The following is a 144179-nucleotide window of genomic DNA, read 5'->3' on the forward strand; positions in this document are numbered from 1 at the left end:
ATACTGATACTAATATTGCACAAACAGCTCTTACACTCATCTTGAATAAGTGTCTAGAACAGGGGTCCTCAATCCCAGTCCTGGAGAGCCGCAGTGGCTGCAGGTTTTTGTGCTGACCTGGTTGCTTAATTAGAAAGCAATTCTTGCCAATAAAGCACTAACAAGCTATGAAATTAAATTAACTCTGCTATGTCAGGTCATTCTCATATCCTAGATTTTCTTTCCCTTTCTATCATGCAAATGATTTGAAGGCTAAAATGGACGAGTAATTCTCAGTCCTTCACTTTTTTCTCTTCATTTTTCTTCCAAGTATTTAATTAAACCCAATAGTGCAGATAAATACACACAGGTGTAAATGTAAATAAGCTAAATGGAGAAATGCTGCTCTCTCTTGTCATTTGCATGTTATTGATAATAAGGAGCAATTAAAATAGCTGTTTAAGACAAAATTAAGCAATAAGGGCTCAAAATCACTAAAGTGAAGCAGAAGTGTTACCTTAACAATAAGTGCTTTTTATTAAGCAACTGGGTTGGAGCAAAAACCTGCAGCCACTGCGGCTCTCCAGGACCACCGTGATTGAGGACCCCTGGTCTAGAACAAGAACTTACATGATGCCATATTTTTAACTCTCTTAAGTTATTTCTTTTAGTTATTATGTATTATTTATCACATTTTTAAAAATATTTGTTATTTATAAGGCCTTGTATTATTGTTCTTGTCCATTTATATTCTTCTTAAAATCACAGTCAATAGAGCTGAGTGCAGGGCCATCTTATCATCACAGACCCCAGGGCAATGTAGTGTTCTAAGGCCCGTTTTGGTAGCAAACCAGAAACATACTTAGGCATCAGAAACACTGTGGGCTCCTATGCTCCTGGGGCCCCCAGTCAGTGCCCATTGTGCACATACATTAACGGCCCTGAGCTGCTAGGCATTTCATTACATATTGTACTGTATGTATTATTTGTGACAAATAAAAAAAAAATGATTTGATGTTCTGTGCCATTCGTCTAGGTATTCATGTCTTTACACACGCCAGGTGACAGCAGCTTCCCACTCTGACGCAGACGCTTTACGTCTTCACGTGACCCTGCGTTTCAAATCATTGCAAAGAGCGGCTTAGGAGTCTCGGGATGGGTCAGCTGAGAGGCTGCTCTACCCATAGACATAGAATTACTAGATGCCGCATGACCAGCAGCATTGTACGTCAACGTCGCCGCCATATTGCGAGTGGCACGCTGTGGTGTGAAGTAGTGGATAAAGATGCCTCATGCATGTACAAACCGCTGTACACTCCAAACCAGATCCCGGGGGATTACATTTCATAGGTAAGGCTGAACAATTGTTTTGGTTATATTTGGCCATTAGAAAATCCCGTTTTATAATCTTAGCACTCACAGTCACCTTCCAATAAAATTAAACATTAGTAAAATTAAAACAAGAGAATGATAAACCAAAAAGCAATAATTAGCAAACAAACAAAGATAACTGGCAATAACAGTGCAAATTCACAATTGGTATGCCAGTTTGAAAAGATAAGTTTTGAGGGCAGTTTTAAAATGTGTTATTGAATCGAGCTGACATATATGAGAGGGAAGAGAATTCCCGAGTTGAGGAGAAGAGATGCACGAGCTCCCATAGCAGTGAGTCTGATGTGCGGTACAGAAAGTAAAGCTGCAGATGAGAATCGGAGTGAGCGAGACGAGTGTCAGTCTGTAGGAGATCACTGAGGTTGTGGAGAGCTTTAAATGTTAAGAGTAGTGTTTTGTATCGTATTCTGTAGTTAACGGGGAGCCAGTGAAGTTGAGAGACAATAGGTGTAGTATGTTCAGTGGATTTAGAACAGCAGGTTATTATACTGGCAGCAGAATTTTGAAGAAGTTGTAAGCGATGGAAAAGTTTTTATGGGATGCCAGATAGAATAGCATTACAGTAATCTATACGTGAGGTGACTCGGGCATTAACCAGTACTTCAGTACTGTGTTGCGTAAGAACAGGACGAAGTCTAGAAATGTTTCGGAGATGGAAGAAGGCAGTCCGAGAAATGTTAATTATATGGGAGGAATTATTTAATAATAATAATTATTTAATAATTGCCATTATTAATGTATAAATGGATACAAATAATTACATTTAAACGATTCGCCAAAATCTGTTGTATGTAAACGATACTGTTTTAAACATTATTGTTTTTTCATTAGAAACCCCGGTTTCCACGTCTACCTGTGTTAGTTTAAATGCGTTAACGTATCGTGTCGACAGGGCAACACAGTGAATGCGGCGTCTACTGTACCTATATATGTCTATGGCTCTACCGGCCACGAACGTCTGCAATATCATGATTGCATATGTATGAGGTTTATTAGCATAGTCCATGTATGGTTGTTCCTGGGTGACAACTAGGGTTTGAGGCGCATTCACGCATGCATATTTGCATAATAATTTGGATTACAAACGTAAACTGCGTTGAAATATACGAACTCCAGGTTTTGAAAATCTTTTTTTGCGTACCTAGTGTTTTTGGAGTGCGCATATTTTCGCGCTGGACCTCAGACCACTCCTTCTGCTTTGTGAAATTTCAATGTTCTCTGTTAACATGGGCATGTCTAGGATTTGCAGATATCAGGGTCTTAGCCTCTTCTTTCTATAGGTATATAAAACCGTGTTTCGCGCTTGTTCTTTCACGTACATAAATAAAGGAACATCGGGTCGGGACATTTATTGGAGGCATAAATAAAATGGACAAAAAGATCAGCAGTTTGATGCAATTGATTAGTGGCTTAAGCTTCTGAACCCCCCTCCCGTCGCCACTGTCTCGGACCACAGTACAGCCTTTAGTCGAATGTTCCTGTTCTCTCTGTTTCTGCTAGTATTTTCCAACATCCGGTACGAACAACGCGCATGCGGTTTAAGAGAATTTCGGACGCACAGGAAATTAGCAGAGTGAAGGCGTGAAAACAGGACTGACGGGATCTCAGCCCACGTTATGTGCGCAGGTTTGATTATGGCGCCTCGAGCGATAACGCAGAGGCACGACGCACTTTGGCGACTTGTGATGGGCCTTCTGTCGAATGCAGACGCGCAACTGCAGCCCTCAAAAACCCTCAAGCAGTTTTTGAGACTTCAGATCAGTCGAGAATGGCGTACATTATTTTCCGAATTCGCAAGGCAGGAACAAATCCCGAACAGAACGCCAATCAGGCTGCGAACAGGTTTTAATTTGTACGGAGTCGTTCATTGGTTTATGGGCTCAGGCTTGTCACATGCAGAGTACAGTACTGTCAAATACTTCGTAGCACGTGATAACAATGTTAATTTTGATATATCGAGATCGACATGAATTTCATTCTTAATTGGAGCAGAAACACGACATAAAATAATAGAATAAACCACAGGGATCGTCAAACGTTAAAAGGTTTCTCAGAGTATCGAATGGAAAAGGGATAATATGAGTGTGGTGTGGACATTTATGTATGAGTTTTCAGAGGTCATTGTGAAACTAGTAATATTAGAAAGTGTTCAGACCCCTTAACTTTCTGCAGACTTTATTGTGGGGCAGAATGAGTTTTAAATAGACAAACTTGGCCTGTTTGCCCATCAATCGACACTCAATAACCCATAATGACAAGGTGAAAATATATTTTTGAGAACTGAATTCTCCCATTTCTGTAAGTATTCCGACACCTGATTTCTTTAATTCACCTTGAGAAGGGTCTCCACGGGTGTCAAACTCCAGGCCAGGTTTTCTTTTTAACCCTTTTTCTAATCAGTGTCCAGTTTTCACTGCTAATTAACTACTTTTCCCTCTATTTTAATAGCCCTGTTTTTAAAGATTAAGTCTTCTGAATTGATTCTTTTCTTCATTAAATGACAACCAAACAGAAATGAGACATGAAATGAGCCAACAGATGACCAGCTAAATTGGGGCTTCAAACTCCAACCAGTTCCTTAATGAGAAGCTGATTCTTGCTGTTAATTAAACCTGTTATTCAATTCCATGGCTTTCTTTTGGCTCTCTTTTTGCCACAGCAGACATTTCCAAAACTGTTCATATTCTGTTTTTTTTTCTAAGAATTCCTAAAATGTTTTGGTAACCTGAGGGATACGGAGACGTTCATCTTTATTTTCAGATTTTGTTTGAGTGTGTACAGGTGAGCTGGTCATGTCCTGCTTGTTTTATGTCTCATTATTGTTTGGCTGCTAATTAAGGAAAAAACAACTAAGGGGCCTGAGCCAAGATAATTAAAGCTAAGGCTAAAGAAGTTAATTAGCATCAAAAACTGGTCACTAATTAAGAAGATGGTTAGAATAAAAACCTGCAGCCACTACGGCCCTCCGGGACTGGAGTTCGACACCCCTGGTTTAGAACTTCATTGGAGTCCACCTGTGGCAAACTGAACTGACTGTATGTTGTTTAGAAATGTGCATACCTGTGGATGTAAGGTCCTACAATTCACACTGCATGTCAGGATAAAAACCGAGCCATGAAGTCCACATTTTCTGTAGACCCCTGTGATCAAATTGTGATAAGCTATAGATCAGAGCAAGGGGATACAATGATATCTGATGAGGAGGCCTCAATAATTTTAAAATGGAATAAGGATGGAACCAGCAGGACTATCCCTATGGTTGGCCATCAGGCCAAAATGAGCAACCAGGCAAGAACGGTCAGGAAGATGACCAAGACCCCATCGGTCACTCTAACAGAGTTTTAGAAGTCCTCTACTGAGATGGGAGAACCTGTGGGAAGGATGACCACTCCAACAATTAGTTATTTATGGTGGAGTAGAGATATCAAAGCCTGTCCTTTAACAAAAAAAGCATATAACAGTTGAATGCCATAGAAGAAAGATTTGTGGTTTGAAAAATGAACTCTTTGGGCAAACCTTCAAGAACTCAGTCCAGTGAAGGCCAGGCACTGCTAATCACCTGCCTATTACCATCCCTATGGTGAAGCTTGGTGGAGGCAGCATCATGATGAGGGGTTCCTTCTCAGCAGCAGGGAAAGGGGACTCAGTTTGGTTGTGTTTCTTCCCTCAGTTTTGGCCAGAGAGGAAAACTCGCTGCAGAGTGCCTGTAACCTTAGACTGGGGTGACAGTTCATCTTTCAGCCAACAATGACCTGAAGCACACAACCAAGGAAACGAATGAAACGTCCTAGTAGGGACCTGAATATGGCAGTTTACAGATATTTCTCATCCAACCCAAAAGAGCTTGAGAGGATCATTTTCTTCTTCTTTTGGCTGCTCCTGTTAGGGGTTGCACAGCGGATCATCTTCTTTCGTATCTTTCTGTCCTCTGCATCTTGCTCTGTGCCACCGTCTCCAACCCATATAACATAGCTGGTCTCACTACCATCCTGTAAACCTTCCCTTTCACTCTTGCTGATACCAATCTGTCACAAATTACTCCTGACACTCTTCTCCACCCATTCCACCCTGCCTGCACTCTCTTTTTCACCTGTCTTCCACAATCCCCATTACTCTATACTGTTGATCCCAAGTATTTAAACTCATCCACCTTTGCCAACTCTACTCTTTGCATCCTCGCCATTCCACTGACCTCCCTCTCATTCACACACATGTATTCTCTCTTGTTCCTACTGACCTTCATTTCTCTCCTCTCTAGTGCATATTTTCACCTCTCCAGGGTCTCCTCAACCTGCTCCCTACTATCACTATAGATCATAACATCATCAGCAAACATCAGTCCACGGGGACTCCTGTCTAATCTCGTCTGTCAACCTGTCCATCACCATTATAAATAAGAAAGGGCTCAGAGCTGATCCCTGATGTAATCGCACCTCCATCTTGAATGCATCCGTCACTCCTACCGCAGACCTCACCACTGTCACACTTTCCTCGTACATATCCTATACAGCTCTTACATACTCCTCTGCCACTCCCAACTTCCTCATACAATACCACAGCTCCTCTCGTGGCACCCTGTCATATGCTTTCTCCAGGTCCACAAAGATGCAATGCAACTCCTTCTGGCCTTCTCTATACTTCTCAATCAATACCCTCAGAGCAAACCATGAAACCATACTGCTGCTCACCAATCATCACCTCACTTCTTAACCTAGCTTCCACTACTCTTTCCCAAAACTTCATGCTGTGGCTCATCAATTTTATCCCCCTGTTGTTATTGCAGTCCTGCACATCCCCCTTATTCTTAAATATCGGCACCCATTCACTTCTTCTCCACTCCTCAAGCATCTTTTCACTTTCCAAGATTTCATTAAACAGTCTGGTTAAAAACTCCACTGTCATCTCTCCTAAACACCTCCATGCTTCCACAGGTATGTCATCTTGATCAATGGCTTTTCCATTTTTCATCCTCTTCATAGCTGTCCTTACTTCCTCCTTGCTAATCAGTTGCACTTCCTGATTCACTATCTCCACATCATCCAACCTCTTCTCTCTCTTGTTCTCTTCATTCATAAGCCTCTCAAAGTACTCTTTCCATCTGCTCAACACACTCTCCTTGCTGGTGAGTACTTTTCCATCTTTATCCTTTATCACCCTAACCTGCTGCACATCTTTCCCAGCTCGGTTCCTCTGTCTAGACAATCAGTACAGGTCCTTTTCTCCCTCCTTAGTGTCCAGCCTCTCATACAAATCATCATACGCCTTTTCTTTAGCCTTTGCCACCTCTCCATTCACCTTGCGCCGTATCTCCTTGTATTCTTGTCTACTTTCTGCATCTCTCTGACTATACCACTTCTTCTTTGCCATCCTCTTCCTCCGTATACCATCCTGTCCTTCCCCATTCCACCACCAGGTTTCCTTTTCCTCCTTCCTCTTTCCAGATGTCATGCCAAGCACACTTCTTGCTGTCACCCTTACTACATCTGCTGTAGTTTCCCAGCTGTCTGTAACTCTTCACTGCCACCAAGTGCTTGTCTCACCTTCTCCCTAAACTCAACCTTGCAGTCTTACTTTTTCAACTTCTGCCATTTGATCCTTGGCTCTGCCCTCACTCTCTTCCTCTTCTTGATCTCCAACGTCATCCTACAAACCACCATCCTATGCTGCTTAACTACACTTTCCACTGCCACCACTTTGCAGTCTTCAGTCTTCTTCAGATCAACTCTTCTGCATAGGATGTAATCTACTTGTGTGCATCTTCCTCCACTCTTGTACGTCACCCTATGTTCCTCCCTTTTCTTAAAATACGTGTTCACCACAGCCATGTCCATCCTTTTGGCAAAATCCACTATCCCCTGACCCTCTTCATTCCTCTCCTTGACACCATACCTACCCATCACCTCCTCGTCTCCACTGTTCCCTTCACCAACATGTCCATTCAAATCCGCCTCAATCACCACTTTCTGTCCCTTGGGTACACTGTTCATCACTTCATCCAACTTACTCCAAAAATCTTCTTTCTCATCCATCGCACACCCAACTTGTGGGGCATATGCACTAATAACATTCATCATCACACCTCCAATTTCCACCTTCATAATCATTACTCTGCCTGACACTCTTTTCACCTACAAAACACTTTTGACGTACTGTTCCTTCAGAAAAACCCCTACTCCATTTCACCTCCTATCCACACCATGATAGAACAATTTGAATCCACCTCCGATCCACCTGGCCTTACTCCCCTTCCATTTAGTCTCTTGCACGCACGATATATCAACCTTCCTTCTCTCCATCATATCTGCTAACTCTCTCCCCTTACCAGTCATACTGCCAACATTCAAAGTTCCTATATACCCTCAGTTCCACTCTCTCCTCCTCTCCTCCTGACACGTCTCCCCCTCGTCTTCTTCGGCCAACAGTAGCCCAATTTCCGCCAGCACCCTGTTGGCTAACAGCACTAATGGCGATCGTTGTTAACCCGCGGCTCGACCGAGAGAATCTACCAGGAAGAAATGGATAAACTTCCCAGATGCAGGTGTGCAAAGCTGGTAAAGACACCCAAGAAGAGTTAAAACTGTAATTGCTGCCAAAGGGGCTTTTACAAAGTACCGAATTAAGGATCTAAATGCATACATGAATGAAAGATGTCAGTTTTTGATTTTTAATACATTTGTAAACGTTTCCAAAAAAATGTTAAGGAAAATGTATCCATTTAAAGTTACATTGACCACACAATAAAGTATGCAGAAAGTGATGGGGTTGAATACTTTCTGAATCAACTGTATATCTTACACAATAAATGTCAATAAATTTTAAATAAAAAGCGAAGTGAAACGGGACAATTTAAATTCAAATTGAGAAGCAACGCTTCAATTAGAACAAAATAATAATATAATTATTTATTTTTTAATCCAGGCCCGTGACTTTTCCATGGAATATAACTCAGGAACCAACCCAGGACGGGGCAGCATTTGAAGGTTAACACTGAGTAGCAAACATAAAGTTTATGTCTTTGGAGTGCAGTCGTAAAAATACTACAACATAAATTAAAATGGGCACCGAACGAGCCATCCTGTCGGTTACCCTTCAAGGTTTATGAACGGAGAGTCCTTTAAAATAGGTAAAACCAAACCGCATTTGGGAACGCTGAATAAAACAACAACAATAACAACTTAATTTCTCCAGAACACAGGCATGAGTCTCCAATGACCGCACCCGCTGGTTCGCGAGAATCACTACGGTGCGTTCACGCTGACGGTGCACTTGTGGTGAAACCCGCCGGCCGACGCTTTGGAAAGAGCAACGCCTTTTGTGAAGTCAGCAGTTTTGCTGCGAAAAGTGAAATGAACCCATCGCCGCTAATCGTTCAGATTATGTTTGTTTTCTTAAGGAGAAATATGGCAAAATGTATTCTCCAAACGTAAATGAGCCCTTCAAAGAAGTGTTGCATGCTTACTGTTAAACAATACCCGCTAGCTTTTAAAACGCGGCGCCAAGCTTGTTGGGCACACGATCGCGCATATCCGTGCAGCGCTCTGCTTTTAAAAATCTAGCAAAATTCAATGGTTTGACTCGTAATTTCATCTGATCCTGTCGCTTCGGCGAGCTGTTACATGGGAAGTGCGCCAGACATGAAAACCTGCGGGGAGGCACCGAGTGAGGCCAGGCCGATATAGACAGCGCTGAGCAGACAATGCCGCGTAGCGTGACGTGACGTGCTTCACAGTCCGTCAGGCTTCGACAGGACTCTTCAAGCTTGCATCGCGCTCGACGGTGTGTTAGAAAATCGAAACAAGGCGATCGTGTACTGCAGCTTAGTCCTCTTGTTTAGAATGTCCACTTTTTGCTTAAATCGTTGCAGTATTTGTCTTGCTTTAAATAACACCAAGTCTTTATAAAATGCCTTTTTTGTACCCGCTTAATGCTTTTAGTGCTGCGTGGACCAGAGCCTCTAAATAAGATATAGATCAGTACTTCACCCCTTGTTTGATTTATGTTTGAATTTGAAGTGGAAGTAGGCACATTTCTAATTTCTGAACCACAAATTGAAGCACATGCAGTACTGCGGGTGAACAAATTGAAGTCCAAAAATAATCTTTTAAGTCATAGCATAACATTTCAATATAAACCGAGCAATTTACCTATATTAATCCCAATAATCATCTAAATGTGTCTCCCGTCAAGCTTAGACACTCGATCCGCGGGTTGGGGTATCCTATGAAGTATCAAGCTCCATGAGGAAATGACACACGAGGGGGGTGGGGGAATGGAGACCCCTTTGAAGCAGCGGAGCCCTCTAGCCGTTAAGCAAGGAAACGCAGTCAACAAGCATTGTCCCCGGTAACAGTTTCAAAACCAGATGTGCCGCACTGTTAACATTGCTGCACAACAGCCTGGACCGCCGCAGGACAGATGGGCTGAGTATAAGCAGCAGCTGTTGCAACCAGTTCAGTCCCCATGTCCTCTCGTGGACAGCAAGTCAATCAGACCTCGAAATCGGTGACGTTTCACGATTATAAGCAGTCCTCACTCCTGTCTTGGGATCACAGCAAGGTCCACATTCCATTCTTGTAAATAAAGTTGTCTTTTAAAGTTTACAATCAGTTTACAGTCAGTTACAGTTAGGTACTATAAAGGCGTACTGCTGTAGGTGTGAAGTAGCCCAAGCAGCATTTTCTCTTACACTTTATTTTATTTATTACAATTTGTGTGTTGAGCCCTAGCAGCGTCTCTTGACAGACGTCTGCTAAATAATTTGTTGGCGGAAGGAACTTAATGCTAGTGTGTCAGAAAAAGGATGTGCAGTGATTTTCAAAATAGCCATCAGTTCTATCTTCATACTGTCCTCTGCTACTGAAGTGAATGAAAGGATGGCATTACCCATTGGCACAAATAATGATTCATCTATCTATCTATCTATCTATCTATCTATCTATCTATCTATCTATCTATCTATCTATCTATCTGTCTGTCTGTCTGTCTGTCTGTCTGTCTGTCTGTCTGTCTGTCTGTCTGTCTGTCTCAGGGCTTGTTTTGAACTTTTAACTACCCTTTGGGATATGGAATAGAAACTGATGTAGCCAGAGAAGAACACACAGATAAAATGGGAACTTGCAATCTCCATACCAACAATGTCCAGATAATATTAAAGTGGTGCTCTGCTCACTAAACCCCCCACTACCACCCCAGCTCATTACCAATTTTCATTTGTCTCTATCCCACCCTACTGGACCTTTCAACCTTTAGTCACAGTTGCAGAAGAAGTCCCCTCTGAATGTTCTTCCTTCCTAGGGCAGCTTTGTGTTGAGGGAATGTGTTAGAATTTGCACTATGAAGAGGATGTGGTTCAGCTAACCAAACACTGCATTCTGCCCAGCCTAATGTTTTTCTTGACACAACATCTAGAAGAAGAAGCCCACTAGTTGTGGAGGCACCTACTCACATTTACACATTTAGGTGGTTGTGACTGCAGGGCTGTCTTAACAGCATCACAGGCCCTCGGGCAAAGTAGTACACTGGGGTCCCTGTCACAGAAACATACATTGACATCAGAAACATTGTGGGCACATATGGTCCTGGAGCCCCCGGCTAGTGCCCATATGTTAAGACACCCCCATGACTCATGTGAGTAGTCGCGTGGCATGAAGGTTCAGTGCAAACACTGGTGCCTTGCAACAAGGAGACCAGGGTTGATGTCCCAGGTGCACCCTGCATTGAGCTTGCATGTTCTTCACGTGTCATCATAGGTTTCCTCCCAAAGTCCTACAGTTTAGGTGACTCAGTGATGCCATGTATTCACACTATGATGGGCTGGTGTCCTGTCTATGGATTATTCCTGCCTTGCACTCAGTGCTTGCTGGGATAGGTGCCAGCTTCCCCTCAATGTTACTCTTGAGAACCAGTTTTGAAAATGGATGTAAGGAGATTACGGCTTTAACCTAGAGCCTTTAACCTATGCACTAACCGAGAGCTCTTTCAATACTTATTAAGTTACTAAGGGTATTTATTACTTTCATATGTTCAAATCTCTCTTTTTACAGCAAGACATTTTTTATGTGCATCACTGTTCAAACAAAGGGAATTTTGCCAATGCCAAGAAGACAATGGCTGGATTTTGAATGAAGATACTCAAGTCTTTATTTTATTATTGTTAAACATTATAGCACCCTTTATTAATGATATGATACAACGTCATTGTGACCCTCACCAGGAGAAAGAAGAGGTCTGAGAAGGTCAGATGAGATTCTCAAACACACGTAATGCAGTTCAAGGTTGTAAGGTGCACCTTTATATCAGCAGCACAGGGCACAGGGCACATGGCATTGGACCAACACCGGATGGGACGCCAGTCCATTATAGGGGCCACCCAAGCAATCAACTCACAATCACACAAATCTAACACAAACGGAGAGACATGTGCGAGCTCCACTCAGACCCTGCAGGTTGTACACTCAATGAAACAGTGCTACCTACTGCACCATTGTGACACCCATTATTATTATCCATTGTCACACATGGGAGACAGCATATGTGCTTGAATAATTGTACTTACCCTCTGAGCCAGGGGTTGGCGCTGTCCACTGATCCTTACTCTCCTTTTAGCACTGCAGACCAGCAGACTGACATCAAGTCCTCTGAGATCACTTCTGGTTCATCTGACGTCACTTCTGGTTGCGTCAACACCACTTGAGGTTCCTGAGCTTCTGGACCAACCACTTCCTGTCCACTCATCACATAAACTACAATCTTTGCCATTGTTATCAGTTCTGTTCGAACTTCTGCCTGTAAAGACTGTTTCTTTTTTTTTAATTTGCTTCAAGTATACGGGGTGGATATCCCAAAACTTTATCTGTGCTGTTGTGCTTATTTTACACCATCTGTCAAATGTTTATTCATTGTGAGAGACGACCGGCAGTTCAACCCGGCCAGGATGCCCCTAAAATGGAAGGATGGGTGAAGGCAACTACTTGTTGAAACTACCTCTCCCAAAATGCTAGGTGGCAGCACTCCTGGAGTGTAGCGGTGCCCCGGATTCCCAGAGGGCATCCTGGGACTTGGAGTTCGGTTTCTCAGCCCTGTTGGGTGCCATGGATGCCACCAAGGGGAAGCTGTTGAAGGACCTGGGAACTTATGCTTTCTCTTGAGCCAGGAATGCTCAATTGGCTCTAGCTCCCCTGAAATGCATAAACTGGTTCTCAAAATGGATTGATGGAGAGTTTTTATAACATTTCTGCCTCATACTAGCTCGAGAACTGCTTCATCACTCTCACTGGAGATTGTGGTCAGATGAGGCAGTAAGGAAAGTGTTATCTACAAAGACTACAAGTGCAAACATCAGGTCTACTGCATGGATGTCTCCAAGAACATCACACATTCCTGCTGAAATGCCCTACTCCAATTTATTTGCTTTCTTTGTCACTGTTTGTGCCTCAAATCAGCCATGTTCAGCAAAAAATCATTTCACAGATCACAACAGCAAGACAGTGTGATGCAGTGGTTAAGGCTTTGGACTTCATATCTTAAGGTTATGGGATTAAATCCTGCTACTGTTACTTTGTGACGATGAGCAACTCACTTCACCTGCCTGTGGTCTCAATAGAAAAACACAAGAAATGTAACAATTTGTACCTCATATGTTGTAAGTCACCTTGGATAAAGGTGTCACCAAATAAATAAATGTCATCAGATGCTTTTGTCAGTTTTGCAGACACCATTGAGGTGTTCCTCACCTTTAAGCTCCTTTAGTTATGTCAATGCAATGCTCTCTGCTCATTGAGGCCACGTGATCTTAATCCAGCCATCCTCTCTACACACAATCATTATTATTAGCCTGATTGATGCCTTTTAAGAAGGAGTAGACCTTCACACATTAGCAGGTGGAACCATCCCTGGACCAGGTGCCATTCTTTTTGCATGACACTTTCCCATACACATCCTCACTTGTTGTCAGCTGGCCAGTCCCTGTGGCATTGATAAGTGGTGCAGCCCTGTAGACATGTCCATGAAAACACAACCACCTTATTATGTGTTTTTTATTAAAACAGTAGCAGATCTTTGTTCGCTATAGTGCCTTTCACACTGAACATTTCCTTTACATAGCCCTGCCTGTTCAAATGAATAAGTCTCTCCATTTCTGTGTTCTTATTCATGCCCAACCACTTCTGGACCACCCAGAAAAAGCCCTTTATGATTTCCCTTCCTGGTGGTTCTTGAAAGTTGTCTTTGTGGCTGCGGGTTTGACCCGGGGCCTGGAATGTGGGATGTTATAATGATCCATTTTGAATTTACTAATTTAACTCTGATGTCACCCTACTATTTTGTCTATATTTGGACATGTCTGATATTCGGCAAGACAGATGAAAGCTATTTAGCAGGAGTGAATAGGCGCCATTGTTCCATCGGCAGTCATAAAAATGCAGAGACTCGGCTAAAGAGACACTTTTTTTTTCCCAGACACCTGCAAGAAAGGGGAATGAGGAACGCAGGAGGCTTTGTGGGCCAGCAGGATTTATGACTATTGTGCTAAAGAGAAGACGAAAGCCTGAGCCTGGAGCTGGCTTTGCAGATTTTCTACTCACTCGTGTTGACTGATGGCTGCCAGCTTTCCAATTATAAAGCTCTCACATGCGCAGATGTAAAGCTTTGCTGCGGCGGAGTTGGTGATGGCAGGTAGAGGCCTGAAATCAACTGAGAGCGAGTGCAGAAGTGGCCACTATGAAGCAGAAGCAACAGTATTTTTAGTTTGTCACCTGTTGTCCTATGTGCTGCCTGTAGGTTGCGCTAGTGTCCCTGCTGGTGTTCAGTCAGGAGGCATTCTTACTTGTAACTGAAATGGTAGTTTCATAGGATAAGAGGACAGAATGAAATGTTTGTCATGTTTAAATGTGAATCCTCCCTACACATTCATCCCTTCCACAACCTCCTCCTTTGAGCTCATTAGGGTTTCCCCTTGGGGCGCAGCCTTCCTCCAACAGTCCACACATGCGCTTTCAGATTGACTGGCCTTAGAAACCTGCCATGTTGCAAGTGTGAGTGTGGGGCTCTTTGTGGGCACAGTTCCACCTTAGAGAAGAATTGGAAAGATCTTGAAAACTTCATGATAATAAATAAGTAAACAAATAACAAGTAGAGATAAAGCTAGCTGCAGCAAGAGTCAGTGAGCCATCCATTTTAGCCAGTCTTCTATTATAGGCATACCAGCAGCATTGGGATGGGAACCAAACCTGGATGGGAGAAGAATCCACACTCACCCAGCTTAACAGTCATCAACCAACCCAGTTTGCTCATTTTTATTTATGCCATTGAGAAACTGAAGAAAAATGGCACAGATTCGGAGATAATATGCAGCAGTTACAGTGGTGTGAAAAACTATTTGCCCCCTTCCTGATTTCTTATTCTTTTGCATGTTTGTCACACAAAAGGTTTCTGATCATCAAGCACATTTAACTATTAGTCAAATATAACACAAGTAAACACAAAATGCCGTATTTAAATGATGTTTTTTATTATTTTGGGAGAAAAAAAATCCAAACCTACATGGCCCTGTGTGAAAAAGTAATTGCCCCCTTGTTAAAAGGTGTATCACACCTGAGTTCAATTTCCGTAGCCACCCCCAGGCCTGATTACTGCCACACCTGTTTCAATCAAGAAATCACTTAAATAGGAGCTGCCTGACACAGAGAAGTAAACCAAAAGCGCCTCAAAAGCCAGACATCATGCCAAGATCCAAAGAAATTCAGGAACAAATGAGAACAGAAGTAATTGAGATCTATCAGTCTGGTAAAGGTTATAAAGCCATTTCTAAAGCTTTGGGACTCCAGCGAACCACAGTGAGAGCCATTATCCACAAATGGCAAAAACATGGAACAGTGGTGAACCTTCCCAGGAGTGGCCGGCCGACCAAAATTACCCCAAGAGCGCAGAGACGACTCGTCCGAGAGGTCACAAAAGACCCCAGGACAACGTCTAAAGAACTGCAGGTCTCACTTGCCTCAATTAAGGTCAGTGTTCACGACTCCACCATAAGAAAGAGACTGGGCAAAAACGGCCTACATGGCAGATTTCCAAGACGCAAACCACTGTTAAGCAAAAAAACATTAGGGCTCGTCTCAATTTTGCTAAGAAACATCTCAATGATTGCCAAGATTTTTGGGAAAATACCTTGTGGACTGATGAGACAAAAGTTGAACTTTTTGGAAGGCAAATGTCCCATTACATCTGGCGTAAAAGGAACACAGCATTTCAGAAAAAGAACATCATACCAACAGTAAAATATAGTGGTGGTAGTGTGATGGTCTGGGGTTGTTTTGCTGCTTCAGGACCTGGAAGGCTTGCTGTGATAGATGGAACCATGAATTCTACTGTCTGCCAATAAATCCTGAAGGAAAATGTCCGGCCATCTGTTCGTCAACTCAAGCTGAAGCGATCTTGGGTGCTGCAACAGGACAATGACCCAAAACACACCAGCAAATCCACCTCTGAATGGCTGAAGAAAAACAAAATGAAGACTTTGGAGTGGCCTAGTCAAAGTCCTGACCTGAATCCAATTGAGATGCTATTGCATGACCTTAAAAAGGCGGTTCATGCTAGAAAACCCTCAAATAAAGCTGAATTACAAAAATTCTGCAAAGATGAGTGGGCCAAAATTCCTCCAGAGCGCTGTAAAAGACTCATTGCAAGTTATCGCAAACGCTTGATTGCAGTTATTGCTGCTAAGGGTGGCCCAACCAGTTATTAGGTTCAGGGGGCAAATAGTTTTTCACACCACTGTATATAAATAACAGCCCAAGTTAGTTGGCATGTCCCTGAAACTGAGAGGAAACCATTAACCACCATGCTGCCCAGTGTCTGTTCTTTCTTATTTATAAAAACTGTTAGATGCTATTGATAGCAAGGCATTAGCAGTGAACACGTTCTACATCAGTTTACAAAACTTGTTATGAGAGGCTACAAGTAAAGTATAATTAAAGTCACACTATTGTAGCTTGGCTACAAATAAATAATAAATAAATTACTAGGGGGCTTCGCCCCTGCTTGCTTCACTTTCCAACCCCCAATGGCCTGCGCTATGCGCCAGCCACTTCGCGTCTCTGCCTCTCATATTGTGAAGAGGGGGGCTGAACGCACCTCTAGGAGACACAGTCGCTCCCCTGAAACCCCCTCTTAAACGGTGATACGATGGGAAATAAATACTGTTTTTTTTTTAACCACCTCTTTGCTCAATCAGCTGCTGGCTTGCTGCTGCTGCTGTGCCGCGTGATCTGCATCTTGTGCGGAGCACTTCTGTCATATCACCTATGTCCATATATTCAATCTCTTTTGGCTTTTACCTTTTCATCAACATCGCATTGAATTTTGATTCCATGTTTGGAATTACATTGTGACAACACAACGTATAATTGCCCGTGAATGAATATTGTTTCTTTCTCTCTGCAAGAAATGTGTCTGACAATAGCATTCATACAAATGAGAAATGACTTCTCTCGCGGAATTTCACTTTCACCAAACAACAAATCTTTTAATTCTTGTGGATACGCCTCTTCATTGGGAAGAAACACTACTTTTTTTCCCTGATGGCAACACGAATTAGATGATCTACAAGTCTCCGGCTTTTAAGTTTAAATCCGAACAATATATTCAATCTCTTTTTGCTGTTCCGTTAATTCACCAAGTAATAATTTCTGTTTGTTTGCACTAATGCGATCTTTACTATTCTTTTTTTGAAACTTTCATATTTTCGCACTTCCATTATCTCTAACCTGCTCTGCATGTGTACTGCACCAACGTTTTTGAATTCTTTACAATGTTCTACTTTGTCATCTACTCTTTGTTTTATTTCCGGCCCCGAGCGTGGTTAAATCTCTTGGCACAAAAACTCGTCTTGCGGGACGTGAGAATGACTCTCTGAAAAAATCACGTCTCCTTCCATCCTTCCAAGATTTTTTTTTATAATAGAGATAAATCATATATTTTAATAATGTTATTGTTTATCCTTTCACTTTTATTCATTTTGCATCCTTAGATTTTCTTTACCACACTTACAGATCAAACAGGTCCACAGAAGATGCCATTGCTACAACTCTACATACTGCACTGAGCCAGGAAGACCAAAAAGGGAGCTATGTAAGGCTGCTTTTTGTAGACTACAGTTCAGAATTTAATACACTAATCCCTGACATATTGGTAAGCAAGCTGACAGACTTAGCTCCCTCCCCCCCACCTGCATCTGGTTAAATGACTTTCTGACAAACCACCCACAAAGAGCTAAATTCGACCCTCATCTCACTTCTTCCCTTTTGCTTAGCACAGGATCTCCACAAGGCTATGTGCTGAGCCCTCTACTTTACTCTTTGTACACATATGACTGAACCCCACAAATACTATCATTAAATCTGCAGATGACACCACTGTAATAGGGCTCATATTAGAAGGAGATGAGTCGGCCTACAGAGATGAGCTCCAGACACTGACAAAGTGGAGAATAACTGAACACAACACTGAACCAAGGAAATCATTCTTTGTTCTGTGGTTTCTGGACTTCAGAAACCACGGAACAAAACCATTTCCTATTTATATCAATGGAGATCATGTGGAAAGGGTGCAGACCTTCAAGTTCTTGGGAACCCACATTTCAGAGAACCTTTCCGGGTCTGAGAACACCACAGCAATAGTCAAAAAGAGCACAACACCGACTGCACCGTCTGAGAGTGCTCAACAACAACTTGGAGCAAAAAAACCATTGGTGGCTATTTATTGTTCAACCATCAGGAACATCCTGGCATACTTCATCACAGTACGATAAGCCGGATTCATGGCAACAGACGAGAAGGTTCATTAGAGAGTCATAAACACAGCACAACAAATCACAGGCTGCTGTTTGCCCTTCTTGGAAGACAACTCACCAGAGCCATAACCATCATTAAGGATCCTTCACACCCTGGTAACCACCTGTTTGAACTGTTGCCCTCTGGTCTGTTTTATAGATCTTTAAAAATATGGACTGATAGATTCAGAAACAGTTTCTTTTCAATGGCCATAAATACATTAAACAAAAATAAGCAAATAAAGGCTGTTAAAAAATAAGTTGTTTAGTCAGTAGACTAAATAGACTCATACATACTACTGCTGCTCTCATGCAGCTACTCCCCAGTGGAATGGTACTTTTTAACTGTATTACTTCTGGTTCCATTATTATTTCATCTCACTTCTTTTCAACTGTATTTTTATATATATTATATATATATATATATATATATATATATATATATATATATATATATATATATTGCTCGCCAGCTCCTTCCCCCTCCTGCCTGCTCTTTGCGTCGTTGTGAAGAGGGGGGCTGAATGCACCCCAAGAAGACGTGTCCACTCCTCCGAAACCACGTGTAAATGGTGATACAATGGGATACAAATTAATTCTTTGCTCGGTCAGCTGTTGGCATGCTAATGCTGTTTTGCTGTGTACTCTGAACTTCGCTCGCACAGCAATTACACGTGCTGTTGGGAAGAGCGTGGCTGAATTAACCCCAAGGAGATGCAGTTGCTCCTCTTAAACCCCTCTTAAACAGTGATACATTGGGAAACAATTAACAGTTGTTTTTTTTACCTCCTCTTTGCTCGATCAGCTACTGGGTTGCTGCTAGTTTGCCGCTGCTTTCATTCCACATGATTGGCATTTCGGGCGGCGCTTTGAACATTTAAAAGCCAGTACAGCACCTGTCCTTTTGTTCTCAAACACTATGCAATGTCTTTTCACTTTTCCATTACTTCATCGAGTAATAATTTCAGTTTTTTTTTACGCTAATGTGATTTTTTCACTAGTTTTTTGGAGACTTTCGAATTTTCCTTCTTCCGTTATCTCTAACCTGCTCTGCATGTGTATCACTGGACTTGCTTCCAAAGATTGTAAGTATAACGTAACTTGACCATATCGCGGGGCGTGAAAGCGTCTCTCTGTCTCTCTTCAAAAGATCATGTCTCGTCGACGAAAAAAAGTCTTGTCCCAAGATTTTTTTATATAAAAGGGAGATATTACTGTTTTGTTTTTTTCCTTGCTTGTATTATGTGTTTTATTATTGGTTGGGTTTCACAAAAAGTAGTATTATTTTTGCTTTTTGTCCCTAGTTACAGAGGCACTCGTAATTTTGTTGTAATTATTTTACAGGGCCAATAAAGGCTATTAATTCAATTCAATAAACTGTGCCATTTCATCTTGGTGTCTTTAGCAACTTTATTTTATATTGTGCATTTATACACTGAACATAATCTGACGGTATAATCCATCTGCTCTAAAGTTCAGGTTTTTTTTAAAGTATTTTCTGCAATGTCAACTGGTATATGCAATGTCAAGTGACTTAATGGCAGGTGGAGTGACTTTCTATGAGTCGCTTGGGCATCCTTAGAATTCACAGCCCCATGCCTCAGTCACCAAACCACAAGTATCAGTCTTAGGTCAGGCTTGTTTGACTCATTCTTGGTATGAGTATACGAGCTGTGTGGCTGATTTTATTCATAAAGTAACTTTGACGTAGTTGCTGCATTTCTAAATTTTCCTTGAAGATGTAAGCAAGTCCTCCAACTTACATGGAAAACTTAGGGGTTGGTGGCAGGATTGGCAGTCCAGTCACTGTAAAAAACCTCACGCTGTTCCAGTGTTGTGCTGAGGTGTCACTCGCTGGTCTCGGGTCCCAATCCAGGTGTTTCGTCGTGCGCATTCTCCCAACCTCTCTGTCTCTCTCTTGAAGATGGAGAGCAGAACGATTCCTTGGTAGGACTTGTCAAATTGGAATTGCAGATCCATTTGAGTAAAAGCTGATGGAGAAACCCTGATATATTCACTCAATGGTCATTTCATTAGGTGTACAGTGCCTACAGAAAGTATTCACCCCCTTGGAAGTTTTCACATTTTATTATTATGCAACAATTAATAACTGTGGGTAAAAATGAGCTTTTTGGACATGGATTAACAGAAACAACACTTTAATGTCAAAGTGAGAACAGATCTCTGCCTCAATTAATTACAGATATGAAACATCCAAATCATTGCTGAAGTAGCCAGTTGGTTATAGAAGTCACCGAGTTAGTTCAATGGGGTTTCGGTTCATTGAACTATAAATGCTCTATTATCTGGAAGGGACAACTTGACGTGAGTCAGTATGGTGCCCTAATCCACACGATGTAGACAAAAAAGAGCACAACGAGCAAGTTTTTGAAAAGGTAATTGTGTAAGGCCATAAAATATCCATGTTAGTGAATATCCCTTGGGGTCCAGTTAAATCAGTCTAAGAGCCAGTCTTAGAAAGTTAATACTTAAAGTTAAAATCATATACAGTAGTGCTTGCTTAACCCCTCTAGAAGAACAGCAGTTAGAATATGGCATAGTCTTTAACTCTCTGTATGTTAATATGAGATCAAATGTTCTTGCTATATCTGAAGTACAGTGTGTCAGTGTGTGTTTGGAATTAGTCTCATGGCTAGCGTGGACTGAAAAACCCATTGTAGTTTGCAAATGGGATATGCATTTTCTGACTGTTTAGAAATGGTGCAGCTGTATAAACAAATGTAAAGAATGAAACAAGATATATAAGCTTTAAACCAAACTTTTCTTAAACAAGACCTTTTTTTTCTCTAATTTTGGGTCACCTGTTTTACTTTGAATTTTTACTAAAGCTTTTAAAAACGCAGATATTTTGTCTGTGGAATAATTTCAATGCATCAAGCTATTGGTGAATCCCATGAAGCAAACTAAAGCTACAGAACTTTGGTAATTTTGAATAAACATAGCTACACAGTCATTAAAAATTGTAAAGACTATGGCACAGCAATAATTCTGTACAAGTACTGTATAAGAAGAAGAAGAAGACTCATGAGGGAGGCCACCAAGAGACCTCTGACGACTCTGAGAGAGTTACAAGCTACAGCGGATAACACATTAGAGACTTTGCAGTCAAAAAATGTTGCCCTTGGTGCTTCACCAGTCACTTTATGGGAGAGTGGCAAAGGGAAAAAAAACATGCAGGATGTCTTAAATAGAGCTTTCCAGAAGACACATCGGTGACTCTGAAGTCAGCTGGAAGAAGGTACTTTTGTCTGATGAGACCAAAACTGAGCTTTTTTGCCTTTTGACTTAATGACATGTTTGGTGTGAGACAAACACTTCACATTCTCCAAAAATATACCATAGCCATTGTGGAAAATCATGGTTGACGCATCGTTCTGTGGCTCTGTTTCTCTGCAGCTGGCTGGTGAGAGTAAAATGAATGCAGCAAAATACTGGAAAATCCTGGAGGAAAACCCAATGCAATCTGCAAGAAACCTGTGCCATGGGAGAAGGATCCAGCAAGACAACTGCCACAACCATGAAGCCAAAGCTGCATGGAAATTGCTTAAAAACAACAACATTTTCATCACTGTATAATTTCCCTGGCTGCAATGGGTTTGAAAGTAAAGACAGATATGTCTTTGATGGAGTCCAAAACAAGACTGAAGACTGGAAAAATGGCGGCTTTAAATGCCAAACCAGAAGTGACGTAGTGGACCCGGAAGTGACATGCTTCTGGGCGCCTGAACCGGACATGACGTCTTCAGGGTTGAATCAGACAGGTTTTTCCATTTTTTTGTCTGCAGAGACAACAGAAAAAGGTTTAGCGCACCCTGCCACCCCCTGGCCTGGCGTGGAATTACCTTCACTTGGTCCATACAGCTCCCTCCTATTCGCACGTGTGTGACAGGTATATACTGTATATACAATGTGACCGCTAGAGGTCGTTGCAGCATCCCAAACCCCAGGCACAACAGCACAGGTACCAGTTGTGGGTGCTTTTTTAATTATATTATTATACAAACTACCTTATAAAAGGCTTTTTTGTAACAGTGGCAAACGCAATACAATTCTTCTTTCTCTTTCTCCTTTGCCTTCTTCTTCTACTCCTTCAGGTGAGCTTTGCCCATCCTCCACTCCAACTAGCCTAGATGAGGCTGAGCGGCTTCTCTTATCTTGCACCCATCAGTACTTCCAGTGCTAGGGCAGAGCCTGTTGGAAGTACTTCTAGATTAAGCAGAAGTCCCACAAAGTATGGATCATTAATTCCAGTTGCCCCCGTGACAGCCCCCATGGAACTCAAAAGGGTTGCCTCACAGTACTACAAGTCCCAGCATGCCCTGCAGATGTTGGTGTGGGAATCCTGATCCAGGGATGTTGCCATCTGGTGTGTTGGGCGACTCTGTCAGGACTACAGGCTATCTCCCCATCTCCTTCCATCACACTGGCCTCCCAGCCAGGTATTGTTCTTCGGTCCAACTCTGTCAGCATGCCCTCTTCTACACCGGCATCTTCTGCCACCCTCCTGGTATTGAACATCCTGACACTTTTTCTGCCCATATGCTAAGTGGGCCTTCCGGCCAGGTAAGCGAAGGGAATCCATCTATCACAACACTTAATATTACTCCTTCAAACTTCCTTAAACCAATTCAGGTTCAATGGCACCTAACCTGAGTGCATTTGAAATAAGGCAGGAATCAGCTCTGGGTGGGGTACCAGTCTATAACAGGGTCTTCTCATGCACACGTCCACAAACAGCCAATTTAAAATAGCTAAGTAGATGAACATGTTTGGAGATATGGATGAAAAACATTAAAACCCAAAGTAAAACCCACTTACACAGAATTTTACTCTGTTATTGTTGGATTATTATCTTTGTTGTTGCCTATAAGTTTTTAACCCTCAATGTTAATGTCAAGTCAGCACCCATGGCAGTAATGTTTCAGATTACTCTTATTCAATGAAAGACATAATTAAAGATTATCAACAAATGAATGTAAAGGGCATGCACAGTTATGGGATGCGCTCTGCAACCCCTGGAGGTTGTAGCAAAGGAGAGAATGAAGAATACAAAACTGAGTGCCATTATGAACAATGCTGCACACACTAACACTGAGGACTTTCAGTCAATAAAGTATTCAGCAGAAGTGTGTCTAGAAACGCTATGGGGGTCCTTTATACAAACAAAAATACACGTGTATAGTGCCTTACTGGGACTGGGAATGCCAAATCAGAAGTTTTCTTTCTTTTAAATGATTTTCCTTTTTAGTCATTCTGGTGTGTGTTGAGATCATAGTATCTATCTATCTATCTATCTATCTATCTATCTATCTATCTATCTATCTATCTATCTATCTATCTATCTATCTATCTATCTATCTATCTATCTATCTATCTATCTATCTATCTATCTATCCATTGTCTAATGTAAAATTTTGGGTGAACACCTGAAAATATTCAGTAGTGTCAAAAATGTGTAATAATAAAGGAAATGAGGAAGAGGACAAATACTTTTTCATACTGTATCACTGTAATAGATGAAGGACTCCAATCACTGTCTGTGTGAAGTCTGCACGTTCTCCCACATCATTGTGGGTGTTTCCTCAATGTCCCAATAATTCAGTATAATTAGCAACTCTAAAATGATCTAATATGGCTGAATGTTGTTGGCATTGAACTGTTGCACCTTCCTAGGATGGTTTCTGCCATGAACCCAGTATTGCAAGACGGGCTCCTTGTGACCCATAACTGGATTATGCAGATTCAAAAAGTGAATGAGTAGTAGGTAGGACCAGGACTTGAAATGCTTCTGTGAATTATATTAGGCCTTGCATATAGGTGAGTGATCCACAATGTCTAAATCATGACATCCTGCAAAAACAATTTCTAAAATATTCATCACCCACCTTTTTGTTGGCCCAAAGCAATAGTTCACATCACAATGGTGCGAATTCATCATACTTTATTAACATTAGATGTTATGTGATTTTTACTTCACAAAAATGAGAGGAAACCAACCTCCATAGATCAAGAGAAAGAGGAATTGCAGAAAAAAGCAATAGCAATGTAAAGTTCAGGGCAAACAGCATGAGAAAGGCATCCCAATGGGCACTGTGAGTCTTTGTGTGGCAATGGCCAGGCATGGCATGTTCTCACTGCTCTCTCAACTTCATGATGGACTCTATCCAGGCCTTGTAAGCAGCAATTCGAGTGTAGACCCCTGGGAAATTCTTGACACCACAGCGCTTAGCTCCAAAGGAGATAATTCCTTGGGCCTTCCCGTTGCACACCAGTGGCCCACCGCTGTCACCCTGCAGACATAAGTTCAACATGATTTCACAGCGGCACTGGTTTCCTTTTTTATGGTTCATAACTTATGATAAGTCAATATCAATGATAAGTCAGGAAACTTAGAGGCAATATTTAAATACTGCAAATGTTTGTATTGTATAAGAATTTACTGCATGTCAGTCATTTCTTTGTTTTGGTGGAGATTTCTAATCCATATTATTGTTTAATATCTTGATGACCCTGAGGTCAGCACTGAAGAGAGATGCACCTAATACTCTTCCTTTTAAGAAGAAATGCACCTGGAACCCAATATATTTACTTGTCGCCATCTCCACTATGAACCAGTACTGAAGACATGCACCTTGGTCCTGGTCCTGTGGTGCAGCACCTAATTCTGTTTGCAGTGACGCACCTGGCTTGCTCTACAGGAGGAGGCCGGTGTCACATTCTTTCAATTAACCCACCACAGAGGAAATGCTTACCTTGCAGCCCACCACTCGTGACTTTGTGCAGATCATTGTCTCTGTGATTCTTCCATCCCACCTCTTGTTGCACTTTTTCCTGTTGATTATAGTCACATTCGCTTCTTGCAGCTTTTCTGGCATTTTTTTCTTTTTGCTCACTGTGTTGCCCCATCCGCATATAACACAGGGAGTTTTCTTCTCCAAGTCCGCCTCACTATCCGGCAGTGCGAGCACCTTTATGTTGCTGTTGAGTGCAACTTGATTCTTGAGCTGTGGGTCACAAAGATCAAAAATGTGAAAAAAAGGACCAACTACAGGTGTCTGCTGTGCTAGGCAGCAGGCGACTTTCTGAAAAGCAATGACAAATGTCAGAGTGCAGTAGGAGCTAATAAAGTAATGGCATGTGATGATGGTAGCAGTCACCTTCAGCAGCATGATGTCATTGGTTGCATTCTCTATGTTGAAATCGGGGTGAGGAAAGCTCTGCTCCACTTCTAAGAACACTTGGCTTGGCTCCTTGTGTTTCAGATTATGGGCACCCAGTAAGACTATAAGACTTCTGCAGACACAGACACAGAGAGAGAGAGACAATGTGTTACAGTCAGGGGCCACCAAAGCTTCAAATAAGCTGCCTGACAACTAAATCGAGTCATTCAGTGCTATGAATCTGTGGCACAGAAGATCAGCTCCATTGGATTGTCTGATAACCAATTCCATTCTGCAGAGCCTTTTTATTCTGTTTTTCATATTCTGGCCTTTTTCACTTCTCCCTGTATTCGCTGAACTTTACAACATTAAGGTATCTCTGTCTGTATGTCTCCCCACATAGTTTTGTGAAGCTCTGTTGGTCCTTTAATGGTGGAGATCAGACTGCTTCAGTCCAGCATGTTCTTAAATTGCCATTTTTAAAAATGTGATTAGCGTTGGACCTTATGCTCAACCCCTCAAACACATGCAGTATGTGCAATTCCATACAGGTTGACTGCAATTGGCATATCCTGCTCTCCATACCTGCACAACCCATGATCAGTTGGTGCCAATGGCATGTTGTCACACCTGCACCATTTCTTTCTCCACCAAGAGAGTCGCCAGGGAGCTTTTCAAGTTCACGTGATATCCTTTAGGAGGCAGACCCAGGGACGTGCGGTCAGGGGAGGCATCATCATGAAAAGTAAAAAAAACTAATAATGATAACATAACATAAATTTGTCTACTGGTCTTTGCTATAATTTTTTTTTTCTGTATGGTTCCAATAATTTTGATCATTTTTATAGTCAAAATCGCTGAATTTGCGCATTTCCTGTTCAAATACAGGGGAGAAACGTGAGGTGCGGCGGCGACGAGCCTCACCTCTGATTGTGCTCTTCCTCACACACGGGGTTGATGCATGCAATTGCCGCTGCCTGTTGTTCTCTCTGCATGTTGTCAATATAATGTTTGCAGACACGTGTATTATACATCCTGAATTTCCACAGTCTGGCTAATATCTTTAATATATTTAGTCTTGCTGATCGAACATAAAACCGCTGTGAAAAGGCACAAAGTGAGGTAGAAAGTACCGTGCAGCCCTGAAAGGGGTAGATGTGAGTCCAACAGGTGCTCGTTGCTGCTGTTCTTCTTGGCGATAATTTCCACACTTTTAAAACTATAGGAAAATAAGGAGGACTTTTACAAGATAGAGATTTTCATGTAGAAGGATAGGTGCATTGACGTCATTTACAAATAAAGGTAAGACCATAAAAAATGGGATCAGACTAAGAAAAAAAAATCCAATATTAAAATTGATTAAAGCATCAGAATTAAAAGCTTTTAAAAACAACTAAATATTTCAATTAAGGTCAAAATTAAAATCCATGTTTTTTGTACACCACTCTATACTTCATTTGTATTAAAAGAATATGAATCGTGGAATTGCAATGGCAAATTTAGAAAACGTGGAGGGTTCAGAGCAAATGCGCTCTCACCTGCCACTATAGATGTAACGTTCTTTCTTAACCAAATATGTACCTTACCGATGTGTGTGTAAATTATGCTGATGAGATATGAACCATAACCAGTAGTCAGTGTGCATGCTGCCAATTGATTAGTGAATAAGCTACTCTTTTGGGTTCATATATTTGTAAATTTGACTCTGAAGGAATCAGTGCCTCAACAGCCAGGAACCTCACCGCACATCACTAGGCAAACCATCTCATCCCATACATGACCGATGGTGGTCACTAACTGATGTGCTGTGTTACCCACAGACAGACTGATAGACAGTACAATAAAAGTTCTATCCATCTATCTAGCCGTCTTTTTTTCTTCCAGTTTAATATATATCAAGCAATGTATTCTTAAAGAGTTTATATAAGAGTTCATTACAGTGCTACTTTATCTACCAGTTATATTCTATCTGTCAGTGTTGTAGGTTAACAAAGTAGAAATACATCCTTTATGTGCTTCAGTATGTTTTGAGTATATTTTTACTTTAACTGAGTATAAAATTGTCTACTTTTAGTTTTTGTTCACTACATTTTCAAATGGGGTGGCGCAGTGGTGGCGCTGCTGCCTCACAGTAAGGAGACCTGGGTTCACTTCCTTGGTCCACCCTGTGTGGAGTTTGCATGTTCTCCCTGTGTCTGTGTGGGTTTCCTCCGGGTTCTCCGGTTTCCTCCCACTGTCCAAAGACATGCAGGTTAAGTGCATTGGTGATTCTAAATTGTCCCTAGTGTGTGCGTGTGCCCTTTGGTGGGCTGGCGCCCTGCCTGGGGTTTGTTCCTGCCTTGCACCCTGTGCTGGCTGGGATTGGCAGACCCCCGTGACCCTGTATTAGGATATAGCAGGTTGGAAGATGACTGACATTTTCAAATGCAAATATCTACTTTTACTTGTTCTGACATATTTTTTGTTCACATTTATTACTTCAATATATAAATCAAAAACCAAAAGGGTTACTCAAGTATGAACATTTTCCTCAATTATCTAAAATACCTACTCCCCACGCTTTAAGAAAACTTCTGCTTACAAAGAATCAGAGATGATTTTCAAATGTGCACCAATGATGCTAATATTTGGTCATCTATACAGCTGTTACATGTACACCTCACTGCAGCCTGCAGAATTGGGCGGGGCTGGACATTTGGGGTGGTCCCAGGGTCAGCCTTTTTCAGACACTGTCCTCAGGGCAGCCAGCCCAGACTTGTGTGCTCACGTGCTGTGCTTCACTCACCTTGTCATGTGTGTTGCTCACAAATCTTCTCACATTATCCTGGGCATCATCATGAATAGTTGGAAAAGTCCGAGAAAACCAAAGGACCAATACTTTGAATGTGAAACCAGAAGTGATATAATCTAGATAAAGTGATTTACTAAATATGATTAGAATTTATTTTGATTACTAATGTTGGTGTTAATTAGCTTGGAAATACTCAGATATCCTGTCCTCAATTGCATGGCTCTTGGCACAGGTTGCTGTGAGGAGGACCTGAAGCCCAGTCACGTGGCAGAGGTAACCCACAGTTGCAACTCTTGGGTTGTGTTACACATATCACGTCATAAGCGCTCGATTAAGACCAAGATCAAGATTCAAGGTTCGTATATTTTTGCATGACAGATGGGGAACCCTTAGCTCTTTATATTTAGAGATTATATCAATTTTCATGCAGGTTGGTGTTATTTAAACAACAATGGGCGTGTTTATGATCATGGGTTGATTATAAATGTTTTCCCCTTAAATTAATTGTAATTAGGTGTTTGTGTTAATTGGGAGTTTTCAGCTCCTTATTAAAGTGGGGTTTTCTGCAAGTCCCTCTCTGTTAGCAAATACCCCACTAAATTAAGGTACAATCATTTGGATGTCTGCTTATTCTGAATGTAACTGCTTCAAGTTGTGCATATTTTGCTGATACTTGATTGATTCAATTCAATGCAAAAAGAAGGTAGTCTTGACTATTTTAAGCCTGTAAGAACTTTTTTTGACTATATAGAAAATGTGGGATAGCACAGTGGTGCATTGGCACAGTTGCTGCCTTGCAATAAGGGGATTAATGTCCAAAGACCCTGGTGTTCCCTGTGTGGAGCTTGCATGTTCTCCCCACGTGGTCATTAATTTCCTCTCTAATTTCCATGCACAGTCCAAAGACATGCAGTGTAAATTTGTTGTAATTCAGCTGGGGTTCCTATCCTGGCTGGGCTTCAAATCCTTGTTTCATGTCCTTTTTGTTCATTTTTGAGTTATTTATTTAATGTTACTTGTGTTAATCATTTGCTTTATTCCCAATGTCTGTGTTATATGCCTTGTGTTTTGTGAGTGGCTCCCTCAAAAGATGGGGCCACCTGCCCATTGACTGCAAAGGACTGCCCTCTGCCCTGTTAAGACGGGGACAACTTACAGTCCCTTGGGGTTCATTGAAATGCACTTGGAAGTTGGTGTTTATTGTGTTTCTATCTGTGCTTTTGTGATTTATTGGATTTTTATTCTACCTTCTATGTTTTGTTCTTGACTACTCTTTGGATTTTAAATTGGGACTTTGATCACCTTGTATTGCCTTTGCCTTTTTAGGTATTTTTAGCAATTCATTTTTGCTATTTGTGCTTCACCAAGCTTAATATTATTCTAGAAAATTTTGTGAAGAAAACATTTTTCTTAGCTTAGAAAGATTTTGTGTTACTAGCCGGGTTTGACGGTGTTAACTTCTTGTCTGCAATTTTGGAAGTTTCTTAGGACCTGGTGCTTGTGAACTCTCGAGTGACATATTGTAGGTGTATTGGCAATACTAAATTGAATCCTGATGAATGTGTGTGTGTGTGTGTGAACGTTCACCCTGCGATAAGCCGGTGCCCTGCTCATTGATTGTTTCTGCTCTGTGCCAGTTTCCCAGTGGCCCTGCTCTGGATATGTGGCATTCAAAAATGGATGGAATGGATATACGTAAAGCAGCCTATATTTACTTATATGTAAGTACAATTAAAATCAGACACTTTAAAACTTCTGCGTAAAGAGTTTTCTCATGAACATTTTACTGTTACTTGAAGAACTTTTCAGAAAGATATCTCTTACTTTTATTCCAGAATTGCTTTATACAACACTGCTAGTCATCAATTTAAAGTTAACAAACTCATAGGAAGGAAAGCATATACTGTATGTGTGTGAGAAGTATAAAGCATATGGCTGAAAGTGTGAACGACGTGCCATCATAAGCACATGTTCAGGTTTTACATGAGAGATCAGAGAGCTCAAAAGTTCACATCAGCAACAGTTTCATTTTCTTCTGATAGACCTAATAAAAAACAAATATATAAAAACAGAAAGAAAATCTAGCTAGACCTAAATGTAAAAAATTAAATTAGTGCAAGTAGTTGAGTAAGTGATGTGGACTTGACAAGGCACCTCTGGAACATGCAAAAGTTTCAAATAGCATCAGGGGAGGGTCTAAGCTTCTCTGGACTCTGTGTCACTTTAATAAGAACTTGAAATCTGATAATGAAAGGGATGATTTACTTATTTTTCATAACATTACTGTTAAAGTAAAAATGGGCAAATCTGTTCTTGCATTGTTATAACAGTTCCTGCTAAGAAAGCTTTTAACATGTAATCTCTATATATACTGTATATATATTGTGATGGATGGCCGAAACCCCCAGGACACTAGATGCCGACTTCCCTGCAGTTTAGCGGTGCCCCAGATTCCCGCAGGGCACTATGGGAGATGGAGTTCAGCTTCACAGCCCTGCTGGGTACTGTGAGTGCCGCCAGGGGATCCTGCAGGGAGACATGGGGACTTCTGTTTCCAGTAAAGCCCAGAAGTACTCCCAAGTCATTGGGACGGAAGGACAGAAGTACTTCCAGGCTGGAGAAAATCCAAGTCTCCATCTGACCCGGAAGTGCTGGTGAATCACACAGGCGGAAGGACAGACGCACTTCTGGGTCAAGGACTATATAAAGGACTAGTGGAGACCCGGCAAGAGAGCCAGAGATGGGAGGGAGTGTGACGGAGCTGCTGGGAGGAGAGCATTGTTTAATTATTGTATTATTATTATAGTTATTGCCTGTTTGTTGTGGTGGAGGTGCTTTGGGACACTATTGAGAAGAAAGTAAAAAAATATTCTTAGCACTTTTAACCTGTGTCCAGTGTTTGTCTGTTGGGGTAAAGGTGTGCAACAGCAGGTTTTTTTCTAGAATTTGCTCGAGCATTCCAGTTGATTTTCCTCTTTTCTCATCGCACTAAGAATCATAGTTCGCTTGCAGGAGTGATATATTCGCGCTAATCTGAGGGGATGGGGAAGCGAGTGGGGGGCCCTCCACACTGACCTGTTTCACTACTACGTGGATGGAGTCACAGGGGATGGCTAGTTCATAGCGTATAATGATATCCTTAACATAGTGGACAATTACAACATAATTATAAAAAGCAGCTCTAATAATAAAACATCAAACAATGCACAACTGCAAATGGCAATATGCTGTATAAGAAAAAAAATACAATCATTGTTGTATTTCATAAATTCATCACTAGTACCTTTCATATCAATACAGATACCTGTAATAGATCTGTACTATAGTATCTGTTCTGTCTATCTATCTATCTATCTATCTATCTATCTATCTATCTATCTATCTATCATATAGTGCCATTCATCTATCTATCTATCTATCTATCTATCTATCTATCTATCTATCTATCTATCTATCTATCTATCTATCTATCTATCTATCTATTACTTACTGCCTCTATCTATCTATCTATCTATCTATCTATCTATCTATCTATCTATCTATCTATCTATCTATCTATCTATCTATCATATAGTCCCTTACAATGATATCTTTCTCTCTATCTATTTTAGGCACATTTCTCTTTACATAACTCTGATTTCACTATCTCATTTTTATTGCAGCTCTCTTATTTTATATTTATGGCAGCTCTCCTGTATAACTGAATCAGTCATTTCATGCCAGCAGATACCCTTTTACTTTTATTATGCTTCCTATTTTTTATTGTATCTCTCTTTTTAAACTGGCCAACATTTCCTTGTTATAAGTGTCCTTTTTTACATATTGGAAGTCATTTTCTTCATTTATAATATATTTATTTATTGCTCCTCTCACATGTTATATTACACCTCATTCCTCCTCATCTTGTTTTTTATTGCACACTTCTAATTTTATGTCACATTATATTCCACGTCTGCTTTTATCTAATTAGACCTTCATTTTCCTGACCTGACATTTTTGCAATTGCCAATTGTTTCTGCTCCTTTTCAAGATGAGGAGAGGAGGTTGAGAAGTGCTCTGTAGACTCTGGAATTGAACTCTTTGAATAACTTACTGTCCATTACAGTGAGCAGCGGTCATCACAAAGTCCTCCCTCACAAGAAATCCCCCACAGGTGTGCGTTTTAACTTTGTCCACTATGTATGCCATGTAGGGATGGCTGTGAGGTTTGGCCTCATGACCCCTGATGATGCTGCTGTCAGTCCATTCTGTGAATTGAAGCAGAATATTTTTATCAGCAAAGAACATTTGTGTTAATCATCCTATTCTCCAAAACATACATTATTAATGAATATTTTAAAGATCCTTCAATAACAGACAGGCAGATGCCTGATATAGCAGAGCCCAACCAATATGCTGAATGTGCATAAATCATCAGTTTTGGAGATGGAAGCTCTATAAAACAAGTGGCAGCACATACATAAGTATACTTTGCTCATTATGTTTCTGTGAGCACCCAGAGCTGAATGATCCCCAACTTTTCCTACACTAAAAAAGCAGGAAGATGAGTTATCTCTTCCAATCCCTGCATTTGACTGGAAGTGCTGGCAGGCTGCTTCCCACTGATCAGTGGGTTTCTACATTACCACTCTAACAGCTCTTTCCTATCTATTGGTTTCTTGCATGATGGCTCTTTGTGTACTTACCTGCTTTGAAGATGGAGGGCACAAGCGAAAGAAAGGCGGCAATCAGACAGATGATGTCCATGCTGGAGGTTGAAGTTCTTTCTGAGATAACATCTAGAAGCAGCATCTGCAGAGTTCTCAAGGCAGGAAACTGATGACTTTCCTTACCACTTGTGAGGTGTGAAAAATAGCAGCAAATATCTGACACTTCATGTGCTAGTGGTTCACCCTGAGAATATTTAGCTGCTATATAAACCAGCAGCATTCAAATTATTGGGTACAACTATTTTCCAGATAACTCGCTCTCTGCTGCTGAAGTTCACATGAAGTTTTTAGGCGGAATAGTGACTTGTCAGCCATGTACCACACCATTTCCACCTGTCCACATTAAATGAAATAAAAAAAAAGTTATATGCTCTACCTTTATATGTATTGTGAATGAAAGAACTGTGCCCCCCTGACTGGGCCTTAGAGAGGTGGCCATTATGGAAGGACATGGATGAATGCACACCTAAGCTGGGACAATTACTATTTCCTTTCCCAGTTGGGGAGAAGATATGATGGATGTACTGGGGGAGACTGCCCGCCAAGAACAGATGTTCCACAAGTACGTTAGGTGACACCGTGGGTGGGGGGGTTGTTTAGAGAAAAGAAGAACTTCCTGGGTGCAATGTTCTGGCACCAGACATACACCCATGTCCAGCATAAAGGCAGCTTGAGTAAGGAGAGTAGGAGGACAAAGCACTTCAGGGAGGAATGGGCAAGAAAAACCTGTAATGGTGCTGTTCAAATAAAAGGTCTGTTGAACCCAAAACTGATGTTTGTGCAGTTGTATCTGGCATTTGAGGATCTGGGTGCCTCCTACAGGCCACAATATATATGCTATTTACATATGAACATCATGAACATCATGGAGAATAACATTCACATGGTATACTTTCATCTTTCTATGCATTACTTACTGCCTCTATCTATCTATCTATCTATCTATCTATCTATCTATCTATCTATCTATCTATCTATCTATCTATCTATCTATCTGTTATCACACATGTGCGAGTAGGAGGTAGCTAAAGGGCTCGAGTAATGGTAATACCACATCAGACCAGGGGGCGACAGGGTGTGCTGGCTGACTTTCTCAGTTCCTTGTAAAATGTTCACACCATGGAGGAGCTTATACTGCTCCTAGAAACATCCAAGTCAGCCGTGCAATCTGAGGAAGCAGAACGGTCCTCTAGTGGATTCCGTGGGGATTATGTCACACAAACTAGGTCTCTTTCATATAAACCGGAGCCTGTTCAAATGTTCCTGGCCTTGGGGCGTGTGATCTGCCCGGGGATGAGGAGGGATGCAGGTGGCGATTTATGTGCACCTGTCAACCCCCTGTCACTAGTACATACAGGAGTAGTAATCATAAATGGATATAAAGTCAAAGCACTCCTTGATTCCGGCAGAAACAGTTCCATAAAATGGATAAAAGTAAATACCAGTGTTACATGTATACATGGGGAAATCCTTAAATATAAAACCACCCTATGTTTCATCAGCTACAGAGGATTGCTGAAAAAAGTCCCTGTGGCGATCCTACCGCCTCCTTTTGCTGTGATTCTGGGGCAGGACTGGTCTGATAATAAAAATGTTACTTAAAATAAAGCACTTAAAAACCACAGTGTATCATCCTCAAACTGATTGTCTAGTGGAGAGGTTTAATCAGACTCTCAAGCAAATGCCTCGCAAGGTGGTCAGTGGAGACGGGAGGAACTGGGATCAGCTCCTCTCCCTCATGTTCTTTGCCTATCGGGAAGTCCCACAAGCCTCTACAGGGTTTTCACCATTTGAATTATTATATGGACAACATCTTCAGGGATTATTTGAAATTTTGAAAGAAGGATGGAAAGGAGAGGCTCTTCCCTCTACCAATATATTAAAGTATATCACTCAGTTACGCGATTGATTTGGAAAAATTCAACCTGTTTTAAAAAGTCACTTGGAGGTGGCGCAAGCAACAGATGCCCACTATTATGATCGTGGTACGACCCTCCGAATATTCCATCCTGGAGATCGTGTCATGGTTTTGGTTCTGACCTCCCATTCTAAATTACTTGCCCATTGGCAAGGACCTTATGAAATTAAGGAGAGGAAAGGGCTTGTTGATCATTTGATGAAACAACCCAATCGTGGACCAAGCGAGTGGATTTATCATGTGAATTTGCTGAAGCTGTGGAAAGAGAGGGATCCTGATCCTACTTCTGCTCAGCCCTGATCAGTCTTTGCTCACACAGACAACCTTAATATTAGTACAGATTTAAATTCCAGACAGAGACGGGAGCTTGAATCAGCTATCCTGTCCGTCCCTGAGGTAGTGAGTGAAAATCTGGAAGGACCTCTCTGATTGCACATGACATAGTGACTGCGCCTGGAGTTATCGTTAGAGAGTGTCCCTATCAACTTCTCCAGGCAAAGAAAATAGAAGTGGAGCTTGAAATCAAGCATATGCTGGAACTAGGAGTGACAGAGGAAAGTTATAGTCCCTGGTCCAGTCCGATCATCTTGGTTAGTAAGCCTGATGGGAGTTGGAGGTTTTGCAATGACTTTCGCCAGCTTAATCAAGTCTCCCAATTTTATGCTTATCCAATGCCTTGAGTGGTTGACCTCCTGAAAAGGCTTGGCCAAGCAAAGTTTTTGACCACACTTCAGATGACTAAGGGGTACTGGCAGATTCCTTTAACGTCCTCCGCTAAGGTGAAGACAATGTTTATCACCCCTAGCGGACATTGGCAGTATTGTGTCTTTCCATTTGGGTTACACGGGGCTCCTGCAACTTTCCAACGTCTGGTAGACAAAGTGCTCTGACCCCATAATGCGTATAGTGCTGTCTATCTAGATGACATTGTCATCTATTCCAGCACGTGGAAGGATCATGTACAGCAGGTAAAAGCGGTATTGTGGACACTAGCAGAAGCTGGGCTTCGAATCAATCCTAAGAAGTGTTTTTTTGGATTGAAAGAAGCTAAAAATTTAGGCTACCTGGTGGGTCGGGGTTCCGTCAAACCACAATGTTCAAAGGTAGAAGTCATCTGAAATGCCCCTCTCTGTGAACCAAGCGGCAGGTCCAAGCATTTCTCGGATTGGCCGGGTACTACCGCCAGCTCGTACCTCGGTTTTCAGATAGAGCGGCGCCCTTGACTGATTTAACAAATAAGAGGGGTCCCAACAATGTGGTATGGACTGATAAGACAGACGCTGCATTCTGTGACTTGAAACAGGCCCTTACTTCAACACCAATTTTGAAAGCACCTAATTTTTCTCTACCTTTCATTCTCCAGACAGACGCTTCAGACACAGGACTGGGTGCCGTGCTGAGCCAGAGCATTGATGGTGTTGAGCACCCCGTTACGTTCCTGAGCCAGAAACTGCTAGATTGGGAGACCAGGTATGCGGCATTGGAAAGATAGGCCTTGGCTATTAAATGGGTGATTACACAGAGGTGCTACCTTCTGGGTCGTGAATTCACTCTGGTGACGGACCATGCACCACTACAGTGGATGGCCCTCCACGAGGAGTTGAATCCAAGGGTCACTAGGTGGTTTCTTGATCTTCAGCCATACAAGTTTTCTCTTGTTCATTGTAGGGGCTCTCTCCATGCCAGTGCTGATGCTCTCTGTCGAGTACACGACCTCTTGGTGCAGGACACCAGACCCAATGAGTCTGGGCTAAGGGGCTTGTAACACACATGCGAGTAGGAGGCAGCTAAAGGGCTTGAGTAATTGTAATACCACATCAGACCAGGGGACGGCAGGGTGTGCTCATTGTCTTTCTCAGGTCCTTGCAGACCATTCCCAGGAAATCCCACCATGTTCCGGTGCCTTTGATGATGTCACTTCCGGGGGTTTTGGGTGGAAGTGGGGTTGGAGGTATTGGGTCCAGCACCTTTGATGATGTTGCTTCCAGTTCCGACAACATCATGTCCTGTTCTGGTGCCTTTAACGATGTTACTTCCAGTCATGATGAAATCACTTCTGGTTCCAGCCCGGATGATGTCACTTCCTCTCCAGGCCTTTAAAACCGCCATCTTACCTCCAGCCTGGCTGTTCTGTTTTAGACTTAGTCTTGTGAACATTTCTGTTCAATTATTTTCAAACTTTTGCAGCCAGGATATAATATACTGGTGGCTGCCCCAAACCATTTTAATGTCTGGAGTGTATTCCTTGTCACACTATCCATCTGTCTCTTGGTTTCTGTCTGTGTGCATATTTTCCTGGTATTCTGGTGTTTTATCGTGGAATGGTCCTGGGGTGAGCCTCTTCTCACTTTCAGACCCTTTAATACATAGACATGAACAGAATGTCCCAAATTTTATCATGCCAGCTCTTGCCATCTACAGAAGTTCTCAATAGACTCAATCATAAGTGGTATTGATAATACAGACGAGTACAGGAGACTGGAGGAGAACTCTGTGTTGTGGTGCAGAAAGAACCAACTGCAGATCAACATCAACAAGACAAAGGAATTGCTGTTGAAGTTCCAGTGCGTCAAGAAGCCCCTGAGACCAGTCACCATTCAGGGACAGAAGGTGGTGCTGTTGCAAGTAACTGGGGGTCCATATGAACAGCAAACTGGACTAGTCTAACAACACAACACATCATTGTACAAGGAAGAGCAGATTGTACATTCTAAAGAGACTTGGGTCTCTTGATATGTGCAGCAAGCTGCCAGAAGTGTTTTACATGTTTGTTGTAGCCAATGTGTTGTTCAAGGTTGTTGAGTTCCTGTGATGGAAAATACCTGAACAAACCTATCAGGAAGTATAGTTGTATAACTCTTGTGGTCCCTGGCCGGGGCTGGAGCCCGGCCGGGACGCCCAGGAGGAGGAGAGGAGGGCTTGTGCCTCCTCCAGACCGTGAGGGGGCGTCCGTCCTGGTTATATTGGGGACCACGGGTACAGGGCTTGGAAGCCCAGCCCTGTAGGGACCCGTGGTCACCGCCAGGCGGCGCCCCGATGCCGGTTTACCCCGTGTGGTCTTTGGCCGGGGATGGAGCCCGGCCGGGACGCCTTGGAAGACCGGAGGAGGGCGTGTGCCTCCTCCAGACCGAGAGAGGGCGTCCGTCCTGGTTATGCAGGAGGCCTCGGGTAGGGGGCTTGGAAGCCTGTAGGGACCCGTGGCCACCGCCAGGCGGCGCCCCAGTGCCTGTTTATCCCGGGAACCCGGCACTTCCGCCACACCAGGAAGTGCCGGGGAAGACGACCGGGAGACACGGACGGCTTCGGGCGCAGCGGCACTTCCGCCACACAGGGTGTGGCCAACGTTAAGTGCCGGGAAGCAGCTGGAGCCCATCCGGGTTCCCATAAAAGGGGCCGCCTCCCTCCAGTCATTGGTGGATGTCGGAAGGTAGCAGGACTGAACTGGAGAGAGAGGACAGGAGGCGGCCAGGAAGGCACAAAGACTGTGGGCCCTGGACTTTGGGGAATCGGGGCAAGAGTCGGGTGGAAGTGGACGGAGCTCGGAGGAGAGGAGTGGAGGCGGTCTGAGGACTGTGCAAGGCATTGTAGAGCGGCCAGGACTGTAAGGGGTAATTGGTGCTGCGGCACTGGGTTTGTGCACTTTCTGTAAATAGAGACTTTGTAAATAAACACGTGTGTGGTGAACCAACATGTCTGCCTGTCTGTGTCCGGGCTGTACCCCACACTCTGGACACTCTGGAAGCTGTTGAGAACAAGAGGATGGTGGCAAAATTAGATGACATACTGAGCAATAAGTGCCCATCCCCTCCGGGGGAGCTTTCTTGGAGCACCATTAGCCAGAGGCTAATACCTCCACGGTGTAGTGCCCTCAAGTTCTAAGATCCCCTCTTGAGATCTTTTCTGCCATTAGACACTTCAATGCTTCCTCTTGATGTCCTGTCCTTCACTCCAGCCAAAAGGCATAGGAAGATAATACAGACTCAATCTGCAACAGTTATTTTAGTATATTATATTATATGTTTATACTAGCCATGTTACTTGTCAAACAGAGGTAATAGAAAAAATGTAAAAATATTTGATATGTTATGCCCCTTACCTTATTTATACCCTCAGCTTTCCTCATATAATGTTCCCCAGTATTCTTGTATGTCTCAACATGTGCTGGCCAGCACTTCATTTTTCTCCCAAAAATCCCACTTCTCAGACTCTGTCATTTCAAGGTGCCTTGCTCGCCTTCTGTATACTTTTTGACTGCCACCAATGGTAGATGGGACCCCTTTACCCACTATGGAAACATCATTCATATTCTTGTGAATGTCTCTCAGCCTGCTTCCTATGCATTTATTTCTTTTTGTGCATCTCAGTGTTTCTCGCCCAGCACTTCCTCTTTTGATTGATTCACTCAAAGCCAAACTGACCAATCCGACCAAAGCCAAACTGACTAAACAGATCACTGAGGGGAAACAAAGACACATAAACACATACTGTAGCAGTTTATTGTATAGAATATTCTATTATCTTATATTGAACTTTGAGTCGGTGTCTGTGTATTCTGTTTTTGCTGTGTTATGCATTTGAAATTTCCCCTAAGAATTAATACATTCTATCTATCTATCTATCTATCTATCTATCTATCTATCTATCTATCTATCTATCTATCTATCTATCTATCTATCTAGAGGTGGCTGTTGCACATGCACTTGTATTCATGTTGAAACCCTTTTCTCTTGACACATCACGGAAGCCACAAGTAAGAACGAATGATATTTTTTTTTATTCAATTCATACCACAAATGCAATAAAAGCAAGCATACTTAATAAATGGCAAAGGCAGAGTGATGAGAAGCAGCTGCTATTGCTGGAACACAAGCAGAAGAGTGTGGGCTCCAGAGCTGCCATTAGACATTGGCACAGTCAGCACACCCTCATACTTGCATTTGAATCTCTTCTTTAATGGATGGCACAAGTCTGAGTCCATTGACTGCTCCTACTTACAGCTGCTGTGAAATGGCAGGCAATGTGGTAAATTAATTTGTGCAGAGTCTGCATGCTTTTAAAACTGAGGATGAAGAGGAAAGCTATTCTCGCTGGAATATGTAATCAGATATAGTGGGCTGGGAACTTCAGACGGTCTTCTCAGTGCCTCTCCAATTGCATCACAGTTTTGACCCAGGACAAATATTCAGAAATTCTGGTGTAGACACTGGGGAAGCCATAGAAGCCACAGGGTTCAATGCCAAATGACGTGATGCCATGTGCCACTCCATTACACACAAGTGGACCTCCAGAATCACCCTGTATGCAAACACAAAGGCTGGACAGTGAGACATTGAATTTTTAAAGGCAGCTCTAAAAAGAAAAAGATTTGAGACTTACTATACAGCCAACCTCTTGCGTGCAGAACATCTTTTTGTTGATGACTTTGCCCCACTTTTGTTTGCAGCAATATCTTTTAACCACTTGAATGCTTGCTTCTTGGAGGGTGTCTGATATCTTTGTCCCCTCCTGTGAAAAGATCCCCCAGCCACTGGCCAAACAATTCGTTCCATCACACAAGTCTGTGATCGTGGTTGGAAGTGGAATAGGTTTTATATTTTCATTCAGGGTGACATTTTTCTCCAGCTGATTAATAGAAAAAGAAATGGAAAAACAAATTTAAGCAGAAGTGTGATAGATGTCCCTGAGGTCCAACATTGTTTGGGAAAACAGAAAATATAAAGAACAGACTCAAATAATGCTGTGTTTGAAACAAGATACCATGTACTGCTGAGATCCACCATGTTTGCTAGACAAATGGCCCCTCAACAGTTCTTTCCTAGGAAAAAACCCACTGATTACCACAGCACATTGACAAAGTGGTTCTAGAAGTTGAAGAACATACGTTCTACTCATTCAACCATGTGGTTTAACAAACCACAGAAAAAAATTTATTGAAATTAAATCAGTTTACTAAGTGTTCCATTGTTTCATATTTACTGTAATTCCTCCATTCTTTCTGTTTTCATGTCCGTGTATCACCCAATATTGATTTTCTAGCTTCCATATTGACAACTTCACATTTTGGTGGCTTCCAGCCTTGGCACATCAATATTTCTGCATTCTTGCATTGAAAACTCCCATAAAGCGAATGACTTTTGTTTGCTTTCATTGTGCACTCATGGTCACGGAGGTTGTTTGCAGGGTAGCCATCAGTATCTCATATGAATCAGTTTACTGATACGTATGAGCAGGCTAAACGGTTTGAGCTTCATCCCTTACCTTAGGTCTGTCTTATATGACTGTCTACTGGTCACTCACTTTGCTTTCTTGTAGGTAGTGTAGAATCTCAGCCAATGTATTTTGGACAGGAGAATCCTCATAAATGCTCACCTTTCACTATTTGGGAACAACTAGCTCTTGGGGGGAAGTTAGCAGAATTACATCTTGTACTGTTGGACAATGACTGACTGACTGACTGACATCTTGTACCTTACTGTGTGCTCCTCTCCACCAGACACTTTGGACTTGTGTTTGGATTAATTTTGTATCGGACTGATGTGTGTTTGCAATTTGTGGAGGTCTTTTCTGACACACACACAAACACAAACGTTCTCAAATACACCTCATCCAATTCGGGACCATAATGGGTTGAAGTCTATTTCAGGAAAACCAGGTGAAAGGCAGGTGCCAGGCAGGCTGCCTTACCAACATTATAGGCCCCCCGGGGCAAAGTAGTGTGCGGGGCCTCCTGTTTTGATAGCAAAACAGACAAACACATATAGGCATCAGAAACATTGTGGGCCCCTATGTCCCTGGGGCCCCCAGCCAGTGCCCGTTGTGCCCATATGTTAAGACAGCTCTAGGTGCCAGCAGTAAACTGAGTGCCAGTCTATTACAGAGGAACACATACATACACTCACTCATGCACAGGCCAGCACTCAATTAACCTGATGTCCAGGAAGGCACACACAGACAAGAGGAGAAGATAAAAATCTACGCACAGACGATGACTTGGCACAGGAATTGAACACACAAACTTGGAATTCCTGTATGGAGTTTGCATTCCCTTTCCAAGTGTACATGGCTTTGCTCTGGTTTCCTTGCAGAGTCTAAAGACATGCAGATTAGGTGAATTGGCATTGCTAAACTGGCTCAAGTGTGTGTTCACCCTGTGATTGACTGGCACCCTATCCAAGTGTTGTTTCTGCTTTGTACCCAGTGATTGCTGGGATAGACTCCAGCTGCATTGTGACACTGTCCTGGATAAGTGGGCTAGGAATATGGGTGGATATTTTATTTATATATTGTCATGTATGCATGTCAGAGGGTCACTCTCCGAGTTCCTCCCAGGTATGTGATACCATCCTGGACCAAGAGGAGGTGCTGCGGTTAACTGTCTTGTCTTCTTCTTCTTCTTCTTCCTCCTCCACAGTGCCGAGAAGTGACCCAGTAAAGGTATCTCACTCCGCCCCTTCCGGTCCCCCCTGGCTTTCAAAGCCAAGAAGGAGGCGTCACTTCTTGTCTAAGCGACCTGAGTAAAAGAGGAGCTCCACATCCCAATAATTATTGAAGAATCCACTAAAACCACTAAGCCAGAGTGTTTTGGTGGCTGGTTTCTGTTTCTTTTGAGATGCATCATGTGTTATTTTTTGTTTAAATTCTTTAAGTAAATGAGGCCAGCTGGGTTGGTACCCCAGACATTTATGTGATTATCAGCTTGTCATTCTCATAGATGACCACAATATATATGTGCTGTGATGTGAAATTTTGCATACTGTACAAGTTGTTAAATATTTTGTATATCTTTATTTGTAACTTAGACAAAGCAATGCAATATTAGTGTTACATTATAGATAATAACAGCAATGGTTGGATGGTTTAAGGACCCCTTCCCCCCCTTTTTGGAATAAGTCTCTTTGTAATTTTACGACAGGGTTGGGGGAGAAGTGCCTCAAACAAGTTTGGCTAATATTTCTCTGCTAAAGTCTCTCAGTCAACCCCTACAGGAAAGCCAGGCTGCCTAACTGCCAAGCTTTATCTTAACATATGGTTTGGAGGGCAGGTGTGAAGGTGTTCTATTCCCCCCATTGGTCTGAAGTATGGCTGTTTGGAATGGGCTTGTATCAAAAGCCTTTAAGTACCACAACACCCTATTGGCTGTAGGGGTTGGACAGAAAACCTTTAAATCAGCTTGCTTTACCTCGCTCTCTCTTTCTTACAAACATCTGATGAAAGACCATCACACACCATGAACTGAAAAGGACAACACAATGAAGAGCACAGCTCGGCAGCCATATTGAGACATTGAGGCATGAGGCCTTTTCTTAAGAAAGCTAACCAAAAATGAGGACTTAACTAGAGACATTTTAAGTAACTAACAAGTCTGTGTGCTGCCTGAAATTACACATCAGCATTTATCAGGTTGTAGGGTTGCCAATATTCAAATGTACTTTGCATATTGATATTATTTATGAATATTATCAATAATACATTATTTAAAGTGTAACTTAACTCCTGCTTGTCTTTTACTACACCTAATTGCCTGAGTTTATAAATGTAGAAGGGAAGGTGGGGAGAAGTTATAAAGTACAATACCTTATAAACAGTGGTAAATCTGGGAGATTGGGGGCATTCTGACAAAGGCTACATATTAATAATACAAATGGGGAAAGTAGAGTAAAATATTACTCTACCAAGACAAAACAAAATAAGAATTTGGTTTGCTTCATGAACCCCACCCAAATCCAGACCAGTGCTTTTTAATCTGAATCCCAGCATACTCCATAATGAAGTGTTATGAGTGTCAAGCTTTATGTTTAATAATGACAGGTATTTTTTATTTTTTATTTTTGCTTATCTTGCTATTTTAACCAGTCAGCCAATATAAAGCATCAAGGATTCATGACCTCATTGTACCCAACCATTTCTTAGGGTAGCACTTTATTTTAGACACTGCAAAAATGAATCTATTACTCATATGCTGTGTGACGTGTTACCCGGCTGGGATGTCAACTGGATGGAAGGACAGGGGGAGAGATTATCCACAAGACACTACCTTCTCCGGGACACTAGAGGGCAGCACCCAGAGTGGCTGTGGCACCATGGATTCCTACAGGGCATGCTGGGAGTTGGAGTTTGATGCATCCCTATTTGGGTTCTGTGGGGTTCACTTAGAGGAGTTTCCCTCTAGCATCCCAGAGAAGGTAGTGTCTTGTGGGTAATCTCTCCCCTGGTCCTCCAATCCAGCCGGCATCTCAGCTGGGTAATGGCCATTGCCGCCTGTCACAGTTGTTACGCAACACATACTTAGAAAAGGCTTTTTAAGACTTTCAAAGCGTTAGTAAAGCGGTGGTGCAGTGCAGCATATTAAGAGCCTTTGCTATGTTAGTGAAATTACTTGTGAATATGAAAGATCCACAGATTTAATTCTGAAATATCCAATATCAAGATATGTATGCCTCACTTAAGCCACCTCTTAACCATTCTGAATGGAAGTTATTTTAGCAGGCCACATTGCAGAGGTGAATAAGCACTTTACTGATGCTTTGTAAGTGACGTTAAGACCAAGAGAAACTTTTTCTAACATTTTGTTTTATAACCGCAAATGAGTAACAGATGCATTTTCGCAGTACCTAAACAAATGTGTTAGCTTTCTTAGTAACAGTTTCAGTCTTCAAATGTTTCCACAAATAAGTGTTTATAAGAGAAGCGTTTTTTTACGTGTGTCTGTTTCTTCAGTTTTGACGTGCACTGTGTCTTCTCTGCTCATGTTCACACTGCTTTCATCTTTTTATATCATCAGTTTCCTTCCTTTCCACATATTCAGCCCTTCAGACTTGCTGTTCAAGCAGCACTGGCCACTTGCATATATGAATTGTCATGCTGGCATTTTGTTGCCTAAAGTTTTCTTTTTTCACATGCTAACATGGCTGAGTTGAGTTTTTATCTGTTCATATTGATGTTTTTTAAGTGCCCATTTTTCAATCTATAGTTTTTGAGTGTCCATGCTGATGACTTCAGCTGTTACAATACAACATTAGAATGTTGTTTGACAAGAGCAGGCCATTCAGCCCAATAAAACTCGCCAATCCCTATTTTAATAGTTATAGATTTATAATCTATAGATAGATAGATAGATCTATAATAGTTAGATTTATAATCACTTAATAACATCAAATTGAAGATCCTTAAAGTCCTGCTGTCAATCACACTGCTTGGTCATTTACTCCATGTGTCTGTTGTTCTCTGTGGGAAGAAAAACTTTGGTTTGTGCAAAATGAACCCTTAAGAAAATTTCTACTGTGCAACTGTGTCCTTGTTGAGCTCAATCTAAACTATCAGCTTGGACCTAAGGTACAAATTCCTTTCAGAATTTTCAACAACTTCAACCAGTTTACCTCCTAATCTTTCATCTTTCCTCATTATTCATACATCTCAGCAGGGGCGGCCTTAGGCATGTGCAAACTGTGCGCCAGCACAGGGTCGCCATATCCCAGGGGCTGCCACGCCAATATACAGTATATTGAATATAAAACAGAAAGAGAAAATAACGACACAGCTGTCAGCTGAAGCGAAGCTAGTACAAGTGAGCGAGTCATCTTACAAGTTAATGTTTCACCTACTTTTAATAATATACTGTATTAGTGTTAGCGAAATAGTCATAGTGAATATCTGGTCGGACAGGGGACATAAGAGATTCACATACCCATTCTAAGCAAAATGAAGAGATTTCGAGTACACGAATCTGGTTATTCGAAATGAAAGAGAAAGGTGGCTCAGGATGCTTTCATTGTGTCACAGGAAGGAGCAAACCTGAACTTTATCATAAGATAAATGCTTGTGTCATGAGCACGAGGTGGCGATGCAGTGTCCTCAACAGACGTGGCCATCCGCCGTGCATAAGATACCATATTGACATTGGTGGACGAAGAGGCCACCGATTCTTTCTCTGACCAGGGCCACCACGAGCCTAGAGACGCCCCTGCATCTCAGTCTAGTCGCTCGAGTCAAAGACCTCCAATCATCAGATTTTCACACTGCACTCTACTGTCCTTACAAGTCTGGTTTGTGAATGAGCTTTATATGAAGTTAGTTAGCATGAAAATATCATTTCCAAATGTTTAGAAGAATGCAGAACTTTTATTTTAGTTCATTTTTTTAAAAAATAATTCTTACCTCTAACAACATGATGTCATTTTTCACTTCATTCATGAGATACTCAGGGTGAGGGATAATCCTCTTCGCTTTGATGATTACCTGGGACTGCTCATTTTCACGAATGTTGTGTGCTCCAAGAACAACAAACATCTCCCTGTAAAGGTCAAAAGAATAAAAATAAAAACAAAAAATAAAAAATAAAATTTGATCAAATGGCAAACTCATCCATTTATGGCCTCAGGCTCACTCTGGTGCAGTCTAATGAGGTGGCAGGCAATGGAGTCTTTTTGAAACCTGCACTTGTATTTTAGACATGTCTTACTTTTTATGTATCACTCACGGAGCCAATTTACTGCACTGCTGAACTGAACTAAAGTGGCAGGCTCTGGAGGTGAAGCATCCTCTGCTGTGCCCCTGCCACCTGTGAGTAAAAGTCTGCAAGGCTCGCCAGCTTTTGTGATGTGTTTGTGTGTGTTAGCACTGGTCATGAGCAGCATTTCTCCATTTTGATTTGTCTACATAATTGAATCCATGACTCACTTTCCTTGGCAATGTGCAGCTGTCATCACAAAGTCTTCTCTCACAAGGAAGCCTCCACAGTTGGTGCTGGTGGTGTTCGTTTTAGAGATTACAAAAGCCATGTAGGGTCTGCTGTGAGGCTTCACACTGTGTCCCCGAATTATTTCACTCTTTAATGATCCTGGATTGTCAGGAGAGAAAACAAAGAAGTGCACTATCGTTATTTCAAAGTGTCTTGTGGTCATCAAGCTATGGTGAACCAGAGTGACACGACTTAATCCTAAAACTGCCAACAGGTAGGATGTAAAGGAAGCAGAAAGAAGACATGGGGACGAGAGGGATTAGAAGCTTTCAAGAACGTCTGCTGATTGCAACAGCACAACATGGGGTGCACAATGGAGGGATCGGAGTCACTTGCTCATCTCTTGGCTATGTCACCCAACTCTTTTCATTCATTCTTAATTGATGAATCTGTAAAATGAAACAACAACCTTCTCAAACCAAGTTGTGCCATCACTAGTGCAGGTGCCTCACAGATCTCAGGCCTCATTTATAAAGCTTTCATACTCACAAAAAGAGGCTTGAAATAAGTATACACAACTTTTTAAACAAACATCGGAATTTATAAAATAAATGTGATGGGAGAACAGGTGTATGATTCTGACAACTCTGACTCATGCGTACGCAACAGTTTGAAGAAACAATGAAGTGATAACACTCTTGATAAAGTAGGGAAGTGCAGGCAAACCAGCCAAATGGCGACTTAATAATAATTCAGATCACCAAGCCTTTACTATAATGTGTCTTAACGTGACAAACATAGTACACCACAAAGGTGGTAAATATGATGCACGGACTGTATTTTAGTTTACTTTTTAACAAGGCCAATGCTGCATAAAGGCACTGCAGAACTATTTTTTTGCCAGTTTATGTCGGCTCCTCATTCTCATTTCTCAGTGAACTGCTCAATAGGTCAGGGACATCTCAGCCAAGCTTCGCTCCGTCATGCCTGTTTGTGCTGGCAGCCATTAGTCAACTAGCAAAGCACCACATCCACTTTTCAAATGGTGTCAGTGGACATACATGAAACATAAGATTTTGCCAAAAATAAGGCAATTTGCCACAGTGTCCGGTTCTCCTAGTGTAATTGGAGCAATTGACCGCACTCATATTTCAATAAGGACACCAAGCGAGAATGAAGCTGCTTTTGTTAACTGTAAGTAGTGACATTCCACTAATTCACTTGTATGAACTTGCATATCTTTTATGCTTTTCGTTTTTTTTTACTCAGAAGACAGTCATTCCTGATGGCTAAACAGTGAAACACTGGCAGTTGAACACAGAAGAAAATATACCTCATTGCCATGCACAATACAGAATAGGAGAAGAATGTAGGCAAGTTTCTTCATCTTAAAATGTTGGAAAATTAATACTTTTTCGAAATATGCAGGATACCAGGAAATTCATTTATACATTTATTTCTATTGGGTTTGGCTACTGCAATGTGTTTTACAGTCCATGGCTGTTCAAATCATTCTTCATGCAACATTCATTAAAATTCAGAATGCTGCTCCAAAAATCATTACAAGAGCTAGAAAGTACAAACACCTAACTCCGGTTCTGAAATTCTCACACTGGCTCCGAACTAAGCTTAGGGCTGATTTCAAAATCCTCTTTCTAACATATAAAGCCTTAAAGAGCCAAAGATTTTGACTCCTGTTTCGATTTCTATAAATCCTCCTATCTATGCATTTTTCTAACCTGTTATCCACAGCTGGGTCTCAGGGAAGCTTGAGCCTATTGCACTGAACGCAAGGCAGGAACAATTCCTAGACATTAGATAATTTAATGGCTACTCAAAATAACCATTACAAAGACAGGTAAGCAGAACCAAACAAACCAAACAAATACATGATAAATTAAGTCGTAAATCTGTCTGTTTAATTAAGTCTTTACATCTATACTAATAAAAGGCAAAGCCCTCACTCACTCACTCACTCACTCACTCACTCACTCACTCATCACTAATTCTCCAACTTCCCGTGTGGGTGGAAGGCTGAAATTTGGCAGGTTCATTCCTTACAGCTTCCTTACAAAAGTTGGGCAGGTTTTATATCGAAATTCTACGCGTAATGGTCATAACTGGAAGCAGTTTTTCTCCATTTACTGTAATGGAGATGAGCTTAACGCCGGGGCGGAGTTTCGTGTGACATCATCACGCCTCCCACGTAATCACGCAGTACATAGAAAACCAGGAAGACCTCCAAAAAGCGCTGAAGAAAACATGCATTATATAATTTAGAAGGCAGCGAAACAATAAGAAGCGAGCGAGTGACATATACAACCATATTCATGAGTTCTGCTACTTCGGAAACAAAGCACGATGTAAACCTACACTTTAAATTAAGTTCATAGACAGGCTGCGCTGGCGTTTGTAATTTAGTGCCTGCCCATATACGGCCGTCCGTCAGCGGCAATCCAATAGCAAACTGCCACGGGTAAATATTCACGGGTGAAGGACTGTGCTTATGGAGAGGAAGATGAGATGGTCAGGGTGGTGTTTGACACAAACTCAGCGAAACTGCGAGAGAAAGTTTTAAGTGCCAGGACTAAGGTAACATTAAATAAAGCTATGGACATAGCACGAGATGGCACCAGCACAGCTGGGAACCTTCGATGCAAGTACACCGAGTGGCTCACGTGAACTGACGAGTGCACAGATAAAAGCAACAGTTCCAAAGAGTGCTGAACAAAAACGAATTACACAATTGAAAAGGCAGCAAAAATATGAAGCGCCTGATAAGCATATTCATAAATGCAGCTACTGTGGAAACAAAGCACACGGTGGAAAAGTCAATGTCCCGCTAAAGGAAGACAGTGTAAAAAAAACCCGTGCATGCAGTGTGTCAGGTCTCAGATAAAGAAGAAGACGAGCTGTTTATTAATGCAGTAAGAAACGAATCGATGAAAGAAACCTGTCATCTTTACAACGATTGACAAACACGGAATGTAACTTGAACACAACGCATCCTACAAATACGAGCCTGATTGAAAGAAATAATGATAATCAAATCCTTGATGACAGCAACACTCAGTAACACTCACAAAACAAATACTGTATATTGACAGTCATGTTACGTTATTTTAAGATGTTCCCTTTTCTTTTCTACCTTTTTAACACACTACTTCTCGCTGCGATACGCGGTATATATATATGTATATATATATCCCGCTCTACATACTCGAATAATGGATACTTTATTTGCCATCAATGATTGTTTTGGTAAAGCCATACTCAGTGTATTCATTAGATGAACGGTAAAAAAGTAAGAGCGAGGGAGGATGACTCATTGAGGCATGCAGGCTGTAGTCTTGGCGTCAACTCTATCTGAATTGCGCGATCACATTTGAAAAATATATCTTTTCAAGTTCTATTTAGTCCATATGTGTCAAACTCAAGGGCGGGCCACATCCGCCCGCGTGTAATTATATCCGGCCCGCGAGATCATTTTATATACTGTATTATTGTTATTAAAGCCCGGGTATATGAAGCGCTGGTAACACAATAAACTACAGATCCCATAATGCAGCGCTTCCTTATGATGCTGCAAGTTATTGCGAAGCTAGAGTTATTGCGCACTGAGTTTGCACGGCGCTTTGGTGACTTTGAAGAACAAAAAAAGTCTGTCTACATGCGGCTCGAACCTTGTGCATGTTTGGTAGCACATATCTGTGTGAGAAGCTCTTCTCAGTGATAAAGACTAACAAAACAGCACACAGGAGTCGCCTCACTGATGAGCACCTGCAATCCATCCTGAGAATCTCCACAACACAGAACTTCACACCACACATAAACGAACTTGTGGCCAAAAAAAGATGCCAGGCGTCCAGCTCTAAAATGACATATGAGCAAAGACAACTGAATGATTTGATTTGTTATTGCACGTAAGAGCGGGAGTCAACCGTTTTAACAAACAGCGTATTGCACTGATCTGAAATAGCTGTGTGTGTATATATGTAGATATGTATGTATATGTATATATATGTTTATATATGTGTGTGTGTATGTATGTATATATATATATGTATTTGTGTGTGTGTGTGTAATATATATATATATATATATATATATATATATATATATATATATATATATATATATATATATATATATATATATATATATGACAACAACACTCATCACTCACAACAGTGACAAAACAATTACATTGACAATCAGGTTACGTTATTTTCAAAATGTTTCCTTTTCTTTTCATTGCTTCTTTAACACACTACTTCTCCGCTGCGAAGCGCGGGTATTTTGCTAGTAGTTAATAATACTATGGATGTCTTGCAACAAACCCAACAAAGGAAATTTTTACAAGTGGCAAGAAAATTTCAAAGTAAAATGTCATGAAATATGTAAAAAAATTAAAAAACACATGACCGTCAGAAAGTAGATACAATGTAAATTGGGTTGGGAGCATGAACTGATAGCCACGCGATGAACCACCTGGATCGGGACCCAAGTGCAGTGGGTGACACTTCAGCACCACACCACAACAGTGTGAGACTTTTTACGGTGGCTGGAGGGCCAAACCTGCCACCAAACCCCAAGTTTTCCCTGCAAGTTGGAGGACCTGCTTACAGATTAACAACATACCCAGGACAGAGCAATTGCAGGTTAAGGGCCTTGCCCAAGGGCCCAATGGAGTAGAATCACTTCTGTCATTTATAGGATTCATCCCAGCAACCTTCCGATTACCTGAGCAAATCCCTAGCCTCAGAGCCTGCACTCCACCTTTGTGAATAAAACATTAGCCGTATCAGAAGAAACAGTGTGAGCACATTGAATGAACCAATCAGACCTAGATTTATACAGAATTCAATTATAAGGAAGATCTTATGAAGCCTAAGTCGCCATTGCATTAAGAGAAACCAAACAAAGTATCGCTTGAATCCTGCCCAGTGTGGATCTGGCTGACGCATTCACATTTCGATGAAAAAAAACTCTCCTTCAGGGCACAGCAACTCAATATTAACTATTGCAAAGGGACAGTAGTTCACAAAAGTAAATCCATCCATCCATTGACCAAAAACGAAGGATCGCCAATGTATTAATAAAAAATGAAGCCATTTCAACCGAAAGGCATGTACCAACCTCATGGAATCAAAAGCATGAGACAGAAGTCAACGACTGTCTTTATGGAAATGAAAACAGAATAACCTCCTGTCTTCACACAGAGAAGAAAAAGTGTGGCTTGGTAACCTGACTTGCCAAAATGTGACACTACTCCAAAGGACTGTCCATACAGATCCTAAAATAAAATGATTAGGGCTGACCTTCTATAGCTTTGTGGCATCTTCTCATCCAGCTATTCTGAGGAGAGTTGAATCTTTCATCTCTGATGACAGTCATCCAGCTCAGTGCTTTCACTTCTGAGTTCTGGGAAACGCTACTAGAGCTTCACCACTCACTCCACTTACAGTATATCAGGACCCCTAGGCCATAAAGTCATTTAACCCCCAGTAATTTGACCCTACCTGACTACACTGTGTTCTGTACCTGTTACCAGCCTCAGGCCTAGGGGAACTTGGACCAGGTACAAGCCACTGTTGCTACAGGGTGCTAAAAGCATAAAAGAAGCAGGCAGCAGTCTCAGACCATATTTCTCTGTTCTACTTTATTCTCATTTGCCCAGAAATACAGTATATCAATGCTTCAGTTTCTGCCTAGATCAACATCACAATCAGTTAAACAACGGTGCATGTCAATTTCCTCAGTGGAACAATAGTGTAAAAACAATAGTACTGTTGTTAGCTATCAAGAAGTACCTGATTAGAAACCAGTGTCCACAGAACTCGTTAATTTTCCAAGGAAGCAGGCAGTTCTGTATCACCATATTGTATGTGGATGAGATAATAATCAAAGCTGTCTGATTATTCAAAGCAGGTGACTCTTTTGCAAGACAGGTAAACATTTATGTCCTTCAAATAGCCATGAACAATAACCTGTAGCAGACTTTTCCAGGAAATTTGCCTCTTTTTTAAAACTCTGATTTGTAGCTCATTACACTAAGCATCACACAGAAACTGCGGTGGGTTGGCACCCTGCCCTGGATTGGTTCCTGCCTTGTGCCCTGTGTTGGCTGGGATTGGCTCCAGCAGACCCCCGTGACCCTGTATTCGGATTCAGCGGGTTAGAAAATGGATGGATGGATCACACAGAAATGATGTTTTCTTTAAAACACTGAATTCTAGCTCATTACATACCCACCTGCTGCTTTATGTGCAATTGTACTATATGTTACTTTTTTATTCTTATTTACTGTATTTATTTATTTATGCTCTTTATTTATTTATCTTCTACTACTCTTATGTATTGTACTCTTATGCAACTGTGACACAACAATTTTACTATGCGCTGTCAGTGTATGTGACAATAATAATCTCTGATCTAATCTCTAATCTAGGAAAAGGTTATTTTACAATGCAGAGCAAGATAAAGGTGTGCCACATTATTGAAGAGAAGCTATCTCAAAACCACTTTCATTGCCGTACAGATGTTTAACCCACAAAAAATTAAGTTGAAACTTTCTTTCGGACTGTAAAAATGTGTTGTGTCTCTTCGGAGAATCTTTTGGTACGGCTGGTTTGACTTTGTGTTGAATGAGCGAGTCCCGAATGAGGCACATTACCTGCATTGTGAGGGAGCGTCAGTTACGGCACTACTGCCATGTGGCGTGATTCATAGAGGGTGATCCAGCTAACAGGACCCTCATTGTTGAGGACCCGAATGGCTGGACCAGGTCACGGGGACGTAACATCTGGCTGTGGCCGATAGACGGTCAATTCGGGAGTGTGGGACTGGACCACATGTCTGCCTGGGGAGGTTGCCAACCAGGACCCTGTGCTGTCTCGTCGTGTGCTGGGTGCGGCAACGTGCTGTACCAGTGCATGCTCCCCAACCTGACCTGACCTGACCTGTACAAAGGAGTGAGGATTCCAAAAATTCTTATTGCCAGATACATAATATTTTGTCAAAAAAAGCTCAATACTTTGTTTTTTTCTGAAAACCTCAACAAAGAGTCCCCTTCCCAAACCTTTAATTCAATTTGCCTGGAAAGTGTTAAAAAAATAAAAGATGTGGGGAAATCTGTTCAGCCGATATTATAATTGTGTAATGTAATGATGTGTGTCAGATATGATTGGTGGTCTGATGCCAACGTAATGTCTTTGCTCTGATTAAACATTAATTTACAAAATTATATAGGGATGTGTACCAGGTATAGGGTGGTATATGTAATATTATTATATGTAAAATTTTCTCTTGGTTCTTCCAAGATGTTTGTATTTTTTTGTATTTCAACAAAGATATGATCAAAAAATTGTACTAAAAACTGACAACATAAAGCCTACAAACACATTCAGTTTGACATAAATCAACATAAGGAAGCTATGCAAAGGCATAGTATCTCAACAATAATTTTTAAACCTCCTTATTTTAAGAATCGCCTGGCTAAAGGTTTGGAATATTGATAATATACACCAAAAATACAGTCTTCTGAGTAGTGCCATTGTTTAAAGCCGTGGATATGCAAAACTCAAAAGCACGTTGATTTTAAGTAGCCAGTGTAAGGTAGATGCGTAAAGGCAAACATATTCCAAGAAGCTTTGCTTTTTTAATGCATATGGCATTGAGTCAGAATATAAACCACAGCACAGATATTGATAGAAAGTGAGAACTGAAAGACAGAGCGACAGAGTCAGTCATTAAAGACAAAAATGCAAGCAAAGAATAAAAAATAGGAAAGGGCCGCTCTTTAGGAAAAATCTGAATGTGGCACCTCACCAACAGACTTAAGCAACAGGCTTCAAGCAGAGGTGGCAAACGTATTGCCTCATTCAGAGGGCTTTTTTTTTAATGGCTGACCTCAAGTGTTAGTCAAATCGTCAACATCTCTCTTTTTTTTTGCCCCCCACATATTTACCTGAGGTAGCGTCAGATGGCACAAGCACCAAATGAAGCAAGACAAGAAGGATGGGCAGCGCAATCATGGTGAGTATCCTGTTCTCTTGTAGAAGGTGCGACTGTAATGACAAAAGCAAGAACTGCTCACAAACTCTTCCTGCCCGCATTATTAAAAAGCTTTGAAAAAAAAAGTCTAAGTGATGGGGCCTCAGGAAGCACAATTTGGTTTTATTTAAATTTGTAAAAAAGGAAAGCAAAATTTGTAGCGATGCTCATAACTTGAAAGCATGGAAATGTATTTATTATTTTCTTTTTCTTTATCTTTGTGCAGAACACTTTTAATGGCAAGATGGTGGTGTCATTAATATAAAATCTGATCTACTGATTTAAGTGAACCCAGCATTGCTCATTTTGCTCTGCTATCTTGCTCTTGTGTGGTGTGGCTGTGCCATGGTGGCAGTGCCAAGGGTCTGACCAGTTGGATTACCTTCTGCTTTCCTCTTGAGTCGTTACACCCAATAATTTAAGCACTGTTTCACAAAGGCAGTTTTGAATGATGTTCAGTGCCATAACTTTAATGTGATGGGCCCTAGTACAAGAAAATAAATTAGGCCTCTTTGATGTTAAATGAAATTGGATGCAATTTAAAAAATGACCACCATCAATAAGATATGTTATATAAGTTACATAATAGGTCAAAAATCATAATTAAGATTTTTGGGGTTATCAGAACAATAACACCACTAACCCTTTTTGTTCTAATGTTCACTCTTTAAAACAACGGTCCTAAAATGACACGTTGCTGGGTTGGGTGGTTCCTCATAGAACTATTATTTGACAAAGCACCATTTCATTCTGAAAAGTGATCTTCACAAATGAAGTTGGTCCTTTTATGCTTTTAAAGCGTTCCTAATGGACAGACAAAACAGAAACTTTTAATGTCTAGTGGGCTACCTAGCAGGATACAACAGATCAAGAAAACCTGAATTTTGCCTGGGTGACTGTATTCACCAAGAGTCCTTTAAAAATAAGGAACCAGCTGGCATTTCACAAATGTGTGATCATCTATGCACAGTTTCATTTGGAGCCTGTTACAGATCTTAATAAATAAATGTTCCTTCTGGAACCTTCATGTGGATGGGTCTTTTGGGAGCCAAAACTAGTTCTCCGCTCTGAAGAACAGCTGTAGCATTTTTATTTTTAAGAGTGATAAACAAAAACATTAATCCTAAAGAAAGCTCTGTGAAAACAACAACCATGCTGTCATCATGGGCCTCCAGGCACATGGACCGTGGTGCAACTGCACTTCCTATAGTTGTGTCACTGGTGAATTTTTGTATACAAAATTTTGTATAAAAAAAGAATTGTCAATAGATTTTTAACTGTCTGGTCAAGCATATGGAACATAAGCAATGAGCAGGGCAATGGCATGCAGGTGGTGACAGCTTTCCAAAGATGGAAAGGAAGGAGTAAAAGTCCAGGGTGTTATGTGTAGATGGGTGCAAAATGGGCTCAGTCACAGGAAGCAGAGAGTTATGGTACCAAGAACCTTATCAGAATTGGGTGATGTTAAGAGTGGTGTCCCACAGGAGTCAGAGCTTGAGTAGCTGCTATTCGTTATACATATCATAGAATTTGGATAAGAATATACAGTGTGGTAGATAGGAGGCACTCTCGCTCCCTTGAACCCCTGTCCACGACTCCAGACACCAGGTAAAAGTCCTCAAGTTGACTTTATTTAATCGCCACAGTGTAAAAAACACCCTCTCCTCCACTATACTTATACAAACACAAATACTAATCACAATAATACAATCCTCCAGCTCCCAGACCTGTTGCCACCCTTCCACCCAGCGCAGCTTGCCGTCTGGGAGCTCCCACAGTCCTTTTATATCTCCTGACCCGGAAGTGTTCCCAATCCCCAGTCCATGTGATTCTCAATCACTTCCGGGTCAGGTAAAAGCTCTTCTCTTCAACCCGGAAGCCCGTCGCTCTTCCTATGACGAACTTCCGGGTCATAGGGCACGAAGAAGTCCTCGGTCCTCCCTGCAGCTCCCTCTTGTGGCCCCCATGGCATCCAGCAGGGCTGTGCATAAAAAAACACATTGTCCATGATGCCCTGCTGGTCTTCTAGGGACCTCCATGCTGCAAGGAGGGCTCCACCTGGCGGCTTGGGGGTATTGGCGTGATAAACAGCCGGCCATCCTCCACAAATGTAACAATCTGGCTACATTTTCAGGGGATACCAGGATAGATAGATTGGCAGATAATCTTGAATCAACTGAATTATTACAGATGGACTTGGATACCATACAGGCTTGAGCAGATTTGTGGCAGATGAAGGTTAATGTCAGTAAATGTAAAGTATGTAGGAAGTACATGTAGGAAGTAATGAGAAGTCAAGCAACATGACACCTGTTATTGGCTAATTAAAAAGATTACAATATGCAAGCTTTCACGGCAACTCAGGCCCCTTCTTCAAACAAGATGTAATGTGATTCATAATGGCTAACACGGTACAACACTCTGGTATGTAGGAAGTAAAAATGTTAGGTTGGAATACACAATGGGAGGTCTAAAAATCGAAACTACATCTTATGAGAAGGATTTAGGAGTCACAGTGGATACGACACTATCAACTTCCAGGCAGTGTTCAGAAGCCATTAAGAAGGCTAACAGAACGTCAGGTTATATAGCGCCCTGATGTGTGGTGTCCAAGTCCAAGGAGGTTATGCTCAAGCTTTATGGCACACTAGTAAGGCCTCATCTAGAGTCCTGTGTGCAGTATTCGTCTCCAAGCTACAAAAAGGACATAGCAGCACCAGAAAAGGTACAGAGAAGAGCAATTAGGCTGACTCCAGGGCTACAGGGGATGAGTTGTGAGGAAAGATTAAAAGAGCTGAGCCTTTACAGTTTAAGCAAAAAAAGATTAAGAGGAGACATGACTGAAGTGTTTAAAATTATAAAGGCAATTAGTACAGTGGGTCAAGACTGTTATTTTAAAATGAGTTCATCAAGAACAAGGGAACATACCTGGAAACTTGTTATGGGTAAATTTCACACAAACATTGGGAGGTTTTTCTTTACACAGAGAACCACAGAAACATGAAATAAGCTACCAAGTCATGTGGTAGACAGTGGGACTTCAGGAACTTTCTAAACTTGACCTGTTGTTATTTTAGAAGAATTAAGTGGATAGGACTGGCGAACTTTGTTGGGCTGAATGGCCTGTTCTAGTCTAGATTGTTCTAATGTTCTAATGCTCTACAAAAGGAAGAACTGAAAAAAGCTATGGCCACTGCCTTGAAGCCAATGTCAGAAAATTCTCCTTGCCTTTGAGAAGCCTGTGAAGAAGTGCTGCTAGAGAATCTAGCTGGAAAGGTGAGACCTTGAAAAGTAAAACAGACCCAGCTCTATGGAATCTTCAGATGTAGCATCAAATGTCAAGTCAAGTCAAGTACTCTTTATTGTCATAACAGCCATATACAAGTACATGGTGAGATGAAACTGTGTGCCTTCAGCAACACAAAACAGCATAAAGTGTTACACATTCTACAACAAAGTGAGAAGACATCACAATGTAAAACAGAGCTCACACAGTAAAACATAGAAGATATTATTAAGTTATTTCCTTAGTCGACAGCATCCTGGCACTGAAGGTTCTCATGGAGCGTAAACATGAATATCGGCAGAGTTTCTTTGCAGCCTTTGTCGATTTAAGTAAAGCGTTAGGCTCAGTTGATCAAGCTGCCCTGTGGGATATCCTGAGACTTTGCGGGATCCCCCTGAAGTTGCTGGATGTCATGGCCGACTGTATACTGGTACTGTGAGTGCTGTGCAGAGTGGAGGCTGTATTTTCCACAGTTGATTCTGGGGTTCATCAGCACTGTGTTTTTGCTCCTACTCTGTTCAATGCTTGCATGGACTGAGTGTTGGATAGGGTCATGGGGTCTAGCGGCTGTGGGGCATCTGTTGGTGAAGAGAGATTCACTGACTTTGCCAACGATGCTGTGATCTCTGCTGAGTTAATGGAGTCTCTGATCAGGGCTCTCGAGAGACTGAGAGTGTCTGGGCTTGCGAGTGTCCTGGATAAAAACCAAGATCCAGGACTTTAATGACCTCTTGGGCACAGCTATAGGAGGGAGTGTCGACCTCCTTGAGAGGTTTACTTACCTCAGCAGTGACATGCATGTCTCTGGTGACTCTTCCTATGAAGTCAGTAGACAGACTGGGAGAGCTTGAGGGGTCATAAAGGTCGCTGAAAAGAGATGTGTGGTGCTCCTGAAATCTATGCAAAAAGGCGAAGGTCCAAGTCTTTAGAGTCCTAGTGCTTCCCGCTTTGCTGTATGGTTACAAGACATGGATGCTATCCAGTGTCCTGAGAAGAAGACTGGACTCCTTTGGTATTGTGCCTCTTCAGAGAATCATTGGGTACTTCTGGTTTGACTTTGTGTCGAATGAGCGGTTGCTCAATGAGTCCTGAATGAGGCGCATTACCTGCATTGTGAGGAAGCGTCAGTTACAGCACTACAGCCTTGTGGTGTGATTCCCTGAAGGTGATCTGGCTTACAGGATATTTATTGTTGAGGGCCCGAGTGTGTGAACCAGGTCAAGGCAACACCCACATATAACCTGGCTGTGACAGATAGATGGTCATTTCTGGAGGATGAGACTGGACTGCATGTCTGCTTGGTGGGGGGGTTGCCAACTAGGATCCTCAACTCTTTCGTCATGTGGTGGGTGCGGCAATGTGCTATACCAGTGCATGCTCCCTAACCTGACCTGAGCTTAGTTGTTAGTTTATTGAATAAAGCTATTACATGAATTTAGTTCCAACGATTACAATGTAAGCAGAGTTAATGATTAAAAGGAAGGAAAAAACTGTATAAAGTTAACAATTCTGCTGGAGTTAGTAGAGGCATTAAGGAGTCTGACAGCCTTGGGATAGAAGCTGTAATGTGGTCTGGTTGAGTGGGTATGAATACTGCAGTACCTTTTATTGGATAGGAGAATAAATAACTCATATGAGGGGTCGGTGGAATCGGCCACAGCGCTAGATGCTTTACAGAGGCAGCATTTATTAGAGATGTCTTGGAGGGAAGGCAGAAACACACCAATGATGTGCTCAGCTGTCCTCCCAATCCTCTCTAACATCATTAGTAGAGTAATAAAGCTGTTTAGCAGATGCTTTGTAACACCCCTGTAAAATTTGGTAAGCATGGAGTAGGGAAGGGTTGCTTTCAGCCATCTCATAAAGTAAAGCTATTGAGCTTTTTTAGCAAGAGAAGAAGAGCTATGGCTCTATGTGAGGTCCTCTGTAATATGCATTCTGAGGAACTTGATACCCGTACTTTGAACAGTCTCAACATTTGAGCGATGAATGTAGAGTACACTGTATGCAGAACAAGACTTCCTAAAGTCAATAACCATCTCTTTGGTTTTTTTTTTTTCCACAGTGAGAGAGAGATTGCTGTGTGCACACCAGCTCCTCAGGAGTTTAACCTCTTCTCACTATGCCAACTTATTATCTTTGCTGATGAGGCCTACCACAGATGTATCATCAGCAGACTTGATGCTTAATTGGAACTAGACCTGACAGTGCAGTTGTGTGTCAGAAGAGTGAACAGGAGAGGAGAAAGGACACAGCTCTGCGGCGCACCAATACTTAGTCTGATTATACTGAACATGATAGTGTCCATCTGAACAGACTAAGGACGTGCAGTAAGGAAATCCAAAATCTAGTTACATCGTGGTGTAGTCAGGTCTAGTCCACTGGGTTTCACAATTAAGTTCTATGGGATTATTGTACTAAATGTTGAGGTTAGATTAATGAACAGCATTCCTTTTATCCAAATGAGAAAGGCTAAGATGGAGAGCAATCTAAACAGTGTCATCAGTGGACCGATTTTGGCTGTATGCAAACTGGAGCAGTCAAGGTTGCCTGGGGAGCTTTGATGACATATATACAATATGACATGACTATTCTTTGAAAAGAACTTCATGAAGACAGAAGCGAGCGCAATTGGACAATAGTCGTTTAGGCACGTTACTGTGGGTTTTTTGGGCCAAAGGAACAATATTGGTGGTCTTGGGAACAGTAGCTTGGGTGTTAAAGTTATCTGTGAAGACATCTGCTAATAGAATGACACACTCATGTATCACATAACCAGGTATATTTTCTTATTCAACAGCTTTGTGTGGGATGATATTGGAGAAATGTTTCTCATCTGAGAAGTAGTCAGACAGATCACCATGTTATTCAAACAAAAAGGGAGTTTCCTTGCATGTTTGTTGTTTTGTAGATGAAATCAAGAATAAAATATGTTGAACATGTCTGGAAGGGAGGCATCATCATTGCGACCAGAAGGAGTGGGCTTGTAGTCTGTGATAGCTTTGACACCTTGCCTCAAGCTTCTAGTGTCTTTAGTCTCCTCAAAGTGGCTATTGGATTTTTCACACATAGCCATGTTTTGCTTGTTTGATGGCATGTGACAGGTTAGCCCGAGCAGTTCTGAGGGCTGCATGTCACCAACTTTAAGGGCAGTATCCAAGGTTTTCAGCAGAGTTGGTACCTCTGATGTCAACCAGAGTTTCTGATTGTCTTTTACTCTGATGTGCTTAGAAACAATAACATCATCAATGTTTTCAGTTGCCACTTTAGATTTTGTTCTGTGTATTAGTGTGAAACAAGTGTGCTTTTTACTGTTTGTTAAATGGATCTTATAATATTTAATATGTGTGGATATTAGGATTAGAAAAGGCATAACTTTTAAGTGAATACACTTGGAAATCTAGCATCATTCTTGATAAAGTGTATTTAAGCAGAAGTTAAGCAGGAATGTGCCCTTTTGGACAGAAGGTAGTACGTGACTGAAACTGAGAGAGAGAAGGGATACTGGGATGCAAGCAAATAATAGGAGAACACTGGGAGACATGCAAATGTAAGAGAAAATACAAAAGTTGTGTAATAACGATTAGAATTGTGATAGGAATGACACAGGTACATCAAAAAGGTTTGAAGCAGCCACCAATATATTATGCCCTGGCTGCAAAAGGTTATTTTTTATGAGTTGTGTTCAGGTTAAAGTCCAAAAGATAACTGACTCAGGTTGGAGAAAATGGTGGCTTTAAAGGCCGTGACTGGAATAGGAAGTGATGTCACGTGACATTATCAATGGTGCCGGTACCAGAAGTGATGTCATCAAAGCACCTGCACCTAGTGGGATTTTCAGAGGATAGTACGCAGAGGATGGAGAGAGAAAGTTAGTGCAGCTCGCCACACACTGGTCTGGTGTGGTATTACTTTTATTTAAGCCCTCTAGGTGCCTTCCATGTACACGTGTGTGACAGAATGAATAAAATTTAAGCTCAGATAAACTAAACAACGTGTATATACATGTAAGAAGGTACCAAATAGGTGCTTGGGACCTTGCCGTCAACATATTATCATATTTAACTAAGATTAGCTTCACTGACAATTAACAAGGCCACTAGAAATGATCACTTGTCAGCAACCAGCAAGGAATCCTATAAAGCACAGGTGTCGAACTCCAGTCCTGGAGGGCCACAGTGGCTGCAGGTTTTCATTCTAACCATCTTCTTCATTAGTGACCACTTTTTGCTGCTAATTAACTTCTTTTGCCTTAATTTTAATTAACTTGTCTCCGCCCCCTTAGTTGTCTCTTTTTTCTTAATTAGCAGCCAAACAATAATGAGACACAAAACAAGCCGCCACATCACACAATATCTGAACATAAAGAAGGGTGATGGTCTCGGTAAGGTTGATCTCTCAGGTCACCAAAATATTTTGACGGTGTCCTTAGGAAAAAACAGAAAAATCAACAGTTTTAAAAAGGTCTGCTGTGGCAGAATGAAAGCAGCAACAAGCCAATTAACAGCAAGAATCAGCTTCTCATTAAGAGATTGGTTGGAGTTTGAAATCCCAATTTAGCTGGTCATCTGTCAGCTCATTTCACATCTCATTTCTGTTTGGCTGTCATTTAATGAAGAAATGAATAAATTCAGAGGACTGAATCCTTAACAACAGAACTATTAAAATGAAGGGAAAAGAAGTGAATTAGCAGTGAAAACTGGTCACTGATTAGGAAAAAAGTCAGAATGAAAACCTGCAGCTACTGCGGCCCTCCAGGCCTGGAGTTCGACACCCCTGCTATAAAGGAAGTATTTTGAAAAGCATTGTTTAGAGACATCACATGAGGAGGAGAGTGAATAAGCATCATATCTGACCTAAAAAGACAAAGACAGAAGCAACCAAAACACAATCAGCAACCTGACATGAAGCTTGCTATATGACTCTGATTAAATTCGTTCAGGTTGTATGTTTTCATCTATTATTTAATGCAACATTTGGCATATGCTTGGTTTGTCTGCAAATAAACATAAGTTATGACTGAAATAAAGTTTGAATATTGTCTCACTTGCCGTTTACTGGCACCAACAATTATTAGAGGGTTTCTACAGGATGAAGTATTGAGATCCTCACCCACGTTCACGAGAGTCCCAACAAAAGTCATAAATGTTATGATGTTCAGTAACATATTGATTTGTGCTCATTTGGTTGAAAACCTATCAGAGGTAGTGAACTGGCAGCAGACTGTGGTCTGTAATCCAAACAGGAGCAGACAGCTAGCCTCTGGTAGGGTATTCAGTACAAACCTTTCTAGGGTAACCACTCCCTGCTAGGCATATTTGTTCAGATGTGTAAACTGGGGGCAGAATGCATTCTGTGATCCTGGCAGGATCAGTCTAAAGGAGAAAGTGAGGGAATAAGGAAAGAGGATCTCTGCCAGTTGTGCCTGCATTAAAATCAAATGTCTATTTCATTCCTCATTTCAGTCCCCCCAATCCAATCACAATGGCAATAAATGGCGTCAATGACAAAGAGTGAGCTTCCTTGCAACCAGTAGAAGGAGAAGGAGAATGCAACTACTGCATGTTCTTAAAATTTGAGCATGAGTAGTTATTGTTCTTCCACTAAACTAGCCCTTCTTTTAGGCCTTTAAAACACAAGGGAGCTGCCATACCAGTAAAGAAACCCCAGGACTTAAGGTGCAACCCCTGTGACTCCAGCGCACAGCCAGCCTTAGGGGTTCCACACAGCTGTCTCTGTAAAACCAGTAAGTAAAATACATACCAAGTTTTTAGGATCTTGGCCTTATTGGCCAGAACCAGCACTTGATGGGACACCAGTGCAATGCTACATAAAATGCATTTACTTACATCAGTTGTAATAAGAATAAAGAACGCAGAAAACTTCAAAAAGAGTTGGAGAATTGCCCCGTGTAATAGCAGCAAAACAGGGTCAATATTGAATGAAAAAACCAAAAACATTTGACAGATTACAGGAGTTGAACAGTCATTTTTATACAAAATGGCTGCAGGAAATGAGTTGGCAGGAAATGATGAGAAAGCCGGAAGTGGCATTAACTGAAGTCGGAAGTGACGTTATCTTGAGGAGCCGGAAGTGACATCACCATCGAGGGACTGGAAGTGACATCATCACGATGAGCCGGACGTGACATCATCAAGGGTGGGCTGGAAAAAGTGACGCCATCACAATGGGGTGGAAGTAACGTCATCAAAGATGGACCAGATGTGACTTCATCCTGTGGAGTCGGAGGTGGTGTTATCACAGATGGAGAGGCGTCTGTATGGAGCCATTTTCTGATACCAGAAGTGCTGTTGGTGAGTGTGTGTATTTATAGTTTATTTTCTTTTGTTCTGTACAGACAGAGAGAGAGACATCAGCACCCCAAACCAACCCCTTATCTTGTATTATGTCACTCACGTCAGGGCTTGTTGACTGCCTCCTAAGTGCATGTGTGTGACACAGGTCAATTTGGAGTGTTTAGGTACCCTAACCTACTTGTCATTGGGATGTGAGAGGAAATTACAGATCAAATCCAGTTATAGCGAATACAAAAGTAACAAAATTTTCAGAATAACAAATACTTTTTGTTGGCCCAGACAAATGTTCAAACAACATTGTTTTTAATGGATTTAATTTTAATGAACTGTAAATTTCAGTATAATGAATGTTTCTTCGCCCCAAAATGTCTACCGAAGATGCAAAAAGTACTTAATGCAGCATTACAGTCTTGGCAACCCTGCAACAGGCTGTCTTTTTCTTGTTAGACTAAGAGAAAATGACAGTTTGTTGCATAATGTCCCATCTCGGCCAGTCTAGGTGAGCATGGGTAGTTGTGTTGTGTGAGGATACTTTACTTTTCAAATTTCATAGCCCTTCTCAGTTTACGTGGAAAGAAAAAAGTTACATCTAACATCTCATTTTCATTCTGTATTCATACCTGTATTTCTATATAGAAAAAAGTTACATCTAACATCTCATTTTCAAATAAAATGTTTTTTGCAGTTTAAGAAGCGTGGTTTTTATTTATACAGGTACTGTCAAACTTGGGTCACAGACAGGAACGTGAGTCCAGGTTTCCAGGGAAAATACAGGTATGTTATTACTGTATAGAGAAGGCAGGTACAGTCTCAAGACTTCATTTAAAATAAGAGATGTTACTTCAGCACTCAAGCACATGAGATAGAAGTCGCAACATGGCCAAGCGTCCTGCTTTAGGCCCTATCTTCAGATTAGAAGAACACCAGTGATGAGTGGTGAGAGATCAGGAGTATGTGAGGAAGAGCAGGTCAAAGCCCGGTGTTAAACGTTCTAAATATTGTGCAACAAGCACGTTATGCAGTAAGCTTGACCCTGAAGAGGACAACCAATTACTTTGCCCTTGGTTTCCTGTTTACCAGATTCAGCAGAGCAGCTATGAAGCCTTCCTTGCGCCACTGCTATTAAATATGGCAAATCAGTCACAATAGTATACGTATTTTCCCCATATTTATTATAACGAAATTTCAATTATAATGTAATAGTTTTATGGTCTCATGAATTTCATTACAATGGGTTTCCACCTGTATCTGGTGTGATATCTTTAGTAAACTCAAAGGCTACCAGTGCCTCTTTACTAGCATGATCGTCAAAATTCACCAAAACTTTTTTGCAGCAGACTTGCTGGGTTTGCCTGTGTCACTGTTTGATGATTTTCTCCCTGACATTGGCTGTGTGGCTGGCTTAGACAAGCATCACAGAGATATAAAATCCATGATGGATGGGGATGTTACTAACTGAGCTGTGCCACCTGATTTGTATTGCACATGCAAATAAATTTCACAATGTGGGCTGGCACCTCGCCCGGGGTTTGCTTCCTGCCTTGTGCCCTATGTTGGCTGGGATTGGCTCCAGCAGACCCCCATGACCCTGTAGTTAGGATATAGCGGGTTGAATAATGGATGGATGGATAGCTCATTCCATCTCACACTTTATGACTCTGTTTCACACACATGCAGATAATTTATGGTGTACACACACATGAGTAATGTCATTGCCTGATTGGTACTTCAGACAGATTTGCACCTCACATGTGTTTAAGAAAATAAAACCTTGTAGTATATTTGAGAGGTACTTGAGCTAAGCATTGTCAGAATATTGTAAAAGTACTTCATTGTTCTGCATAGATGCATTGTTGGTTGAATTTTCACTACTGGATTAAGAGGGCTATGCAGCTTGCTTGAAAACGTAGTGTAACCACCAGGGGCCATCACTGAGCCCCAAGCCTCAGAAACAGCAATGCCCAGCACACATTTGGGTTCAAATAAAAGACATCTATTTAAACACAGCACCTCTTCAATAATCATGCTCCCAAAGATTAGCCAAAATTCACAATAAATAAATAAATTCTTCCTCCCCTCATCCTCCTATTGAGTGTTGCCTGCTGCCACCCAACTCTGACTCCTTAATGTGAAGCAGTGGGATCCCTTTTACGCCAGACCCGGGAATATTTTTGGTCTCCCTGGAAGCACTTCTGAGCCACAAACAAAGTAAGGAGACAGTGCCTTCTATAGGCACCTGTGGACCCCAACAGGGCTACACTTCTGGGCTCCAACTTCCAAGCACCTCTGCGATGTCCCAACTATGCTGCCATATGAGGACCACTGCCATCTGGCATATGGGGGATGAAACAACTCCTGACTTTCTGCTTCCTCTGGTTCATCCACTATATTGTACCAGCTGGGCACAAAGATTTCTTTCCACCAGCCGTCTGAAGTTCCACTCTGGCTTCTCATTCTTGGTACAAAACTGTCCTCCTTTCTGGCCTGGATGCAAGTTCTCCTCCTACAGTACACAGCAAAATCCAAAGTGTTAATTTCACACCTACAGTGTTAATTTTAACTCTTCTTCAGAGTTTATATAGGTCCACACCAAATCGAGTTAAAGTTACACTTTGTGTAGTGTTACATTTTTCCACACTTGTCAGGTGTTAAAATCAACACCATAAGAGTTATTTTTTTAACACCAGCAGAGTGTTTCAGGAATTTAGTTTACATCAACTGTATGTTCAAAACACTACTAGTGTTAAAAAATTAACTCTTACGGTGTTGATTTCAACACCTGACAAGTGTGGAGTATCAAAATGTTAATAGTGAGTGTTAGTACAGTATATCTGGCATTGTATTATTTTAGATGCAATATTAAGTTACTGCACCTCATTTTATTTAGAAGCTAATGTCACATTAATAAAAGTTTCATGTATACACATTATACACCAGATTTAAAAAAACAAGAATTAAGACTTTGCAAAATGTGGAGGAGAGTGAATAAGCATCATATCTGACCTAAAAAGACAAAGACAGAAGCAACCAAAACACAATCAACAACCTGACATGAAGCTTGCTATATGACTCTGATTAAATTCGTTCAGGTTGTATGTTTTCATCTATTATTTAATGCAACATTTGGCATATGCTTGGTTTGTCTGCAAATAAACATAAGTTATGACTGAAATAAAGTTTGAGTATTGTCTCACTTGCCGTTTACTGGCACCAACAATAATTGGAGGGTTTCAATGGAGGAATATTTTGGACAAAATGAAATAAATAAATAAATGCGTAAATAAATAAAAGTACTGTGAAATGTGAGCATAAATAAATAAATGTGTCATGAAACGACAGCCTTAATAAATAAATATGTCATGAAATGAGAGCATAAATAAATAAATGTGTCACGAAATATGTTTTTCGTTGCTTATTTATTTATTTCATTTTGTCCGGCCCTTTTAGAACTGAGTATTTGACCCTTGTTTTACTAGTAGAAAGTCAGTTGCATATTCGCAGCTACTTTTTTCAAACAACTGTACAGCTCTGATCAGTGGTAAAGTTGTTCAGTTCAAAATATTAGGTGGAGCTGCTTTGGGCATTCCATGTCAAAGTACCTAAACTAATACAGCCGGATTTGGTTTCCTCTGGTGTCACAGTTCATTCCTCCTCATGATTTAAGAACTTTGGACACAGGGGAAAAGATTTTATCCTAGGAAAAGAACAAGGAACTTTTGATGCTTCTGAGTATTTTCTTTTCAAGAAAAGAGAGAAATGTCCAGAATGCCAAAACCCCAGGACAGAAGGACTGGTCATCTAGGACAGCTAAACCATCAGGGAGCTCAAACCCTTCTGACCACATGGCCCAGAGACCTGTGAGTTAAGGGAGGACCAGATGTACCCCTGCCAGTTCATCTTGGGCTGCTGTCCCCCTGCTATTAGGGAAAGTTATGCAAAAAGAGACATGTGCTTGCATCAGTGAAGATAATTTAAATGAAGAGCAGGGATGAGTAGGGTTGTCAGATTAGAAAATTTGAAATACGGGACACTCTTAAAATCTCTCTCTATATTACTATATATAAAAATGTATACATGCCCACTAGGGCAACATGGTGGCACAGTGGGTAGCGCTGCTGCCTCGGAGTTAGGAGACCCGGGTTTGCGTCCCGTGTCCTCCCTGTGTGGAGTTTGCATGATCTCCCCATGTCTGAGTGGGTTTCCTCTGGGTGCTCCGGTTTCCTCCCACAGTCCAAAGACATGCAGGTTAGGTGCATTGGCGATTCTAAATTGTCCCTAATGTGTGCTTGGTGGGTGTGTGTGTGTGTGTGTGTGCACCCTGCGGTGGGCTGGCACCCTGCTCGGGGTTTGTTTCCTGCCCTGTGCCCTGTGTAGGCTGGTATTGGCTCCAGCAGACCCCCATGACCCTGTGGTTAGGATATAGTGGGTTGGATAATGGATGGATGGACATGCCCTCCTACACACCCAGACCAATATATCATATAAAAGTAGAGACCTAAGTTAAAAACATAAAGCAAGGATTTGAATGGGTTATGAGGAAAACAAAAGTAAAGTCATTTGAAAATTAATTAATACAAGCTAAACAAAATTCTGTAAAAGTGAAATCATTTGAAAATATTTATTTAATACAGACAACAGATAAATATTATTATAATTATTTGATACAGGCAATTAATAGAGGATACAAGGGTTAATTTACATATTTGTACATTTACATACTGTATAGGTTACAGCTGCTATTAATCCTTTGTGCAAACACTGCTCTGTAACACTGAGCTCATCAACATGCATGGCAATTGTGTAAAAAAATAAATAAGTGCTAGTGGTGATCATTTAAAAAGGACAGCATTAAATAAAAGGATCTAGATATTTGCCAGAGATTCTTCATTGGAGACGTTAAAAACGTAATGAACTTTGAAAGTTCATCAATGGCACTCAGGGAGGTGGTTCCTGCACAAGGGATGAGCTGCTTGTCCACAACCACATAAAAATTGTTGATCCTCTTCTTGGTTTGTCCTACTGCAAGTAAGTATGGTTGGTGACCTTCTCTCCTGCTGAAATGTTCTTAAGTGCTGGTACAGGACTATAAAAAATGACGCATGATACATTTAATAAATATACAGCAATTTCAAAACAGAACAGAATAGTTTAATACATTAAACACTTCAAACAATGAATAACATTCTATCAGGTTGAAAATATGAGAAGTGCTACACTGTTACGGCTGGCTCGTAAGTCGCAACATAAAACTGGCACAACACCACATTCTTGGGGAAAACTCCATTTATTTACCCAAAATAAGAAAAGTTTACATAACAAAACTAGACGTCTAGGGGTGTAAAATAAAATTATACACGCGCGAGTAATTAATAGAAAAGCTAAGAAGAGGGGAAAGAAAACACACAACCAAACACAAAACCTGACTCACCTCCAAAGGAAAAAAACAGGTTTTTATACATCATGACCCTCCCAGAGGCTTAATTAGTGATTAATATCACCTGTTGCTCAGCCAGCGCTTTCACTTCCCGCAAAACCAGCAAAGGGGCAGTAAACAGGCGTAACAACACCTAAAATTTAACATAGTAAATATGGATGTTGTCAGCAATTACAACTTACAAGTGTTAGTAATTCATGTCATGTTCAAAGGGAAGAAGATAATATGCTAGAAAGCAGAGACAAGTACAGACCACTGCAATATGGTTAAAATTGATATTAAATTTACATGTCACCAATAAGACTAAAAAATGATACATTACATATTGGTCTTGGGTGAAAAGCAAGAGAACAACTTCCTTCAGTACCAATCAACCAATAAAAAATCTATGACTGTACAACACATTGCAAAGACACTGATCTTGCATTAGTAAAGTTACCTTATTTAAATGTACAAGCCTGTCAACAGCACCAGTTCGACTGATTGTAGCCTCGTTCCTCCCTGCAGAAGGTGGTAACAAATAGAACAGCAGCAAGAAAGAGGAGATGTCGCTGTTACAGTCTGACGGAAAATGAGAAGGGGTCAATGCTCAGAAATATTAAGTAGTATGTAGAACAGAGAGCCTCGCCTGTCATTTAAAATTTCAAAATACTACTTAGCCATTTTCAGACTGTTGCTTCTCTGTTGCACTGATATAACTTTGAACTTCTGCTGTCAAAGTGAGAGACTTTGCTTCTTTGATGACTTTCTGCTTAAATGCTGTCTCCTACTACTCAAGCAATCTTGCAGATGTTTCAGTATTGAACAGCACAATAAAGTCTTGAATCACCTAATGAAATTGCATACAGAAAAACAACACAAAGCCGTCATGTCTCAATCACACTAAATTCCTCTAACTAGAAATAAATAGAAGAGAATGTTTGTACTTACCAAACCTCGCAACTTCTCAGGCATTACACGAGTTTGGGGTTGCAGACAGGTCCGGTCCGGCTGTGTTCTCCCCAACCCTTCTACATCACTGGAGTTTAAAACGCATCAGTGCATGTACTTGGTGTTAAGGTAGCAGAGGGCGAAAATCATTTTTTCAAAAAGAGAAGATCAATATTGATTAACTTTCAAATATTTTATGAAGACATTTGAACATTTCTGTACGAAATTATACACCATCAGAAAAATCCAGGTCAGCAAAAAGTCCTTGTGGAGGACATCTTACTGTGAAGCATATCGGTTGTTCTGAATCAACTCTTGAAAAATATCTTCCTCCACATTAGTATCTGTCTCATCAAAGGAGAAATTTGATAATAAATGTCAATAAAATGAATTTTTCAAATCAGAAGAAACATTAGCTAACGCTTAATTAAATTCAAACTTACCTTCAGTTAGAAACTTTTCAAGTTTTAATCCAACTAGCAATTTAATGTATTTTTTCCATGTGTGTAGTACAGACCCGTGGATTTGAAATGAGGTTGTTTGTGTTGGTATGTGGTGTTGTTCGTCTGCATGATGCGGTGAAATGTGTTTTAAAACATTTTTTGAACCTTTGTCGTCCTGACACTGGGCCGCTTTGAGTTTAAGATGTATTTGGACTGAAATATCCCTACATAATCTACTCAATCATTAATTTGCTAAAATAACAAGTAGTCTATTTCCATTTATCAAGGGGTTTAATGTAGTAATATTAGTATGAAACTCTAACATTATAAATCTCACTTACTGTATAAGCATGAAATGGCAATATACTTGCTATTGTAAAAATGTACTGATTGAAATTCAATTGTTTTTCAGTTGTTAATTTGTTAAAAATAAGTATCATACTCACCTTAATTTATCTATCATCTAAAAGTGCAATCAGTAACGGCCGCCATTAAAGAAAAAGGAAGTGCTGTTCCAGCTGGCGCCGGAAATCAAATCCACTCTTTGCTGGTGTAATGTAGACCTACTCCCCAAAATAACACTCAATCTAAACACTCTGTAAGACTCCAAGTGTTGATGTCCTCAAATCAACACCAGAATTAACACTTAACCTCAGAAAAAGTTAACACTTAAAAAACAACACTAAACTACACTGAAGATTTTGCTGTGTAGTTAAGGCAGTAACAGTGACAGCCCTCCCGCGTATATTACACTCTTTGGGTGTCAGTCATATTGATAGGAACTTGGGAGACTCAGAGAGAGATATAAAAAACTTAGAGCATAATTTTATTTCAGGGATGTATGATGGTGGAGTGGTTAGCACTGCTGCCATAGCTCAAGTCCCCCAATAATTGGTGCAGCATCACTGGAAGACACTTCCCTAGTCGTCACTGACACTTAGAAGATCATTGCCCAGTTGTAATCCACTCAGAACTAGTTTAGTTTCTCCTTCCCTTTGACTTCAATGCATTCCACCGAGTTTGCTAAAATCCCTGAATATTTCAGCATTCTTGCCCAACTACAGGTAAAGAAAATTCACCGGGGTTTGTTCATCCCTAGGGTTGCCAGACGTCCCTTATATACAGGACATGTCCCATATTTGATCATTTTGTCCCCTGTCCTGTGCTGACCTTTCAGGTACACCCAAATGTCCCGTATTTAGTTCATGTTCAAATTTCGTAATAATAATATATTTTTACTACCTTCTTACGGTAGGCTACTTGGTTGTAACTTTATAAGCACTTTCTTTTCTCAGATTCTCTTGATAAAAATGACCCAAATGTAACAAGGAAACGAGTGTTTGCTGCCTGTTTGCAGCTTGTTCAGTTGCTATGGTTGGCTGAGGACAGCGACACTCTTGCCGTTTCGCTCTCCAGCCGCGCTGCTGTGCAGTTCTGGATCAGCATTGCAACATACAGTGACTGCCAGCAAAGTGTGTCGTTACTACTTGCCACGGCCCACTTTTTTTCTAACTGCCTGTATCAAATAATTATAATAATATTTATCTGTTGTCTGTATTAAATAAATATTTTCAAATGATTTCACTTTTACAGAATTTTGTTTAGCTTGTATTAAATAATTTTCAAATGACTTTACTTTTGTTTTTCTCATCCTTGCTTTATGTTTTTAACTTAGGTCTCTACTTTTATATAATATATTGGTGTGGGTGTGTAGGAGGGCATGTCCATCCATCCATTATCCAACCCACTATATCCTAACCACAGGGTCATGGGGGTCTGCTGGAGCCAATACCAGCCTACACAGGGCACAAGGCAGGAAACAAACGCCGAGCAGGGTGCCAGCCCACCGCAGGGTGCACACACACACACACACACACACACCCACCAAGCACACATTAGGGACAACTTAGAGTCGCCAATCCACCTAACCTGCATGTCTTTGGACTGTGGGAGGAAACCGGAGCACTCGGAGGAAACCCACTCAGACACGGGGAGATCATGCAAACTCCACACAGGGAGGACACGGGACGCAAACCCGGGTCTCCTAACTCCGAGGCAGCAGCGCTACCCACTGTGCCACCATGTTGCCCTAGGGGGCATGTATACATTTTATATATAGTAATATAGAGAGATTTTAAGAGTGTCCCGTATTTCAAATTTTCTAATCTGACAACCCTACTCATCCCTGCTCTTCATTTAAATTATCTTCACTGATGCAAGCACATATCTCTTTTTGCATAACTTTCCCTAATAACAGGGGGACAGCAGCCCAAGATGAACTGGCAGGGGTACATCTGGTCCTCCCTTAACTCACAGGTCTCTGGGCCATGTGGTCAGAAGGGTTTGAGCTCCCTGATGGTTTAGCTGTCCTAGAGGACCAGTCCTTCTGTCCTGGGGTTTTGGCATTCTGGACATTTCTCTCTTTTCTTGAAAAGAAAATACCCAGAAGCATCAAAAGTTCCTTGTTCTTTTCCTAGGGTTTCCCCTGTGTCCAAAGTTCTTAAATCATGAGGAGGAATGAACTGTGACACCAGAGGAAACCAAATCTAATATGAGCAAACTCTGCAAATACATCCCCAACCTAAGTCTTTGGAGACTTTATGTGTCAGTGCAACCACTGAGCCCCCATGATCCTGCAGTTCAGAAGACTGTAACCTTAATTGTATTGCATGGCTGCACTCGGGTCCCAATCTGGGTGGTTCGTCATGTGGTGGGTGCGACAAAGTGCTGTAATCAGTGTATGCTCCCACCTTCCTCCTCCTCCAACAGTACAAGGGGCAGACAGAAACCAACTCAGTGTGGGACAGCACACTCAGTCAAAACAAGTCAATTTAGACCCTCTAAGATACAAGAAGAAAAGTATAATAAGAAAGTAACAGGACTGAGTTTCAAACCTGGTCTGCTGGAGATGTTTGACAGCAGCACTAACCACTGCGCCACCATACATCCCATTAAATGGTATATCACAAAGCATCAGCAATGACTTGGACATAAGATTACAAGACATGACATCCTACTCTATAGAGCAGATTGAGGTGCTTTATGAAATAATCACAATGTGCACATCACGGGTGCTGGGATTGGGAATAATCTGTGGATGAAGTAGGTGATCAGCAAAATCAGAAATGAAGGTACCTCAAGTGAAGATGTACAAGTAAAAGTCATATGAAGGGTGACTGTGTCCTTAATTGTCTCTCATGCAGGCCCACAGAATTTGATATGTAACATAAACACTGCTTGAATGATCAATTGTGAAAAATTTTTGAAAGAAATTTATAAAACAGGTATAAAAAACAGAAGCGGTTGTAAAAACTCTGATCTTATTAACACAGAGATGCACCTCCAAGTGTGAAAAAACCTGCAAAAAGCAACACTGTGGTTCCATTGAAACCATCTGAGTGCCGGCAAATATTGTAAATTTTATGATGTTCCCTACAAATATCACACTAAAAAAACTGCTATTTGCTGCACATATAACTCATCTAAAAAAGGAAACATGAAACTGAGTCAAAGTGCAGAACGACATCTTTTCTATCTGCAAATATATCAGGTTTTCAAGGATGTGACAGTCTAATGCCCTGGATGTACCACCCTACCCAAGAAGGGGCCTGAGTTGCCTCGAAAGCTTGCATATTGTAATCTTTTTAGTTAGCCAATAAAATGTGTCATTTTACTTGGCTTTTCTCTACATTCATAATGGCTAACACATATACAACACCCTAGTATTACAGCCTTTTAACTAAATGGGAAATAGTGTTTTATTGATGAGCAAATGAGTGAGTGAGTCGGTCAACTTTGCATTATCTACTATATAACAAACAACTAAAATCTATGTGTTCAGTCCCTCTGAGCAGTCTGATTGGTCTGTTTGGCTTTAGTGATGTAATGTTTGAGGAAGTGTGAGTGTGAGGTGTACAGGGAGGATAAAGGGGTATTTGGCATGCTGAGAGAGCTTTCTACAAAGATGGCAGGTATGAAACTGGAGGAGGCGAGAAAGGCACTCAGGAAATAACGACAGTCTGAGAAGTAGGCTTTACAGGAATGCACTCAAGAGAGGGAGCGTCAGTTAAGAGACGTTAACACACGCAACTACAGAGGAAAGGCACTGAAGGTACATGTAGGGCAAGAGATTGCAAATATTTTTTAATTATTTTATTAGCTGTCTTTGACAGCTACTGTAGCTAGTCTATATATATATATATAGCGTTATATAGAAGTTATGAAAAAGAAAAGGAAACATTTTAAAAATAACGTAACATGATTGTCAATGTAATTGTTTTGTCACTGTTATGAGTGTTGCTGTCATCAAGGATTTGATTATCATTATTTGCTTCAATCAGGTTCGTATTTGGAGGATGTGTTGTGTTCAAGTTACATTCCGTGTTTGTCAACCGTTGTAAAGATAATAGTTTTCATTCATCGAAGTGTTCACTACCCAAATCAGTACTTGTGAAACTAAGATGTTTAACAGGCACTCCCGGTATTAAGTTGTGGATTTGCCTGCAAATATTTAGTGGCAGCGTGTCTATGAACTTAATTTAAATTTAAGCTTTACACCTTGCTTTCCTATTGATATGTCTACAAAGGCTTGTTCAGATTCAGAGGGTTGTTCCTTTCTTACTACATCAATAAACAGCTCATCTTCCTCTTTATCTGAGACATCACACACTGCATGCATGAGTTTACCTTTCCAAAGTCCTGCAAACTTTAGCGAAGTGGTTCAATTTACCACATTTTTCACATTGTCTTCCTTTAGCTGGACATTGACTTTTTTCACCGTGTGCTTTGTTTCCGCAGTAGCTGCACTTATGAATATGCTTGTATGCGTCACTCGCTTCATATTCTTTTGCTGCCTTCTCAATTGTGTAATGCTGACGGACGGCCTTATATGGGCAGGCACTCAATTACGTGAGATGCGTGACGATGAGGGACGCAATTCTGCCTCACACGGCGACCGAGCTGCAGGCTATGGCCGTATATATGTACATAAGTAGGTTCCAGTTATGACCGTTACACGTAGAATTTCAAAATGAAACCTGCCTAACTTTTGTAAGTAAGCTGTAAGGAATGAGCCTGACGAATTTCAGCCTTCTACCTACACGGAAGTTGGAGAATTAGTGATGAGTGAGTCAGTCAGTCAGTGAGTCAGTGAGTCAGTGAGTCAGTCAGTCAGTGAGGTCTTTGCCTTTTATTAGTATAGATATATATTGTGAAAAGTGCTATATAGGTGCCCGATCCGACACAGACTGACAACGGAGGCACGTGAAAACTAAACAAAAAGATTTATTTTTCTTCACCTGTGGGGCACGTCTTCCCCGTGTCCCTGTGGTGTTAAGGGTCCACAGCTCACTGAGCACAGGCCATTTTTAAATAAATAATCACCGCACCCGAGGCGGCTTCGTGAGGGGGCGTTGTTGTAGCGAGCCGCGGGGCAGTTGTCGATGTGGGCGTTTCTCACCGTGTGTACAGGTGAGGAACTGCCCACATCCGTGATTGCTCCCGTGGCTAATGCTGCAGCTGCGGTGGCCCTCGTCATTTTAAAAAGAAGCGCGAGTCGGTTTTAGAGGAAAAAAAGAAACGTTCGGGGAAAAAAAATGGAGAGAGAAAAAAAGGAAAGGAGAGGACGGAGGTTACCGGGAGCAAGAGAGGAAGCAGGCGGTGCGTGAGTGTGGTGAGCGCGCGATCGAGCGCTCGTAGACAGCTGCGTGGAAGCTGGGTGTTAGACCGACACCCAGGCGTTTGTGTTGATGTCGCTCCCGCTGAGCGATCAGGTAGCGGGAGTGACCAGGGAAGGCGACTGGCCGCAGAGAGGCCATTGAAAGGCAGCGGAAGTCGGGAGACTTGGTGCTGGAATCCCAACGTGGGCGACCTGGCCGTTGGTTGGAAACCAAGTTCTCCGGGACTGGGATGAGTGCCATACCGGAGCCAGGGATCGGGAGGTCTCCAGTCTCATGCGTGTGTTTCAGGAGGGCAGCTGCAGAGAGCGTCTTGCCTGCTGTTTGGCCCAAACGGGATTAGCAGGTGAGACGCTAACAGAAGAGCACCGGATTTGTTGTTTTTTTAAAACTGCTTCCATAGGAAGATTTAACCTCTCGTTTTTAAGGATTGTTTTTTTTCTATTGATTTTTAACCTACACGTGTTCTTTTAATGGATTATTTATTTATTTGAACACTTGTTTTTGTTGGTTTTTGAATAAAAGCACTATTGCACTTTTTGCACCACCCCTTGCTCAATTGTTTATTTGCCTCCACTGACTAGCTCACTCGGTAACATTATTGACGGTGTTGGGTTCAAGTGCTTCAAACATCAAAGGGAGCGTGGAGCCAGAACCCACATCGTCACAGTCCCACAGACAGTACACAGTCCCAAAAGCACACCAAACAAAATAAAGCAAAGAACCAAAACAAGGCACACTCTTCACCACCACTCCTCCCGGCATGCGTTGTCCTCCTCCTCCCAACTCTGGCTTCTGGAGTTATGGCTGCTGGCTTCTTATATAGCCTACCTGGAAGTGCATCAGGTGATAATTAACCTAATTCTGGCTGCACTTCCAAGTCTGGTTGCTTTCCAGCCCACATGGGCTTGTCAAGCCATGCAGCTCCCCATGGCGGTGGCCACGGAGCCCAACAGGGATGAGCTCCGGTGTAACATAATTGTGGCCCCGATGCTAAACAGGGGGGCTGCCACCAAGTGTTCTGGGGGACGTAATGTGCATCCCATGGCTGCTCCTGAAGCTACTCCACCTCATCCAGGTGAGTTAGAGTCAAGTGGAATAGAGACGATGCTCACCTCGGGGCGTGGAAGGAGAGAAAAAAGAAAAAAGGAGAAGAAAACTTGTGTTAATATCAATTCCAGAGGCTTTTGTGAGGCATTTGTTAATAAATATTTTATTAAAAACATGGGACTTGTGTTTGGGGCTTCGAATGCTGCCCTGCCCTCTATTGGTCACAATATACTGCATATACAAAATTAGATTTACAGTTGTGAGTACACGAAACAATGATTTTATTCTTGTATAATTATATGTATGTTTGTGACATTCTTTTGAGTTTGAGAGTGGGCCCGAACCCTTTTTATGGCCGCTGAATGTAACAACTGAGCAAGAAAGTATTAAAAATGAACCCTGTGATGATGCCAGTCCCCTACAGACTCCCTCTTCCCACATGGGAGTCTGCTGAACCAACACCGTTGATAGTTATGACTGAGATGAGCTGACAAATGAGGGCAATTCACTGATGATGCCAGAGGATGGTGGAAAAAGTTCTAAAGTGCTGTTATTAAAAACCAGCTAAAACAAAAGTAAAATCCAACAAATGTCCATTGTGCCGTGTTCTAAAAAAACAGTACATATTTAAATCCATCGTCACAAACCCACACATAGCAGATGGTAGAACTGCAATACTAGTAGTAGACCCCAGAATGATCCTGAACGTAAACTTATTTTATTGCTTTCTACCCTGCCTTATGGGTTTGTTGTGTAGGTAAGTTTCATTGTATTCATCCACATATACCTTTTTTCCATCCTAATTGTTTTGATCTTTGTGTTTTTCTTATATTAATTATGTACTTTATTGCATATAATGGTTGTATTTAGCATTATTTTATCATTTTGTGATAGACCTTTTCTAATTACATGGACACTGCCATCTTATAATTTTTTCTTTTGTTGCTTACAGTAGCTACGTGAAGTTAATGACTCTCCTTGGTATACATGGTGGCACACTTGCCACAGCCGTATTTTATACTTGATGTGCTAAAAATAAACAAGATTTCACACATTCTCTTCTTGTTAGGGAAGTTGTTTGTTAGTGATGGTTCAGATTTTTGTACACCGTATTTTTAATTGCAAACATGCTGACTATATTTTTATTTTACCATTAATTATCTTCTTGTTCATCTTATTCATTCTGAGGTTACAGACTGGACAGTAATTAGTTTAAATGAACCCCAAAATGCAGGTACGCACAGTGAAGTCCTAGAAAACTGCCTTGCATTTATGCGATGGGGTTTGTATTTCCTCAGTTGTTAGAGCATAAATATCTCCCTGGAGTGGTCACTCGATTAGAGTTCTGTCTCTGACAGCTTTCTCCTTGAGTGACGCTTCGCCTTGCTGGTTTGTCTCTGGTGACACGTGAGTGGTAAGGGCTGTCCTGTCCGTCTGTTTCTGGCCTCTTACGTCAGGGGCATCACTCTGTTTTGTTTTTCAGAAAAGAGAAATAAATGAATTTTGAAATATTCAGACATGTCATTCCTTTTATTTAACGTCTTCCAACATGAATGGCATGACAACTGAGGCAGATTTAACACTTAAATACTGAAGAATCCACTGCCCTACTTGAAAACTCCACAGACTGTGATGTAGAGTTTGGTAAAGATTTGACAGACTTCTAAAGGCAGCATCTTAAGGTAAACCTCGTACTGGATGTTTGCTAAAAACCAAGATGATGAAGCCAAAGAACAGACTGTTACGAGATAAACCTCAACCACAGTGGCAGCTAAGTGAAAACAAAGGAGAAGAACATCGCACAGCACATAACTTCATTTGTGAAACATGGTGGAGGGATTGTCCAGTCTTAGGCAGATGTGGCCTCCTTTGGAACCGACTCGACTCATCTTTATTGAGTGTGAACTATTATTATTGTGGAGTCAGAATGACTTCAGAACAGAAACATCTCGCCTACCTACATACAAGAAAAATACCTTTGGACTCACTGGCTAGCACTTCATCATGTAATGAGACAATTATTGCATTTTGTATCGGGCACAAACTCCCTGAAAAATGGGTCCTTTTATCTTGCCGCCAATTGCTATCCCAAAAACACATGAACACCTCAAAACAGAAGAAGAAAAAGAAAACACTTAAACATTAGAGAGCAATAGCACTGAGCTTGACTTTTAATGATGATTTAACGTTTGGAAACAAACAGCTATGAAAGCACCATAAACCTGCTTGTGAGCATCATCAGAACTGGAGCCACTGACACCTACTCTACCAATGGTGCTTGGCAGAATAAAATCAAGAAAAAGACAGTGGATCAGACAGAAAACTTGGTCAAAACTAGGAGACACCAAGTGACAAAGGTAGATCAGATTCTGAAATTAAACCTGGAAAAACACACAAAGGTCTTCTTCCTGAAAATGTTTTAAACAACCCCTAAGCCCCATGAAAATATTTGATGCCACATACAATATTGAGGTTAGGGGCATCTCTCTTTTTCTGGGGGGCATGTTCTGCCAGCTTTAATGTGCTCTACTGGCTTCAAAGGCCACAAGCTGCTCTTGGCAACAGCAAGCAAAATACACTCAAAATATTGGCACCCCTAAGCACATAAAACGTTGAAACGGCAGAACATTAAACACTAGTAACTTAATGAAATCAAAAACAGACTTCATAATCAAAATCTAAATAGTCCAAAAGCCTTATTTAGCAAAAAGAATGTAGAAAATAACTTAACACAAAGCTGTAGAAAAAGCAAGAGGTTTCCCAAATAATGACAGTATCCCATGATCAAGGTTGAGTTTCTTATGTAACCACCAGGGGGTGCCCCGGAGCCCCAAACCACAGACACAGCAATAAGCAACACAATTTCAAGTTCAAAATGATTTTTTTCTTTAATAAGACACCTTCTTCATACAAACTCCAGCAAAATAAACCAATCACAATTCCTCCTTCCTCCTCCAAAACAGCAATGCCCACTGCTTCCTGACTCTGACTCAACTTAAGTGAGGCAGCAGGCTTCCTTTTAATCCAGACCCAGGAACTGCTTCCGGTCTCCTGTCCAGGCTGTCCAGAGTATTTCTGGACTGTGTGGAAACCAGGGTAGTCCTCCCCTGGTAGCACCCTCTGGTGGTCCCCAAAGACCAGGACATGGCTGAATTTCCAGACTCCAACTCCCTTGCAACCCTAAGGGTGTTCTGATTGGGTTTAGCTCTGAGGGACGCTGTCACCTGTTGTGTGGGGGAATGATCTGCCCCCAGTGAGCCCATTCACCTGCTCCTTCCATTATGGCCTCCTGGCTGGGCTTGAATCATTTCTTTATCCGGGCCAGGATGCCTGCCCCTCCTCTCTGGCACTTAAACTTATTTGTTACTGAGTTACTGGCTTTTAGCAAAGTCTTGTTACAAGAAACAAAGTGTCGAAATGTTAAAGTAATGCAGCATGCTATATTAAGAATAGAACAATAGCAAATGAACTAAATTAAATAAATGATAGAAAATGGTGAGTAATAGTAAATTCTGGATGGGAAGCCCTAATACACAAAGCTTAAACAAAGATAACATCTGTGTCACAGGAGGCTATCTCGAATGGCTTTTAGATTCAGCAGTTGGGCTGATGCATGGACGACGTCTTCAGCAACCAGGTGGATGGAAGGGAGTCTCTCTCTGATGTCTCTCTAGTCTCCCTTACTTTCAGACGGTCTGTTCTTTATGCCAAAAAGGCACACATGGGGTTCTGTGAGAAGGTCTACACAAAAGCTTTGGTCACAATACACTGTTTTGTGAATGGTGTTTTATCTGCTTTTTTTTTCCTCCAGTTCCCTTTGGAATCGAATCTCTAATCTTTGTCTAACCCAGTTGGATTTCAGGACTACCAAAATGAATTGAACACTGTTCCTTTAATCCATAGGTCTCCAACCTTTTCCCCCTGAGAGGCATTTTTACGAAATGGGCAAGAGCTACTCCTGTTTTCTAATGTTTATCCTCATAGCTTATTTCAGCCCAAACAAACTGAATAAACTTGTTCCGCCTCAACATTTACAAAATGTTGGTGTCCACAACTCACATTTTGCATTAAAACATCACAAAAAATATTTAGTTCACCTGCAAGTGCATTGTGTATGTCTATATGCATTTTCTAGTGTATGTCACACTATTGAATTAAAACACGAATGCTGTGAAAACAAAACAATGCAATTCCAAATACACAGATATTCCTTCTTCATTTGTCATTTTGTTCCAGGTCACTGTTTCACTTCACAAGAGTATTCACATGTCCAGTTGCATGTGTGATGTGTTTTTTAGTTAGTCAGAAGACTCAACATGACCGCTGTATGGTGGACTGGAGCCACTTAGGTTCACTCTTATGGAGTCACTGAAATGTACGTATGTCAGACTTGATCTGAACTTTGATTTCATGACATTCATGTCAGACTCACAGACGTATGGAGACCCAAACAAAGCAGACATTTTCAGAGCTGCTTCATGAAGATTCTGATAGTGATCTGGCTCTACTAAGCTCCAGAAGTGCCGAGAATGCTGTTGATACTTTAATTGCACATTATTTTGAAGGTTTACTAATATTTAATATATAAAATCCAATGTCTTTCTGTCTGTATGTCTGTCCGCTTTTCACGAGAGAACTACTTAACGGATTTAGATCGGGTTTTTTCTATAATTTGCTTGAACATTCCGGTTGATTTAGTAACTTCTCTCATTTCTCTATGTATCTTAGTTCACTTATGGTATTGATTTATTTGCGCAAATCCGAGATCCACGCAGCGGGCAGAGGTGAGGGGCCTTCCTCACTCACTCGCCATCTTCGGGGTGTGTATCTTAACTCCGCTTAGTTAGTGAATGAGAGAACAATTGAATTCAACTTTGTTTGATATTTAAAATAGTGTTACTTAGGTCTTGATGAGTTTGAGTCCGGATATCCTCTTAAGTGTATGCCACATTGAAAACAGATAGATTGCAATTCAGATTGAGGATTGTGATATGATTTTTTGGAAAGATCTCCCACCCCTAATTTGACTAATTAAGTTTTCAAATGTATGTAGGACTCATTAACCCTTCGGTGAGCTACTTGGAAAGAAGTTGCGAGCTACCGGTAGCTCATGAGCGACGTGTTGGAGACCCCTGCTTTAATTCTTTACTCTGCTTAGCAGAGAGACCAGTAGCTGGCCAGGGTGCAGGTGTGTTTCATGCCACAGATTAAAATGTATCTGATTGGTTAGTAGGGGCAAATACATCCAATCACCTGCCTTGAGGGGTGAGCTTTGGGAAAGGCTGCAGTGTGGCTGAAAGAAAAGGAAAAAAAAAAAAACAGGTATGAGAGAACGGAGTGGTAGAACTCTGAGACAACGTGATGAAAGGAAATGTTCAGCAAGAGAGACAGGATTTAATGAAGTTACTGAAAATTGGGCTACATAAAGTCAGCAGCACTAGATAAGTTTGTAAATAAATTTGTGGATGTTTGCTGAGGGTATAAAGTTAAAAGTGGTAAGCTGTTCATGTACCACTCTGGTGGTTAATTGAATATTTTAAGTTGTTGAAATGGCTGGTACATGTGGAAAAGGCCGCCGAGTTCGTTTTGGGAACAACTACTTTCATTTGGGCAGAAGATCATTTCGTGCGAGAGGAGTGCCTTCTTCCATCAACGCCAGAGAGACAGTACAAAACTAGTCACTCTACGTGGGAGAGACGCAGCTGGCCAAACGCTGGTTTGCAACTTCATTTGAGATGGAATTTCTCAGCAGAGGTGGTAATTGTACACTTGGACACTATTTTTGGTTTATGTCATTTGTGCTAAGTGGAGCAAAGAGGCCCTTTGAAAGTTTCTGGACACACATTTACTACCTTCAGTACAGGCCTGTAACTGGTGTGGGCGAATGCCAGTATGAGTGTGAGTGTGGGCCCATACACTGGTAATTGTTAATTGCATTTAGGGCTGTGGCTTAAGGCTGAAATCATTGTTACAGCATTATCAGAATTTTGGTTTAATGCATGAATATGATTTCAAACTGAAGTGATTGCATGTACAAAAGATAATAAGTAGTGATTGCCAAGTACTGAACATTTTCTTATGTAGCTGTATTGCATGATAGTGGGGGTTTCTTTAGTGTAAATAGTTTTCTTTTGTAAGTTTAAGAACAATGCACATATTTATTTTTTCCTTGTTATTGTTATCATTGTTTAACAGTCTTTTATTTTATTTAGTAAATGTTTTAACTTAAGTTCATATGTTTCTTGTGTCTGGTTATGAATAACTTATGATTTTGCATAGGGTTGGTTTGGAACTGCAATGACTGGAGATGACTGTGTAAGTTTATAACAATCTGATACATGAGAGGATTAACATATTTTTAAATTGGTAGATGTGGGAGAGGAATCTCCAGAAGGAGTATATTACATTTGAGTTATCCATCCATCCATTCTCTAACCCGCTGAATCCGAACACAGGGTCACGGGGGTCTGCTGGAGCCAATCCAAGCCAACACAGGGCACAAGGCAGGAACCAGTCCTGGGCAGGGTGCCAACCCACTGCAGGACACACACAAACACACCCACACACCAAGCACACACTAGGGCCAATTTAGAATCGCCAATCCACCTAACCTGCATGTCTTTGGATTGTGGGAGGAAACCCACGCAGACACGGGGAGAACATGCAAACTCCACGCAGGGAGGACCCGGGAAGCGAACCCGGGTCTCCTAACTGCGAGGCAGCAGCGCCACCATGCTTCCCACCATTTGAGTTATGGGATATTATAATCCAAGGTTATAATTCAGATAACAATGAAAGAAAATATGCATAGGCTTTAAAAAGAAAATCATACACAATGAATTAAAAAAGCATCTCTCGCAGCTTTGCTCTTCAGAGAGTGTTACAACACTGCTCGTTGTCGTCCAGAGTGTTCATTTACAGTCTGGGCACAAACAAAGAAGACTGCACCTTGTTTTTTTTACGGAGTCTTCAGTCCCAAAATGATAATTGTCCATTCCATAACAGAGCATAGGGGGGGCTGGAGTGAAGACTTAGCGATAAGTCAGTAGCTGTGCTTGCAAACTTAGCTTCCACTTCACCAGTCTGTATAATGTTCTGAAAACTCAAACTTAAGCTGCAGCACTAATTAATTGATCAATATCATGATTATCTACACCTCCATTAATAAGTAAGACTGAACTACAGTACCTGAAGTTGTTGAAGCTGCTCACCCCTTATCTGAAGAGAAGAATCCACTCTTATCCAGGAGAGGACCATGACCTCGGATGTGGAGGTGCTGATTTTCTTCCCATAGGCTTTGCAGTCAACTATGTCCCAAACATTATGGGGCCCTGAAATGGGGGTTGTGTACAAAAAGTGCTGTCATTTCTACCAAAAAAGTATGCAAATACCCTTAAATTAATAGTTTGCAATGTGCACTTTAATGACGTCCGAATTGTTTGATTTGTAATTTTAAACTGTGGAGCAAAGAGGCAAATCAAGGAAAAATGTGTCTTTGTCCCAAACATTATGGAGGGCACTGCATATCTGCATAATCATTTTATACTTATTCACTGTGACATATTGATTATGAATTTGTGACACACTATAATGACCACAAGCAAACCCACCAGTGCAATAAACTTAAAACTTTTAGACTATCAAGACTCATCTCCTGATTGAATTTCAAGTGAGGGTGCATTTCATCTTCAGAAAAGGAGAGTGAAGTCAGAAAGCCTCCAGAGCAAACAGCAACCAAATGTGGCCAAGAGAAGAGGCTTGGCAAAGCTTCTCAGAAGAGCAAACTGAGAGTTTAGCGATGTCAGTGGGTCACAGGCTCAATGCTCTTATTATATTAAGGATTATGCTATTTCCAAGTTGTTTTGTCCAAATACATATCTGAACTATGACTATTAATCCAAAAAAATGGCATCATTTCACAATATGAGAATAAAGGGTGAAATTCTATATCGTTGGCTGATGTTGTTTTCCTCTCAAATATGTATTGCTTGAGTATGCACTAGAAATAAATATGAATTGTGGCTTCACTGTCCTAATACTTAAAGATGAAAACTGTGCTTTCATGCTGACTGACCGATGTCAGATTTAATAAAAAACAAGTTCATGTGAGTTAAGCAAGAAACCACATCTTCTGTGGTATGAGAGTTCGAGTGCACTGCACGAACGTTCCTGGAGTATATACCGCTGTCTTTTTGACTTCTGCCAAATTCTTTCATCACTTTTAATATGTGATTTTTTTCCTTTCATTGTGCCTACATTACTTTGAGGTCTCTTTGTATTGCACATGTTTGGTCTAAGCAGTAATGGAGTCTCATTGGTGGTTTCTGTCGTCTTACATTGCACTGAATGGCATTGCTTTAGAGGTCTTTTTGATTTTGTTCTGCCTGGACAGCAAAGCAGACAGTGAGTAGAACAGGACCAGAAGATGAAAGAGAAACTGAATTCATGAGGTTAAAGGTGATAAGTAATACCAAGACCCTGACCAGAAATAATCATTAAAAAATAGGTAGAACTCTTAACTTCTTGAACTGTGTTTTAATTAACTACATGCACCACAAAGATTAGTTTTGATATGCAAAAACATTGACACAGAAGCTACTGCTGGGCTGTGGTGATGAGGTTATGGAACGTCCTGCGGTCATGTAGTAGCAACCAGGCTTCATTACTAACAAGATGTCAGCATAAATGTGGTAAAACCCAAAATCACACTCTAAAACATGGTATAAAATGACACCAGAGAGCTATTGTGAAAATCCAATTATCTATCTACTAAACTTTCTTTATCCTGAGTAGGGAAGCTCGAGCTTATCCCAGAAGGCAAAATGTGCAAGGCAGAGAACAATGGCAGGACAAGGTGCTAGTCCATCACAGATTGAACACACACACACACACAGATCAATTTAGCAGCAATCCACCTATCCACCATGTCTTTGGACCCTGAGGAACCCCATGTGCATACGGGGAGAATATGCAAACTTCACGAAGGGAAGACCTGAGACATGAACCCCGGTCTCTTTACTGCACAGTAACAGTGTAACTACTACACCACTTTGCTGCTCCATCACGAAAATAATTGTAAAAAATATTAATATATTGAAAATTTTTATGTTGTAGCCAGGGATTTTTCCCTTGGTTTGCATTAATTTGTTGTTTTATTGACATTTTTGAATTCTGCATTTTCATTTTAGATCTTATGTCTATTAGAACATTAGAAAAATCTAGACGAGATAAGGCCATTCAGCCCAACAAAGCTCACCAGTCCTATTCACTTATTTCATCCAAAAAAACATCAAGTCAAGTTTTGAAAGTTCCTGAAGTCTTACTGTCTACCACACTACTTGGTAGCTTATTCCAAGTGTCTATTGTCTATAATGAAAAACTTCCTAATGTTTGTGCGAAATTTACCCTTAACAAGTTTTCAACTGTGTCCATGTGTTCTTGATGAACTCATTTTAAAATAACAGTCTCGATTCACTGTACTAATTCCCTTCATAATTTTAAACACTTCAATTATGTCTCCTCTTAATCTTCTTTTCCTTAAACTGTATAAGCTCATCTCTTTTAATCTTTCCTCATAATTCAACCCCTGTAGCTCTGGGGTCAGCCCAGTCGCTCTTCTCTTGACATTTTCTAGCGCTGCTATGTCCTTTTTGTAGCCTGGAGACCAAAACTGCACACAGGACTCCAAATGAGGCCTCACCAGTGTGTTATAAAACTTGAGCAAAGCCTCCTGTGACTTGTACTCCACACATCATGTTATATAACGTAACATTATGTTAGCCTTTTTAATGGCTTCTGAACACTGTCTGGAAGTTGACAGTGTAGAGTCCACTATGACTCCTAAATCCTTCTCATAAGGTGTACTCTCGATTTTCCGACTGTCCATTTGTGGTGTTATGGGTCCACAGCTCGTTGAGCAAAGGCCATTCATTTTAAATAATCACCGCACCCGAGCGGCCGTGAGGCGATGTTGTAGCGAGCCGCGGGGCAGTCGTCGTTGTGGGCGTTTCTCACCGTGTGCACAGGTGAGGAACTGCCCACGTTCGTGATTGCTCCCGTGGCTAATGCTACAGCTGTGATGGCCCCTCACGGTTTTAAAAAGAAGCGCGAGTCGGTTGTGTGGGAGGTGTAAGAAACGATCGGAGAGAAAAAGGAAAGGAAAGGAAAGAGGACGGAGGTTACAGGGAGCGAGGAAGCATGCGGTGCAGGAGAGACAGACACGTGGAGCGTGCGTGTGGTGAGCGCGATCGGCTCATGGGCAGCTGCAAGGAAGCTGGGTGTTAGGCCGACACCCAGGCGCTTGAGTTGAGGTTGCTCCCGCTGAGCGACCATGTAGCGGGAGTGATCAGGTGAAAGCGACGGGCCGCGGAAAGGCAGCGGAAGTCGGGAGGCTTGGTGGTGGAGTCCCCAATGTGTGCGTCCTGGTCATTGGTGGACATCAAGTCTCGGGGACTGGGATGAGTGCCAGACCGAAGCCAGGGATCGGGAGGTCTCCAGTCTCGTGTGGGTGTGTAGAGGAAAGCAGCTGCAGAGCGCGTCTTGCCTGTTGCGAAGCCCTAACGGGATAAGCAGGTAAGACGCATACAGAAAAGAAGCACCAGAGTTGTTGTCGTTTTAAGACTGCTTCCTGATCATTTTAACCTCTGGTTTTAAAGGATTGTTTTTTTCTATTGTTTTAACCTCCACGTTTTTTCATTTTATGGATTATTTATTGAAGAACTGCACTATTTATGGAACACTGTTTTTGTTGACTGTTTTTAATAAAAGCACTGTTTTCACTTTTAACCATCCCCTTGCTAAGATGCTCAATTATTGCCTTCACTGACTAGCTCACTTGGCAACATTATCGACGGTGTTGGGTTCAAGGGTTCCCAAACATTAAAGGGAGTGCGGAGCCAGAACCCACATCGTCACACCATTGTGTATTCAAACCTAACATTTTTACTTCCTATGTGTAATACTTTACATTTACTGACATTAAATTTCATCTGCCACAAATCTGCCCAAGCCAGTATGCTATCCAAGTCCTTCTGTAATGATATAACGGATTCCAAATTATCTGCTAATCCACCTATCTTGGTATTATCTGCAAACTTAACCAGCTTGTTACTTATATTCCTATCTAAATCATTTATATACTGTATATTAAAAATAGCAGCGGCCCTAGCCCTGTGGAACACCACTCATAACATCGGCCAGTTCTGATGAGGTTCCTCGCACCATCACCCTCTGCTTCCTGTGTCTGAGCCAATTCTGCACCCATCTAAAAACATCACCCTGAACTTCCACTTCTTTTAGTTTGATGCCCAACCTCTCATTAGACTTGTTTATTACTTGTTATTTGTATGATGTGAGTCCATTCCTTAAGAGACGGGGCCACCCTAACATCACCTCTCCTAAGACCTCACTCTGACTTTATATTGCATCAGAGAATTGCATCTCAGTAGTGGTGCACTGTGTCTGTTAGGAGTTTTTAATGTAAATATTGTTTCATTTCTGATTAATGATTTTTTATCACTTCTGTTATTGAATAGTGCATCGAGGCTTGTTTGCTTAGGGTTGCCTTTTTAGCAAATCCTTTTATTTTCCTAATTTTGTAAAAAATTTTCATTTATAAAAATGTGTCACTTTGAGTTGACACTACAAGCCATAGTTTTATAGTTTCTCTCTCCTTTATGATACATTTTGATGCCATGTCCCAAAGCACGCAAGTCTCAAAAACACTGCCAAAAATGTCCATTTTTGAATATCGTCAAAAACCCTAGATACAAAAAGGGCCTCATAGAATCTTTATAAACTAAAATTTATTCTTCACAAAATGAGCTCTTCAATAACAAAGTTCAAGGTTGCTTTATTTAGTCCACAAGAAAACATGAAATTTGCCTTCTCACTTGCATCTAATAACAAGACAGAAAGAAATGAAACAAAACAAATAGAGACAAGACAGGTTAAGGTAAATAGAATTTGCTCAGAACAATAAAGCAATTCTATATTAAATCAAAAATCCTAAGATGAAATCCCAAGAATAGTGGAAATATTGAGCGAAATGTCACAAATCCAGTAAATCACTGAGCACATTAAATTTACAAAAACCACAATAACTCACTACTCCTTAGGACATTCAAAATGAATGAGCAGGAACTGTGGGAGACCCTGCAGATGTACAGGGTGGAGAGAAGTTCCTGGCAATGACTGGCAGGTGGCCCCACCTTTTGGGGGACCACCCACAAAAGACATGGAACATAACAAAGGCAGTTTGCATACATAAACAAAATCAAAAATAAAGAATGATGCACATCATCATCACAAATACAAGAATCAAGAATGAACAAAAGAGACATAAAACAAGACTATGAACTCCGGCCAGGGGAGGAGCCCGTGCTGAAATATAAAATTTGTGACTACTTTGTATTTCTGAACTTTTAAAGACAAGTTACCCATTTTTGGGGCCTGCTTAGGCCGAAGCCTGCTGATAGCAGCCTCTTCTAGTTGGCCAGCAAAGGTCCTGTCTTGCATTTGTGGCTCTTAATACAAAATAACTGCAGAATCTCAATCACCAGGGGCCTCATGTATAACGCCGTGCGTAGAACTCGCGCTATAACATGGCGTAAGCACAAAAGCCGAAATGTGGTTATGCACAGAAAAATCCAGATGCAGGAATCTGTGCGTACTCCAACTTCCACTATCTTCCGCTACATAAATCCCGATCAGCGTGAAAAGTAACGCTCGTGCACGCACATTATGTAACGCCCCAACTTCTCCCAGAATTACACCTCTATGAATATGCAAATCAATATAAATCACCCTTAAGCTCAGCCTTCTGTGAAAAGACAATGGGAAAAGCACGGGGAAAAATATAAGAACTTCAGCGAATACTAAGTGGAGGCAAAGGAAAAACATACTATTTGTTCAAATAAACCGTGGTATAATCAACAAAATCAAGTTGATCGAGTGACGTAGCGTGTTGGAGAAACTTGAAAGCTCACGTTCACAAAATCGCACAGTGCCGGAAATAAAAAAGAAGTCACATATCAAAGTCGCCGTGGAAAGCCGAGTTGTAAGCCCACTGTCTGAGTGTCATATGAAAGCTCATTAGTGTACAGAGAAAAAAGGCACACAGTGAGGAAAAAGCATGAAATGTCCAACTTCAATCTCAACATTTCCACTTTAATCACGTAGTTTATTTTGTCATTAAAGTAGAACATCTTAAACTTCATCTTAAAAACATTTAATTAACCAGTTTCTCAAATCACATCATAATTAAAGTAGCACGTTAAATGTTTTGTTTTGTATTTGATCTTCTATGTGCTCTATGTGTGTGAATCACTACTTGCTTCTTAAACTGGCTCTCTTCCTCCAACTGGACACAGAGTCCATTACATTTGTGATATTACAGCTCTCTGAATAACTAAAATACTGAGATGTATACGTGATGTCATTTTTATGATGACAGGAGTTAAAGCACGTTATTAAACATGGCAACACGGTGGCACAGTGATTGTGCGCGATCTTTGATGAAATAATTAATTGCAGCAGTACTCAGGGGCGGCTCTAGGCTTGTGATGGCACTGGGCACAGGAAGAATCGGTGGCTCCTTCGCCCGCCAATGTCAGTAAGGTAGCTTATGCACGATGGATGGCCACATCCGTTGCAGACACTGCATAGCCGCCTCGTGCTCATGACACAAGCATTTAACTTTTGCCGAAATTTGTCGCTGCATTTTTAGCTGTGTTGTTATTTTCTCTTTCTGTTTTATATTCAATATATATTAGCGTAGCTGCCACTGCAGTCCTTGCTTTTCTTTCCTCAAATACCCAATCACCACACAATCAGCTCTGTAATAGAAGTTAAGCCATCTGTAAGCTTAAGGAACATTGAAATATCTTCGTAGTACATGTTTAATTATTCTATCCTTCACGCCAGCCCCAGTGAAGAATATAGATTATTTAAATGAAGTTAAAGTTTTATGTGTATAATATAATAAACATATTTTGCTGCATTTCACCTTAAGAATGATATCGTCATCATATGTAAATACGTGCTTTATAAAGTGGCCCAGGTTGTGAGATATTATAACTGTAGTGCAAGTTTACAGTGAGGTGATTGTACTTATAAGTACAGACATTTCTACAAGGAGCACCTGATTGAGTGCATTTATAGTTCTTGGGATTAAACTGTTTCTGAACCGCGAAGTCCGTACAGGAAAGGCTTTGAAACGTTTTGCAGTGGCTGAGACAGCGTGTGTTTAATGCCGTATACCGATAATTCTCTTTCCGATCAGCTGCTGCTGTGATTCACACTCAGATACAGTGATATAAATACTCCGTGTCGTGCAGTGAGAGGAATATGGAAAAAGATGATCCGCTGTGGCAACTCCTAACGGGAGGAGCTGAAAGAAGAAGAAGAAGAAGAAGAAGAAGTGAGAGTAACAACGCTAAAGCAGTTATGGTATTTGGAATACTATGGCTATTCCCTGGACCATTATATTGTGACAAGTTAATTACAATCAGATGCGTTACACTAATAAACAATATGCGGTTAGTTTCTGTGTATTTATAAAGCCGCGTCATGAAAATAATGAGTAATCACACAAGAACAGTACCACTGCTTTGACGCTGGGTGCTGCCGGTCTGCAAAACTGAGCGGAGAACTTGCGTACGACAAGGCATGAGGTGCGTGGCTTTACGCCAAGTGTAGGTTTTATACATCGCGATTTGAACGTGGAAAAGTTCTTACGCAACATTTCTGTGTGTACACACCCTTTATAAATGAGACCCCTGATCTTTAAAATGAAATATTGCTGGTTCAGCTCCTGTTTTGCTTAACCTGCTTGTGCTCCAAATGTACAAAATAAAGTAAACTAACTGTACTAAGTACCTGTGAAATGTATTTGAATGATGTTCAAACAAGAAAAATCTGCAAAAATCTGAACACAGAGCCAAAATAAAATAAAAATAAATAACAATTTGAAAATAATGGTCAATGACTGTTGAACTATACAAAAGAACAAGCACAAAGCACAAAGTAAAGCAAAAGAAGACAGATAAAGGCTAACAAATAGCGCTGTGAAACTGCATTGACTGAAAAAAAACTTTCATTAGTCTGCCAGTGCTGAAGTGAGGCTCTTTAATGCACCTGGAGCCTGTAGTATAGTTATGGTCCCATTTCACATCTATCAGCCACAATAAGATACTTATCATAATTAACAGAGGGGACATCATTAAAATAACAAAAGAAACTAAAAGAAGATTGTTAACAATTAACAGAAATAAAACTAAAACACAAAATCTCAAGAAAAAGAGACCACACAGTTCAGGGATGCCCTTGAGATCAGACACTGGCCTTACACCTTAGTCCACACTGGGTTACCACAATCGATCAGACAACAGCCATCCTTGTGTCCCCTTCAGTGCATGTCTCAGTAACACTCCCTATTGATCTGTAAGTAGTACACAAAAACTGGCTAATGAGAAACAACAGGGTGAGCAGATGCTACACTTGACTGAACCTGAGAAAGAAAATGAAGAATAGGTGATGGTCTAACACTACGGAAGCGTATTACTGCCACGACATAATGAAAAAAATATGATCACTATCACGTTATAACGTGAAAATATTACATTATAACGTGAAAACATCACGTTAAAACGAGAAATCGTATCATGTGATAACGTGAAAATATAAGATTATAACGTGAAAACATCACGTTAAAACGACAAATAGTATCACGTTAAAACGTGATACTATTTCACGTAATTACGTGATAAAGTTTCATGTTATAACGTGAAACTTTTTTGGTTATCCAGTGAGGAGTGCACGTCTGCAAATGAAACGGCTCATTTACACGACTTGATCAAATTCTACTTTATGCTTGGGGTCAGACATGGAGAGATTCTGCTCCTGCTGACTAAGGTGGATGGTTTTGTAATAAGTATGCGTACACTGAGAAGAATTTTAAAAGACATGGGGCTTTACAGAAGAAAAAATCAGTCCGACATTTTGGAGGTAGCGTCATTTCTCATTGACCAGCTGGAAGGGCACGGAAGGCTCCATGGATACAAGCTACACCATCTCAGCTGCATTCAAGCTGGGCATGTGGTGACCCAAACCACAGTGAGGCATTTAATAAAGTTTCTAGAACCCCGTGGTGTTGAGCAAAGACGGAGGAATCGACTGATGCGACGCGTGTACATTAATCCTGGACCTAATTTTATGTGGCATGACAAACTAAAGCCGTTTGGAATATGTATAAATGGAGCGATTGATGGTTTTTCAAAGCTCATGATATGGCTTCATGCTTATTAAACAAACAGCGATTTTACGTTTTAACGTGATACTATTTGTCGTTTTAACGTGATGTTTTCACGTTATAATCTTATATTTTCACGTTATCACATGATACGATTTCTCGTTTTAACGTGATGTTTTCACGTTATAATGTAATATTTTCACGTTATAACGTGATAGTGATCATATTTTTTTTATTATGTCGTGGCAGTAATACGCTTCCGTACTAACACAGTGCTTCTTAAACTGTATACAAGTTCCATGAGCCATCAGCTTGCATCAGCTGTAGCTACTTAAAAATGAGCAGCAATCAATGCATAACCTGAAGTTGACACAACTGATCTGCGCTCATTCACCCAGAAGGGCTCTGCTGTTTGTCTCATGAGGGATATTAAACATTAACTGTTTGATTCATGGAGTGTTGTATTCCTCATTGAGTATCTAGATGTGTGCATTGACTAAACTGAACAGATCAGCTCTGCTGTGGTTATTGTTGTTATCGTTATTATTATTATTTAATTTATCACCAATATGAGTAAACAACTGAAATTAGATATTTTTTACTATTACAGGTGGGTGTTTCCTGATTTTTCTGAGGTCACATTTTTAAAAAGACTGTGATGATCTGAGACGAGAAATTGTGGTATTTGAATCAAACCGAAACTGTGACCTTGTGCAGTTCTTCATCGGTACACAATGGAACCCAAAGCTATGTTACCCTGTTGACATATTTCAGCTTTTGAAAAATTTAACTTCAGGAAACACATCGAACAACATAACAATAGTTTTTAAAAAATAGAATTCCAAAGGAAATTAAACTTTGAATGCAATAAATTGAAAGCAACATCATCAATAATTTTAAAACCTATCTGGCCAAAGGAATGAGGCAGACATGTAAAATGACAGAGTACTGTTTTAACCAGCTAAACTGATCGTGATCAGTCACTGACAAAATGTCCATTTTTCCTTAATGTCAGGACTCAAGAGAAGAGGCTTTCCTTGGTTCTGGATCCATTTAATTTCAAAGAACAAGTAAAGAAAGATCTATCAATGAATGAAGAAGACACAACAACAGTTATATAAAGAATGTAGCTCAAAGTGCTTAACAAGATGTCAAAGAGAAAGTTATAAGAAAAGAAAAACAAATTAAATTAGGTAAGAATGATAATGGATAAGTAAAAAAAATAAAATAAATCCATACAAGTTTATATATAATTAATGGAAAAGTAACCTCCTTGGATATGTTAATTGATCTTTCCTTACATGTTAAAAAAATGATGTTTTTGATAAATTTCACGTACAAAGTTTTTGTGAATGTGGAATTTATTCCACATATTTCTGTTCTTACTGCATTTTGCTTCTACGTTACTTTCACAAGTATTTGAAAGTTGGCTTATTTGTATTTTACAAATGAAACACTTTACATATTTGGCTACATAAGAGAAAGTAAAATCAAGGAGAAGTGTTTCAGCTATGATATCCCTCAGTTGGTGTCTCTCACTTATAGAGTGCTGATTTGCCGTCCCTTGTGGTAGGGATTTCAATTATTTTCCTCTTTTGTTTTATTTCTTCTCATTTTGCCTTTTTTTGAAAATGTTTTCTCTGTTTCTCCTCTCGTCTTTGTCACGTTCTTTCTTCTTTTTTGTGGTTTGGTTGGGGATACAGTTGGGTTAGTGCAGTTGGGTGACGGCCCGGTGGTTAGTGTTGTGATTGAACAGGAGGGCTGAGGAAGCACTGTGGACCCCTCACCATTTTGTGGCCTGATTTCATAAAGGCAGTGGTCCACTGAGATTTCTTCTGGAGGCCTCTGATTTGTGCAGTTTTACTTACTTCCATCACAATGAATATGTCCACAGTGTGTTTTTGGTTCTGAGGTGCCTCGTTTTTATTTGACACCTCAAGTAAAACAGCTGAGGAGTTCATATAGTCTGTTGAGGGCTATTAGTGAATTCTACTTCAAGAGGTGACCACAATGTTTTGAGCCCAGACTTGACAGGTTGTTTCATGGTGCTGATTTTAGGAGGAAAAAATATTAGCTGGTGTCATATGTGCAGGCAAGTCGTAGCCATTGTGTGGACCACACTAGATAGGACACTGCTGAAGGATTTGTAGGTGACACCGTGACCTTCTTGTTTGTCTTTTTTCCTTCCAGTCAGGAGGGCTACGGCCACAAAAATGAACAGTGAGTCAAATTCTGACCTGCCTTTGTCTTCAACCTTTCAATTTTTCACACCTTCCAAGCTTAAAACACAGTGGGGTCTGTTGAGGCCAGCATGTGATGAAGGTACACTAGTGTAGTCAATGCAGAAATGTATTCATTTTGCCATTAACACTGCCACATGGCAATAAACAGGGATTGCCAACTAGATCTTAAATGCTACTCATCTTTTATACTCTTTTCCTCTAAAATATGTGAGCTACAATTTCTATCATTTCTGTTTTATAGTGTGCCAGCCGCAGGACCTGTTGAAGACATGTAATAGATTAATTAAAATGTATTGTCTTATGCTCTACATGCACCTTCAGCATCCTTTCTCTGTAGCTGTGTCACCAAATTGCTCTGATGAAGTCGATCGACACACAGACCTTAGTGCTTTATTATATTGTAGAATTTTCTTGTTTCAGAATCAAGTCATCAAATTTGTCAAAAATCACAAAATCAAATGTCATTCTCTCATTGAATTTTTACCTCTAGATAACAATTTACCTTTTGAGATGCCTTCTTTCTGGTCAGTGTACACAAGGATCTGCCCTCTTCATATGCCACAGTCAGGAAAAGAGATACAAAATTCTATCATGGCAGAACAACTCTCAAAGATGACCCAAAGTCTGACATTGACAACAGAAGAAAACATTGCCACCATGGAGAAAATGGTTATGGAGAATCAAAGACTGATGGTGTGTGAGATACTAATTTTTGTACAGAGCAGTTAAATCCTCTTTTCATGAATAATTCAACAAGAGTAAGATCTCTGCACGTTGTGTGTTTAAAGTATTGCCAGGGTCACAAGAATCTCAAGCTGATGAATTCAGACTTTGAAATTGTAAGAAGCTTTTTTTAAATGAAGATCAAAGTCATGTTGATACATCACTGTGACCCAGGGTCCGAACAGCAACCAAAAAGTTATGATTTGTATTGACTGCACAGGGTCGGCAGCAGGTTAAAGTGAGAGAGAATCAGATGTTGGATTGCGATTGTAATAACAAACAAAAGGCCCTAACCAGAAGGGCAAGAATACAATTAGCAAAACCTAAGGCTGCGACACAAAGTCGTAGAAAGAGAAGCATAGTGAGAGAGTGAACAGCTGGAAAAATTCACATTGATTCAGACATAAATCATAGTCACAAAACAGAAAAGATTTTGTAAAGAGAAATAACTTTATAGTAATAACACAAGGTTTTTTCAGTTGTTTAGATTTATTGATAAACCTCGACAGTTAGGAAGTGTATGACGCTGACGTTTATACTGTCACGGTAAAGACATCATGCATCGCGCACACCCAATCGTCCTGCCTTGCAGCAGCCTGGCAGTCAGTGCCGGTATGAGATTATCTGGCAGCCTTGGTCAATCTTATTAGTGTGCCAGCCAACTGTTTGGTAGCTTACCACCCACCCCCTTTATGATCTGTGCCCAATTTGTCTTAATGGTGGAACTGGCACAGCTGGCAACATCATCACAAACAGTAAAGAATGTCTGTATCTATAATAGAAACATCGTATCTCAACAATAATGTCTTCAAAACATTCTACAACAAAAAAAAAGATCAATTACAGTATTTCCCTGATGTTGAAAATCCCCAGAATCCTCCATTATTTTGTGAGGCCAAGGAAAATGTTGAAAAAATATTAAATAGAGTGCTCACTAAGACAGTGATTATCCAACACTAAAGATATTCAAGTTAGTGCTGGATAAAAGATGTATACGGTGTTTTTTGATGTGGACTCTGTAGTGCATTTTGGTTGCACACCCATGTTGTTATATTTTAGCCGGGGTTCCTCCTCTGGCTGTCGTTTTATATTCTTGTTTTGTTGTATTTTTCGTTCACTTTTAGGTGGTTGTTTTATGCGAATGTTACTTTCATATATTCTGTGTTTTGTGTACTATGCCTTGGTTATGTTCCATGGGTTTTGTGGGTGGCCCCCAAGAGGTGGGGTCATCTGCCAATCAACAGCAGGAACTTCCTTCTGCCTTATAAATCTGGAGGGTCTCCCATGGGTCCTGGTGGTTTCTTATGAATACGCTGTGGGAGTTTTGATGAGTTCTTGTGCTTTTTCTACGCTTTGGTGTTTATTAGGATTTTCATCTTCTTGCTCAGTTTTTTTACTATGTTTCTGGATCATTGAATTACTGAAGTGCTTTTCTTCTTTGTCTGCAGAGCACTTTGTGTAGAAACATTTTTGCTTTGCGCCCTCCCCACCATAACCTATCGTCTATGAGTGAGGAGCGAGAGCTTCTGGTACCAAAAACATCAATATCTCGATGATGGGTGTGTGTCTGTGTGTGTGTCCGTATGTCACAGTTTCTTGAGGACGATGAAGAACTAAAACAGCAGAACCGAAAAATACCAAACTTGAAATTGAAACCTATTATGATATGACGATGTGCTGATTAGTTTTTGAGCCAAACCCCAAATCGGCAAGAGAAAGAGGCACTCTAAAGGTACCATCAATTACTGTATTTCTGCAATTAATTTGGAATTCTCCAGTCAATTGCAATCATATTGATCTATTTTATGATCAGAAAGATCAGCTCCAAAGTGGTAAATAATTATCGACATATTATGGAATAGCTCGGGTAACTTGGTTCCTAGGGCGCAAAGCCTACTGACGCTCATGTCTGAAATGTTTATTTTATAAAGATTCTTCTTCAAGGCCTGTTTATATATAGCTAGGAATTTTGACTATGTTTTGCCCCCCAGTGTGCATTATTTGAAGTGCTTTTGAAACTTTTGGGCCTTACATGCTTTGTAACTAGTTCATGACACACACAAGGCCCACATAGCCAGCCAGTACCGTTGTTTCATTTTGCTGTTGCCATCCCTTTTCTGTATCACAAAAGGGTTCACGTTCACACCCAATGGTTTGCAAAGGCATCTCCACGAAACTGAGGAATCAAACAGATGCCACATGACTTATTTCTATACACTTGGTCCTGAGAGACTTCCATCTGTTATCCTGTCTGATGGTTTGTCTGTCTAAATGGGACACGATATGCCAATAATGATGACATCAAGTCATCTATGGAGCGAGCATCGTCTATGCACAAGGAAGACATGGGAATTATGCTGAAAAATATAATTTGGACAGTGTTGTGATGTGAGATTTTGCATTTAACTTGATAAATGTAATTCAGTGTTTACCAACCAAATCCCCCCCCCACCCCCCTATTATGACTGAGTCTATTTGTAATTTTACGACAGGATTTGGGGGATGTGTCTTAAACCAGTTTGACGAGTGTTTCTTTGCTAAAGTCTTTCTACTCCCGCAAATAGGCTAAGGTGTACTTTAACATAAGGTTTGGGGGGGTGTTAAGATGTTCTATTTCCCCCATTGGTCTGAGGTATGGCAGTTTGGAATTGGCTTGTCTCAGAGGCCTTTAAGTACCATGATGTCCTATTGGCTGTAGGGGTTGGACAGAACATCTATAAATGTACGTGCTTAACCTCACATTCTCTCTCTAGCCAACATATGATGAAGAAGCATCTCTCTTGCTAACCTGTGATGATGTAGAAGTATCTCTCTCTTACTGATCTGATGAAGAAGACCATCACACCATGACCTGAAAACAACACAATGAAGAGCACAGCTTCAGCCATATTGAACAGGCTTGAGGCCTGTTCTGAAGAAAGCTGAGCACCAATGATGCCTTAATTAGAGACATTTTAAGTAACTAAAAGTCTGTGTGCCACCTGAAACTACACATCATCATTTAATCAGGTTGTATGGTTGCCAATATTCAAATATACTTTGCATTTTGTTATTATTTATAAATATTATCAATAATACATTATTTTATGTGTAACTTAACTCCTGCTTGTCTTTTTACTACATATAATTACCTGAGGTTATAGATATAGAAGGGAAGGTGGGGAGAAGTTATATACAATGATACCTTATAAACAGTGGTAAGTCTGTGAGATTAGGCATTCTAAGGCTACATATTAATAATACAATAGGGGAAAGTAGAGCAATACATATATATCACTCTACCAAGATAAAACAACATACCTTTGTGTTTTTTAATAGACCAGGATCAAAGCTTTTGAGGTCATCACTGCATTTTCTTGTTTCTATATCAGGCCTTGCCACATATTTTCTTCTGGTCTCAGCAATAACTGGTTATGCTGTGTAATGTACAGTTTTAAAAAAGTCTACATGAAGAATGCAAAGTACAATCTTTTCTTTGTCATTAATACTTTCTTGTCAGCAGACTAATGTGTGAAAAGCCCAAGGCTAGCGTCAACATAGTTTTGTACAATTGAAAGAGTGTCCTTCTATTGCCCTGTTCATGCCCACAATTTCTTTTTCCTTTGTTGGCTGACCAGCCCACGCATTACCTAGACTCTCAATAATCCTGTGGCTGCTGGCTTTCCAGGATGAAAGCAGCAGCCACCCCTGGGGGCTTAACAGGATTTCCCTTTAATTCCAGTCGCCTGGCAGGCTGCTTTACTTGAATTTTACAGCGGCATGGAATGAGGGCGAGACTTGATGTCACATAATGAGGCTTGGCCAGTGACGCCCCCACCAGTTCTCACATTCCCTGGGAGGGGAGCTCCAGTTTCCTTGCTCTTAAGTATAGCACAGGAGTTATACTAGGAATTTGCTAATTGGAAGGCACAAGAAGAGAAGTCCAAATATCTCACCCTTGATCTTTACTATGAAAAACATTGACACAAAATTAAAAGGAAATGTTGAAGAGAGCAAAATACACCAAAAAAACAGATTGACCACTTCCTAGAATTCAGTAGTTGAACTGGAAAAAAAGGACTGGCGATTATTTATGGTGTTCTTCATCTTCCTCCTACATTCTGTATTATACTCTAGACACATTGCTGAGCTTTGGCTGTTAATGGGGGTGAAGTGTTCACCAGTGTGCATACACTGGGACAGAGTGGGGAAGTGCAGCTTCTGGCACTGGAAGAATTGAATTTGCAGTGAGGCTTAGAGGTTCACTTCACAAAACAAATTGTGTTTTACTATAAATGAAGTTTGCCATTACTATTGTCTCTAATTAGCAACCTTTTCTCCATGTTGAAAAACATGGCACAATTTATTCTGTGATGGAGTGTGGAAAGGTGTACAAGAAGGCTAGAGAGCACTTAACCAGCAAGCACTTCTAAGGTGTGTCTCCACTGCTAAAATCTAGTGGTCTGGGTATGAAGCTTTCTATAAGCCTCCAGAAGGATCCTGACTTGGATCAGCTTATAGAGTCAGATGAGTCAAGTGCAGATGATGTTACCCCTGAGGCTAAATGAGCTGTGATAGGGTTAGCCAAGAATATGAATATGCAAAAAGGCAGTGTATGGAGCCGCATCAAAAGAGCCTTGTGAGATCAGGGTGACATTGGCTGAGAAAGGGGACAAAGATTTCAACTTTGGGAAAACCTTTAAGGAACAATATAATAGTATTTGCTTTCCACCCCAAAATACATTTTAAAAACTCCACAAAACCTTATTTTAGTAAGTTTCACAGTCATGAAATCTTTATTTATACTGTAAATCAATTTATAGGGGCATTTTTGGGAAACTACATGTGAAACGAAACTCTGTTACTTCACTCACCACTAATGGCAATCTTAGACAATGAGGCCCACCCTTTGCAAGTAGTTTTAATAATCACCCAATCCTATTGTGGTGCTGAAGTAAAGCGTTGTATGAGGCCATTTGTTTACTCAGCCATTACTCTCTATAATATGTCCTTTCTGAATAGTAAGGTGAGTCACTATTAAAGATCTGAGGGTCCTGAAGACCTGCAAAGATAGAAGTGACAATACCTTAGTTTAGTAACTGTGAAAATGCATCTATTTCTATTAACTCTTATGTAACAAGACCTCAACAAACACCTCTTCGGGTCTTCATAACACTTATAAAGCATCATTAAAGTGTTCATGCATTGGTCTGAGGTGGTTAACTGAGACACATTTGTCTTGATATTACATGTTAAGTGTAAGGCCAATGAATCCTTCTCAACAAGTCATTTTACCATCATGACAATATGCCGTACTACGCAGAAATGAATAACCGACCTACTGATGTTTTAAAGGGTTATGACGGCCAAAAGAAGGATTAATTAAGGTCTTGTGATGTAAGAGCAGTTCAGTACTTTGAACTTGTCTTTGTCTTTGAATCTTAAAGACAAGTTCAATGAATTTGTCTTTTTCAGTATTTTGTTCTGTCAGTGTGCTGGTGGTATTCATTTGATATTATGCATGTTTAAAGTTCCCTTTTTGCTATCTGTTTTTTTATTTTAAGACATATTTCAGGTTTTATGTGTGTTCTTTTGAAGTAACTATCAAGTAGGGTGTTTTCTTTATACTGTAAATGTAACAAACACTTTTTCTGTTATAATTTTAGGTTATTGTATGCAGGGATTGTTCATACAATTATGAATATTGTGAAGATTTATTCGTAACTACCCAAAGGATCCTGCATTGCACAAGTATAAGTGTGTAACGGGTTAAGGTAAGAATATCAGTATTTACATGTTTTTCAAATGCTGAGCCATTTGTCATTGCTTTCTGTCTCATCTGTCATCTCTACGACTTCACTATTAATTTGTCTGCTCTCATGAGTCAAAACTTTACCCTTTTTGTGTTTATATGGATTACATAATTGCTGTAATTGCTTCTTTGCCACGTTGGAACTATGAATGTCACTTCTTCGTATCTCCTACTTTAGTTTGGTTTCATGAATAGATTTTTAATCTCACATTAATAAACTGGATGACTTGTTGAATACTTGAATCCATAGATGGTGGAAAGCATCTACTGTGGGGAGACTGAGGTTCACAGACAGAGCTGCATGTCTTCGTATTATTACAGGAGACAGTGCCAGCGGTAATAGTATATAATGTTATACAGATGATTCAGTGTTGATTTAAAGTTGCTTCAATTCGCCATCCTGTATCTATCTATCTGTCTAAAAGGGACTAGAACAAATGTCTACCATCCAGAAATGGTAAAAGTTAACTAACTCTGTCCTTAGCCATTCTCTTTCCACCATATTCTGAACAGTGACTTGGCATGTGCTAAAAAATCTTTTTTTATTCTGATTCATCATGGCTTATCTCTATCATATTTAGAAATGATAAACAGGTGCATGATACTATCTGGCCTTTTCAAAAATATAAGGCTCTGATTTGATAAAAAATGTAGATTCATTAGTTCATTTCAAATCTATTATCATGTGTACAAAGTACAATGAAATCCTGATCTACATTTTTGACCAACATGGAACAGACCACCATTGACCTTGTCAGGTGGCCCGAATTGTGCTCTGTTAGTTATGTATAATATCCACTGTAATGGACGTCAAGCATGTGTGGGTGTACGTGCCAGGATAGGAGAAAACTTACCTGACCAGGATGTCAGTGTAATGAAGGGACCATAGGAGACCACTCAGCAAGACTATATTCTCACCCAATATGCTAGATGGCAGCATCCCTGAATTTTGGTACTGTTCGTGCACTCACAGGGTATATAAGAGTATAGAGCAGGGGTGGCCATTTCCGACCCTGGGGAGCTGCATTGGCTGCAGGTTTTTGTCCAAAATCAGTTGCTTAATTAGAAGCTATTCCTCACCAATAACAGATCTTATTTAATTTCGTAGCTTGTTAATGATTTAACTCTACCATGTCATTCTTTAATCATAGATTTTTTTTCCTTTCTAATAATCCATGTATATTCCAATTGATCTGAAACCTAAAATGAATGAGCAATTTTCAGTTCTTCACCACCTTTTCAGTTTCCTTCTGAGTACTTAATTAAGCCAAACAGTGAATGATGAATATGCACAGGTGGAAATGGAGACAAGCTAGATGTTGAACTGCTGGCTCCTTTGTCATCTGCATCTTATTGCTAATTAGGAGCAATTAAAACAATGAATACAGGTGTTTAAGCCTAAAATAAGCAATTAAGGGATCAAAATCTTAACAAGCGAGACAACTGAAATGAAGCAGAAAAATGTCACTTGAGCAATAAGTGCTTCATCAGCAATGAATGATTTCTCATGAAGCAATTAGGTTGGAACAAAAACCTGAAGCCACTGTGATCCTCCAGGATTGACATAGCTCAGCCTTGATTTAAATGGTCAGAGTTTTAAATAGCAAAAAAATTAAATGAAGTTAATTAGTAGAAAAAGCTAGTCAGTAATTAAGAAAATGGTTAGAATGTGTCTGATTAGAGTCACAACATCGGCCCAACATGAACACAGTTAGACAATATTTCAAACAATATGAGCATGCTGAAATGAACAAGCATGTGAGCACAAATGTGTGATGGTGAAAACAGTCTTTTTAGGAGAACCACCATGGATAATGTCAGACTGAATTTGTAATGCTATGGTGTCTTTGTGGAAATGTCTGCAGCAGACACACGAGATGAACTGGGTGAGAAAGCAGACAGGCCTACACGCTACACAAGTTATAAAGAAACCTTATCTAGCCCGTGGCATAATGATCTTTCCAGCCGTCTACATTTTTCAATAAATTTTTAGTTTTTGTGAGAATGTACTGTATGTGTTTCACCCAATGAGAACTTGAAAGCAGCCTCCCAGGCCAGCATTATGCATGTGATCTCTTACTCATGCAGAGCTTACAGGAAATGATGTACCTGAGATATTCTCAATTGGCAATGTCCCTCAGGAAAAGTATCAGGAACCATATGGTGTTTTCTGAACTGGTGCACACTGGCTTGCTGCCAATCGGTGACATTTTGGTTGTCCTCTGGACACTGATGTTATCTGACCATTTACAAGAGAATCTAGGCTATAGCTGGAAAGTGGCACTGAGTGACTATGTTAAGAGCATGCTTATTCACACAAACCCACTGAGACTACACAAATAGGATAACAAGAACTGGTGGTAAGAGAGACTGGAGAACTCATATGTCCATCTGTCATCTCGGTGGCTCCTGGACCATCAACCCAGAAGAACATTGTAGACTCCTCGCTGGCCATACCTAATTGCACTGCAATGCCACCATGATTATCTTTTGAAACCAGCAAAGTAATTAAAGAGAGTCATTTGTTTTGGACCACAAGTGCATGCAGAATCTCTGCCTACAAATAACTTGGCATAATTCATTACTTAGGACATCCTTCTGAAAGTCCACCTTTTATCCTGTTTCTCTTGCTCCTTATCTCAGAATTTCCAGGTTCCCCTTAGGCAGCAGCATTGTGTGGCCCTCAGACGAAGGCCCCAGGTTCCATTTGGCAGTTGGTATTGTCGAATACCTGCTTGAATGTTGCAAATGATATTTTGCGGAGAGTGTTGCTTTCTGTTGCAGTCCACAAAGTGGCACCAGCTTAGTGCAGTGATCCATTGCTCCAGTCATTCAGCCTTACGAGACACCATTAGCTCTGAAATTAGAGAAAAGGGGATGTGTGTAGTAAAAGGGTCTTTAGAAGATATCTTCAAAAAGCTTGCCTCATGGTGAAGTTTGAGTATGCAGACTATAATAAACACACATAAAGTTTTTACTTTGGCGAAGCATGTCCAAGTCCAAAAATATCCCTGATGCACTCCTTTATACATTTGCAAGGCTGGTTTTCTCTTCTGCTGCTTAAATACTTATTAAGACATTGAAAAAGTGAGCAATAAAGAGCAATAATGAGAAAAGCAGGACACATTTATCAAAGTGCAGTACAGAGGTGGTGCTCTCGCCTCGGGTTCGGGAGACGTCTGATGTTTTCTTCTCTCACATTACAAGCTTCTCACAAACGACATGTAATGATCCTTGTAAAAGGCACATAATTCATCTCACAAATTGAGTATAAAAGAGACAGAAGTTTATGAGCCGCTTTCCTTTTCATTGGACACGTAGAATCCATTTAACACATGGGGCCGACCTCCTCTTTCTGCAGCCAAAAGCTAGACGTGTTTAGTTTGTGGAAATATTTCTTCTCTCCCGGGTGCTTAGCTCATTCTTCTACGGTAGCAAATCGTTGTTTAATCTGAAGCACTCGGCCAGTGTGACCATCCAAGTTTGATGCGTAGCTGGAGCTGTGCAGCTCAGCAGTTTAAACAAGACATTCTTCTTCAAAGACTAGTTCAGTCATTTCACTCTTAGCCATTCTACTAACACGCATGCCCTGATCCTGTCACAGATTTGTGGGTTTGTGTGACAGGGTTTTTTGCAGGGTAAACTGACTCTTTGTTCATTTTTCTTCCTTGAAAATTAATTGTATTTCTTGTATTTGTCCTTTCCTTCACTCTGTTGATGACGTCAGTCTGTTTTCACCTTGGCCACTGTATAAGCATCAGTTGACAACATGTGAGAAGCCTTTTTATTTAAAAGTAAAGGGTTACAGAATCTAGCCATCTGTACTCCAGGAAAAAAGGAAAGACTTTTTCAGTTTAAATTAACAGAAAGAAACTATTTTAGACAGGGTTTCGGATATTACTTTGGCTTCTTTGACTACGATGAGGAAGTTGCCCAATCTACCACTGCCCTTGTTACAACTGTAATTTCTGTGTTGGCATTCATACCTCTGCCACCTGTGAGATCAAATAAATAAGACCATTAGTTTCACACACTTCTTCAAGGATATTAATGCTCATTGTTCACACTTCATGTCTCGCCCTGTCAGATCTCAGAATCCTGCTGACTGGCGTATCCTATGTGGTGTCATCGTCTTTCCTTCGTTTTGTTTCAGTTCCCAGCCACTGTAATCTCAAAACCTATAAAGTAAATGACAGGCAAGCTGTATGAACTGGAATTATTTTACATCACATTTCAAAACCATAGAACATTACCCATTTTAATTAGACTTAAAACTCACCTTCCAGCAGATCTACCTCATATTTCTCCATGCTGTCATCCTTGAACATTTTACAATTCAACACAATGGAGGCTGAATTTCTGTTTTATATGTTAGAATCGGATCCTGTCAGTACTGAGTTTCCTGGAAATGTACTCTCTTAGCACTGGAGACTTTGACCGTTGTCACACGCGTGCACATAGCTCTAGTGAATCTAATTACCCACCGAGCAAGAGGTTGGCACTGTTTTCTTATCCTTTCTCTCTTTCTGCCTCTGCAGACTGGGTGACTCACAGACATATATAGGTAGACACCGCATTCACTGTGTTGCCCAGTCGACACGATACGTCACCACATCCGTCATACTGCGAGAGGCAAAAGTGCCATTTAAACTAACACAGGTAGACGTGGAAACCGGGTTTTCTGATGAAAAAACAATAACGTTTAAAACAGTATCATTTACATACAACAGATTTTGACAAATCATTTAAATGCAATTATTTATATGCATTTATACACTAATAATGGCAATTAGTAAATAATAAGAGACTTATTAACTAATTAATCGCGAAGCAGAGCCTTACTGGAAATTTGAGGCATTTCAATTGAAATGGGAGATCAGAGGGTATAACGGTGATGCCAGGAATACATTCAGAGTGTGGCGCTCTGCTGTTTTTTTGTGTAGCTGCCTTCACACAGCTTCTCCGCTGCTTTATAAACGAATGCCATATAAGGCCATCGTTTCTCCTTGCTTCGCGGTTCTGTACTGTTTTATTGTTTATTACGATTCTTATAGTTATTGTGTAGCTATTTGAGACTTACTTTACTGTTCAGGTACCCATTTCCTTTATTTTATCCAAGGCTTCTACATTATTTTTTGCTCGTTTATTACGATTATATAGATATTTATTGATTCCCTTCTTTAGCTGACTGCCTGCTCATATAAGACGCTCCGCTGGTTTTTTGTGAAACAGCCTTTACACAGCTTCTCCTCTGTTTTATAAACGAATGACATATAAAGCCATCACCTTCTTAATTGTGTAATGCGTTTTTTGAACAGGTTTGATGCATGGAAGTGATCACTCGTACTGTGTTCAGGCAGTTCACGTGAGCTGCTCTCTTGTGTGATGTTGCGATGTCCACAGCTTTATTTAATGTTAGCTAAGTCCTGGCACTTAAAAGTTTCTGGCTGCACTCCGGTTGTAATATGACGAAGCTGCGCGAGCTCACTCTTGAGAATGCAACGTATAGTTGTCCAGGAGAAAAGCAATCTTTGGGAGCTCTTCCTTCTTTTCTACGTACTGCGGTCACAGTCAGTTCACGTGATTACATGGGAGGCGTGATGATGTCACACGCAGCTCCACCCCCCACGGCCGTTGAGATAACGTCCATTACAGTATATGAAGAAAAATAGGTTCCAGTTATGACCATTACACGTAGAAATTCGAAATGAAACCTGCCCAACTTTTGTAAGTAAGCTGTAAGGAATGACACGGGAAGTTGGAGAATTAGTGATGAGTGAGTGAGTCAGTCAGTCAGTCACTCAGTCAGTGAGTCAGTCAGTCAGTCAGTCAGTGAGGGCTTTGCCTTTTATTAGTATAGATTATTAAATAATTCCTCCCATATAATTAACATTTCTTGGACTGCCTTCTTCCATCTCTGAAACATTTCTAGACTTCGTCCTGTTCTTACGCAACACAGTACTGAAGTATTGGTTAATGTCCGAGTCACCTCACGTATAGATTACTGTAATGCTATTCTATCTGGCATCCCACAAAAACGTATCCATCGCTTACAACTTCTTTAAATTTCTGCTGCCAGTATAATAACCTGCTGTTCCAAATCCACTGAACATACTACACCTATTCTCTCTCAACTTCACTGGCTCCCCGTTAACTACAGAATACGATACAAAACACTACTCTTAACATTTAAAGCTCTCCACAACCTCACTGATCTCCTAAAGACTTACACTCCACACATCAAACTCTATTCTATGGCTCAAGTGTTTCTCCAGTGCTACTCAACTCGGGAATTCTCTTCCTTCTCATATTCGTCAGCTCAAGTCAATAACACATTTTAAAACTACTCAGAAAACTTATCTTTTGAAACTGGCATACCAATTGTGAATTTTGCACTGCTACTGCCATTTATCTTTGTTTGTTTGCTAATTGTTGCTTTTTGATTTATCATTCTCTTGTTTTAATTTTACTAATGTTGTTTAATTTTATTGTAAGGTGACCCTGAGTGCTAAGAAAGGCAACTGTTAAATAAAATGTATTATTATTACTATTATTAATTATTGAGATGAAAACTTGACCAATGTCTGGAAGTCAAAATAGTAATTTGAGAGTATTCAGTCTGGCAATATGGTGCAGCCTCAGTTTGTGGAAGACAGACACAACTAAAGACATGAGCATAAAATGATGGTTGTCAATTTCAAACTGTGTTTCCTCAATGTGCTCCTTGAGAAAAAACACATCATTTGAACCAATCTCAGCCCGAACAAACTGATTGATCAAAGATACACTGACAACTTGCCCTAATGTCGACTGTTGGATAACACGCTCAGCTACTTTGACCACCTTGACTGTACCCTCAGAAGGAATCATCAGACCTCCTTTGTTTTTTAATGTGAGCAAGTAGTAGCTTTGATCATATGATGCTGGTACAGCATCTCTTACCAAACTAGCACGGCACACATCACAGGACAGCTTTCTCAAAATCCTGTCTAAGGGCGACCTCCCACTGCTTCCTGTGGTGGATTTCTTGGGGAAACCTTCAAAGTTTGAGAAATGTTAGCAGCTAACAGCAATCTACATAGTGACTAAATACGTTTAGCTAAAACATTGTTTGGAAGCTCACTTGAGCATATAAATGCATAGATTTGCTAGCTAAAGTTAAGATTATAAAACGGGATTTTCTAATGGCAACATATAACCAAAACAATTGTTCAGCCTTACCTATGAAATGTAGTCCCCCGGGATCTGGTTTAGAGCGTACAGTTGTTTGTTCAATCCCAAGCAGCACATGCGTGAGGCATCTTTATCCATTACTTCACTCCACAGCAGTGCCACTCACCATATGGTGGCAACGTTGACGTACGATGCAGCTGGTCATGTGGCGTCTAGTAATTCTGTGTCTATGGGGTGACTGACGACTGTCACACATGTGCGCATGGGAATCAGCTGAAGGGCCTAAACACTAGTAATTCTACGCCAGGGCAGGGGGTGGCGGAGTGTACTGACTATCTCTCTCCGTCCCTTGGAGACCTTTTCCGAGAAATCCCACCTGTTGCCGCCCCCAAGGATGACGTCACTTCCGGGCACAAGGACACCACTCCCAGTTCCGGCATAGATGATGTCATTTCCCTTCCAGCCCTTTAAAACTGCCATCTTGCCTCAGTACAGGCAGTTTTGTTCTGGACTCTGAACTAAGCACATTGTACTATTTAAAACTACTTTTTGCAGCCAATTCAATTACACGGGTGGCTGCCCCAAATCTTTATGATGTCTCTGACTTATTCTTATCACACGACCCTTCCGTCACTGATGTCATCTCCGGTGCCTGGTCCCCTGGATCCATCCCTTCCTGCTGTCTTCTTTCGTAGTCCAGGAAAAGAATGACCTACAGGTAAAATTCCATTACAATGAACTCCCAGGGACCTAAAAAATATTTTGTTGTAATGAAAATTTTGTTGTAATGAGATTCTGTATTTGTTACTATATTGCTTTCTTTAACTTGTATCCAGGCGTTTGCGATCATTTCTATAGCTCCTTTCGTGTTAATTTTAATCTCCTCCTGCCTACAAGTTATCTATCCATTATCCAACCCAATATATCCTAACTACAGGGCCACGGGGGTCTGCTGGAGCCAATCCCAGCCAACGCAGAGCGCAAGGCAGGAAACAAACCCCGGGCAGGGCGCCAATCCACCGCAGACCTACAAGTTATGCTTACGAGAATTTTTCTTATCTTTTCCTTGTAATAATACACTTTCAGGGTGCGACTGATGCCCAAATCCAATGGCTGAAGCGCTGCCATGCAATCACGTGGTAGGAATTCAACGCGAACTTTATCTAAATGTGGAAGCATGTTGTGGGCAGCACAGTTATCAATCAGGAGCTGAATCATTATTTCTTCTTCATATTCTGAGGTTTCTGAACTCTTTTGAGACCACCGCCACCCCCCACCCAATGGGAATGACATGCTGAAGTGCGTCCTGAAGCGCGATTACAGTGTCTGTGGAAGATTGTTTGTCCATTGCTGGGGCAGTGCAATAGGAGGCTCACAGCGCTGCAGTGAAGCGCCACAGAAGCAAATCATGAAAGAACGGGGTCACGTTATAAGCCCCTGTCTTGCACCCCAAAACATGAGGCTTAGTCTAAGTACTTTAGCAAAACCAGCTTTATTCAGCTTGAAACAGGAACGGCACAGTTATTTATTTATTTAGAATTAATTTTATTGCAATCCACACAAAGCAATGAAGTTTTTACAAAAAGAAAAATTGAGTTAAGAACAGATCAATCCCCACCCCTGAGAGAGAGAGCAAGCCAAACAGCGTAAAATTTAAGACTTGTAAACATACCTAAATTAATAAATTCTCTGTGCTTTATAAACTTATTTTAAAATATTACTGATTAGATCCTGCCATGTTTTGAAAAAAGTCTGTACGGATCCTCTAACTGAGTATTTGATTCTTTCCAATTTCAAATAATATAACACATCGGTTTCCCACTGACTTAAAAGAGGAGAGTTTGGGTTCTTCCAGTTTATCAGAATAAGTCTGCGTGCCAACAGTGTAGTGAATGCAATCAATTTGTTTGTCTTTCTCCACTTTAAGCCCCTCTGGAAGAACCCCAAACACTGCTGTTAATGGGTTAGGAGGGATTGTGAGTCCAAGGCTGTCTGAAAGGTAATTAAAACTTTTGGTCCAGAATGATGTTAATTTGGTGCAGGACCAAAACATGTGACCCAGTGAGGCTGGGACTTGTTTGCAACATTCGCAGGTTGGATCATGCCCTGGAAACATTTTGGAGAGTTTTTGTCGAGACAGATGTGCTCGATATATAATTTTGAGTTGTATAATTGTATGCTTTGCACATATGGAGCTCGAGTGAATTCTCTGCATTGCTACTTTCCACTGATACTTTTTCTGATATATTAATTGAGAGATCTTTTTCCCAGTGTCCTCTTGGATCTTTGAAAGGGAGGGATTGTAAAATGATTTTATATATTGTAGAGATGGAGTCTAAGTCCTTGAGATTGAGCAATATTTTTTCCAGCATGGATGAGGGTGCAAGATGAGGAAAATCTGGAAGGTTCTGTTTAACAAAGTTCCTGATTTGAAGATAGTGAAAGAAATGTGTAGCTGGAATGTTAAATTTGGAATGTAATTGTTCATAGGATGCAAAGACGTTGTCTATATAAAGATCTCTAAGCAAGTTAATTCCAAATTTTTTCCAGATATTAAAAACTGCATATGTTTGTGAAGGTTGAAAGAGGTGGTTCTCTTGCAGAGGTGCCACAGATAGAAGCTTCTCCGTCTTAAAATGCTTTCTACATTGGTTCCAGATTCTAAGTGAGTGGAGCACAATTGGGTTATTTGTATATTGCCGATAGCATGTGTTTATTGGAGCACAGAGCAAAGAATACAAAGAAATACTGCAGGATTTTACTTTTATTGCGGACCAAGCCTGTGTATGTTCTTCTATTTGTGTCCAGGTTCTTATCGCCTGTATATTTGCTGCCCAGTAATAAAACTGGAAGTTAGGTAGAGCCATACCACCTTCTGCCTTTTGTCTTTGTAGGGTCGCTCTTTTGATGAGTGGATGTTTTGAATTCCAAATAAATGAGGTTATTGTTGAATCTAATTGCCTAAAAAATTATTTATTAATGTATATTGGAATGTTTTGAAATAAAAAAGGAGCTTAGGAAGAATATTCATCTTAACAGTGTTAATTCTTCCAGCTAGTGTGAGATGAAGGGTTGACCATCTATGCAAGTCTTGTTTAATTTTTTCCATGCAGACGGTGAAATTTTGTTGATGTAGAGCTTTATGTTTACTTGTGATGTTTACCCCTAGGTATTTAAACTGTTCTGCAATGACAAAAGGTAGGGTATCTAATCTAATGTTATACGCTTGAGAATTCACTTTTGAAATTCTGTGAGTGCTGTTAAGACTGCAGGCACAGAATTTTCTGGGTCCGGTATATACAATACCATATCATCTGTGTATAATGAGATTTTCTGTTCCAGTCCTTCTCTGCTAATCCCCTTTATCTGATCAGTATTTTGACAATGTATTGCCAGTGGTTCAATGGCAAATGCAAACAGCAGCGTGACAAGGGCATCCTTGTCTAGTGCCACGTTCTAGTTTAAAGTAGTCTGAGCAAATGTTGTTGATGCAAACTGAAGCTTCTGAGTTAGTATACAGTAATTTAATCCATGCACAAATGTTCAGGCCAAACCCAAACTTCTCCAATGTAATAAAAAGGTATTTCCATTCAATCATGTTGAATGCTTTTTCTGCATCCTATGATAATAATATTTCTGGGGTGTTTGATTTAGTTGGTGAGTATATTACATTAAACAGGCGTCGAAGATTTGAAGATAAGTGTCGGCCCCTAATAAATCCAGTTTGGTCTTGTGATATTACCGAGGGGAGCACTTTCTCCATCCTTCTGGCTATGATTTTAGAGAGTATTTTAACATCGTTATTCAGAAGTGAAATTGGTCTGTATGATGCACATTGTAATAAGTCCTTATTTTGTTTTGGAAAAACAGTGATTAGTGCTTGGCGAAAGGTTTGAGGAAGAGATTGGTTATCTCTGGCTTCTGTAAATGTTGCTAATAGGGCTAACTGAGCAGAGAATTTCTTGTAAACTTCTGCAGGGTAGCCATCTGGGCCTGCTGCTTTCCCGCCTTGGAGTGACTTTATAGCATCTAGTAATTCTGATAACGCCAGAGGTTTATCAAGTTCCTCCACACTAAAAGCGTATATTTGTGGTATCTGTAATGTATCCAGAAATGCATTAGATTGTGTATTGTCTTCTTTAAACTCAGTAGTATATAGGGATTTATAGTAGTCTCTGAAAGTGTGCATTATATTTTTGTGTTGGTGTTTTTTAATCTTGGTGATTACCGAAATTGCGTTGCGCACTTCTTGCTTGTGAATTTGTTGAGCTAAAAGCTTATTAGCTTTCTCTCCATGTTCATAATAATGATGTCTGGATTTGTAGATTAGTTGTTCAGTTTCTTTAGTTGTCAAGAGGTTTAATTCCGAATGTAGAGCCTGCCTCCTCCTATGTAGAGTCTCGCTTGGTAGTCTGGCATGTTCTTCATCTATTTTAGTAATTTCACTTTTTATCTCTGCTACTTTCTTGGCTTCAGATTTATTTCTGTGGGAAAGATATGAGATAATCTGTCCTCTTAAGAAGGCCTTAAGAGTTTCCCAGAGTATTCCTGCAGAGATCTCGGGGATGTATTTGTCTCTAGAAAGAATTTGATTTGTTTGGATATAAATTCAGTACAATTCTCATCAGCTAATAGAAGCGGGTTGAGGCGCCATCTGCGGGGTGAGTGTATGGGGCTTAGTAATTTTAGCTCCAAGATCATAGGTGCATGGTCAGAAATAACAATAGCATCATATTTGCAAGATTTAATCATAGGCAAGAAGTTATTGTCTATAAAGAAGTAATCAATCCTTGAGTAGCAATGATGTACTGGTGAGTAGAAAGAATATGTTCTTGAATTTGGGTTTAAAAACCTCCAGGGGTCTGATAAGTTGTGATCAGTTATAAACTTTGTAATTATCTTTGCGGTGTTAGATGCCGTTCCCCCGTGGAGGAAGTCCTATCTAAAAGTGGATTTAGAACACAATTAAAGTCCCCAAAACCCGTATTTTAAAACTAATAGATCAGACAGTAGATTATTAATCCTTGCTTTATCATTAACCGCCATGACTCACTATTATGTATCAGAATAGTCCCGGGATCAGCTTTCTTAGTTCCTTTTCTGCTTCTTCCTTGCTAGCGAAGACATAGAATTGACCCTGCCATTCCACCTAAAGTTTTGCCGGATACAAGAGGCTGTATTTGACGCTGGCTTGCCGTAACCACTGTTTAATGTTGTAGAAGGCTGCGTGTTTAGTAGCTGTTGCTGGAGAGAAGTCTGGGAAGATACGAATGTGGTTATTTTCATATATAATACAGTATCTTCCTTGTTTCTGAGATCATTCAAAACGAACTATAAAAGATCTGCATCTGGGTCTAACGGTGTTTGATCCGCGTACGCGGTAAGCCGCTGCTATCTCAGATTCTGCTTTAAAGTCGTCCCCGATTATGTTAGAAAAAAGTTCAGCTGCGAATTTTACAGGGTTTGAACTTTCTCGATTTTCAGGCAGACCTTTAATTCTGACGTTATACCTTCTACTTCCATCTTCCAAAGCAGCCAGTCTGTCTCCGAGTTTTTTGCATTCGGAGCTGACACTTTCTGCTTTTTCTTCAGCACTGGTAGCTAAATTTTCGGCTAATTCAATCCTAGTCATGAATGTCTCCTTGAGATCCTCCAATTGATCAGTGAGCGTTTCAATTTTACCCAGCACCTGTCGCATCTCCACTTGCATTTCTTTTCGCAGCCTTTCCATTGCCTGTTGCAGCATCAGCCGTTGTGTTTCGTTTGCTTGCTGCAACTCCTGCCGCTTCGTTTTGTTTGCTTGTTGCCATTCCTGTTTCAATTCCAGCATCTCGTGTTTCAATTCCTGTTTCAGTCTCTCATGTGCCTTTGCCCTGTGCTTTGCACAGTTATTTATTGTAGTGTGATTTGCCACTCTGCTACACACAAACACAGCAGTCAGGCAGAGTCATGCAGGTCAGTGATCAAGTAATCCTGTTACCTGCATTTGCAATTTCCATGCTCCTAACCTTGCATCACCCATCAAGATCTTTTCTGTTTACTTTGGCAGAGAGACGCAGCATATCTGTGAGCCTGCTATTGCCCTGTACAGACGCGGAGATCACACTTTAGGATGCTCATCGGCTTGCTGTCTAGTTGTGGGAGGTCCCAAGAGAGTTTAGAAATCTCACATTTTCTTGAATGAGTGCTGCATTAATAGGAATGTTTCTTGGACGAGCATCACTGAACCACATAAAAAATGTTTTTTTCGATGTCTTCAAATGCAGCAGTTCACACACGTTTGCAACTCGAGATTCTTTCAAGAAAGTTGACAGTGTCGATGGAGAAATTCCAAATTCACTGGCAAAGTCTTTTTTCTTTTTGACACAATCGAGAGTTGCAAAAAATCTGTTTTTTTTTTATAATATGAACTGTTATCGGTTTTTCGTATTTGCCGTTTCTATAGGATGGTGACAATGAGTGAAATTCCAATGGATGTTTTTCAAATGTTGACGAGCAATAAGCAAAAGGTATTACTGAAAACCACAGAAAACAAAAAAGGCAAAAAAAAAAAACAGTACGAGGAAAGTTCGAAGAAAGAAAAAATAATTACAGTGTTTCTGTTTGGGGATTATTGTGCACAACTGAACTACGGCCACAGAACTAACTGCTCTGCAAATGATTCATTCAGGCATTTCAAGGTCTTTTGTGCACTTCATTGTAATGAAAATATCTACTGAAAGTACTTCGTAGTAATGGGATTTCTATAGACTTGTGTCATATGAGGAAGCTGTTGGGACCATAAAAATACTTTGTTGTAATGAACATTTTGTTGTAAAGATATTCTTTGTAATGGAATTTTACCTGTACTTTGATTCTGTTTAGACTTGTGTCGGTAAAAAAGCTGTACAACTAGTTGTGCATTTATTTGCACAAAAAGCCTGTCAAATTACATGGGGCTAACAAGGTTGTACCCCAACTCTTTATCTGTGTTCACTGTGTCATTTTACATCGTGTATATGATCCTGCATACTTCCAGAACCACACATTTCATACACTTGGTGCCTGTTCTTGACCTGCAATTTTGCCCAGAATATTCTGATCATTAATTTGTACTTATGTGTTGTAACACACACGTGCGACTAGGAGCGAACTGAGTGGACCAAGTGGAGGTGATTACCTGCCAGGCCAGGGGGTGGCGGGGTGCTTTAAACCTATTTCTGTTATCTCTGCAGACCAAATACCAGAAAACCTGCCTGATTTAACGTCACGTCCTGTTCCGGCAACCAGACTGACATCACTTCCTGTTCCGGTCAAATGACTTCTGGCTTACAGCATATACTGTAAAACCTCCATCTTTCCAAACCAGTTCAGTTCAACCCGGGAACTCAACCAAAGAGCATCTTCTTGTTTTCTTTAAACCTTTTGCAGCCAGGGACAATATACAGGCGCCTGCCCCAAACCTTTTCATTGTGTTGAGACTCATTCTTTCACAGTGGCGTAGTCAGAAGGATGGTCTCCTTGTGGAACTGGAAGTCAAACCAAAACAAAGTCTCAACACACCATCGTCCCAAACAACTGAGGACCTATCAGGTAGGAGAGTACCGTTCTTGTGTTACTGAGCTGGGGTATGATGGTGTGTGTTGGAGGACTTGGAGCATGTTCCGACACAGTTCTCCCTAAAGTGAACGTGGGATTGTAGGCAGAGGACCTACAAACGAGGGTCAAGTTCAGAAAGGAACGCAGTGGAGACTTATTATGGGCTCTTGAGGATGGGGACCGACCCAAAGATCTCCACAAAGGAAAAATCCTTTGAGAAAGGTGGGGGCGCCTCAGGTCAGCAGGCAAGGGATATAATTAAATGGGAATATAGTCCAGAGGAGTCTCTTCGAAAACAGGCCATGATTCTGTGGCAGAAAGTTGGGTGCTGGCTACAGCCATACAATAAAAACACCCTAATAATTGTGGAAAAAGTGGCCTGTGCCATAATAATAAATAGCCTTCCCACTAAGCTCGCCCAGCTGATCTGGGGACATTCATACAATACCATGGACTCCCTGGTGGGGATCCTTAACACTTTACAGGAGGAAACCTACTTGGGAGAACCAGAATGGAATCCCTGTGAACCCAGATGGAGTTATGTCTCTGATTTAGAGTCCTACTATTACATTGCGGAGCATGCTTTAGGGAATTCAGATGCACGGCAGAGGGCTTTGCGAGGTGACAGAAGCGTTTGCGGAGAGACACAGGGGGGTGGGGGTGGCAGAGTGCTCTTGCTAATCCTTTGGCCTTTCTGCATTCGGGAGAAGCGCTAGTCAATGGCCATAAAGTAGAGTCTTTATTTGACTCTGGCAGTAACATTTCCATTGTTGCTCACCATTTAGTGTTGCCATGACAATGGTTAAAAATAAAGACCCGTGTAACCTGTATTTACGGGGACGTCCGATTGTACGAGTCAACCGGCTGTTACATCTGCCAATAATGGCTTTGTGAGGAAAATGATGGTGGTGGTACACGACAATCCTCCATTTCCCGTGATACTGGGTAGAGATTGGTCAGACAAAAACCGTGGCATAACACTCACTATCCCTACAAAAACATCTAGTCTAGTCGATTATTTAGTTATCCAACTTAATTAGCTACCTAGTGAGCAGATTTATCATGTCAATTTGCTGAAACCGTGGAAGGAAAGAGATCCTGATCAGGAGCTCAAAGCAGTTATCCTGTCTGCCCCAGAGGTAGTGAATGAAAAGCCTGGACAACCCTCCCTGGTTGCAAATGACATAGTGATATGACCAGGGGTTATTTGGCAGAGAATGCCCATATCGGATTCCTGAAGCAAAAAAGGCAGAAATGGAGTTGAAATGAATGCTGGATCTAGGTGTGATAGAGGAGATTTATAGTCCCTGGTCCAGTCCCATCGTGTTGGTCAAAAAGTCAGACGGAAATTGAAGGTTTTGCAATGACTTCCGTCGGCTTAACCAAGTCTCCCAATGCAATGTCTATCCTATGCTGCGAGTGGATGACCTCCTCGAGCAGCTAGGACATGCTAAATTTTTGACTACTCTTGATATGATGAAGGGGTACTGGCAGGTTCCCTTAATAGAGCCCACAAAGGGAAAGACTGCGTTTAGCACCCCTAGCGAACATTGGCAGTATCGTGTACTTCCATTTGGATTATATGGGGCTCCTGCTACCTTTCAATAAAGTGCTATGACCCCATAATTCTTATAGTGCTGCCTACTTGGATGATGTTGTCATCTATTCCAGCACCTGGAAGGAACACTTACAGCAGGTTAAGGCTGTATTACGGACACTAGTGAATGCCGTTTATCATGTTAATCTGAAGAAATGCTATTTTGGATTGGTTGGAGCCAAATATTTAGGTTATCTAGTAGGCCGGGATATGATCAAACCACAATACTCCAAAATAGATGCCATAGTGAATTGGCCCCGTCTGATAACCAAGCTGCAGGTACAGGCATTGCTTGGCTTAGCGGGTTACTATCGCCAGTTAGTACCCCAGTTTTCTGAGACAGCAACACCATTGACAAGCCTGACAAATAAGGGGAAACCTAACTACATGGTTTGGGATGATACTACAGACGCTGCATTTAGTGACCTTAAGCAGGCCCTTACATCAGCTCCTATTTTGAAAGCACACGATTTTTCTTTGCTTTTCATTCTCCAGATAAATGCTTTGGACACAGGTCTTGTGAGCCAAAGTGTCGATGGAGTGGAACACACCATTAAGTACCCAAGTCGGAAACTGTTGGACCGAGAGACCAGGTATGTGGCAGTGGAGTGGGAGGCTTTGGAGATTATATGGGTGATTACTCAGCTGAGGTACTACCTCTTGGGACATGAGTTCACTCTGGTGGCTGACTATGCACCTTTACAGTGGGTGGCGTTACATAGGGGTTCAAATCCACGAGTCACGAGGTGGTTTTTAGACCTACAGCCTTACAAGTTTTTGGTCATTTATCATCGAGGTCTACTGCTGGCCAATGCTGATTCCCCTTCCTGGTGCCATGACCTCACAGACAGGTACACCTGACCCGATGGATCTGGGCTGAGGGGGTGGCCATGTCACACACATGTGACTAGGAGCGTGCTAAGTGGACCAAGTGGAGGTGATTACCCGCCAGGCCATGGGGTGGCGGGGTGCTCTAAACCTATTTCTGTTACTTCTGCAGACCAAATATGAGAAAACCTGCCTGATTTAATTTCACTTCCTGTTCTGGTGCCCACACTGACATTACTTCCTGTTCCAGTCAAATGACATCACTTCTGGTTTACAAAAGCATACAAAACCTCCATCTTTCCAAAACAGTTCAGTTCAATCTGGGAACTCAACCAAGGAGCATCTTCTTGTTTTCTTTAAACCTTTTGTAGCCAGGGACAATATACGGGTGGCTGTCCCAAACCTTTTCAGTGTGTTGAGTCTCATTCTTTCACAATGTATTGTACCATGAAGTTTTACCTCTTTTTATCTGATCCCTTTATGGACAAAATAACTGAATCAGCACATGAAAAAGGAATTTAACCTTCCAGAAACAAAATCACAATTATAAATGCAGCCTCAGATTGCGTAGGTTGATTGCAGCAAGTGCCAGCTTTAAAAGAAGCCTGGCAATTAGCACACTGAGATGTGATTTTCGGTGCAACATGAAGCAATTAGCAGAATTACAAAAATCCACATTACTGGTGAATTTGTCACAAAAGCTGCTAAATTATTTCATATTTTAAAAGAAAGTGTCTCATAAAATAATGCCAGCATATGCCAGACATGTACAAAAAGACTAAAAAAAGAAACATCTCACTGGTTTTTATAAACAGGAAGCCATTCAGAAATTGCCTATTTGCTTGGCTAATGCATGAAGATGTATATCTTGCTTCAGGGAAAGCAGAATTGGACCCTTGAGCAATGGAAACATGTAATATGGTCTGAAGAGTCATCTTTCACCTTATTTCTTAGATCTCTGTCTGTATTTTATAAAGTGTCTCAGAATTACTTCTAGGAGCTTTACTAAAAGCTTGACTGAGATATGAGTTTGTCCAACCCCATAATAAGAGAGTATTTATGAAGTGTCCTACACCCACTCCCAGCGAGGAGTAGAAGCTATCGTTTCAGAATGAATGATGTCACAATTTTACAGCACATTGGAAAATGGCCCCCATGATGATTTGTATTTGTAGTTTTCTGGTACTAACACTAAGGCTTCACCGCTAAGATAATAATAATAATAATAATAATAATAATAATAATAATAATAATAATAATAATAAATTAAAAATCATCAAAAAAAATACTGCAGCAAGCACTGAAACGGAAAGACAAAGACAAACACAGAATGAAAGTAAAGCTTAATAATGGGCACATTTATCTGATACAGCTGAACTTCCAGAAGAATCACCTTCCCACTGGTACAGTCACTAAAAACACCTCATAAAGTAACAGTTACTGAAACTAACCATAGCAATTCCTGCACTGTTTCGGAAGTTGCATTCACTATTCCAGTATTCTGAAGCATCTTCCAAAGTCTTGTGCCATGTCTCTCTCCGTGATCCCCCCTTAGCTATTGTGAGGCTGTATTTAGCGAGTGCCCTGAGAGTGTCCATCTGCCTTCTTGATCCTTTCCGGGCTTTTGAACTGTTAACACAAATATTCAAGGTGTCTGTGCAGAGCTCACCATGCCTATGTGATATTTCCCTGTCAATCACCCATCCAGCCCCACTTTCTTTCATAGTAATACATTGGCTACTATAATGTATCTTAGACACATGTGTGCTGATACTGTAATATCATTTGGGATTCAAATGTGTGCTCATCCACACTTGGTGCCCTGATCTGTATGCGTGTGCCATCAATCACACCAACAACTCCAGGAAAACAAGCAATTTTCATGAATTCAGCTTGCTTTAACATTACCTCACATGAAGTGGTGGGGAAATGTATAAATCTGTATATTACCACACATGGTGTAAAGCATTCAAAGTTTGGTGCAAAAATGCAAAACGTAGTTGGTTGTTACATGCCCAGATCACTGCTACCACAGAGCTGCATTTTCACCATAGCCAAAAAATATCATGTACCAGCACTTCTATTTTCATAGATGGCGTTACCACATGACATACAATAAGACCAGCATACTGTACAGAATGTCCTCATAACTTTTATGCTTTTCAACTTGATGGCCAGCAGTAGAAATAATTTTTACCCAAATTCAACATAACCGTGTAGTGATGAGAACACTAAAGGATTCTGTTCAAATCGCAGTCTTATTTTCTTTAAGGATTCTAAGAGAAAAGTAGTGTATTTTTGTCTTGCTTTTAATTTCGGCAGAATTTTATTTTTGTCTCATAATGATAAAATATATTTTCTTTCCCTGGTGCTTATTTGCTTGCCAGTATATTCAAAAAAGCCAGTAACACTAGAGGAACACATTTGTGTGATTAAAGGTATTTGCATAAACTATGAAAACCCATTCTGTGAGCATCTCCAAAACCACATAGATGCCCTTCACTGAAGAGAAGGGACAGATTGGTATAATTTGTTTTCAAATCCTGTCATTTTCAGGAAATGTTGTCAAGTTTTTTTTTCTCACCTCAGAGGTGTTAAAAAAAGGTGGGGCTTATTTGTTTTGTATGCGTTACTTATTTCCGCCACAATTTTTTTTTTGAAAGAGAAAACAAGAAACGTCATTAGGGGAGCAATCTGAGGCTAGATGACTGATGTACCCTTGAGGTTGATGATTGAATCTGAATTTGGTTTCTTTAAGGATGAATTGCTGATGAAGCCTATTGCCCAGAGGGGACTGGGCAATCTAATGGTCTGGAATCCCTACAGATTTTATTTTTTTCTCCAGCCGTCTGGAGTTTTTTTTGTTTTTTCTGTCCACCCTGGCCATCAGACCTTACTCTTATTCTATGTTAATTAATGTTGACTTATTTTATTTTCTTACTGTGTCTTTTATTTTTCTATTCTTCGTTATGTAAAGCACTTTGAGCTACTTTTTGTATGAAAATGTGCTATATAAATAAATGTTGTTGTTGTTGTTTTATCATGAAAGTGTCCATGAAACCTTTCTTGGTGGGCAAGTTATTCTGCCTAAATAATTGTCATGAGCTCACTAATCTTGTTTTGAACGCACACCTAACAATACCTACCTCACAAATCCTTAATGGGACAGGCAGCACACTGTTGAGACCAATCATGTTTAGAGTTTTTCACTCCTGAAAGTATTTGACACCAAACCTTTAAATATCTTAATAGTGTATAATCTTCCCCTTGGGATTAATAAAGTATCTATCTATCTATCTATCTATCTATCTATCTATCTATCTATCTATCTATCTATCTATCTATCTATCTAGTGGTAGGCTGCACGCTGCTGAGACCAATCCATTTTTCCACAACTGCAACGGCTAAACCAGAATACCATAACTATGGTGGAGAACAATCTTGCACTCAGTTTTAACCACGGCAAGGGCTGAACTGCCCATACCAGAGAGTGCCTGCTCTGAAATGATTGCACTACATACCTTAACAAACAGCAGGAGCCTGCTCCTGGTGGGAAAATAGATTATCATCTGCTCCCGTTTTACTACCTCTTAACAGTCATCCTACCAACAGGGGTCTTTGGGGACACTAGAGGTATATGTTTTGTCATATCTCACAGGGGCTTTTTTAATCATTCCAACTTTTTATGACTTTGCCAAGCAGTTTGTTCTTAATAATGTCACATCATTGTTTTCTAGTTCTGCTTTGGTTATTACTTTTTAAAAATACAAATGTCAAAAGTCCCCAAAAGCCCCTATGCAGCTTTAAGAAATATAACTATTTATTCAGTCACTATTTCTAATTTCTGGGTCACTAGAGACCCCAGTTAGCAGTTTGTGTATGTAACATATGGCGGTAGGATGAGGGTTAAAGGAATTTAAACTGAAAGTGCATAACTTGTTATATTATTGAACCTTTTTACATTTATGACCAAGATTAGGATTCTACAGAACCTGGATAAGTATCTCATCCTAAAGAACCTCCAACCAGCTGATGATTGCTGCTGTCAGCAAACACCAAAACAGTCTCAGTGAGATAACAACAAACTTTATTTCAGTCTAAACCTATGTTTATTTCTAGAGAAACCATTCCTATCAAACACTAGAAGTAAAAATAGAAGAAAACATATGACCGGAATGATTCAAGTCAACGTCCATACAGCAATCTTAATGGCAGTTAGTTCATTGGGCTTTTTAGCTGTCGCAGTGTTTTATCTTCTTAATCCAGTTAAGTAAGTTGTATGTTTAAAGTGCATGACATCGCACTGTCATTTTCCTCTTAGGTCATTTGAACACTTTGCAGGTGGTTAGCCTGACAAAGATGTCAAAGAAGTGTCCCTCTTAATGTTTCTGATGTGTCTATCTTTTCTTCTCTTTTGATGTTTTTGAAATCCTTCCAAATTATATTATTTATACAGTGCCTTGGTGGTCAATCGTGTAAGATTTAGCAATAGTTGCATCAGCTGAAATCAGACAATTGATAATTTCCAGTTGTCTTATTAATTGTCAGTGAAGCTACTTTTAGCTAATATACTGACTACAAGGTACCAAGTGCCTATTTCATATCTTCTTACAAGCATATACACATTGGTTATTTTATCTGAGCTAAAATCTTATACAATTGACTAATTTATTTACAGTATTTCTTTTACATTTACATATCTCCTGGTATTCTTTAATTTATTTGCATGCATCACAATTCTCTCTCTTTTTTGCAAAGCACATTGTCATCCTATGAGTTATCATGTGATTGCTGTCCAAAAAGGTACTTGTCTGTCTAACACACAATCAGAAATAATGCTAGCTTTCTCTTATGAGCTTTACAATACAGTCTTGTTTATTTTGCTTTATTCAAATATGCTTGAAGTACATAGATTTTCAAACAGCAGAGTTGGATGTGCTTCAAGGCGTCAATACATTGAAAATTAATATAACCTATGGACCTGATGGAATTTTACCATTTTAATTGAAAGAAATGAGATACATCGACTATAAACCCTTATTAGCGTATTTGAGCAGTCTCACGAGAAAGGAGAAGGACCTCACGACTGGAAAGCTGCAAATGTAACTCCAGTTTCAAAGAAGAAAGACAAAATGGTCTCTGTTAAGTATAGAACAAAGTCTGTAAAGCCTTGCTTCTGTATCATGCAAAACTATAAAAACTATAATAAGATATCATATTTAAAAAGCATCTACATGAAAATAAGATCTTGCTGAACCAATCTTTTAGATTTTTTTGAACAGACAATTGCAACAGTGGACAAAAACAAAGCATATAACATAATTTACTTTGACTTTCAAAAAGCTTTATAGACAGTCCCACACTGAAGATTAAATTCTGAAAAATAGAAGCTGTAGCCGTCAAAGGTAACCTACAAAACTGGATCTGCGTTGGTTAACCAGCATTAGACAAAGAGTTAGGTATGAGGAGACTGGGGTAATCAATGGATGCCATCAGGTGTCTATCCTTAGCCTGTTACATTTTCTGATTTATTTTGATGACATTAATTCCAGTGTAGTTAGTAAGCGTGTGAAATTTGCAAATGATGCTGAAATTGGGGGAACAGCAGACACTGAGGAGGCAGAAATAACAATTCAAAAGGACTTGGACAAGCTTCAGAACTGGATGAAAATGCAGTTTACCATAGAAAAGTGCAAAGTGCTAAACATGAGCAAAAAGAACAACAATAATAAATATTAGACAGAAGACATTGTGCTAAAGAAAGCAATCTCTGGAAAGGATTTATGAGTTTATGTTACCAAGTCATTTTCATCATCTAAACAATGTGCAGTAGTGATTACAAAGGAAAATAAAATGTCGGATTATATTATAAAAATGTTGAATATGAATCAAGGGATGTTATGCTCAGATTATATAATGCACTAGTGAGACTGCATCTGGAGTATTGTGTGCAGTTCTGGTCACTACAGTACAAGAAAGACATAGCACCTCTTGAAGCTGTAGAAGAGAGCAACCAGATGTTTCCCAGAACTTAAGGACATGTCCTACATGACAGTCTCAAGAGAGTTAAACCTCTGTAGGCTCGGGCAGAGGAGACTGTGTGGGGACTGAATAAAGTTCTTCAAAATTCTCCAAAGCATTGATAAAGTAGATCCAGCAGAATACTTTCATGTTAATGATAAATCACACAACTTGGCGACACCACAGGAGAATAAGGGGGAAGAGCATTTAGGACTGAAGTCAGGAACCACTTACTTACACAAACAATTGTAGGACTCTGGAGCGAACTACTGAGAAATGTAGATGAAGCAGAAACCTTGACAACCTTTAAAAAGAATCTGGATGAGCTACTGGGACAGCTCAGTTATTAGCTAAACAAATGAGCTTAATGAACCAAATGGTGTCCTCTTATTTGACAAAGTTCTTATGTTCTTATTCACTTAAAAGCTGCATCTTTTCTATTTTGTACCATGGATAGCATGGATGGGATGACATCCATCTTCTGCCCTAAGATCTTCCTTTCACATGCTACCTTTAGTTGCCAGGTAGTACTAATAATGTAGCTTTAACTTAATGGGGCAGGTAGACAATTTAAAAATAGAGAAGTCCCCTCCAGCATGCTCTGACATTGTACTTCTAACATTTTTTGGTAAATATTCATTTTACACAATGTTTCCTTTTGGAATGGCGAACACTTGAGAAATTACCATTTTCATATCATAAATCTAGTGTCTTGGGGTTTTGCACTGCTCCTGGTTTTAGTCTATGTGGAGTTAGACAGATAGAACTTTATTTGTCCCCAGGGGATTTTTACAGAAACTCTTTAAATTAATTAATTAAATAAACACACTTTGGTCTGAAGATACACTGGAATGACTATAAAGCAAGAAAAATAAAAAGAAAGAAAAGTTTTGATTTGGCTGTAGATGTTTTGATGTTGGTATAAAGGAGCCCCAGTGTTGTTTCTTGACACACTTCTGCTGAATAATTCGTTAGCTGGAAGTCCACAGTGTTAGTTTGTCAGAGAGAGGACATGCATCATTGGTCATAATGGCACTCAGTTTTGTTTTAATCCTCTCCATCGCTACAACCTCCAGGGAGTCCAGAATGTGTCCCATAACTGAGCCTACCCCTTTAATTAGCCTGTTGATTTGTTGGGCCTCTCTTGAAGTGATGTTACCAGCCCAGCACACCACAGTGTAGAAAATCACACTGGCCATCACAGAATTGTAGAAGATGTAAAGGATGTCACTTCTCACATTAAAGGAATGCAGTCACCTAAGTCAGAAGAGCCTGATTGGCCCTTTCTTGTAAAATTCCTCTGTGTTCCGAGACCAATCCAACCTGTTATTAATGTGCACCCAAAGGTACTTGTAGGAGTGGATGACCACTCATCCACTCCTTCAAAAGTGAGAGGACATAGTGGCTGTTTGGCGTTGTGAAAGTCAATAAGCAGCTCCTTGGTTTAGCTGATGTTAAGAAGCAGACAATTCTTTTTGCACCAAAAAACAAAGTTCTCCACCTGACTCTTATTATTTCTCTTATCCCGTTTATTAATACACCCCATAAGTGCAGAATTGTCTGAGAATTTCTCTATGTGACATGATCTGGTGATATGTCTGTAGTCTGAGGCGTACAGAATCAAGAGAAAAGGAGACAGGACTGTTCCTTGTGATGCTCCAGTGTTGCTCACAGTCCTTGAGTCCCACAAACTTTGGTCGGCCCAACAGATAGTCCATTATCAGGACACCATAAGCTCATCCACCTGCATATCTCTGAGTTAACGCTTACCACTACTGCCTGGATGGTATTGAAGGCAATGGAGAAATAAAAAAGGACATAATCCACACAGTTCTGCCAGGTTTGTCCAGGTGAGAATAAGCCTTATGGAGCAGATAAACAATTGCATTCTCCACTCCAATCTTTGTCCAATAGGCAAACAGCAGTTAGTCCAGGTGGTCTACCACAAGAGGACCCATGTAATATACATACTCCCAAATACCAAAAGACATACTGATTAGGTTAAACGGCAGTTTGGGCCCTGCAGTGAACCAAGACTCTGGCAAGAATTGTTTCCTGCCTTGCACCCAATTTTGACCATCTTAGGTTCTAGCCCACTGAACCCATGAACTGGATTAAGTCAGTTTGAGAAGGTATGCACCAATGTATATAATATATGTAATGTGTTCATGGACTTATGAAATGTTGTATGTATGTATTTATCAGTGGAGGAACCAACCAGCAGGTACAGGGTGGCATTTGTCCCAGGCCCCATCCTAATGAAACACATAAGTTTGACAAAAAACATTTCTATTCAACAACATTGTAGTACATCCAAATATAAAGCCTCATTTAAATAATTTATATCAGGTTTAAAAGAGCATGGTTTTATTGTGTAAAACCCATCACACTGCCATAAGACTGCAACGTCAGGCCCGATGGGCTACACAAAACCATGAGAAAGAGCTCTCTTTACTTTAACTTTGATTCCACTCACACTCTTGTTTGCTTCAAACCAACTAACAGCTGCACTTTTTCAAAGCTGAAATTGTAAATGCATAAAAAAGAGCAAAGTGGCTAGGTGGAGAAAGATGGATCATTTGATGAACAAATAATACAGAAAGTGCAATAGAGTCTGGTGAAAGCTATAATAAAGTAAGAGAGATGAACTTGTAGCAAGTGATTAAGACAACAGTGTCAGCTACCCATCACAGTTTGCCAGTGCTGACAATGCTAATTTAATTTTCAACTTCATGTTTAACACACTAATAAACATGTGCATCAATATATTCAGGTTATGAAATGAGACACTCACCCCTGTTGTCATAAAATGGCTTGGTAACACTAGCTTAGGTTCTGCAAAAATGTATCTATTACTCATATACTCTTATGTAACGAGATCTTATCAAGGCTTCTTTCAGTCTTCATAACACTTATAAAACATCAGTAGATAAGTTCTTCATCTCTGTGCAGTGATGGTAATATGAAGGACTCAGAGATCTTAAATTAAATATGTAATATCAAGAGAAACATGTCTTAGTTAAGCTAACTCTCACCACTCCTAGGTGAAGTTCTGTTAGTACGTCACATGGCAGAGATGAATGAACAATTTACAGATGTTTTATAAGTGTTATGAAGGCCCAAAGAATCCTTTGTTTAGGTCTTGTTACATAAGAGTAAATAAGAAACAGATGCATTTTTGCCATTTCTAAACTAAAGTGTTGTCACTTCTTCAAGAGCTTCTTTTTTGCAGGTCTTCAGGACCCTCAGATCTTTAATAGTGATTTACTTTACTAATCAGAAGGGACATATTATAGAGAGTAATGGCTGTGTAAACAAATTACCTCATACAATGCTTTACTTCAGAACCACATTAAGATTGGGTGATTGTTAATACTGCTTCTCTGTTCAGTCACAAGGGTATGCAAATGGTGGGCTTCATTGTCCATCATCGCCATAAGGGATGGGTGAATTAGCAGAGTTTCATTTCAAAAGTCGTTTCCCAAAATTGCCCCTGTAAATTGTGTCGCATGAGATTTCACAACTGTGAAATGCAAAACTTATTAAAATAAGTTGTTAAAGTTTATTTTGGGGAGCAAAGCAAAGAATATTATATTGTTCCCTCAAGGTTATTCCACAGTTGAAACCTTTATCCCTTTTCTCATCCAATGTCAGCCTGATCTCACAAGGCTCTTTTGATGGAGCAGCATGTGCTGTTTATGTTCTGCAAAAATGCAACCATTACTCATATACTCTTATATAACAAGATCTTATCAAAGGCTTCTTTCGGTCTTCGTAACACTTATAAAACATCAGTAGATAAGCTCTTCATCTCTGTACAGTGCGGTGTATCGATGTGATAGTAAATATATTGACATGATGGTAATATGAAAGACTCACAGATCTTACACTAAATATGTAATATCAAGAGAAATGTGTTAGTTATGCTAACTCTGACTACCCCAAGGTGAAGTCCTGTCAGTAGGTCACATTGCAGAGAGGAATAAACATTTTGTTAGTATTATGAAGACCCAAAGAAGTGTATGTTAAGGTCTTGTTACATAAGAGTAAAGTAGCAGTAATTGCATGTTTACAATGCCTAAACTAAAATATTACCAAGTTCTTATTATTCGCATGTCCTTCCTAGGGTTGCCAGACGTCCCTTATATATGGGACATGTCCCATATTTGATCATTTTGTCCCCTGTCCCATACTGACCTGTCAGAGACACCCAAATGTCCCGTATTTAGTTCATTTTGAAATTTTGTATTAAAAATATATTTTTACTACCTTCTTACGGTACTTAGTTGTAACTTTATAAGTAATTATACTTTCTTTTCTCAGATTCTCTTGATAAAAATAACCCAAATGTAACGAGGAAACGAGTGTTTGCTGCCTGTTTGCAGCTTGTTCAGTTGCTATGGTTGGCTGAGGACAGCGACACTCTTGCCGTTTCGCTCTCCAGCCGCGCTGCTGTGCAGTTCTGGATCAGCATTGCAACATACAGTGACTGCCAGCAAAGTGTGTCGTTACTACTTGCCACGGCCCACTTTATTTCTAACTGCCTGTATCAAATAATAATAATAATATTTATCTGTTGTCTGTATTAAATAAATATTTTCAAATGATTTCACTTTTACAAAATTTTTTTTAGCTTGTATTAAATAATTTTCAAATGACTTTACTTTTGTTTTTCTCATAACCCATTCAAATCCTTGCTTTATGTTTTAACTTATGTCTCTATCCATCCATCCATTTTCCAACTCGCTGAATCCAAACACAGGGTCACGGGGGTCTGCTGGAGCCAATCCCAGCCAACACAGGGCACAAGGCAGGAACCAATCCTGGGCAGGGTGCCAACCCACCGCAGCTTATGTCTCCACTTTTATATAATATATTGGTCTGGGTGTGTAGGGGGCATGTATACATTTTTATATATAGTAATATAAAGAGAGATTTTAAGAGTGTCCCATATTTCTGATTTTCTAATCTAGCAACCCTAGTCCTACCCTTTGATTTATGTATGTCGGCAAGCAAGATGGCGAGCAAGTTGTTTGAGCTGGGGGTTGAATAATTAAAATGGCCCCATTAAACAGCTGGCACTCCTCTGTTTCAAAAGCATTGCTCCATCACTGGTTTCTAATATACATAATAATAATATACATAAATGATCTGGACAAGAATGTAATAAATAAGATGGTTGAATTTGCAGATAATACTAAACTAGGTGGAAGGGCAGATAGTCTAGAATCCCCTGAATCATTGCAGAGAGATTTGGACAGCATACAGATTTGGACAATGTAAAGCATTACACGTAGGAAGTAAAAATATTTACACAATGGGAGGAGGTCTAAAACTTGAAAGTACACCCGATGAGAAGGACCAAGGATTCATAGTGGACTAATCACATACTCATCGATACAGTTTACAGGAGCAATCAAGAATAGGATTTTAGGTTATATAGTGTCCCGATGTGCAGAGAACAAGTTAAAGGAGGTTATGTCTTAGTTAAATAACACACCAGTGAGGCCTCATCTGGAGTAATGGGTGCTGTTTTGGTCACCAATATTACAAAAAAAAGAAATGACATAGCAGGATTAGAGAATGTCCAGAAGACAGCGACTAAGCTGAAGAGCTATGAAGCTATGAAGGAGACACTTACAGAGCATAACCTTTTCAGTTTAAGAAAACTGAGAATAAGAGGGGATATGAGTGAAGTGTTTAAAATTATGAAAGGAATCTGTACAGTGGATCCTTTTGGTTACACTAAAATGAATTCTTCAAAAAGGACGTGCAGACATGGAAATTTTGCACAAATAAATGTTAGAATGTTTTTCTTCACACAATGAACTATAGACACATGGAATTTATTACCAAGAAGTCCAGTGGAGAGTTGGACTTTCGAGGCCTTCAAATCTTGACTTGATATTATTTTGGAGAATAGGATGGACATTCTTGTTTGGCTAAATGGCCTGTTCTCGTCACAGTTGTTCTAATGTTCTAATCTATATATGTATGTCTGGTGGAAATTTGCTCAATTATATTTTAATTTCCTGTGTATTTTCTAACTTTGGTTTTGGATTACAATGTTAATAAAAATACATCAAAGATTTCATGGTTAGATGAGATAGTAGAGTTTTGCTCCTGTGTGGTGGTTTTAGAACCTGCCTGAGCTTTCCTTTTCAGGCTTATTCTAGGATGCTGAGAATAAAGATTTGGTTCTGCGTGATTTCTACATTTTCCTAGAGGTATCCACTGCAGACAACATAAATACTACATGTTCTTGACACATCCAGCCTTAAGACCTTCAAGGCAGCACTCTGATCTTTTTAGCCCAATATGCTGACCTTAGTTTTCTAAATACTATATACCTACACTGTATGCTTTTTTGCATTTTTAATTAAAATGTTGCATTTCTGGAATGGGCAACATGATTGGAAGGCTTTTTAACTTTCATTGATTAATAAATAAAATTGTTGGAGTGGCTAAAGGAATAATGCCATCTCTTTGAATATACTTGTAATTGGTGGTCATGATTGTTTCTAGGTGGTATTGCTCCATATTTCAAAGACATATATTTAGTGTTACTGACTGCCTCAAACTACCCAAAGACATGCAGTCTGTTTTCATAAAGGACGGGTCTGATTGCGTATGAGTTCATTTAATTATTTCATTTCATTGAATGACTTCTCTCTTTATCATACCAAATAATGTGTCATTAGTTTGTTTTGATTTATTTATCCTGTTAGATGATTACAGAATTTCTCCAGTAGATTTAAAGAAGAAAAGCAATCTATATAATATGCCTTCTTTTTGCGGTTGTAGTGAAGATAAATTTAAAAACATACTGCAGCATAATTTGAAGTGACTGTGTATTTGAAATGTTCGTTGTTTAGCCCACTTCCTGAAAAAGCAGTCTTGCTATTAAAAGAGGTTTCCGGGGCCTTTGGTGTTCAGATAAGGTTATTAAAAAAGAAATTCAAAGTGCGGAATTAGCTGGTAGTACTAATGTGGGATGCTGGTGGTTTTGTTCTCTCTGATAAGAAGCTTGTAACAATGTGATTTTAAGATAAAATCAGCAGAAAGGTATTTTTTAAAAAGCCGTGACTTTCTAATTAATTTATGAAAGATTGGGATGAGCTGATATAAAGTGTGTCTCAGGAACTGATAGTATCCTCTAATCAGTGTGATTAAATTTTGAGTGAACCTGCTATTAATATGTAGTATGAGCCTGTAAATATCAGTTAGCCACCAACAAAATGTTTTTCCATACTGTATGTCTTTGTGGGAGATTCTGCTTGCACCCATCACTGCTCTTAAGAAAAGCCAGGCTTATGCGGCACTTACATCCAACTCCATTGTGAATGGTCTCCAAATCTTATGGTCTGACCCTAGGTTACCCTCTAAAGAAGAAGAGTCAATGTGGTCTCTTTATATAGCCACACCCTTGGCGTCTAAGGTCTGGCTATTGAGCAGAAGTTAAAATCATTTGGAGGGTTGGCAGAGTACCGAGGTAGCGTGCACCCTGGATCGGAAAGGTCATTGGCTTATTGGGTATACGTACTGTAAGCTGAATCTTTGGGTTGATGATTGGTGCAAATTTCTATCCATCAAGGCTTGCCAAGGTTGAGTTCTGATTATTTTGCTAAATGGTACAACACTAAGACATCTCTGAGCCACTAACAATATTAGGAAGCCTGTGAAACACATACTTTTTCATTTTCATTTTTTTCTGACAGCGATACATTTTTTTCCTTCACAAAGGAAAAATTCCTTGTTATGTTTTTCTCTTACATGGAGAATCTTCAGGGGTGTTGAAAGTACATTTAGGTAACCCTTTTCAAAAGATTAAAATTGTGGACACCATTACTTTTATGTTTAATGCACAGCATGGCTGTTCATGGATAAGGTTGCTACACACATCTGAGGCTGCTAGAGACCGACCTGTGGAAGACGGGCTTGTGTCGTCATTGATGCTACAAAATAAATAGTCACCATTTTGAACTTCCAGCTGTCCATCTTGGTGCAAACCTAAAGACTTTATGTTGTGCACATTTTCTCTAAATTTACTTTTGACTTCAACTTTGCTTTGTTCTCTGACTTTGTTTCTGATTTCCCTTTCTAGTTTTGTTTTTTAGAAATGTTTTCAGTTAAGAATTCTTACCAGGCCTACCTCTCTCATCCGCCTCTTGGTCCTTGTGCATTCTCTGAGCGTTTGCATCTCTGTGCCTTTGCAGCTCTGTCTTAGAGCAGAAACGTCTCATGTGCCGTGCTATTGAAAAGGGAGCAATGCCACTTTGTTCTATAAGGTTGTTTCCATACTGACTCATAGGAGATATTAACAGAAAAAAATATGGGAAATGGCAGTAAGATGAAAGGAACTATTGAAAGTCTAAACCAGGAGTAGAATAGTTTTTTCAACAAAGCCAATAACACAATCATAAAACAAGAGCAAAAGACATGAACACCAGCAAGTTGAAAAAATAAAGTTCTTTTCATGTAAGATGTTAAAGTAATCCATCAAGCTTAGATATTCTGTTACTGCTGAGAACGATCACTAGCAAACAAGCACACTACAGGGAATCCTGGGAAGGATTTCCATGTATACAGTGTCATGGGCGGCTGGGGGTGGAGCCTAGCCAGGACGGCCGAGGGGACCGGAGGAGGTCTGGTGCCTCCTCCCGACCACGTGGGGGCAACCGCCTTGGTTTTGTTGGTGGCCTCAGGTAAGGGGCTTGGAAGCCCAACCCTGTAGGGGCCCGTGGCCACCGCCAGGTGGCACCCCGGTGCCTGAAGAAACCTGGAGCCTAGCACTTCCGCCACACCAGGAAGTGCTGGGGGGAAGAGGAGCAGAAACACCCGGAGGACTTCTGGCTACACAGTTGGTGCTTCCGCCACACGGGGGTGTGTCGGCGGAAGCTCCTCAGGAAGCACCTGGAGCCCATCCGGGTGTACATAAAAGGGGCCGCCTCCCTCCAGTCGACAGCAAGAGTCGGGTGGAAGTGGACGGAGCTCGGAGGAGAGGAGAGGAGAGGAGTGGAGGCGGTCTGAGGACTAAGCAAGGCATTGTTGTGTGGCCAGGACTTGAAGGGGTGATTGGTGCTGCGGCACTGGGTTTGTGCACTTTACTTGTATTATAGCATTGTAAATAAACACGTGTGAGGTGAAACAACATGTCTACCTGTCTGTGTCCGGGCTGTACCCCACAACAGTCATAACAATAGCCTAAAATGGTAGTGTCTGCTGTAATAAAACATAAGAAAAGTATGAACTTTTTTTTTTTAAGTAAGACACAACAAAACAGACTTTAATTTCAGGTTCTCTGTGTGTCAATGCCTCATATTGCATACATAATTAACTAGAAGTTCTACTAAGAGCTGTATGAAAGATGTATAATTTTCAAAAATCATAAAAGTTTCAGACGCAGGAAATGTTAAGAATTCAATTTTAACTTTGAATCAGCCAAACAAAGTTGAGTTGGGGATGTTACAAAAAGCAGTTCTAAAAACGTGTTTAGATACGAGATTTTCAAGCACTTATGGGCATGGCTTACATGCATCTCATAATGATCTTTATAAAAACTAGGGCTGCTGTCAGAATGTAAGTAAAAAATAATGTCTTACCAACCTAATGAAAGCGCAGATATGTTGAGAACAACCACACCTCGCACGGAGCCTGGAGAGACATTGCTGAATAGGGTCTGCAGAAAACAACCCTCACTGCACATGGGTTCTGTATGGAAAACATTTTAGCTCATCTTAGATTATCATGATCAGATTTTTTCAAAAGCAGCAACAGGGAATTTGAAGAGCAACTCAGAAAGAAAGAAAATAAAGTCAGTTTTGAAGGAAATATCAGTGCTTTATAAAGAAAACATTGTTTCTTCTGTTGTGGGGGAAAACTCCAGACTGGAACAATTGAAAAGATAGTTAGATGTTGGAAAAGCCGAACGGAAACAATGGGCTTAAAGGCTTTAGAAAAGTTTACTTTGAAATAGGCCATAATTTAGAGATATATTAATGAGCCAAGAGTTGGCTTCTTCAGCTTACAGACAATTCTGGCATGCGTGAGGGAAGGAGGAACTGAGACAGACTAAAGGAACAGGTCGTAATTGCACATTTTATAACTTCATCCTTGGAACTGTGCTCTCCATTTCTTATTGTTTCTCTGAAACTGTGCTCTCTCTTTCCGGCATTGTGTAATCATAGCTAACATTGGAAATACCATATTCCTTTAATAATTTCTTCCAAGAAATTGTTGTGTTCTTTCAGTAAGTAATCAATTTTCTGGCATTAGTTTTTGTATTCCGTGTGACCACTGTGCAGGAATCGTTATGCTCTCTTTGCAGTCGTTCCTGTTGGATGGTGCTGTTTTGTATTATACATAAGTATTTTGTTAATTGCAGACTTTTTCTTAAGAACTATTTAGTCCATTTCTGAGCTCCATTTCTGAAATGCTGTTTTGTTCATTGAATGTTTTTATGTCCTTTGTAAAGATGACTTCATAAGTACACCCTGTGGGACCACTTAGTTCCTTTACTTATCTCTTCTCTGGAGGTTCCCTGTCCTTTATTCTCCTCCTAACAGACATTCATTTCAGCCATGTTGTAATTGTTAACTAATTTTTGTTTTTGTTCCTTATTTTTTTTTTCACTTTGAAAATGTTTGGTGTAATGTGTTCATACTGTGCTATTTGACAATTCAGGCTTATACTATATAGAGCTTGAATTTAAAAATGGAAATATTGATAACTAAATATTTTTTTAATGTCTGTTACGTTTTATATTAAGCTTTCTAAAAATTGTATATGATTAAAATAAGTTCTTTGTGACCCATTAACAGTTTAAAATTAAAATTCAATATAAATGACAAGGCTATATTTAGACTACAGTAAAAACCGACAACTGACATGGCATGAAATGGAAATGTATAAATTACTAGCCAAAGTACCCAGCGTTGCCCATATAAATTTGTATAACGAGTTATGGTAAGAAAGCAAATATTTATGTTTTTTTTAATATAATGTTGACCCTTTTGTCATTGCTGCCTGAAATGCAAGTGCCCCATCCATCATCTCCATTACCCCTCTATTGATTTATCTGCCCTCATAAGTCAAGATTTTGTCCTTTTGTGTTTGATTGGATTCCATAATTGCTATAGGTCCTTGCTGGGTTTGAACCATGATCGCTATTTCTTTTTATTTCAAGATTTGGTGTGGTTTCACAAATACATATTTAATGCCATATTAATAAACTGGATGGCTTGTTGAGTAATTAAATCCATGGACCTCAGAAAGCAACTACGGTAGGGAGCTCAGGGGGAACTGGGGTTCTTACCATTGCTACATTATTACAGGAGATGGCACCAGTGGTGGTATTCAATAAAGATGATTCAAAATTGATTCATTCAATTTTGGTTTACCATTGCAATCAGTCACGCTGTATTAACATCATAGCCTAAAATTTTAAGTGTCTCATCACAAAATAGATTTCAATAAATGTCTATCATCAAGATACAGTAAAAGTTACTAACACCATCCTCAGTTATTCTCTTTCTACCATACAGTATTCTGATTTGCGACTCGGCATGCACTAAAATATTACTTTCCATTGAGTTTCATTGTGGCTTCTCTCTATCCCACCTGGTAACAGTATGCAAGTGTACAAAGTGCAGGCTTTTTCAAAAATACTAGGCCTTGCTTTGATAGTTCATTTCAGAGTTATTACCACATGTATAGAGTGTAATGAAACTCCTTTCTGTATGCTTGACCAATATCCGTGTCTAGCTATCCATCTTGCTTCTTTGGTTATGTATAATATCCATGCATCCAACCATCCCTCCATGCATTTCCTAAATGTGATTATAATATAACATCATAAAATTATCAGTAGTTGTGAAACAGCCAAATTTCCTTCCATGAGATTTTGCAACCACAAAGTTCCTTGCTCCTTAAAGGTTTGGCAAACCCACTTCACCCTTTTTGGACCCATATATTTCTCATAAAATGGTCTAGATGAAAATAAATGGGCAAAAGCAATGTTTTGAAAATTTATCATGGATAAATACAATCCATAATGAGATAAAATTACATATTTTTTTAAACAAAAGCTCAATTCAAGACAATTAAAATGATCATTAAATTAGGTGATAGGAAAACGGTCCACCTGTGGTCTTAGATGAGATCCCAGTTTGCTGGTACAAATCTTTGTGTGTGGTAGTAATGTCCTCCCATCAGACCCATTGCACTTTTGTCACCTGATGGAAATTGTAGTCCACATGCCAGATTGATTTTTAGGTGGTCCACCCAGTTACTTGCTTCTTGTAGTCACATTTGTTTTTGGGCCTGGTGTTTTTCACAATGTTGATAATTATTAAATATTATTATTTATCTCTCCCACAATACCATTTTGTTTTTAATATGAGCACCACCATTTTTAGCATTTTTGTCAGTTGGTTTCCATTCCGTTTCTGTGCATAGTCAATTGGAATTGTGCAACATGTGACGTCATGGGATGAACACTGTAAAGGTCAGCATGATACACTCCCCATATGTCCTTGACTGGATTCTCCCACAGGTTTTGCTTGCATGTATTTTTGTTTCTAAATCCCTGGTTTTGTAAATTTCTTCTCTGCTTTTGGACGATAAGAAACGTTTCATGATTTTGGCGCTGGTTATGTATTTCATTATCAAATTTTGGATTTTTGATGCTCCTGACTATGATTCTTGTTTCATACCCTGAGCTAGTTTGTCTGATGATTCGTTTTTCTGATTTTGACCCCTTGCTTGCCTTGTTGTTTTCTGACATGTCTAAATTCCATCTCCACTTGATAGCTCTGGCTATCTTGTTCACCTGGCACAATTACATTGCATTAGGTTGTTATGAGTCTTTGTTACATTTTATTTTTTATATACATGCTGTAGAGATATTTCATCCCGTTAAACTTTGATTTTGGGGTTTTTCAAGACACGGAATCTTTTCATGTTTATTTTGGGAACAGAGTTATATTTTCCGATGATTTCATTATTTTGATGCCATGTTAAATGCCGTTTTTGACCAGACATCTTGTTATTATGTGAGTCAGGTAACTAGAGAGTGTGGCTTTTTCAGTGTAAGCTGCAGAAAGGAGTTGAAAAGGTAGCTTTTCAAACTTGATTCTCATGTTTTATTTTTGGTTTTTAAAGAGAAACATCCTGACCTCTCTTGTTTTTTTTGATCCTCAACTTCCCATTTCCTGATCTTTCTCTTAAAAAAAATTCCTACAGTTAAGTAACAGCACATATGCCACTTGTGTTTTTACATCTTTGCCAGAGTTACACCCGTGTTGTAGTGCACGATAGTTTTCCCCAACCCAATGCAGCTACGCCAGCCAAATCTATTGGTAAACCCAGTAAAGTCCCACATCAGCCATCTCTAAAAAGCACTCTGAAGGGTTAAACTATTAAACTAAACAGCTATTAGATTCACATTTTTCTGAGCACCTGTTTTAAATTGCATATGAAATTTGCCCCACACAATATGAGTATACAATTCAAATTAACTGGGGACTCATTGTTTTAATATTTCTTGTGGTTGTTATACAAATCACATGTTAAATTCTCTTTATGTAACCCAGTGACTCCTAGGAGACCTGGACTTTTCTCAACTCATAATGCATCTCATTTTCTTCAGAAATGTGTTTATTTCAATGAAGTTGGCTTCTCTAACCTAAGAGCCAGATTTACGTATAAATTTAAAAGTTCTGAATTGATTGATGGATTGATTATAATAGGAGGAACAATTTGTGACAACAGTAAGTTGCATCTACCATGTATGTGTAAAGTGGAGAAAGCGTGTCTTGTTAGGGTGGCAAACTGGTTAGCACCGTTGTCTCAAAGCTCCAATGACCCAAGTGTAATGTCCAGCTAGGACCAAGTCATTGGGGAGTTGACTTATTCTCAATTTATTTTTGAGACTTTTTTCCAGGTATTCCAGTTTCTTACAATATTCCCAACAACATAGTGGTTTTCTTAAATAGCATCTCTGTTTTTTCCTGTGAGATTGACCATGGGAGTGGTGTGAAAGTGTGTGATGGACGGGTTTCCCTTCAAGAATTTATTCCTGTCTTACACATTGTGACAGATAGGGGGCAGTATCGCTCCCTTGAACCCTCCGATCAAACGTCAGACACCAAATAAAAGTCCAAATGTTGACTTTATTTTTATGCAACAGTGCACAAAGCACCTTCTCCTCCACAATACTCATAAACAAACCACTAATAATAACAATAATACTCTCCACCACTCCCAGACGCGTTGCCCTCCTACCACTCAGCTCAGCTCAACGCTCTGGTGTCTCTTTCAGTCTTTTATAGTCCTTGCCCTGGAAGTGTTTTGCCCTCTCTGTCCACGTGACTAGGAACACTTCTGGCTCAAATAAAAAAACCTTCTTCTTTACCCCGGAAGCACGTCATTCCCCTTGTCCATGTGTACTTCCTGGGTGTAGGGAAAATAACCGTTGTTCCTCCCTGCAGTGTCACCTAGTGGCATCCAGCAGGGCTGTGTATAATAACTGCAATGTCCATGATGCCCTGCTGGTCTTCGGGGAACCTCCATAATGTAGGGAAGGCTCCACCTGGCGGCTTGGGGGTATTGGCCGGAATAAACGGCCGGCCATACACCATAACATAAAACTGCATAAATGGACACTAGTATGCTGAAATAACTGCTCTCATGTAATGGATAGATTAACATTTTGTTAGGAACATAGTCAGGTTTTATTTTTTTATAAAAATGTGATGGAATATTGTGAAAAGTAGCACTAATCTCCATTTTCGAGCTGTTCAAACAGAATCAAGCCAGCCCATAGGAACATGTTACTGGTCAAAGATTGATCTTTGATCACTCATGAAACTTAAAAGAGATTTTAAGTTTCAAGCCTAAAGTTTTACTCCGGCGGCCATGCTCTCTCAGGGGTGCGGATTGACTTGTTCTCAATCCTACTTTTTGTAAAGATTGATTGATTTGTATGGAATGATTGCAATAAAATTAATACAATTTCAAAAAAAAAAAAAAAACAGATTTTCCCTTAGGTTTAATTTAAGAATCAACTTTGTCACAGATGTTTCTCTTAACAGTCCTTAGGAGAAATAGCTTAAGACAGAATCTCAGATACAAGATACAACTGATGTAAAAGAGTCAGAATTGAGTTTAAAAAAGCGTGGTATTCTTTGTAAGATCTCTTTCTTGTCTTGTTCTATTTCAAGACTTCATATTTTTTTTTATTTTTTATTGGACAGATGCCTTTATCCAAGGTGTCTTACAACATCTGAAATATGACCATTTCCATTTCCTTTGTTTTCTTCAATTGGAGTACACGTAAATGAAGTGAACTACTTCTGGTGAAACATTGGTGTCCAGAATTTAACCCACCATGTAAGGATTTGAATGCCAAAGTCTTAACCACTATACCACCCTTTGCTGCCTCTTCTTCTTCTATCATGAATATGATCTAATTGGAGCACAGCAATAAATATTAGAGCAGCTAATAGTATTAATCCGAAGTAAGGACTACAGTTGTTTAATCATAGTACTGGAAAGTGTTTTATTATCACAAAAAACTGTTCATGCATTTCACTAGATATTACTGCGCACACAATGCAAATGCTTTCAAACTATAAAAATACGTCAAGACACTGTTTGGAAGATCTGAGGCCATTGTGTGACTTTGCAGAGATCTCTGCTTGAAACTCAAGAGGAGACCCTTGTGCGATAACTGGGGTCTTTTATTCTCAGGAGAAAAATCTGAGAAAACAAAAGAACATGTCTTCATTTTATTTCTGTCTGATCCTCTTTGTTAACTAGGAGAAACCAAAAGGATACTAAGGAGATTTGTTGTATGATTGTTCGTTCCTATGGGAGGGCGCATTATTTCAGGCTAGATTCCTGCAGCAGTTGGACTGAATGTTGCTGTTTTTTTGGAGTTACAAAGTCCACTTTGTAAAGAGCTGCAGGCTCTTTGTGGACATGTCCAGGATTTCCAGTGTGTTACTGTCGGGCGGGTGTATTTTCCCTCTGTTATAAGCATAGGACTTTATTAAATCAGTAGGGCGGTTTCGGAGTAGCTTAGGAAAATCTTTAAAAAGAGTGTTAATGCCGCCTGTATAACACAAAAGAGTCACCACTTATATTTAGAATCCCATATGAAAGAGTGATATATGAGATTTTACTGACCTCAATAAATTCTCTTATATTAATAACATTTCAAAAACACATGTACTCAATGCACCATATAATCAGGCTCAAGGCGCAGTTCTTATTAATTGAACCACATCGACATCCTCTGATTTCTGCTAAAAGCATCCTGTCTGGTTTTGGCACAAGAGGCTGGATGAAGCAGTCTAATGAGGCTTGTGGGCACCCCAGGGTCTGAGGCTGAATTGGGGGGCCTATCTGACCATGGTTGTCCGTTGGGAATGAAACATCATACAAGGCATACTGTGCAAATATGCTATGTGACTGTACAGTAAGGAGCACCGACACTGAAGGCTCAACACATCTCCTTCTAAACTCAGTCTGCCCCAAGCTTGCCATTGTGTTTTAGAATCCTAATCTTTTTAGGATAAGCCCGGCATCCACTGTATGGACTCAGTTGTTCTAATTCCTTTACAAGTCATACAGTTCAGACTCACAAACAGGTGAACAAACAAATGTGGTAGGGCAGTATTATTTTTCAAAGTCTCGCCAAATCCATTATGAATGTGGTGTATTCCCAAACGTGCTATTTTGTGATGCTGTCTTTGTGTGATAGGTGAGACTGTTGAGAGGCTAAAAAATCTGTAGGCTGAATGTATGCTCTAAAACAGCCAATTACGTTTCCATTTAAAAATGGAATTAAAAAAAAATCTCCATCTGTATTAGCGTTTAGAAAAGTATCTCTGTCCACTCTAAAAGGACCAAAATCAAATGTAGATTTTCACCTACACTGTGTGTGAGTGCATCAGCGCAGCGGACAAATCCTTGAAGGGTGGTAAAGTTGCTGGCCATGAGATGTATCACTAAACTGTAGTGACCTGTAAATTATATTTGCCGTTTGCTCATGTATGCAATTTAGATGCATACATATGATACATGTAAATGATTCTGCACTTATGGGCCATATTGATAAGGGGGATGAGACAGGGTACAGAAGTCAGGTGGAGAACTTTGTTTCCTTGTGCAAACAGAATTGACTGCACCTTAATATCAGCCAATGCAAGGAACTGGTTATTGAGTTTTGCCACATTAAAGAGCCTCTATGTCAGGTCACTATTCATGGAGTGGATGTAGATATGACCACTACTACAAGCACTTGGTGTTTTACATTGATAACTGGTTGGACTGGAAAGGGCAGAGTGGCCTCTTTTCCCTTAGGAAACTGTGTCCCATTAATGTGGAAAGTGACATCCTTCACATCTTCTACAACTCTATGATGGCCAGTGTGATTTTTATACATTGTGGTTTGCTGGGCAGGTAACATCACTTCAAGAGAGGCCTACTGAATCAAAAAGCTAATTAAAAGGTCAGGACCCCATGGAGGTTGAGGCAAAGGAGAGAATTAAAACTGAGTGCCATCAGGGACAATGCTGCGCACATCCTCTCTCTGACACACTAGCACTGAGACAGACAACAAATTATTCAGTAGAAGTGTATTAAGAAATGCTACTGGGGGTCCTTCATACCAACAGCAATGCACCTGCATAGTGCCTGACTGGGACTGGGACTGACAAGTCAGATGTTTTCTTTCTTTTTAAATTTTTCTTCCTTTTTAGTCATACTGGTATGTGTTCAAACCATAGTGTAAGTATGCATATTTATTTACATATCTGTTTGTGTATTTATTTATTTAAAGTAAATTTTTTTCTGTTGGCTCCAGCAGACCCCCGTGACCCTGTATTCGGATTCAGCGGGTTAGACAATGGATGGATGGATGGATTTTTTCTGTAAAAAGCCAAATTTCTCCAACCATCCATTATCCATCCCACTATATCCTAACTACAGGGTCACGGGGGTCTGCTGGAGCCAATCCCAGAGTGCAAGGCAGGAAACAAACCCCAGGCAGGGTGCCAGCCCACACACACACACCAAGGACAATTTAGAATCGCCATTGCACCTAACCTGCATGTCTTGGGACTGTGGGAGGAAACCTACGCAGACACGGGGAGAACATGCAAACTCCACGCAGGGGGAACCTGGGAAGTGAACCCAGGTCTCCTAACTGCAAAGCAGCCACGCTACCCACCATGCCACTGTGCCACCCGAAATTTTTCCCTAGGGACAAATCAAGTTCTCTCTACAGATAAGCAACAAATGTGCCAAGG

The 144179-nt window shown here is 40.4% G+C and overlaps 2 protein-coding genes across 2 annotated transcripts; both read right to left on the reverse strand.

Moving 5' to 3' along the window:
* Positions 1–24141: 24141 nt before the first annotated feature.
* Positions 24142–33005, reverse strand: LOC120537611 (duodenase-1-like). The gene is made up of 5 exons (XM_039766667.1): positions 32854–33005; positions 32262–32415; positions 25375–25510; positions 24970–25221; positions 24142–24507 (listed from the first exon to the last, which is right to left on the reverse strand). The coding sequence occupies exons 1-5, from the start codon at positions 32957–32959 to the stop codon at positions 24349–24351; spliced, it is 807 nt and encodes a 268-aa protein (XP_039622601.1). The 5' UTR covers positions 32960–33005; the 3' UTR covers positions 24142–24348.
* A 6541-nt stretch (positions 33006–39546) lies between these two features.
* LOC120536267 (duodenase-1-like) lies at positions 39547–54568 on the reverse strand. The gene is made up of 5 exons (XM_039764592.1): positions 54442–54568; positions 46472–46631; positions 45950–46085; positions 40172–40417; positions 39547–40090 (listed from the first exon to the last, which is right to left on the reverse strand). Exons 1-5 carry the CDS (start codon positions 54506–54508, stop codon positions 39932–39934), a joined length of 768 nt encoding a protein of 255 aa, XP_039620526.1. The 5' UTR covers positions 54509–54568; the 3' UTR covers positions 39547–39931.
* Positions 54569–144179: the final 89611 nt, after the last annotated feature.

This window comes from Polypterus senegalus, chromosome 10, assembly GCF_016835505.1.
Source record: "Polypterus senegalus isolate Bchr_013 chromosome 10, ASM1683550v1, whole genome shotgun sequence".
NCBI classification, from domain to species: Eukaryota; Metazoa; Chordata; class Cladistia; order Polypteriformes; family Polypteridae; genus Polypterus; species Polypterus senegalus.

Bases quoted from the DNA above. Each gene is read 5' to 3' on its own strand.
- LOC120536267 (XM_039764592.1), bottom strand. From the start codon at position 54,508: ATGATTGCGCTGCCCATCCTTCTTGTCTTGCTTCATTTGGTGCTTGTG. The intron at 40,418-45,949 runs GTAAGAATTATT...TCTATTAATCAG, and splicing joins ATGACATCATGTTGTTAGAG to CTGGAGAAAAATGTCACCCT. The intron at 40,091-40,171 runs GTAAGTCTCAAA...GTTTGCATACAG, and splicing joins CGCAAGAGGTTGGCTGTATA to GGTGATTCTGGAGGTCCACT.
- LOC120537611 (XM_039766667.1), bottom strand. From the start codon at position 32,959: ATGCTGCTTCTAGATGTTATCTCAGAAAGAACTTCAACCTCCAGCATG. The intron at 25,511-32,261 runs GTAAGTTATTCA...CTGTGTCTGCAG, and splicing joins GCTGCTCACTGTAATGGACA to AAGTCTTATAGTCTTACTGG. The intron at 25,222-25,374 runs GTGACTGCTACC...TGTGACCCACAG, and splicing joins ATGACATCATGCTGCTGAAG to CTCAAGAATCAAGTTGCACT.